Genomic DNA, 139,947 nt, shown 5'->3' with positions numbered 1-139,947 from the left:
AAAATATGTGGTCTACTGCAACACAGGTGAGAACCTACTTCCTCTCCTCTCTTCTCAACTCACACCCCATAACTGGTACGAAGCAGATCTTCTAGAAGAAGTTGCCCACAAAACCTCTCTAGAATCTATCCCTGCTTAAAGAGCTCTGTTGTTTTCCTGCTCATGTAAACATTCTATTATGTATATCTGCATAGTCTTTCCCTCAGCAAGAAAGTCTTCCTCCTTTTGATGAGTGAGAGGGGGTAGGAGGGAAATCTGGTACAGTTATTGAACCTTCTTTAGCAGAAGCGGGGAGAAGGAACTCTGTGTTCTGCCTACAGGAGAAAGAGCACAAGGCATCTAGTTCCTGCCATCTAGTTCCTGCTAGATGGCAGGAACTCCCACACTACTGTCTCCAGGTGGAGTCAGGTTTATCGTCAAAAGGCCATTTCAGCCTGACCAGGCGGTGGTGCAGTGGATAGAGCGTCAGACTGGGATGCAGGGGACCCAGGTTCGAGACCTCGAGGTCGCCAGCTTGAGCGCGGGCTCATCTGGCTTGAGCAAAAAGCTCACCAGCTTGGACCCAAGGTCGCTGGCTCAAGCAAAGGGTTACTCGGTCTGCTGAAGGCCCACGGTCAAGGCACATATGAGAAAGCAATCAATGAACAACTAAAGTGCCACGAGAAACTGATGATTGATGCTTCTCATCTCTCTCCATTCTTGTCTGTCTGTCCCTATCTATCCCTCTCTCTCTGACTCTCTCTCTCTCTGTCTCTGTTAAAAAAAAAAAAAAAAAAAAGGCCATTTCATTATCCTGCAAGGCCAGATGCTTCTCGATGGTGAGGTTCATGGTAAGAGCAGGCTGTCACCCCATACTTCTCTTTCTGTAAGGCAGCTTCTAGATCAGAAGCAATACTGCAATATTCACCAGAACAGCATATGAAGCATTAACAAGTTCATGAATGGTGGTACTAGCAATAGTATGATATGCAAGTAAGTATCTTTTTTGAGAGAGAGAGAGAGAGTGAGAGAAAGGGATAGACAGACAGGAAGGGAGAAAGATGAGAAGCATCAATTCATAGTTGCAGCACTTTAGTTGTTCATTGATTACTTACCCATATGTGGTTCAACTGAGGGGCTCCAGCCAAGCCAGTGAACCCTTGCTCAAGCCAGCGACCCTGGGCTCAAGCCAGAGACCATGGGGTCATGTCTATGATCTCATGCTCAAGTAGAGGACCCTGCACTCAAGCTGGTGAGCTCATGCTCAAGCCGGATGAGCCTGTGTTCAAGCCAGTGACCTTGGGGTTTGGAACCTGGGTCCTCAGCATCCCAGGCCAATGTTCTATCCATTGTACCACCACCTGGTCAAATTTTCTTTTTTCTTTTCTTTTTTTTTAAGTGACAGGAGGGGAGATAATGAGAATCCCGCATGCACCCCACCAGGGATCCACCTGGCAACCCCTGTCTGGGGCTGACGCTTGAACCAACTGAGCTATCCTCAGCGCTGGGGCAGACACTCAGACTAATCAAGCCACTGGGGGAGAGGGAGGGGAAGAGAAGTAGATAGTTGCTTCTCATGTGTACCTTGACCAGGAATAGAACCTGATACATCCTCACACTAAATGGATGCTCTATCCACTGAGCCAACAGGCCAGGGCCCAAATAAGCATCTTTTGAGGTATAGATAAATTGCTGATGACCTCATAACAGAAAGAGTCTGGAGTGATGAGGTCACATTAGCCTGGCTGGTCCCTAAGGAAAAGAAGTACTGTATTGGATTCCGGATTGGTGTTATTTTGCTGCCAGTGGGCACTCAGGTCAGCCTAGAGGAAAGAAAACCTCGCATGGCCTCCTTACCTGCCATAGTGGCTGCTACGGTCTAAGCCTATTGAGCAGGCACTGGGTTGGCTGGAAAAGAAAGCACCCACAAGACAGTTAATAGGCTATTTGAGCCCCTCCAGCAACAAGATGTTCCTTTGAGTGGGAGCTCAGAGTCAGGGCACACAGTGCCATGGGACTGCCCTAACAGCAGAACGTGGCCTCTGCCAGCGATAAGGCAGGAGGCACTAAGGGTTGAGTAACCTCTGATAGAGCCCTATCTTAAATCAACTTCTTTCTCTTGGGCCTCAAAAGCTGCTTTGTTTAACGTCATGCTATTTGGTGAAGATATGATAAGATCCACAGGGTTTAAATAAACTGAGAAGTCAACAGAGTCTATGACTCTCCATTCCCTCGGAGGGAGGTTTAGTGAGGTGAGGACACAAGACCCTGGAGGGGAGGGGACCAAGGTCTCACATTCCTCTCTCTCCTGCTGTTCCCCCAGGCCCAGCCCATTCCAAATGAAGTTCCCTTGAGTTTCTTTCTTTTCCTGTTTCTCGGTTTGGTTGCTAGTAGGGAACCGAGGACCAGAACATTGAAATACAAAGGCTAAGGCAGGCGTCTCAAACTCAACTGGTTGCAGGGGCCAGATGGGAAATGAAAATGCATACAAGGAGCCAAGTAAAAGGCAGTAGGTGGGGGACTTCCACTTCCAAGAAAATAGAGTAGACATATATTTCCCTATTCTTTCTGCCAGGTACAACAGAAACCCATGGACTTTATAGAGAAAACAAACAAGAAAAGATTGAAAGTAGAGAGAAATAGACCAGCTATTTCTGAAGACCTTGGATCTTCAGACCCAAGGACAAGTGACACTCTCATTGTTGCCACCTTGGCTGTCTTCAGGCTCTTCATGGCTCATGGGAAAAACTCCCTGGATGGTTATCTTTCTTTCTCTCTCTCTCTTTCTTTCTTTTCTTCTTCTTCTTCTTTTTTTTTTTTTTTTTGTATTTTTCTGAAGTTGGAAATGGGGACGCAGTCAGACAGACTCCCGCATGCGCCCAACCAGGATCCACCCGGCATGCCCACCAGAGGGTGATGCTCTGCCTATCTGGGGTGTTGCTCTGTTGCATCCAGAGCCATTCTAGCGCCTGAGGCAGAGGCCACAGAGCCATCCTCAGTGCCCAGGCCAACTTTGCTCTAATGGAGCCTCGGCTGCGGGAGGGGAAGAGAGAGACAGAGAGGAAGGAGAGGGGGAGGGGTGGAGAAGCAGATAGGCACTTCTCCTGTGTGCCCTGGCCGGGACTCCTGCACGCCAGGCCAATGCTCTACCACTGAGCCAACTGGTCAGGGCCTTCTTTCCTTCTTTCATTGATTTTTAGAGAAACATCACTCTGTGTCCCTATATGTGCCCTGCCCAGGGATGGAGCCTACACACTTTGTATATCAAGACGACTGTCTAACTAACTAAGCTATCTGGCCAGGGAGTGCCCTGGGTTTTATTTTCCCTCACATATCCCAGACATAGAACGGAAGAAGCAGGCAAGTGAGAGACGCCAATAGGCACAGACAGAAAAAGTCCCAACAAAAATATGTTTTCCCTAGTCCAGGGGTAGTCAACTTTTTTATACCTACCACCCACTTTTGTATCTCTGTTAGTAGTAAAATTTTCTAATTGCCCACCAGTTCCATAGTAATGGTGATTTATAAAGTAGGGAAGTAACTTTACTTTATAAAATTTATAAAGCAGAGTTACAGCAAGTTAAAGCATATAATAATAATTACTTACCAAGTACTTTATATCAGATTTTCCCTAAGTTTGGTAGAATAAATCTTTTTTAATTTTTTTTTTTTTACAGAGACAGAGAGAGAGAGTCACAGAAAGGGATAGACAGACAGGAACGGAGAGATGAGAAGCATTAATCATTAGTTTCTCATTGCACATTGCGACACCTTAGTTGTTCATTGATTGCTTTTTCATGTGTGCCTTGACTGCGGGCCTTCAGCAGACTGAGTGACCCCTTGCTTAAGCCAGCGACCTTGGGTCTAAGCTGGTGAGCTTTGCTCAAACCAAATGAGCCCACGCTCAATCTGGCGTGGTGACCTCGGGGTCTCAAACCTGGGTCCTTGGCATCCCAGTCCGACGCTCTATCCTCTGCGCTACCACCTGGTCAGGCCAGAATAAATCTTTATAAAACAACTTACTATAGTTAAATCTATCTTTTTATTTATACTTTGGTTGCTCCGCTACGGCCCACCATGAAAGCTGGAACGCCCACTAGTGGGTGGTAGGGACCAGGTTGACTACCACTGCCCTAGTCAATGAATCAAGAAAGGGGCAGCCTAAAAAGAGAATTTTTTTTTTTTTACAGAGACAGAGAGAGAGTCAGAGAGAGGGATAGACAGGGACAGACAGACAGGAAGGGCGAGAGATGAGAAGCATCAATCACCAGTTTTTCGTTGTGACACTTTAGTTGTTCATTGATTGCTTTCTCATATGTGCCTTGACTGTGGGGCTTTAGCAGACCAAGTAACCCCTTGCTCGAGCCAGCGACCTTAGGTCCAAGCTGGTGAGCTTTGCTCAAACTAGATGAGCCCGCACTCAAGCTGGCTAGCTCGAGGTCTCGAACCTGGGTCCTCCACATCCCAGTCTGACACTCTATCCACTGCACCACCACCTGGTCAGGCAAGACAGAAAAATTTTAAACAATAACCAGTGTACTCTAGCCAAACACCAGAGAAAAAAAACTGTGGCCCCACCCCACCCACACTGCAAAGGCCAGGTGGGGAGCGTAGACTTTCACCCTCAAGAGGATGTAACAAAGCACACCAACACCCACATAAAACCCCCATCCTCACCATATCAGTGGAGACCGTGTGGGAAGTCTAGCCTTCCACATCCACCAAGTAGTAAAAAGGCACCGCACCCACTCCTACTGCATTGCTGTCAGAGGAAGCCATACAAATGTGCAATCAGTGGAAACCACTTAGAAGGCTGAAGTTCCCACCCTTGTTTAGCAATGACAAAGAGCCACCTTCCTTCCTTGCTCCAGGTGTCCATCAAGACCAAATGAGGAAACTGAACTTCTATCTGGCTATATAAGAAAGTCCCTAGCCCTTCTCCTGTAGTGTCAAAATAGAACAGGTTGGGCCCTGGCCGGTTGGCTCAGTGGTAGAGCGTTGGCCTGGCGTGCAGGAGTCCCAAGTTCGATTCCTGGCCAGGGCACACAGGAGAAGCGCCCATCTGCTTCTCTACTCCTCCCCCTCTTCATCCTCTCTGTCTCTCTCTTCCCCTCCTGCAGCCAAGGCTCCATTGGAGCAAAGTTGGCCTGGGTGCTGAAGATGGTTCTATGGCCTCTGCCTCAGGCGCTAGAATGGCTCTGGTTGCAACAAAGCGACCCCCCAGATGAGCAGAGCATCTCCCCCTGGTGGGCATGCCGGGTGTATCCTGGTTGGGCACATGTGGGAGTCTGTCTGACTGCCTCCCTGTTTCCAACTTCAGAAAAAAAAAATAGAACAGAATGTTTATATATGATCCAGACTCTTGGAACATAAGTCAACAATGTCTAGGATTCAACTGAAAATCACTCATCATTCTAAGAACCAGGAAAATCTCAAACTGAATGGAAATAGATGCCAACACCAAGATGACAGAGATAATAAAATTGCTTAACAAAAATGATTTTATTTTAGCCCTGGCTGGATAGCTTGGTTGGTTAGAGCACCATCCTGAAGCACATAGGTTGTCGGTTTGATCCCCAGTCAGGGCACATACAGGGACAGATCTATGTTCCTGTCTTTTTCTCTCTCCCTTCTTCTCTCACTAAAATCAATAAAAATTTTAAAAATATATTATTTTATTTTATTTATTTTTCTGCCAAAGATAATTTTAAACCAATTGTAATAAAAATGATTACGAGAGTAATTATAAACGCACTTGAAACAAATGAGAAACAGAATAGTTCAGCAAAAATAATAAAAGATATAAAGCAGAGCCAAAGGAAAGTTTAGAACTGAAAAAATACAACAATAACTGAAATAAAAATTTCAGCAGTTGAGCTCAAGAGCAGAAGGAAGGAGACAGAGGGAAAAAATAAGTGAGCTGGAAGACAGAACAATAGAAATTACCCAATCTGAACAACAGAGAGAGAATAAGCTGGGGAAGAAAAGTGAACAGAGAGCCTCAGGTAACTTCAGAACTATAACAAACACCTAACATTTGTGTCATCAGAGTCCCAGAAGGAGAAGATAAAAAGGGGAGAGCTAGAAAAGTACTTGACTAACTAATAGCTGAAAACTCCCCAAATTTGACAAGAGACATAAACCTACAGATGCAAGAAGCTAAGCAAATCTCAAACTGATCAAACACAAAGAAATGCACACCAAGCTATCATGTCCAGACTTCTGAAAACAAAAGACTAAGAGAAAACAAGGTTTTTTTAAGCAACCAGAGATAAATAACATCATACCTACAAAGGAAAACAATCAGAATGACAGCAAATTTATCATGAGATACCATGGAGGCCAGAAGGAATTGGCACATTTTTTTTATTCATTTATGGAGGGGAGAGCAGGAAGCATTAACTCCCTTATGTGCCTTGACCAGGGAAGCCCAGGGTTTTTGAACCGGCAACCTCAGTGTTCCAGGTCAATGCTTTACCCACTGCGACACCACGGTCAGGCATGGCACAATATTTTTCTAGTGCTGAAAGACAAGAACCTAGAATCCTGTATTCAGTGAAAATATTCTTAAGGAAAAAAGAAAATATCTAGGCCCTGGCTGGTTGGCTCAGTAGAGCATCTGCTGGCGTGTGGAAGTCCCGGGTTCGATTCCCAGCCAGGGCATACAGGAGAAGCACCCATCTGCTTCTCCACCCCTCCCCCTCTCCTTTCTCTCTGTCTCTCTCTTCTCCTCCCGCAGCGGAGGCTTCATTGGAGCAAAGTTGGCCTGGGTGCTGAGGATGGCTCTATGGCTTCTACCTCAGGCACTAGAATGGCTCCAATTGCAGCGGAGCACCACCCCAAATGATCAGAGCATCACCCTCTGGTGGGCATGCCAGGTGGATCCCAGTCAGGGTGCATGCAGGAGTCTGTCTCTGTCTCCCCACTTCTCACTTCAGGGGGCGGGGGGATATACATACACACACACACACATTCACAGAAAAAGGAAAATTTTTTGTTTATTTTTATTTTATTTTATTTATTCATTTTAGAGAGAGAGACAGAGAGAGAGGAGAGAGAGACGGGGGGGGAGGAGCTGGAAGCATCAACTCCCATATGTGCCTTGACCAGGCAAGCCCAGGGTTTCAAACTGGTGGACTTAGCATTTCCAGGTCGACGCTTTATCCACTGCACCACCACAGGTCAGGCCAGAAAAAGGAAAATTAAGAGGATTTGTCATAGGTAGACCTACTCCAAAAGAGTTACCATGACTGCCTCTGTAGAAAATATCAAGAAATCTAAAATAATAATAATAATAATAATAATAATAACAGAGTTCAGCAAAGTCGCAGGATACAAGGTAAACATATAAAGTACAACATAAAAAAGTTTTTGATCTGCCTGACCTGTGGTGGCGCAGTGGATAAAGTGTCGACCTGGAAATGCTGAGGTCGCCGGTTCGAAACCCTGGGCTTGCCTGGTCAAGGCACATATGGGAGTTGATGCTTCCAGCTCCTCCCCCCTTCTCTCTCTCTCTCTCTGTCTCTCCTCTCTCTCTCTCTCTCTCTCTCTCTCTCTCTCTCTCTCCCTCTCCTCTCTAAAATGAATAAATAAAAATAAATAAATAAGTTTTTGATCTGTGGAAGACCCTGTTAAGAGGATAAAAAGATAAGCTATAGAGTGGGGGAATATCTGCTAGCCACACTATTCTACAAAAGATAGTACTATCTAAGATATATAAAGAACTCTCAAAATTCAACAGTTATCCTGACCCGTGGAGGCGCAGTGAATAGAGCATCGACCTGGAATGCTGAGGTCGCTGGTTTGAAACCCTGGCTTGCCCGGTCAAGGCACATACTAGAAGCTATCAATGATCAACTAAAGTGAAGCAATTATGATCTCACTCCTTCATTCTCGCTCGCTCTCCCTCCCTCTCTAAAATCAATAAATAAAATCTTTAAACCCGTTAAAAAAAATGCAAGCAATCCAGTTAGAGCATGGACAAAAGACATGAAGAGACATTTCAATGAAGAAGATACACAGATGGCAAATAAGCATAGGCAATGATGTTTACCATCATTAGTCTTTAAGGAACTGCAAATTAAAACCACAAGGAATTGCCACTACACACATAGCAGAGCGATGAAAAAATATAGTGAAAACATCATGGGCTGGTAAGGTTGCAGAGAACCTGGATGGCTCACACATTGCTGGTGCGTATGTGAATGGGAAGGCCTTGCTGGGGGCAACTCTGGAGAACGTTAGGGCAGTTTCTTTCTTTTTTTTTTTTTTTAAGTATCCTCTCGCCCTTTTTATTCTTTAATTTTATTTTTTACAGAGATAGAGAGAGAGATAGACAGGGACAGACAGGAACGGAGAGATGAGAGCATCAATCATTAGTTTTTCGTTGCGCGTTGCGACACTTTAGTTGTTCATTGATTACTTTCTCATATGTGCCTTGACCGCGGGCCTTCAGCAGACCAAGTAACCCCTTGCTCAAGCCAGGGACCTTGGGTCCAAGCTGGTGAGCTTTGCTCAATCCAGATGAGTCCGCGCTCAAGCTGGCGACCTCGGGGTTTCGAACCTGGGTCCTCGGTATCCCAGTCTGATGCTCTATCCACTGCACCACCACCTGGTCAGGCCATTATGGCAATTTCTTAAAAAGTAAACATGCAACAACCAGAATTTGCACTCCTAAGCATTTATCCCATAGAAATAAATATACTGCTCACAAAAATTAGGGGATATTTAAAAATTAATATGAAGCAATAAAATGTCCCCTAATTTTTGTGAGCAGTATACATGTTCACACAGAAACCTGATGGCTGCTTCTTGGGGATTGGAAAGTATGCAGGAGATAGAAAACAGGCTAAACTCCCAGCTGTGGGAATTCTTTTCTCAATCCCTCTTTTCTTGGCCCTTTGCTCCTTGGACTGACAGACAACATTCTCCCCCAACACACCTTGTTACCTCCACCAGCTAACTCCTTCTCCATCAACTTCTGCCCAACCATCTATGGGAAGCTTTCCTGGACCAATGTAGTCACAGGACACCCCTTAATATGGTCACTTGGCACTTACTGGAAGGGTCCATTCCTGTAGCATCTGACCCACCTTGGGCCATGCTGCTGTTTCTATACAAGAGGTTCAGGAATCTGTATGTGTATAGGTGTGTGTGTGTGTGTCTGTGTGTCTGTGTGTACATGCATGTGCATCTGCCTGGAGCCCTGAGCCTCACCCTCCTCCCAACCCTTCACAGTACTCTCCATTCAAAAACAGCTTCATGCCCTGGCCGGTTGGCTCAGCGGTAGAGCGTCGGCCTGGCGTGCGGGGGGCCCGGGTTCGATTCCCGGCCAGGGCACACAGGAGAAGCGCCCATTTGCTTCTCCACCTGCCCCCTCCTTCCTCTCTGTCTCTCTCTTCCCCTCCCGCAGCCAAGGCTCCATTGGAGCAAAGATGGCCCGGGCGCTGGGGATGGCTCTTTGGCCTCTGCCCCAGGCGCTAGAGTGGCTCTTGTCGCGACAGAGTGATGCCCCGGAGGGGCAGAGCATCGCCCCCTGGTGGGCAGAGCCTCGCCCCTGGTGGGCGTGCCGGGTGGATCCTGGTCCAGCGCATGCGGGAGTCTGTCTGACTGTCTCTCCCCATTTCCACCTTTAGAAAAATACAAAAAAAAAAAACCCAGCTTCATCCCATCCTCTGGGGTGCACACACACCCACACACATACACACACAGACACACATACCACACTGCAGGCCCCAAGCACCCTAGTGGTTTTCACTTAAAAGCTTTATCTAGATATATTGATAATTTACATACCATTGATTCATCAGTTTAAATTGTGCTATTGAAGAGTTTTTTAATATATTCATAGAGTTATGCGACCATCAGCACAGTTGAATGTAGGACATTTTCATCACCCCCAAAAGAAATCCTGTACCCATTAGCAGTCAAATGCTGTAACCCAGAAGCAGGTTGAACACCCTCACCTCAGCCCCTGGCAAACACTGATCTACTTTCTGTCTCTGTAGATTTTCCTACTCTGGATAGTTTCTAAATATGGAATCATACAACAGGTCATCCTTTGCACCTGGTATCTCTTGCTTACCATGATATTTTTGAGGTTCATCATGTTGTTGCATGTATTAAAACTATATTCCTTTCTATAGCTAAATAGTATTCTGATGTATAGATATGCATATCACTTTTGCTTATCCATTTCGTCAACTGACATTCAAGATGTTTCCTTTTTTAAAAATACTTTTTAAAATTTTTTTTTTAAGATTTTATTTATTCATTATAGAGAGGGGGGAGAGAGAGAGAGAGAAGGGGGAGGAGCAAGAAACATCAACTCCCATATGTGCCTTGACCAGGCAAGCCCAGGGTTTTGTTTTTTATTTTATTTTATTTATTTTTTTACAGAGACAGAGAGAGAGTCAGAGAGAGGGACAGACAGACAGCAACAGAGAGATGAGAAGCATCAATCATTAGTTTTTCATTGCAACACCTTAGTTGTTCATTGATTGCTTTCTCATATGTGCCTTGACCGCCGGCCTTCAGCAGACCGAGTAACCCCTTGCTTGAGCCAGCGACCTTGGGACCTTGGGTCCAAGCTGGTGAGCTTTTGCTCAAACCAGATGAGCCCACGCTCAAGTTGGTGACCTCGGGGTCTCAAACCTGGGTCCTCAGCATCCCAGTCCAACGCTCTATCCATTTCGCCACCACCTGGTCAGGCAAGCCCAGGGTTTTGAACCGGCAACCTCAGCGTTTCCAGGTTGACGCTTTATCCACTGCGCCACCACAGGTCAGGCCTGTTTCCTTTTTTTTGAATATTATGAATAACGCTTCTATGAACATTTTTGTACAAATATTTTGTGAACATGTTTTTATTTCTCTTGGATAAATAGAATTTCTGGGTCTCATGTAAATCTACCTTTTGAGGAACAGACTGTTTTCAAAAGCAACTGTAGTGCTCGCTTCGGCAGCACATATACTAAAATTGGAACGATACAGAGAAAAGCAACTGTAATACTTTACTTTCCCACCAGCACTGTAGGAAGGCTCCGATTTCTCCATGTGCTCTCTTTTTTTATTTTTTTTTTATTTTAAAGAAGACAGAGAAGGGGGAGAGGAGCGGGAAGCATTGACTCCCATATGTGCCTTGCCAAGCAAGCCCAGGGTTTCAAACCTGCATTGTCGGTGTTCCAGGTCGACGCTCTATCCACTGCGCCACCACAGGTCAGGCCACATGTTCTTTCTGATTTTCATACTCTGTGTGGTTTTGCTTTGCGTTTCTCTAATGACCAATGGTGTGGAACATCTTTTCATGTGATTTGTGGACATATGCATTCTTTTTTGCCTATTCTCAATGTCTATTTAGATTCTCTGACAATTTCCTTTTTTTTTTTAATTTTTTTTATTATTATTTATTTATTCATTTTAGAGAGGAGAGGGAGAGACAGAGAGAAAGAGAGAGGAGAGACAGAGAGAGAAGGGGGGAGGAGCTGGAAGCATCAACTCCCATATGTGCCTTGACCAGGCAAGCCCAGGGTTTCGAACCGGCGACCTCAGCATTCCCAGGTCGACGCTTTATCCACTGAGCCATCACAGGTCAGGCCTCTGACAATTTTCTAATTGGGATGTTTATCTTTCTATTATTGGGCTGGAAAACCCATGGTAGATATTAAGCAAAAAGTGAACTGGGCCTGACCTGCGGTGGCTCAGAGGATAAAGCCTTGACCTGGAAATGCTGAGGACGCCGGTTTGAAACCCTGGGCTTGCCTGGTCAAGGCACATATGGGAGTTGCTACTTCCTGCTCCTCCCTACCTTCTCTCTCTCTCTCTCTCTCTCTCTCTCTTCTCTGAAATGAATAAATAAAATAAAAATAATTTTTAAAAAAAGTGAATTGGAGCTGTTTCGCCCAGAGCCAAAGTCATATTCGCAAAGTCCCTGAAGTTTGGCTGCTGGTCATCAGGCTTTCTGCCCTCATCTCCTCATAGCCTTCCCCAGCAGGTCTACCTCATTTAGATCCAGGAACAAGGGACCTCTTCCTGCTCGCCCCTCTTACCTGAGCAAATCAAAACATACCCCTATGCACAGATGAGGAAACTTAGGTTCAAGGTGGAAAAGGACTTGCTCAAGGTCACACGACTGATGAGAGTAGAGACCAGCTCAAATTCAAGTCAATGTAACTAAACCTCTTACTTTCTCCACATAACTTCCCTGCGTATTGGTATGTCCTGAAATGGTTGTTTTATGGTTTACAATACACTTACATCACCTCCATGTCATCACAAATCTGTGAGATGGGTCATGTAGACATCATTTTTTTCATTTCACAGAGGAAACTGAGCCTAACAGAGATAACATGACTTTCCCCAGCCTCACAGTTAGCAAGAGAAGAGCTCATAGCACCCCACCCAGAAACAACTAGCAGGGAACTCACTTTCTGGCCAAAGGACCTGATCTCTGCCCTCCACTAAGCCCATCCGCACTGCCTGGGGGTTCTGCCTCCGTCTGAGCCAAAGCCACCCCCACTAATCAGGAAACTAGCAGCCAGCAGTCCACTGAAATGGACCTGGCTCCGAGAACTTCCTCCAGGGCAGCCCCCACCCAGCAGCAGCTAAGCCCTCTGGCCAGGCACTCCCAGCCCTGCCCAGCACAACCCTAATAGGCCCCACCCAAGACCTTTGCGCCTGCAAGTAGGACCCTGGTTTCCTGTGCTTCTGGTCCTGTCTACCTGCCTCTTCTATCATGCCAGGACTTGGGTACTTACAGACAAGGACACAAGCTACATGCCTGTGATTTGAGAGATGTAGAGAAAATTTAAAAAAACCCTTGGTCTCGCTCAATGAGGTTTCTTATCTATCAATAGTTGGATGTGTGCTGGTTCCTACTAGATTACAAAGCCCTGATTTAGGTAACACAGTAGTGTCCCATTATTAGTCATTTGTACCAATAGGAGGGTCCAGGCAGGCAAAGTTGCAAGAACACAAGAAAGTGATGCCCTACCTTCTTTCAAATCCTGAAACTAACTTAGTACCCAGCCCTGTTCTAGGCACTGAATAAAACCAGCAGACATCCATGCTTGTTTGGGAACATTCTGGGTGTCCCAGTGAAACTGACATATTGGAGCAGAGAGAGAGAGAAAATAAAATAAATAAGAGAAATATAGAGTATGGCAGGTGGTGTGAAATGCTCAGGAGAATATACAATATGAAAAGAGGGCAGAACACGGTGGAGTGAGTAGTAGTCATTTTAAACAGTGTGGTCAGGGAAGGCAGACCTTGCTGGAAGCTAAAACCTGAAAGGTAGAGGGAGTGAGCCATGTGGGTATATACAAGTGTCCCATTGTCACAAGCACAAGGGACTTGAAGTGGGAGCATGCGGGATAATAGAGGAACAGCCAGGAGATCCAAGCACTGGAGTCATGGAGAGAGAGAAGATGGAGGCAGAGACAGACTAGGCAGAGCCTCCAGGGCCAATCTGAAGGGCTCTAAGCAGGGTGAGGGAAGGCCCAGGTGTGGAGGAAGCAAGAGCATTGCAGGCAATATCTCTGACTTCCCACTTTTGCGGGAATCAAATCTTTCACCACCATTTCATTAAGGTGGATCCCAGCACTGACTCCGGGTCCAGAGGGAGGGAAGACAGGGTGAGAGAGGAGGGGACTCAATAAGGAGGAGGAGGAGAACTTGGGCGAGGGGAGAGCAGCTCAGCTAAAGGGATCCAGAGTCATTGCGAGGGATAAGAGTCCAGGAGGCTATAGTGGGGCTGTTGAATTTTGTTCAGCACTGGCTCAGGGGCGTCTTCTGGGTGCCTTTGCCAGCGGTCCCTGGCTATAGAGCACAGACCTCTAGGGCTGGCAACCTCATGGACCTGAATCAGTCCGAGATCGGCTCCTGAGTGCTTCCTTAAGAGGCTCGAGGAGAGACGAGGAGAGACGGAGGAGCAGGGGCACAGCTCACTCGGAAAACAGCCCTAGCCACGCCTGCGCTACACCTTCCAGTCCCCAGAGCAGCTGGCAGCGCCCCTTTCATTAGTCGCGTGGGTGCCAAAGGCCTTGAAAATACGGGGCAGCCCTGGTCGAATAGCTCGGTTGGTTAGAGCACCATCCCAAAGCACAGAGGTTGCTGGTTCCATCCCTGGTCAGGACGCACACAGGAACAGATCAATGTTCTTTGTCTGTCTGCGCCCCCCCCCCCCGCAACTCTCTAAAATTAAAAAAAAAAATTTAAGAAAATTCAAGGGCTGTAAAGGGGAGATAAACGGTGATGCAAGACGAATTTACTTGGGGTGGTGAACACAAAATGCAATATACAGGTGACATTATATTATAGAATTGTACACCTGAGACCTCTATAATTTTATTAACCAGTGTCACCCCAATAAATTCAGCTAGAAGTGCTGGTGTGCCCGGCCTGTGGTGGCAGTGGCCAGAGCCTCCACCTGGAACGCTGAGGTCGCAGGTTCCAAGCCCTGGGCTTGCCTAGTGGATGCACCTACACCAAGCAAGCAATGAATAACTAAGGTGAAGTAACAATGAGTTGTACTTCTCGCTCCACCCCCTCCTCTCTCAGTAAATAAATAAATAAATAAAATCTGTTTTTAAAAAAATGCTGGGTGGGGCTGGTGGCCAGATTGTGATGTGCACCCCATCCCCCACCTGCCCTGAGGAATTAGTTTACCAGGAGCCGGGAACTAGGAGAGAGAGGCGGGGGCTCAGGCCTAGGCCCCACCCTATCTTGCACACCAACTCCCAACCCTGCGCTGTGCGCCACCCCTGGCCAAGTTTTTCCTTCCCCGGCTCTCAGTAAAGGTGGGAAGAGGGGCCACGTCACTGTCTCCGGGCCCGGGAGAAAGCAGCTCCGCCCCTCCCGCCCGCGCTGGAGCGTTGGACACGGATCTAAGACCAATCGGCCCCTACTTAGGGCCAGCTCAGTCGCGCCGTCCCGCCCACAAAGCCACAGGCAGGTGCAGAGGCAGCCTCGGCGCGAGCGGCCAGAGCGCAGCCGTTACCGAGAGCGGGGTTCGTCGGTCTGTCCGTCGGGGCGTGCGTCGGTAGGCGCGCCTCCGTTCCTGCCCAGGCCCAGCGGCTGCGGCCCCTCGTCGTCCCCGACCCGGAGCTGCCCGGCAGAGCCGGCTTTGGAGCGGCAGCCATGTCCATGGGTCTGGAGATCGCGGGCACCTCGCTGGCCGTCCTGGGCTGGCTAGGCACCATCGTGTGCTGCGCGCTGCCCATGTGGCGGGTGTCGGCTTTCATCGGCAGCAGCATCATCACAGCACAGATCACCTGGGAGGGCCTGTGGATGAACTGCGTGGTGCAGAGCACCGGCCAGATGCAGTGCAAGGTGTACGACTCGCTGCTGGCGCTGCCGCAGGACCTGCAGGCGGCCCGCGCCCTCATCGTAGTCGCTATCCTGCTGGCTGCCTTTGGGCTCCTCGTGGCTCTCGTGGGCGCCCAGTGTACCAACTGCGTGCAGGACGACACTGCCAAGGCAAAGATCACCATCGTGGCGGGCGTGCTCTTCCTGCTAGCCGCCCTGCTCACCCTCGTGCCGGTGTCCTGGTCTGCCAACACCATCGTCCAGGACTTCTACAACCCCCTGGTGCCGGACGCGCAGAAGCGCGAGATAGGCTCCGGCCTGTATGTGGGCTGGGCGGCCGCGGCGCTGCAGCTTCTGGGGGGGGCGCTGCTCTGCTGCTCGTGCCCACCGAACGAGAAGAAATATGTGCCCGCCAAAATCCTCTACTCCGCGCCGCGCTCCACCGGGCCCGGCACTGGCACCGGCCCAGCCTACGACCGCAAAGACTACGTCTGAGGGACAGTCGCGTTCCACCATCTCTAAGCGCTGGAGCGCTCACCAGTCCATCGAGCCACCTTGCATCGGATACCAGCCCAAACCAGATGTCAGGCAGCCCTCTCGCTGGACTGGAGGGACCCTCCCGGACCCGCCCGTCGCCCCCTTCCTCAGCTGCCACCCCTCCGCGGGCAGGCAGCAGGAAAGCGGAACCTGGTAACCCGCATAGACAATGAAACCTCCCCCTCTGGAGCCCAGGCCAGAGCTGCTTGCTCATCCTCCTTGGGCCAAGGCCCCTAGGCCCTTGTTGGTCAGGCACCGGCACCGGCAGCCTTGAAAAGGGCCACTTGATATTCTTCAATAAAAGCCTTTCGTTTTGCAGTTGCCGGCGCCTCGCCTCCTTGTCCACCTCCGCGTGTCTCCACCTCCGTGCGAGAGTTGGGCCTTGGCTGAATTTTGCTAGGGATGAAGCTTAGAGAGGGACAGAGGTTCAGTAACAGAAGAAGTGAGGTTATAAACTGGACTGGGTGCCGGCTAGGCGGTCATTTGTCCTACTCACTAGGGATTCAGACAACGCCCAATCTAGAGAGGCAGGTGTGGGCAGTTTCAGGTGTAGCAAAGAGCGGTGGGGGTAGGGGTGGGAGGAGGGTATCAGGGACCCCTTCTCTAGGTTGTGACATCTGGATTTGTGCTCGAAGCGTCAGTTTCCACAGTGGCTGCATACCAGAATCTTCCCAGTGTTGCATGAAAGAGCACATTCAATGCTATGATTTCATATTTGAAAAAGGAGAACAGAAAGACCTATTGTTTTCTACCAGAAGTAAAACTGGGCAGAATCTTCTCACCTGGGGGGAGAGATGAGAGAGGGGCCTCTTCTCCCCCCCCCTACCCTGGGGTCCTCCAGGGTAGGAAAGAGAGAGGGACTTGAACCCTCTGGTGACACTGAGATGCTGAAGATAAATGAGGTCTGGGAGGATTGGCATCTTGGAGAAGGTTCAGGACTTTCAGGCAGTGGGAAAGGGGGCCGCCCGTGCCCAGGGCCAGGAAAGAGAAATTCCTCATCGCTGGATGGATAGCAAGGTGAGAGAGGAAGTGGCAATAAAGTCCAGGGGCTCAGAAAAGTCAAAGGCAGGGAGTATGTCCTGGGCGGAACGACAGACTTTGGACCTTCCTCTGGTGTTATGGGAATCATGGAAGGGACGCACCTTGTCAGAGTTATGCTCTAATATAACCTCTTCATCAAGCCCCTTCAGGGCTGGGATTTAAAGAGGCCAATGAAGGTGGGAGACCATCTAAGAGGCTGTGTAGCCATCCCAGAATGAGATGATGCAGGCCAGAAACAAGGCAGGGGCAGTGGGGCTGGGAGGGGGACCTGATGGGCTGTTAAGGAAGCAAGATGAGCAGGGCTTGAGAACCATTTGAATATGCAAGGTGGGGAAGAGAAGAGAGCTAGGTCATTGATTGGATGGTGGTACCATTTACCAAAATAGGGGAGCAGATTGCTGGGGGAAGATGGTAAGTTCAGTTTTGAGTGTACAGAGTTTGGCAGGCCTGTAGGACCTCTAGGCTGAGATGTCCAGGAAGTAGCTGGGCATAAAGCTCTTGAACTCAGGAGTGGCAAACTTGGCTGTTGTTAGCATATAGAAGGGAACCGAAACCAGGGAGTGGATGAGGTCAGTCTAGAAACCAAAGAGCGAAAGGGTTTCAAGAAGGCAGGCATTGGCCACAGTGTTCAAGGCTGCACAAATGGTCAAACAAGATGAGACCGGAGGAGTAGCCATGGGATTAAAAGCAGCGAGGCATTCACTGGTGGCCTTAGCAAGAGGCGTGGGGGCAGACGCAGGGGACAGAAAAGTGAGTGGGAGAAAAGAAGCAGAAACAGAACATGTAGACCCTGCATCCAAAATGTTTGCTTATAAAGGGAATCTAGGCCAAGTCAGCAACTTGAGGGGGAGTAAGGGTCACAGGACAGGTATTTAAGATTGAGAAAACTTGGCCTGATCTGTGGTGGCGCAGTGGATAAAGCATCGACCTGGAAATGCTGAGGTCGCCGGTTCGAAACCCTGGGCTTCCCTGGTCAAAGCACATATGGGAGTTGATGCTTCCAGCTCCTCTCCCCCCCTTCTCTCTCTCTCTGTTTTTCCTCTCTCTCTCTCTCTCTCTCTCTCTCTCTCTGTCTCTCCCTCTCCTCTCTAAAATGAATTAAAAAAAAAAGATTGGGAAAACTTGAAATTGTTTCAAAGTCATTGTGTCTTGAACTTCTTTGCCTGAAGCAAAGCTAAAGCAAAAGGTCCTAGTGGCAGTCAGATTTTTCAGTAGAACACTCCACTTAACTCCCAAGAAATTCTCTTCTGGTTAAGGAACACTGACATGCTATCACCCTGTATGACCCAAGGAAGAGGAAGTAGGTTACTATGAATGAATAGTAAGAGTACCCTATATTCAGGTCATCCTCTGTGTGAATCAGGAAAGAACTTGGGTTAGTCATTACTCTCTCTCCATCCAGTTCCCCCTTGGGAACCTCTCTTCTAGCCTGAGGGGAAGGAAACAGGGAGAGTGACTGGAGATGAAGGTGAGGGGGACAGTTGACATAGATGGGTCCTAGGGAGAGCTGGAGAAGGGATGTGGGCTCCGAAAAGCAGATCGGCTCCATGAGGGGAAGATGGCATAGTGGGGGGACAGTGAGGGGAGGACCAATGAAAGGGCGGGGTATGAAGAGGTGGGGACTCAGTAAAGGGAAGGGTCAGAGAGGGAGGAGGCTTAGCAATAGGTGAGGGGGAGGGAACTGAGAGGAGAAAAGTCCTCTGGGCCTGTCTGGGATGGAATTTGGGGGGTGGGCAGAGAGCTAAGGGATTGCATCTGACTTTATCCCCTCAGTCGCTGGCACGAATCTAGGTTGCGCCAAGCCAGAACTGAGGGGTACCAGGTGGCTTCTTTGTCCCAGAGAGCCCTACAGACGAGCAAGGTTACTCATTCACCACTAGCTTCAAGAGAGCAGCCAGGACAGCCTGAGGCCCCGACACTGCCTAACACTGCCTGCAGCAGAGCTGCAGCCCCCGGCCTGGAGCCTGCTCACCCACCCAGCACCCCCAAGCCAGAGATGTGTGACAGAGAATGCAGGCTCCAGGCCTCAGACTCTCCCCTGGCTCCCTGGAGTCTCCCCAAACCTGGGCTTCCCTGGGTCCTCTTAGGGCAGCGGTTCTCAAACTTTTGGAAGTCAGGGCGCATTTAAAATTCTACAAATAATTGTAGGTGCACTATATACAAACTTCTGAGAAATATGTTATAATAATTAAGTCAAATGTTAAAGAAAAAAATATAAAGTCCAAGCATGCTTTTATGGTAATTAAATGAAATAAATACGACAAAATTAAATTTATTCTGACATTAAAAAACATTTTTATGTTACTTTTGTATTTTCTTTTGTGACAGAGACAGAGAGAGGGACAGATAGGGAGAGGCAGGAAGGGAAAAAGATAAAAAGCACCAAATCTTTGTTGCAGCACCTTAGTTGTTCATTGATTGCTTTCTCATATGTGCCTTGACTGAGGGGCTACAGCAGACCGAGTGACCCCTTGCTTAAGCCAGCAACCTTGGGCTCAAGCTGGTGAGCTTTGCTCAAACCAGATGAACCCATGCTCAAGCTGGCGACCTCGAGGTTTCGAAACTGGGCTGTCCATGTTCCAGACTGCCTAGTCAGTCCTATGTTACATTTTTTGAGTTATGCTTTTTAGAATTTGTTAAAAAGAGGGGTTAAAAAATTAAAAACGACAAAAAAGTTATCTTTTTATATATACAGATACATTCTTTTTTTTCTTTTTTTTTAATTTTTTTTTTTTACAATTTATTTATTTTTTTACATTTTATTTATTCATCTTTTTAGAGAGAGGAGACACAGAGAGAGAAAGACAGAGAGGGAAGAGAAAGAACAGAGGGAGAAGCAGGAAGCATCAACTCCCATATGTGCCTTGACCAGGCAAGCCTGGGGTTTCAAACTGGCGACCTCAGTGTTCCAGGTCGACGCTTTTACCCACTGCGCTACCACAGGTCAGGCTAGATACATTCTTAGTAAGATTTAGTCAATTTGGCAGGTCCCGGCGCAAATGCATGAAGTTTTTTCATTCTTGTGTTTATGAGAAACATGAGCCTGATGTGTCCTAGCAATTTCTTCAATGTTTGGGCATATATTTGAAAGGCAAACTCTCATTTCCTTGTCAATACATTGAAGAATTCCTCTCTTTTTACTCTTAATTGTGTTGAGGGTAGAAAATCCTAATTCACATAAACAAGATGTTGAAAATTGTAGTAAAATGTTCAAAGCTTTTTTTAGATATTGCCACATATTCTTCTTTTATAGAAATCCAAAGAGCTTCAAGAGACAATTTCTTATGTTTAATCATCAATCCAAAACCCCCACCATACATATCATCTTAATTTTACACCAAACAAAGGATAGAAGAAACTTGCCTCCAGTCTTTCTGGGGAACATGGGGGGTAGTGTAAACAATCCAGCACTACACCTTAATAGCCTTTTGCAACCTAATCAAGCAAGTGAGGTGGGGGGTTTGGCAGACTGTCAGCTTACAGCCAATTCCCCATACCTCTGTCCCCCAAAAATCTAAACTCTGAAAACCCTGTTGGTTTTTTGGTCCCCAACAGGCACATATTTCTCTGGAATACCATAGGGCACACCTGGAAATCTTCTAAGGCACACCAGGGAGCCCTGGCACACACTTTGAGAACCACTGTCTTAGTGAGTAGTGAGTTATCCTACTCTAGTCTATGTACCGCCCTCCCCCCCCCCACACACACACACACAACAGGCACACACATCCTTGCCTGGCTTCAGAGCCTGTTCTAACTCATCCTCTTCTTATCCTTTCTGGAGTTTAGGGTCTAAACAGTTGGTGGATTTTCAGTATACAAAATTTTCAACACAAGCTGAGGAAGGTCTCGCATGAGGGGGTCCCAGGAAATCTTCAGATGGAGAAGAGACAGGCATTTGGTGTCAAGAAACACCCTGGTCTGGGAATTAGGTGCTTTTTACAATAGATCCGCTCCTTTTCCTGTGTGACTCTGAGTAATTCGCTTCCCCTTCTGGTTCTCAGTTATCCCAGCATGTCAATAAGGGGTTTAGACTGGATAATTCAGGAGGGCCTCTCTAACTTGTCTTTATATCCCCACCCTTTTTTTTTTCCTTCATGCATTACTCAATAGTGCCACATTTATCATTTTCACCAAATACGTTTAAACAACAGTTTTACAATTCCTTTGAGGACTCTCTAGGATGATTTTTTTTTTTTTACAGAGACAGAGATAGAGTCAGAGAGAGGGATAGACAGGGACAGAGGGACAGACAGACAGGAACAGAGAGATGAGAAGCATCAATCATTGGTTTTTCGTTGCTCATTGCAACACCTTAATTGTTCATTGATTGCCTTCTCATACGTGCCTTGACCGCGGGCCTTCAGGAGACCGAGTAACCCCTTGCTCGAGCCAGCGACCTTGGGCTCAAGCTGGTGAGCTTTTGCTCAAACCAGATGAGCCCTCCCTCGCTCAAGCTGGAGAGCTCGGGGTCTCGAACCTGGGTCTTCCGTATCCCAGTCCGACGCTCTATCCACTGCGCCACCGCCCAGTCAGGCTATATCCCCCTTTTTATCCTTATCACCCCCTTCAGAAGAAAATTAGAACCAAACTGACCAGGAAAGCAGGGCAGTACATGCCTCTGAACCTCAGTTCTTTTTTTTTTTTTTAAGATTTTATTTATTCATTTTACAGAGGAGAGAAAGAGAGAAGGGGGGAGGAGGAGGAAGCATCAACTCCCACATGTGCCTTAACGAGGCAAACCCAGGGATTTGAACCAGCGACCTCAGCATTCCAGGTTGATGCTCTATTTACTGCACCACCACAGGCCAGGCTGAACCTCAGTTTTTTCATCTACAAAATGGGTATGATAATAGCACTGGGCTGAGTTGAGGATTAGCTGAATAATCATCTGGGTTTTATGCAGCCTATTCTAACCACATCACAGCACATATTATGCTATGTTATTGTTGTGTTTCTTGTCATATTTCCCCATCAGAAGGTCATCTTCCATCTTCCAAGATCAGGGGAACTTCCTTGAGTTTCTCTATCTGCAGCACCCAGTGCAGGCCAGCAGCAGCTCGTGAAATGAAGGCATGCCTGTGTGCATGAAAAACATCTGGCACACAGTAGTTAAGGTGAGTAAGTATTGTTTTTTGGGGTTTATTTTTAATTTTTATTTATTTATTTATTTTTACAGAGACAGAGAGTGAGTCAGAGAGAGGGATAGACAGGGACAGACAGACAGGAATGGAGAGAGATGAGAAGCATCCAATCATTAGTTTTTCATTGCGCGTTGCAACACCTTAGTTGTTCATTGATTGCTTTCTCATATGTGCCTTGACCGCGGGACTTCGGTAGACCGAGTAACCCCTTGCTGGAGCCAGCGACCTTGGGTCCAAGCTGGTGAGCTTTGCTCAAACCAGATGAGTCTGCACTGGCAGACTGGCAACCTCGGGGTCTCGAACCTGGGTCCTTCCGCATCCCAGTCCGATGCTCTATCCACTGCGCCACCGCCAGCGGTGAGTAAGTATTGTTAATAGTTTGCTGTATCCTGGAAACATGAGGGAGATGGCTGGGTGGTAAGAAAGTTCCCAGATTTCTTCACAATCTACAGCCCTGAAACCCACTGCCAGGCCCTGGCACCCTGTCCCATCCCTCCTTCCACTGTGGTGCCGCAACTCCCTGGTCTTGCCACACCTATTCTAGCTCTTCCTCCTGCTGAGACCAAAAGCCAAGTGTTTTATCAAACAAGCATAGCATTTATTGTGGCTCCCTCAAGGTCTACAGCAGGCTGGTAAGAACAGATAGTACCTTCCTTCTCCCTCCCCTACCAGGGCTACATTAAAGGTCATCTGTGCCAAGACAAGTATGCTGTGCAGAGCAGATAAAGAAAAGAGCGAGAGCACTGGCTCTGGTGCTCACCGAGGGACCTTGGGCAAGTCACTGGCTACTTCTCACTCGCATCAGAAAGAGAGGTGATACTGTTAAAACCAGAAAATATATCTGCGTTCATGCTGCCTGTCATCAGTTCAGAGACAGAGATTGAATCTTTATGGGTGCTTTACTCAGATGGCCGGCAATCTCAACTCCCTTTCTCCAGCCAACCTCTTTATAAGAGGAAAAACAGGGTAGGTAAGGGCTTTGGGATTTCAAGGTAGATTTAAGCAGATCATAGGCAAAGTTTATTGGAGTACAAAGGCTTTGCTTGCAGTCCCCTGGGACACAAAGGTGGGTTGCTCACAGATCTTGTTAAATCTTTTTTTTTTTTAAATTTTTTTAAAAGACTTTATTTATTCATTTTAGACAGGAGAGAGAGAGAGAGAGAGAGAGAGAGAAAGGAGGAGCAGGAAGCATCAACTCCCATATGTGCCTTGACCAGGCAAGCCTAAGGTTTTGAACCGGCGACCTCAGCATTCCAGGTCGATGCTTTATCCACTGCGCCACCACAGGTCAGGCCAGATCTTGTTAAATCTTGATCTTGTTAAATCTTATAGGCCTGACAAAGGTGGATCACTCACAGATTAAATCATGTAGACCTGCTCAGGTATCCCAGTGTTGTAAAGTATCGTACCCCAGTTGCTGAAAAGTACCGTACCTTACTTCTGTGGGTTTATGTAGAGACATCAAGTCCAAAAATGAATTTTGAAGGATTTTATTAAAGGAGGAGATTTATTAAATATGCCGGCTGCATATGGTTGACACGGGGCATTTGCAGACCCAAATTATGTGCTCCAAATACATCTCAGGGGCTGGTTATATACCCTACCCTTGATCACACACGGGCTGGGGAGAGCATGACATCATGGCACAAGCTTACAACATTTGTTTAGGGGATACACAAAAACATTAAAACTTTCAAGGTAACACAATCAAAGATATTTACAATCTTCCAGGGTTCATCTTCTCTCCTTTGCCTAGAGGTATGTTACTCTCAGGATTCCAGGAAGGGGGGAGGAACTACAATCAATGCAAGGTGGTATGTAAATTCTGCCTCCCATTGAAAGAGAAGAAGTTTCTCGCCCTGGCTGGTTGGCTCAGTGGTAGAGCATCGGCCTGGCGTGCAAGGGGTCCCGGGTTCGATTCCCGACCAGGGCACACAGGAGAAGCGCCCATCTGCCTCTCCACCCCTACCCCTTTCCTTCCTCTCTGTCTCTTTCTTCCCCTCCCGCAGCCGAGGCTCCATTGGAGCAAAAGATGGCCTGGGCACTGGGGATGGCTCCTTGGCCTCTGCCCCAGGCGCTGGAGTGGCTCTGGTCGCAACAGAGCGACGCCCTGGAGGGGCAGAGCATCGCCCCCTGGTGGGCAGAACGTTGCCCCCTGGTGGGCGTGCCGGGTGGATCCCGGTCGGGCGCATGCGGGAGTCTGTCTGACTGTCTCTCCCCATTTCCAGCTTCAGAAAAATACAAAAAAAAAAAAAAAAAGAAAGAGAAGAAGTTTCTCAGTTAACCTTTATTTTAGTTTTAAAACTAAATGAACCATTGTTCTTGCAAGCCAGAAACTTCTACATTCTTCTCCCTCCCCTCCCCAAAGGAAGGGCAGGACAGGAAAGCCTGACCTTTCCTCCTAGAATATCAATATTAATTTTGCAGGTTTTTGGTACCTTACTACAACAGTTCCTGAAACAAAGCTTTTACTTGCATTAACCATTATGCCCACTGACCATAACCAAAGCCACCATTATTTAAACTAAAATGTAAACTCGAGTTCCTCTAACACTGTCCCTTTGATCACCATAAGAACCCTGAAACGTAGGCATTACACAGTGAGGCCAATGATGAGACACCATGTTGGGCAGATAGAATGTATTATGCTCACTTTGTTGAAGATGCCATCGCCCAGATGATATTAATGTGTGTTGTGGGCAGTTAGAATCCTTGTAACCTGGGGCTTGGTTTTGGGATTAAGCCTTTCCTACCCTTTTTGATGTAGGGCGGTACAATCCAATCATGCCTCAGAGAAGTGACTTTGTATTAGAGACTTCCCTGTTTTGTATATTGGATTAAGGGTTTGGATTTCTACACTATAAAATAGGGACTGAACGAGAGCTTGGCTCTTGGTTCCTGAGGTTATCATTAGAGGAGAGAGCAGAGTAGAGAGCAGAAGGAGGCCACGTGGAGTAGGCCAGGAGAAGCAGCCAAGATGGCGGAGTGCTGAGTGAGATGCCAGTTTGTGTAGAGTTTGTATCTGGGATAAGGAAGGAGATGGGGAACTGAGGAGAATAAGGCTGGTGAGCTAGAAACCTTTGATTCTAGGAAACTCGGATAAGTCAGTAGCTTTGTGAGCACTGAATGTGATTGGGTTTTGGAGCCCAGTGTATGTTTTTACTTGCCCGCCGGGTGCAAGCTAGGATTAAAGACTATGGCCCACCAGTTTGTGGCTCCGTTGTTTCTTTACCGACTGTCCGAATCCAATGCGAACCTGCATGGGCCAGGCTGCTCTGATGGTGGCTCTGGCTGTGGCTCCTGGCTTTACATTTGGCGTAGTCTGTGGCAGGATTCGATACAGATCGGCAAGGAGCCTTTGAGCGGTGGAGTAGAGGACTGGCTAGTGTTAGGGTTCCCCATGGCTGTCCTTTTGGGGATTATAGGCTGGCTGACTTTTACAGCCATGCGTGAGGAAACTGAGAGCTCTGTGGAAGAGGCTGCCCGGGACCTGAAAACCGAGAAGTGCAAGGAGATGGAGCAAACGCAGGAGAAACCAATGCTGACCCTGGAGCTGGAGGAAGCTATGGAGGAGGAGGCCGACCAGGTTTGCGAGATTCGCCTGGAAATGGAGCAGCTGCTGGAGGAGGATTCACAAGTTCGTGAGTTGCAGATTGCCCTGGATGTTGCAGAGAGCCAGCAGCGGCGGGAGGCCAGGGCTGAGGCTGAAGCTGAGGCCGGGTCCGGAGCTGCAAGGTCTGCGGAGCAGAAGGGAGCAGCGGACGGAGGCTCGAGCCCGGCAGTGCGAGCTGGTGTTTTCAGTTCCTCTTTGGAAGATGAGGAGAATCGAGCTGGAGTTACAATCCGCAGTCTCCATAAGATGGGAGCCCAGCTGGAAGGAGCACCTACTACAGCCCTGGTAGGTCTGCGATCTTGGGGACATAGGATGAACGTTATCATGCTCTCCAGAGTCAAGATGGAAATGCTGACTGCCATTGCCATGTGCCCCTCTTTGGGACAGTGTAAGACCTGCCAGGACAGCAGGGATGAGGGGGGTGGCTGATGCCCCATATTCGTGGACTGATTTCCTGGACTACGACCGGAGTGGGCATTGGCTCCTTTGTTGGATGGACTTACGGATTATGGATTTTGGACAATGTGAAATACCCTGATGGGGGTGGGGGGTGGCTTTGCTGGAAGCACTCCCCTACCCCGGGAAGCTTTTCCCGTGGCTAGAAAGAAGGCCGAGGACATTTTGCGCTTTGGGCTAAGTGCTCAGAGACTGGTGAAGTGTACCTTTGTAATTGTTGAAACTGTATGATTTTTGCTGTTGTAATTTGTGTAATGTTCTAATTTCCTTGCACAGGGATGCCGGTAGTGTAAATTGTGGGTAGTAAAGTGAGCATAGGGGTGGATTGTTGGGCAGATAGAATGTATTATGCTCACTTTGTTGAAGATGCCATCGCCCAGGTGATATTAATGTGTGTTGTGGGCAGTTAGAATCCTTGTAACCTGGGGCTTGGTTTTGGGATTAAGCCTTTCCTACCCTTTTTGATGTAGGGCGGTACAATCCAATCATGCCTCAGAGAAGTGACTTTGTATTAGAGACTTCCCTGTTTTGTATATTGGATTAAGGGTTTGGATTTCTACACTATAAAATGGGGACTGAACGAGAGCTTGGCTCTTGGTTCCTGAGGTTATCATTAGAGGAGAGAGCAGAGTAGAGAGCAGAAGGAGGCCACGTGGAGTAGGCCAGGAGAAGCAGCCAAGATGGCGGAGTGCTGAGTGAGATGCCAGTTTGTGTAGAGTTTGTATCTGGGATAAGGAAGGAGATGGGGAACTGAGGAGAATAAGGCTGGTGAGCTAGAAACCTTTGATTCTAGGAAACTTGGATAAGTCAGTGGCTTTGTGAGCACTGAGTGTGACTGGGTTTTGGAGCCCAGTGTGTATTTTTACTTGCCCGCTGGGTGCAAGCTAGGATTAAAGGCTATGGCTCATCAGTTTTTGGCTTCATGGTTTCTTTACCGACTGTCCGAATCCAATGCGAACCTGCATGGGCCGGGCGGCTGCTTTGATGGTGGCCCTGGCCGTGGCTTCTGGCTTTACACACCATTATGGAAGGGAGGAGCCTGGCACTGTGGAAACATTCTCGTCCAGTAACTATTGCTACCCTGGGGCCCTTCGCATTCCCCTATATCTCTGGCTGTGGTAAATGCAGCTTTTCTTATTGTTTAAGCCAGTCTGATTTAGGATTTCTAGCCAAATGCATCCTAAAAAAGTACAATTTGGCTGCCATAAAAAAGAAATTAAGTACATCTCTTGTGAAGTAGTCTTGCAGAAAAATTAAAATAATAAATGAAACCTGAATCTGATCAATTTTCTAGATCTGATAGATAAAATGGCTACTCAGCCACCATCTTAAGAACAATGCAGGCCTGCAGGAGGAAGAAGGACTTGCCTACTACTCAGTAATCAGGCTCAGACCTCCCTTGTAACTAGATGCTGATAAGGGACGATTGGATTAGGGTACAGACAATTTTGAGGAACTGTGGTGCCACTCCAAATCACAAACAGAAGAAGTTATCTTGCAGCTTTGTCCTTGCCTTGCAGTTATCTTGCCTTTGTCCAAGGCCCTTGACAAATCCATATAACCCCTGACCCAACCCTCCCTCGGGGCTGACACCCTCTGCTGGTCTCAGCCCGCCTGCACCCAGGCATTTTTGAAATAAACTTTCTTTTTGGAATATACTAGCCTCGTGTTTTTGGTGGCCCTCTGTTTCTGCCTTTCAAGATCCAGTTTCAATTTATAGGCCATGCAAAGGAGAGAGGAACACATTAACAAAACACAATCAGCAAAATCCAGATGTAAATTTATTGAACAAATAAATGGGTTTCTCAACAAAAGCTTTTCAAGGGAAATAAATGAGATAATGTTATAAAGTACCGTACCCCAGATTATGAAAGGCACTGTACCTCACTTCATTGAGTCCGCATAGAGACACCCAGTCCAGATGAATTTTGAAGAGTTTTATTGAAGGAGGAAATTTGTTAAATATGCCGGCTGCATATGGCTGACATGGGGCATAGCAGGCCCAAATCGTGATCGCCGAGTATATTTCAGGGGCTGGTTATATACCCTTTGACCACATACAGGTTGGGGGGCATGACAGCATGACACAATCATTAACAAGATTATAACATTTGTCTCTAGGGGATTTACAAGAAACGTTAAAACTTTCAAGGTAATACAATCAAAGACATTCACAAATCCTTTTAGTATCTATCTCTCCTCCTTTGCCTAGAGCAGGGGTCAGGAACCTATGGCTAGCGATCCAGATGTGGCTCTTTTTTTTTTTTTTTTTTTTTTTTTTACAAAGAGACAGAGAGAGAGTCAGAGAGGGGCATAGACAGACAGGAACAGAATGATGAGAAGCATCAATCATTAGTTTTTCGTTGCGCATTGTGACACCTTAGCTGTTCATTGATTGCTTTCTCATATGTGACTTGACCACGGGCCATCAGCAGACCTAGTAACCCCTTCCTGGAGCCAGCGACCTTGGGTCCAAGCCGGTGAGCTTTTGCTCAAACCAGATGAGCCCGCGGTCAAGCTGGCAACCTCGAGGTCTCAAACCTGGGTCCTACGCATCCCAGTCCGACTCTCTATCCACTGCGCCACCGCCTGGTCAGGCCCATCTGCTTCTCTTCCCTTCACTCTCCCCCTTCTCTTTATCTTCCTCTCTTACAGCCAGTGGTTTGATTGGTTCAAGCGTTGGTCAGGGCACTGAGGGTAACTTGGCTGATTCGAACATCAGCCCCAGATGGGGGTTGCCAGGTAAATCCCAGTCAGGGTACATGCTGGGGAGTCTGTCTCTGTACAACTTCATTAAATTATATTATTTTCCTTCTACTGATGGAACTGTCCCCCTTCCTCTTCCTATAATACCTTGTCTTTGCTAGTCAAACATTGTTTGGGCTTCTGCCTGAATTAATGATCTTTGAATAGCTATCCTTATTGATCTCAAATAAATGCTCATTTGCTTCTCACTTTGAAAGGCTTTTTCATTTTTTAGTTATCACAAGGAATTATTACTTTTATGTTTATTTATTTTTAAATTTATTTTAGAGAGAGGAAGAGAGAAAAGGAGAGAGAGACAGGAACATCAATCTGTTCCGGTATGTGCCCTGACTGAGGATCAAACTAGCAACACCTGTGCTTTGGGATGATGCTCTAACCAACCGAACTATCCAGCCAGGGCAAAGAATTATTACTTTTAAAAATGTGCAGATGATGTCGGACCAGGTGGTGGCGCAGTGAATAGAGTGTAGGCCTGGGATGCCGAGGACCCAGGTTCAAGACCCCAAGGTCGCCAATTTGAGCGCAGGCTCATCTGGTTTGAGCAAAAGCTCACCAGCTTGGACCCAAGGTCGCTGGCTCGAGCAAGGGGTTACTTGGTCTGCTGACAGCCCGCGGTCAAGGCACATATGAGAAAGCAATCAATGAACAACTAAGGTGTTGCAACATGCAGCAAAAAACTAATGATTGATGCTTCTCATCTCTCTGTTCCTGTCTGTCCCTGTCTATCCCTCCTTCTCTGTCTCTAAAAAAAATACAAACAAACAAAAAAACCAAGGTGGCTGGCTTGAGCACAGGCTCATCTGGCTTGAGCGTGGGATCATAGACATGACCCCATGGTCACTGGCTTGAGCCCAAAGGTCACTGGCTTGAAGCCCAAAGTCACTGGCTCAGCTAGAGTGCCTCAGTCAAGGCACATATGAGAAAGCAATCAATGAACAACTAAGGTGCTGCAACTATGAGTTGATGCTTCTCATGGCTTTCCCTTCCTGTTTCCTTGTTTCTTTCTCTCTCTATCTCTATTTCTCTCTCCCTCAGAGGCAAATAAAAAAGGAAAATCTATATGTCACCAAATTCAGTAACCTAGAAGACATGGACAACTTCTTAGAAATACATAACCTGAATTATGAAGAATTGGAAAACCTAAACAGACTGATCAAAAGAAAGAAAATGAGCCTGAGTAAGCAGTGGCACAGTGGATAGACTGTCGGACTGGGATACAGAGGACCCATATTCAAAATCCCAAGGTTGCCTGCTTGAGCATGGGCTCATCCAGCTTTAGTGCAGGCTCACCAGCTTGAGTGCAGGGTCGCTGGCTTGAGCGTGGGATCATAGACATGACTCCATGGTCACTGGCTTGAGCCCAAAGGTTGCTGGCTTGAAGCCTAAGATCGCTGGCTTGAGCCCAAGGTGGCTGGCTTGAGCAAGGGGTCACTTGCTATGCTGTAGACCCCCACCTGGCCCTGCTTAAAGCACATATGAGAAAGCAATCCATTAATGAACAACTAAGGAGCCGCAACAAAGAACTGATGCTTCTCATTTCTCTCCCTTCCTGTCTGTCTGTCCAGATCTGTCCCTCTCTCTGACTCTGTCTCTGTCAAAAAAAAAAAAAAAAAAGTAAGAAAGTTAACAGTCATTAAAAACCACCCAAGCCTGACCTGTGGTGGTGCAGTGAATAAAGCAACCTGGAATGCTGAGGTTGACAGTTCCAAACCCTAGCTTGCTGGGTGAAGGCACATATAGGAAGCAATTTCTACAAGTTGATGCTTCCAACTTCTCCCCCTACTTTCTCTCTCTCTCTCTAAAAGTCAATAAATAAAATCTAAAAAAAAAGAAAAAAGAAAAAAAAAATTTTAAACCTCCCAAAAAACAACAGTGCAGTACCACATGGCTTAACTAGTGAATTCTACCATCATTCAAAGATTTATACCTTTGTGTGTGTGTGTGTGTGACAGAGACAGAGAGATAGAGAAAGGGACAGATAAGGACAAACAGGAAGGGAGAGAGATGAGAAGCATCAACTCTTCGTTGAGGCACCTTAGTTGTTCATTGATTGCTTTCTCATATGTGCCTTGACCCGGGGGCCACAGCAGACCGAGTGACCCCTTGCTCAAGCCAGCGACTTTGGGCTCAAGTGGTGAGCTTTGCTCAAACAACATGAGCGCGCACTCGAGCTGGCAACCTCGAGGTTTTAAACCTTGATCCTCTGCGTCCCAGTCCGACGCTCCATCCACTGCACCACCACCCAGTCAGGCTCAAAGATTTAATACCTATCTTTCTCAAACTCTAAAATTGAAGAAGAGACAATACTTCCTAACTCATTTTATGAGACAAACATTACCCTGATCCAAAACAGGCAAGGACAACACATAAAAAGAAAATTAAGCCCTGGCCTGTTGGCTCAGTGGTAGAGTGTTGGCCTGGAGTGCAGAAGTCCCGGGTTCGATTCCCGGCCAGGGCACACAGGAGAAGCACCCATCTGCTTCTTCACTCCTCCCCCTCTCCTTCCTCTCTGTCTCTCTCTTCCCCTCCTGCAGCTAAGGCTCCATTGGAGCAAAGTTGGCCCGGGCGCTGAGGATAGCTCTATGGCCTCTGCCTCAGGCACTAGAATGGCTCTGGTTGCAACAGAGCAACGCCCCAGATGGGCAGAGCATCGCCCCTGGTGGGCATGCCGGGTAGATCCCGGTTGGGCACATGTGGGAGTCTGTCTGACTGCCTCCCTGTTTCCAACTTCAGGAAAAAAAAAAGAAAAGAAAATTACAGGCCAATATCTTTCATGAATATAGATGTGAAAATTCTAAACAATACATTAAATTGAATACAACAATACATTAAAAAGATAATACATCATAATCAAAGGAGATTCATTCCAGGGACACAAGGATGGTTTAACATACACAGGTCAATTAATGCAATAGGATTAAAATGATATGATCATATCAACAGATATAGAAAAAGCATTTGACAAGATAGAACATCCATTTATGATTAAAACACTCAATAATAGACAGACAGCAAATATTTACGTATGGTGTTCCCACTATAAAGACTGCTGTCTTAGGGACAAATGCTGATAAACTATTTCAGCAGTTCCTCCTTCTTCAAAGACTTATATGTCAACATAGAGCTCCATGTTTCATAGGACATACTCAAGCTCACTCCATGCTCCCTGGAGCTTTAGCACATGGGAATGCCCCCCCCCCTTTTTTTTTTTTAGTATTTTTTCTTTTATTTATTTATTTTTTGTATTTTTCTGAAGATGGGGATGGGGAGGCAGTCAGACAGACTCCTGCGTGCGCCTGACTGGGATCCACCTGGCATGCCTACCAGGGGGGAATGCTCTGCCCATCTGGGGTGTTGCTCTGTTACAACCGGAGCCATTCTGGCGACTGGGGCGGAGGCCATGGGGCCATCCTTAGTGCCCAGGGTGGCTTTGCTCGGGTGGAGCCTTGGCTGCGGGCAGGAGGAGAGAGACGAAGAGGAAGGAGAGGGGGAGGGGTGGAGAGGTAGATGGGCGCTTCTCCTGTATGCTCTGGCCAGGAATCGAACCCGGGAATCCTGCACACCAGGCCAATGACTCCGACGGGTCTACCGTATCATGCTTTTTACTTAAAAAAAAAAAAATTTACATTTCTTTTGAATGCTGATGAACAGGAGACACCAAATCTTTTTCGCCTGCAAACTACTACCTTCTTTATTAGATCTAGTTAATAACACTGTTCTGTCTTTTTTCCAAATAGCTCCAGATATATGGAAAAGATTTATATAGGCGGATGGGGATCCTCAAATCCCTCAGCGAGATCTTCTGAGAATGGCTTTTAAGATACCTAGAGGCAGAAAAAGCCCAATAGAGATCAGGGGTACTACCAGCTTTTAGGATACACCCTTAAAGGCTCCAATGCCCCAAAGGGGTCTCATAGGATGCCATCTGTGTCCTGCTTCAATAGTGGAAAGGAAGGTCATTGAGCTAAAGCCTGCCAGGCTTACACGCCTCTGCTGGGAGGAAACAGGGACACTGGAAGGTGGGCTTCCCCCTCGCTCCTCTAAGGGAGGGTTCAGTCTCTTCCAGCCCTGCTCCAGCCACCTATGACCTAACCTTGCCCAGAAAGCTGGGGTTTGCCACTGAAGGCTGAAGGTGCCCAGGGCCGTTGGCCCCATCTACGACACTGTGGACAAGCCTAGGGTATTTCTTCCAAAAAGCAGGTAAACTGATCTCATTAGCACAAGGGCCACTTAACTATGTTTTGCCTGAATAGTCAGGTTTTTTATTCTTCCCTCAAAGATCTCTGTTGTGGGTGTTGATAGTCCTATTTTCTGCTGCTTTGCTTAATATATAGTGTTTCCTTTATCCCTCCTACCTCAATGCCCCACTCATATTTCAGGCTGGGACCTACTCCTAATTTAGAGCTCTCTTTCCTCCTTTTGCCAACTTGTATTATGAATTTACCTTTGCCACCCAGCTTAGTTTATCCCAAGGTTCTCTTTACCAGGCCACAGTCACAGAGCTCCAGGGAAAAGCAACCTGGTCTCAACTCTCCAGGCAGAGGAGAACAGAAGCTCCATATCCACGCATGCTGCAAATGGCTTTTTCCAGTCTACCCGAATCATTACCAGCTAGAAGCAGCGGTCATTGGGACTTGGACATGAGCTGCAAAGTATAGAATGGTGACAACAATTCCAGTGCCATGCGGACTTTTCCTGTGGGGAACTTTCCTGGACTCCTGCTCCCTGTGACAGCTCCTAACAGACTGAACTGTGGTTGGGTTGCATTTTTCAGAGATTTGGCATGGTGATGGGGCCAACTTGGACTTGGTGAACATGTTAAGGACACTACTCTTTTAGGGATTCTTGCTGTATTGGCCAAGAGTTTGCTTAAAGGCTTTTAATCACTGTAAAAAAAAATAGAGAACTGGATGAAGAAGATGGGGCACATATACACCATGGTATACTATTCAGCTAGGAGAAATGATGACATCGGATCACTTGCAGCGGAATGGTGGAGTCTTGGTAGCATTGTGTGGGGTGAAATGGGCGAATCAGAAAAAAAACAGGAACTGCAGGATTCCATACATTGGTGGGACATAGAAGCGAGACTAAGAGGCATGGACGGGAGTGTGGTGGTTACGGGGGGTGGGGGGAGGGAAGGAGGGAGAGGGGGAGGGGGAGGGGTACAGAGAGAACTGGATGGAGGGTGGCGGAGGACGATCTCTCTTCGAGTGATGGGTATGCAACAGAACTAAATGACAAGATAACCTGGAAATGTTTCCTTTGAATGTATGTACCCTGATTTATTGATGTCACCCCATTAAAATAAAAATGTATTTAAAAAAATAAAAAAACAAAACACTCAATAAAATGAGTATAGAAGGAAAGTACCTAACAAAATAAAGGCCACATATGACATACTCTCGGCTAATATCATACTCAGTAGTGAAAAACTGAGAGCTTTCCTGTAGGATCAGGAACAAGACAAAGATGACCACTCTCACTACCGTTATTCAACATAGTACTAGAAGTCCTAGCCATAGCAATCAGGCAAAAGAAAGAAATGAAAGGCATTCAAATTAGGAATGAAAACGCCTGACCTGTGTTGGAACAGTGGATATAGAGTCAACCTATAATGCTGAGATCACCAGTTTGAAACCCTGGTCTTGCCTGGTCAAAGCACACACAGGAAACAACTACTATGAGTTGATGCTTCCCACTTCTCTCCCCTCTTTCTTCCTCTCTCTCTCTCCTCTCTCTAAAAATCAATAAATAAAATCTATAAATAAAATAAAAAGGAATGAAGACACAAAATTGTCATTTTTTGCAGATGACATGATTCTATATATAGAAAACTCTAAAAACTCCACTAGAGCCTGACCAGGTGGTGGTGCAGTGGATAGAGTGTCGGGCTGGAACAAAGAGGACCCAGGTTTGAGACCCCGAGGTTGCCAGCTTGAGCACGGGCTCATCTGGTTTGAGCAAAGTTCACTAGCTTGAGCCCAAGATCGCTGGCTCGAGCAAGGGGTCACTCAGTCTGCTGTAGTCCCCCGGTCAAGGTACATATGAGAAAACAATCAATTAACAACTAAGGTGCCGCAATGAAGATTGAAAAAAAAAAAAAAGACTCCACTAGAAACTATCAGACAATAAAGAAGTTCAGTAAAGTTGCAGAATACACAAATCAATGTACAAAAATCCATAGACTAGCCTGACCAGGCGGTGGCGCAGTGGATAAAAGCATCGGACTGGGATGCAAAGGACCCAGGTTCGAGACTCCTAGGTCGCCAGCTTGAGCGTGGACTCATCTGGTTTGAGCAAAATCCCACCAGCTTGAACCCAAGGTCGCTGGCTCCAGCAAGGGGTTACTCGGTCTGCTGAAGGCCCACAGTCAAGGCACATATGAGAAAGCAATCAATGAACAACTAAGGTGTTGCAATGCGCAATGAAAAACTAATGATTGATGCTTCTCATCTCTCTCCGTTCCTGTCTGTCTGTCCCTGTCTATCCCTCTCTCTGATTCTCTCTCTGTCTCTATAAAAAATAAATTAATTAAAAAAAATCCATAGACTAATTATGAAATATCAAAAAAAGAAATAAAGAAAGTTCTATTTATAATTTCACATTCAAAAAAGATAAAATACCTAGGAATAACATAAGGAAGTGAAGTCCAGTATACTGAAAACTGTAAGACACTGTTGAAAGAAACTGAAGAAATAAAAAAGAAAAGATATTCTATGTTGACAGATTGGAAGAATAAACATAGTTAAAATGGCCATATTACCTAAAGCAATATATAGAGTTAATGCAATCCCATTCAAAATCCCAATGACATTTTTCAAAGAAATAGGTCCAAAAAATCATCAAACTTTTGTGAAATCACAAAAGACTTCAAATAGCCAATGCAATCTTGAGAAAAAAGAACAAAACCACAGGTATCACACTCTCTGACTTCAAATTATACTACAAAGCTACAATAATTTTTAAAGTATGGTATTGGCAGAAAAATATGTAGATTAATGGAACAGAATTGAGAGCCTAGAAATAAACCCACTTGTATATGGGCAACTAATTTCCCACAAAGGAGCCAAAATGTACAATGGAGAAAGAAAAGACCCTTTAATAAATAGTGTTGGTGTAAAGCCAGCGCTGCCACCATCACAGCCACCTGGCCAGTGCAGGTTCGCATTAGATTCAGACAGTCGGTAATGAAACAACGAAGCCAAGAACTGGTGGGCCAACACCTTTAATCCTAGCTTGCACCTGGCGGGCAAGTATAAACACACACTGGGCTCCCAAACCCACTCATTCAGTGCTCCCAAAGCCACTGACTTATCCGAGTTTTCCTAGGATCAAAAGTTTCTAGCTCACCAGTCTCATTCACTTCTGTTCCCCATCTCCTTCTCTCTGCACAAACTGGCTTCTCCTTCAGCACTCCACCATCTTGGCTGCTTTTCCTGGCCTCCTCCACGTGGCCTTTCTCTGCTATCCTCTCTAATATTAATCTCAGGAACCATGAGAGAGCAAGCTCCCGGTCTGCCCCCATTTTTAGTGTAGAAATCAAAAGCTTTAATCCACTATACAAATAAGGAAGTCTCTGATACAAAGTCACTTATCTGAGACATAATGGGATTCCTCATGAGAGTGCACCACCCCACACCATGCAATCAGTCAAGGGTATGGGGAAAAGCTATAACGACCCACCTGCTTACAGCCTGTCCCCCACACCCAATACAAATTATAAGTGAGCAAACATATATATCATATTTTAAAACTTATTTGACCAACAATTGGGAAAGTTGGAAAGCCACATGCAAAAGAATGAAACTAAACTTCTATTTGACACCATACGCAAAAGTTAACTCAGGCCCTGGCCTGGTAGCTCAGTTGGTTAGAGCATCATCCCGACATGCCATGGTTGCAGGTTCAATCCCCAGTCAGAGCACATACAAGAATCAACCAATTAATGCATAAATAAGTGGAACAACAAATCAGCATTTCTCTCTGTCTCTTTAAAAATTAATGATAAAAAAATGTTTAGGCCCTGGCCGGTTGGCTCAGTGGTAGAGTGTCAGCCTGGCGTGCGGGAGTCCAGGGTTCAATTCCCAGCCAGGGCACATAGGAGAAGCGCCCATTTGCTCCATCCTCCCCCCTTCCTCTCTGTCTCTCTCTTCCCCTCCCGCAGCTAAGGCTCCATTGGAACAGAGTTGGCCGGGGCGCTGAGGATGGCTCTGTGGCCTCTGCCTCAGGCGCTAGAATGGCTCTGGTTGCGACAGAGCGACGCCCCAGATGGGCGAAGCATCGCCCCCTGGTGGGCATGCCGGGTGGATCCGGTCGGGTGCATGCGGTAGTCTGTTGACTGCCTCCCCGTTTCCAACTTCAGAAAAATACAAAAAAAAAAATGTTTAAGTTAACTCAAAATGAGTTTAAAGACTTAAATATAAGATCTGAAACAATAAAACACATTAAAAAACAGATACTGAACTTATAGACCTTGGTCTCAGAGAGACTTTTATGAATTTTACCTCACAGGCAAGGGAAGTAAAAGCAAAAATAAACAAATGGGACTACATCAAACTAAAAAGCTTCTGCACAACAAAAGAAACCATCAACAAAACAAAAAGGCGACCAACCAAATGGAAGAAGATATTTGCAAACAATATCTCTGATAAGAGGATAATATCCAAAACATATAAAGAATTCATACAACTCAGCAACAACAATAATAACAACAAAAAATCTAATTAAAAAATGGGCAGAGGACCTAAATAGACACTTTTCCCAACAAGGCACACAAATGGCCAATAGATATATGAAAAGATGCTTAATTTCACTAGCTATAAGGAAATTACAAATGAAAATCACAATGAGATACATCTCACACCTGTTAGAATGGCTTTCATCAATAAGACAAGAAATAACAACTGTTGGAAACGATATGGAGTAAAGGAAACCCTCATACACTGCTGGTAAAAATCTAAACTAGCACAGCCACAATACAGAAGTTCCTCAAAAAAAAATTAAGAGGCCCTGGCTGGTTGGCTCAGCGGTAGAGCGTCGGCCTGGCGTGCGGGGGACCCGGGTTCGATTCCCGGCCAGGGCACATAGGAGAAGCGCCCATTTGCTTCTCCACCCCCCCCCCCCACTCCTTCCTCTCTGTCTCTCTCTTCCCCTCCCGCAGCCAAGGCTCCATTGGAGCAAAGATGGCCCCGGCGCTGGGGATGGCTCTGTGGCCTCTGCCCCAGGCGCTAGAGTGGCTCTGGTCGCGACAAAGCGACACCCCGGAGGGGCAGAGCATCGCCCCCTGGTGGGCAGAGCGTCACCCCTGGTGGGCGTGCCGGGTGGATCCCGGTCTGTCTGACTGTCTCTCCTGTTTCCAGCTTCAGAAAAATACAAAAAAAAAAAAAAAATTAAGAATAGAACAATCCTGCCTGGCCTGTGGTGGCTCAATGGAGAGAGTGTCAACCTAGAATGCTGAGGTCACCAGTTTGAACCCCAGGGCTTGCCTGGTCAAGGCACATAAGACAAGCAATGAATGGACAACTAAAGTGAAGCAACCATGAGTTGGTATTTCTTGAGACTTCCCCAGCACTGTAAAATCAATAAATAAAATCTTTGTTAAAAAATGTAAATAACCCTGGCAAGATGGTTCAATTGGTAGAGTGTTGTCCCAAAGTACAGAGGTTGCAGGGTTTTTCCCTGGTTAGGGCACAGATAGATGTTCCTGTCTCTCTCTCTCTTGCTCTCCTTTCCTCTCTTTAAAGTCAATAAAATAAACATTTTTTAAAAAAGGTAAATCATATCTCTTCCTGCTTAAACCCTTTACTGGCTCTTTTTCTCTTAGAATAAAACCAACTCTCCTACTAGTTCCCTGCTTGGACAAACCCTAGCCCACCTCATATATGCTTTCCTCCCCTTGCTTTCTGTGCTCCAACTTCCTCTAACAAAGAAGGTCTTGTGTACCTCAGGGCCTTTGCACTCGCTGTTCCCTCTATCTAGAACACTTTTCCGCCTGATGTCCAATACCTCCTTCTTATCCTTCAGATTTCACCTTACCTGAGGTTTTTCCTTATTGTGGTAGGCAGTTAAGACAGTCATAAGCAGAGCAAGAACTACAGATCAGGCACAGAAGGCCACCATGGCAGAAAGCCCTGGTTGCCTAGCAATGAGAAAAACTGGGAAAACAAGGACATTGCCCCCAGGGTAACCTTCTTCCCTTAGCTGGTCGTGCAGTTTAGACGCCCTCATTTAATATCGCTGGTCATGGGATTCAGACCCTCCCCTTGTCATATCACCAGTCATGTGGTTTTAGACCCCTTAGAAGAGGAACAAACAAGAAAACCAAAGAATAGCACTTAAGCATTAACCCCTAGAGAAAACACCTAGGCTTCAGTTGTGTTTCAGCTCCAGGCCCAGAAAAGCAGCAAAACCAGACAAAGGGAAGCCCCAGCTGATGGGAGAGCTGATGAATATTCTATTGAGATCTTCTCCTGGAAACTTCCCTAAAATTCCCACCCTTAAAATCCCTTAGGATGCCTGACTGGTGGTGGCACAATGGATCAAGCATCTACCTGGAACGCTGAGGTCGCTGGTTCAAAAACCTGGGCTTGCCTGGTCAAGGCACATATGGGAGTTGATGCTTCCTGCTCCTCCCCCTCTTCTCTCTCTCTCTCTCTCCCTCTCTCTCTCTCATCTCTAAAATGAATAATAATAAAAATAAATCCCTTAGGATGAGGTTCCAGTGCTCTCTCCCTTCTTCCTTTTGGGAACATGCCTGTCAGCATCTTTTCCTTTTCCCTCCTCCTTATCCTCTTCTTCCCCCCAGGCATATTTTCCTCTCTCCTCTCTTTCACCTAAACTTTAAGGGACCCCAGAAAACAGCAACCAGTGCCTGACCAGGTGGTGGTGCAGTGGATAAAGCATCGGACTGGGGTGTGGAGGACCCAGGTTCGAGACCCTGAGCTAGCCAGCTTGAGCCCAAGGTTGCTGGCTCGAGCAAGGGGGTCACTCAGTCTGCTGTAGCCCCCCCACCTCGTTAAGGCACATATGAGAAATCAATCAATGGACAACTAAGGAACTGCAGCAAAGAATTGATGTTTCTCATCTCTCTCCCTCCTTCCTGTCTGTCTGTCCCTATCTGTCCCTCTGTCTGACTCTCTGTCTATGCCACAAGAGAAATAAAAAAGAAAACAGCAACCAGGGGAGTAGTGGGCAGCATCAGCTGATCCCAGGCTCCAAGGTCCCCTTTTCTCTAACTCTTCCTTCATTGCCAATAAATTCTTCCTTCACTTGCTTCACTTTGTCTCTTATAATGTTATCATCCTACTTATTAGCTCCCACCCAATTATTATGGAACACAGCACCCTAATGTTGAACAAACAAGAGTGTTAGGCTGGCTTGCTTGAACTTTGCCTGATTGGCGCAGGAGGGGGGCAGCACTTCCTGTGTATAGTCTACCTAAGGCTGCAGGTGCTTGGCCCTCAGGGTGGCAGATTGTGGATTGCCGACTGCCTGCTGCCATTGGGAGGGGACATTGTTTGCTATTGTTTGCTGGAGAAGGGGTTTCTCCCTCCCTGTTTTGGCTTGAGTCCAGAGAGAGAGAGACAGAGAGACAGAGAGAGGGAGAGGGAGAGAAGCGGTTCTCCTTAGCTGTGTGCTCGTCCGCAGTTGCAACACTATAATAAATGGAATGGCCCACCATCCTTCAGCTCCACAGTTCTTTTACCGTCTGCCTGAATTCAATGTGAATCTTCGTGGCCATGACCACCAGCCTTACACCTACTTCCTGAATGTATCACAATTTGTAGTTATATAATAGGTCCATGTAATTGCCATATTCCTCTACAACTCATACATGGTATTAGCAGGTGGTCAGTAAATATGTGTTGAATGGATTATTGAATTGTTGATTTAAAAAGAAAATCGGTTGACAAAAGTGTATTGTATTGCAGCCATTATGAAAGTCACAAACTCAGACATGGAATGGCATTATTTCCTGGATGCTCCATTTTGCCCAGGCAGTTGGAAATAAACTGAACTTTAATTCTCACGAGGTTGGGACACAGTTCCAGGATATTCAGCAGGATCAAATTTGCTGGGGGGTGAGGATCAGGAAGAAGGCTGGCAGGGGTGGGGGTGGGAGGGTAGGGGGTAGAGGCTGGACAGCATCCAGCTCTCAGGCAACAGTGATCACTGCTAAGACATCACCATCATGTCTCATTGGCCCCTTCAGTCTTACGATTTACACTGTGTCTGTTTGGGCTTGGGATCTAGGAACATTTTGTAAGCTGCCTATGGTCTTGCCTCCCTGGTAAGCCCATGAGCCATTCCTCTCTGGGGACCCTGCCAAGAAGCAGGTGACAGACCCCTCCCCCACTCCTATTCTTGGCCAAGATACTTGTCTCTGCTGAGGCATTCCTTTCCCCTCAGGGCTTCAGCTTTTAAAACACAGAAACCAGCTTTTCTACTTTTGGGTCTGCCACATATGTGCGTCCCCAAGGGGCAATGAGCTCAGAACCCAAAGCACAGAAAAATGCAGGAACGAAGAAACTAGATCAACATAGAAATACGTTATATGTTTAGTAAAAGATCATGCTGGTTACCACTTAGACACTGGAGGGGGCAAAATGGACAAATCCAGTGAGGAAGCAGCAATGCCCAGGAGAGATGGGGCCATGGAGATGAAGAGAAGTAGCTGGGTATCAGAGCTATCTGGGAGATAAAAATCGACAGAGCTCTGTGAGGGGTCGGGTTGGAGGGAGGGTGGGGGGTAAGGAGGAAAAGGAAGAAGGAGGCATCAAGAATGACTTCTATGATTCTGCACCGGGTGATGGAGTGGCTTTACCATGACACAAGGTGTTCCCAGTTTGGGCATACTTTCTTCCATTGTAACCCTCACCTGGCCAACTCCTACTAGTCCTTCAGCTCTCCATTCAAGCATCACTTCTTCAGAGCCAGGTCCCTTACCTCACCCGGGGGCCTGTCAGAGTCCTCAGTTTTATACTCTCACTTCCCTTTGTATATTTACTCAGTGTGTGATTACACTTCCATTAGTATAGTCCCCACCCAACTGCCAAGTCTGAGTTGATCTGGGCTCACCCTTGCATCCCCAGTGCCTAGTAGGTGTTCAATAAATGAAGGCTCCAAAATGCAGGCAGAGGAGGCTGGAGTGTACCTTGCAGGCTGGTTTTCTCTCCTTTTAATTTTTATTTTTTTATTTTTTACAGGGACAGAGAGAGAGGGATAGATAGGGACAGACAGACAGGAACGGAGAGAGATGAGAAGTATCAATCATCAGTTTTTCATTGTGACACTTTAGTTGTTCATTGATTGCTCTCATATGTGCCTTGACCGCGGGCCTTCAGCAGACCGAGTAACCCCTTGCTCGAGCCAGCGACCTTGGGTCCAAGTTGGTGAGCTTTTGCTCAAGCCAGATGAGCCTGCGCTCAAGCTGGCAACCTCGGGGTCTCAAACCTGGGTCCTCCATCCCAGTCCGACGCTCTATCCACTGCGCCACTGCCTGGTCAGGTGCAGGCTGGTTTTCTCAAGGGGGAGTGGAGGTTGCTGGTTTTCAAAATACAAGGGCTCCCTCCAACGCCTCCACTCCAAAAGGGAAGGTGACCTCACCACACCCACTTCAAGAATCTATGTATGAAAAAAAAAAAATCTATGTGTGTGATGAGACTGTTACTGGGGATACAGTGACTGTGCACTTGAGACTGAGCGAAAAAAAAGTTGGCAATCATTGCTGTTAGTAGGGCCTGTCTGAGGTTCTGAAGCAAAGAAGTGAGTGGATGAAAGCAAGAGACTGAAACGGGGGGGGGGGGGGGGGAGCTTGGAGGGGAGGCGGTATGAGTGGGGCCTGGAGGTGGCAGAGAGGCCCCCAGAGGTGTTCTTCATACCAGAGCTGTGGGATGATCAAGTGCAGGGCCCCTCTTCAAACAGTGGTTCCCAGGGGGTTCCCTAACCTGCTCTGAAGAAAACAAACACTCCATGGAATCTACTGTTGGGTGGTTCACGAGTTTGTTGTTGTCTTCATGGCTGTGTCCACAAAGGTGCCCATGTGTTAAAGGGCATGTAGTAGAGAGGTTCTAAAAGTGTGGGTTGTTGTGCATACTCTGGTTTCTCTTCAGATCGCATAAATCTTTCGCCTTTTAAAAGTGTGGGTTGTTGAAGTAAGAAAAGAAAGGGAATGTTCTCAAAGTATTCGGTGAGTCTGTGGGAGATGCAGGGGATTGTCACTCCCACATGGGAAATGTGGGGATTAAACAAGACAATGTATATGAAAGTCCTTGCAGTTTAATAAACTCAGGTTCAAAATCTGGGAAGAAAAGCTGAGCTGGGGTGGTGGAGGAGGAGATTGGGTGGGAGTCACATAGGGGCCCCTGAGGACAGCCCCAGGGGTCTTCCAGAGCCCTAACCCATTCCAGCACGACTGACACCGCTGCCCCACCCTGACGGCCCTCAGGAATTTGCCCTGGTGACCTCCCCAGGCACACTCCTGTCACTATGGCGACCAACCCCGGAACAAGCAGCCTGATTGTCCCTGCTCAGCGGGGCAGGTGAAACCCTGGCCACGTGACCGATACTTGTCCAGGTGCGGTTATGGGACACCGGCCACCTCCCCGCTTTAACCCATTCAACGCCACCACCGCCGCCAAGGTGCAGTGTCTCAGCCTTTCCCGGCCGGCCGCACCTCTTGGCCCTGCAGTCTCCAGCCGGAAGGGCAGAGCACGGCTCTAGGAGTCACTCAGCCTGGGAAGGAATTAGGACTGTGACACACACACACACACACACACAGGCTTAGTAACTGGAGCTGGGTTACCTCTCTGCCTCTCCATTTTCACATCAGTGAAATGAGGATGAGAACATCCTTCCACCTCACAATGGAGACCAGGACTACTAGGAACAAGGACGCAGAAGTGTAGAATAGACCTCAGAAGTAGCAAGCTATTCCGAACCCTGTTCCCCACCCCCATCACCTCAGCATATCAGGGGCTCAGAAGGCCTCCCCTCCAGCAACCTAACACCCACTCACCTCCCCAAGAGGGAGACCCTCACCAATAGTGAGTCCACCATCCTGTCCCTAAGAAACTGGGGTTGGGGTGGCAATTCCAGGTTGCCCCTTCTCCAGTGTCCTTCCCAGGTGGGAACACCTCAAGCTGACTGGTTTTTCTGCTTGTTAACTCCACCATAACCAGCCACATGACAGGGCTGGAGGTTCTCAAGGTTGTGTCTGCCCTTAGACCCAGGGCTCTGGCTGGGGCTGATGTCAGGGTCCTGGGCCAGGCCAGACAGGCTGACATGGGGGCCGGAGGGTACTCTGATAAATACGTAGCTGAATCACCAACATTAAATGAACTCCCTTCCTCTTTTCCCAACTCTAGAGAAAACTGCTTGATCCACTCTCTGAGGACCCCTTCTGGCCTTGGACCAGCTCCCATCCAGGACTCAGATGTCCGCATCACTCCCCTAATGATTCTGCTGGTAATAAATGATAACACCACCTGGTGTGTGTAGAATCCCCAGTGACTTCAAAGCCCTCCTCAGATTAAAACACCTGCCAGTCCTTAGGCTGATTCAAGGGTGGGAGCCATTTTATTAGTTAAGGTCCTTAGTAAGCGTTAGAGCAGGGGTTCCCAAACTTTTTACACAGGGGGCCAGTTCACTGTCCCTCAGACCGTTGGAGGGCCGGACTAAAAAAAAACTATGGACAAATCCCTATGCACACTGCACATATCTTATTTTAAAGTAAAAAACCAAAACAGGAGCAAATACAATATTTAAAATAAAGAACAAGTAAATTTAAATCAACAAACTGACCAGTATTTCCATGGGAACTAGGCTCCTCTCACTGACCACCAATGAAAGAGGTGCCCCTTCCGGAAGTGTGGCGGGGGCGGATAAATGGCCTCAGGGGGCCGCATGTGGCCCGCGGGGCCAGGCCGTAGTTTGGGGACCCCTGCCTTAGAGTAAGAATGCCTCCTACTGGTCCTGACTCTATCCTGCTGGCCCTGCAGAGGGTGAGAAAGGACAGTAACCCAGATGCTAGCCCAGATGTTATCCTCTGGAGGGGACACAGACCCAGCCACCAGCTGAACCTTCACCTAAGCCTTGGCTACTGCACTGAATCTCCCCCATGATCATTCAGTAAAATTACTGTTGCACTTAGCACCAGATGAACAAAACATGGTTCTGGTCCTCCAGTAGCTCCCAGTTTATGGTGGACAGAGAGAAGGCCAATTCTATAATACTGCATAGTAGATGCTGACAAATGCTTTGAGAACATAGGGTGGAGGAGACTAATTTCAACCAGGGAAATCTGGGAAGGCTTGAGGAGGAGGTGACAGTTATCTTGAACTCCGGAACTGGCCATCTGGATGGCAGGCACAGCATCCCAGTAGGGGAACCTAAAGGGAAGTATGCGGTGTAGTTCTCAGGGTGCCTCATTGGGGAGTAAGAGAATGGGGAGCATGGATAGAAATGTAGGTAAGATCACACTGGGGGAGGCTTAGGATACAGTGATGAAGTTTCAACTTTCACCTTTAGGGATGGGGAGTCCCTGGAGGTTTCTGAGCAGAATGATGTAGAAAGAGCAGCCATTCTTGCAACTGCTGAAGGGTAGACTGCAGTGGAAGCCAGCTGAGACCTGAGACAATATCACCACCACCATCTCTACCCCAGACTGAGGAGAGAAGATGGCAGAGGGTCAGAGTTCCAAAGTGGTCAATTCTCTGTGGGATGTGCTGAGTTCTGGGGTGGGAGGGCTGTTTATTTCTCTACTGGTAAAGGGGGGGGGCGGGAGGAATAGGGAGTAGATCTGAGCCATTTCAACTCAGATGCCCCCACCAGTACAAACATCTGGCCAGGATTTGACCCTGGCCTTACATTTTGCCTCGCATTATGAATGGCAGACCAGAGGTTCCAGTTTGCCTAAATTTCCCTATCTGTAAAGAGTGGGGATGGGAGATGGTTAAAGATAACCTCTAGGGTCCTTCCTAGCTCTTTCTATATAGTTCACTTCAGGATGTGTAAGAGGTACTCCTTTAGGCCTCTCTGGGCAACCTCGCCCCTGCCCCTCACCCCCCACCCCCTCACCACCACCCCTACCACGCCCCCCATCCCACCCGCGCGCTGTAGAGCGCCGCGCCTCCAGGCTGAGCTCTAAGGGAGCCATTCCAGGTGCCTCCCGCCGGCGCCCCCTAGCGGCACAGAAAGTACAGCACGCACCCAAGGCCGTGCGTGAGGCGAGAGGAGCGTACCAGACGCGGCGTCGGACGCGGATCAAGGCAGCGCCTCCCTGGCTTGCCTACAGCCTGCTCCGCGGCTGCCTAGAGCAGGCATCAAAACCCAGGACCCAGAACAGCTGGGGCCGGATACCCAGACCGGAGGGCCCAGACTCGTCGCAAGTACTCTGCGCGGGACAGAGCCAGATCTTCCGGTAGTTCTGCTCAGGGCGTGGCCAGGGGCGGTGCTGCCGCCTTCGGGATTTGTATTGGCGCAGGGGTCGAAGCTGGAGGGGCAGACTGTTCTCTGGGATTTCGTAAGGAATCGTGACCGAAGGCGGGGAACTCCGCGATACTGGGCGGGCAGAGGGCGGAGCTCCAGTGGGAACTGGGCGGGGCTCAGCAAAAGCAGAAAGCGAGCTAGGCTACAGGACGTGCTTGCGAAACACGTGCCGCTCCCGGGCACCCGGGCATGCTCAGTTGGACCCGCGCCTGGAGGCTCCCGTATGGGGGTCTCGAGCCCTCCAGAACCAGCTTGTCCAGGCTGCCTGTCGCACCCAGCAGCAGCGGCCGAGGCGGAGCCGAGCCAAGGTCAGTCAAGGGCGCCCGGTGGGAGGTTGTCGTTTAACCACCCTCCTCCGGTCCGGCGCCGACAGTCCCACCTCCTTCGCTTGGACCTGCCTCCTCCCAGGCGGCTCCACCAAATTTCTTCCCCAGCAGGCTCAGTATCACCCCCTATCCTTGCTCCTTCCTCCAGACCGTTGCCGCTTTCCTACAAGCTTCTGGATGGGGAGGCGGCCCGCCCGGCCCTCGTCTTTCTGCATGGGCTCTTCGGCTGCAAAACAAACTTCAACTCTATCGCCAAAGCTCTGGCCCAGCAGACAGGCCGGAGGGTGAGTTTCCGAGGGAGGCGGGATCGGTGGGCGGGATCAGGGCTGAGGCTGAGGCGGGGCCAGCTCCTCTGCTCTCACTGCTCCGCCTGAGCGGAAACGAAAGGACAGGTTGACCTTCTAAAGATGGAGTCCGTAGGGCAGACCCAGGTCCTGATGGACCCCATTCATTCTCTCCATGCAGCCAGCCTATCTCCATCTAAATGCTCCAAAATGAGCTAGGCTCCGCTGTCCATTGCCTAAATAGCCCTATTCTCACTAAGGGGGGCCAGCCCCTTGCTTGTTCACCAGGGATGACAGGGTACTACTTATCCCCGCTTATAGCAATACATCTTTCTGTGCTTCAGCTGTCGGAAATTCTTGGTGTTTGCTTTCTCTGGGGTTGTCACCCCACCAGGCCAGGCCTTCACAGATGTGGTTACACTCCTTGGCCTTCTCTTCTGTGTCATTGACCCCAGGTTCTTCATCTGGGCCACTTAGGTCTGGGAACTGGGCCCTCTTACCATCTGGGCCCTTCTTCTTCTTCAGAATCTCTCTCCAGTTTCTCCATCCCTTCAACCTGTACGTCTTCCAGGCCTTTGGCTGTCCATGCCCCGAATGTGGATGCCAGTGCTGCCCCCCCCCTCACTCCACTCTCCAGGTGCTGACAGTGGATGCTCGGAATCATGGTGACAGCCCCCACAGCCCGGACATGAGCTATGAGGCCATGAGCCAGGACCTGCAGGACCTCCTGCCCCAACTGGGCCTAGTGCCCTGTGTCCTCATTGGCCACAGCATGGGAGGCAAGACAGCTATGCTGCTGGCATTACAAAGGGTGAGCTGTTCCAATCTGGGGCTTCCTCCCATCCAGTATTAGATCCTGAGGGCCCAGCAGGCAACCTGACACCCAAAGGAGCCTCGGATGGTCAAGTTCAGGATAAGGGACTCTGCCTGCAACTTACTGTGCATGCCCTACAGCTGGTCTCCAGTCCAGTTCTCTCCCACAGCCAGAGCTTGTGGAGCGTCTGGTTGCTGTGGACATTAGCCCAGTGGAGACCACATCCGTCTCGAACTTTCCAGCCTACATGGCAGCCATGAGGGCCATAAACATCCCGGATGAGGTACCCCGCTCCTGTGCCCGCAAACTGGCGGATAAACAGCTCAGCTCTCTTATCCAGGTGATATCCTCAAGTCCCCAGATAGTGCTGATTGAAACCTGTCAAGGGAAGAGTGGCTTCCCAGGCCTCACAGAGTGCGCCCCTCATCTCATAGGACATGGCTGTGCGGCAGTTCCTTCTCACTAACCTGGTGGAGGCAGATGGGCGCTTTGTATGGAGGGTGAACTTGGATGCGCTGGCCCAGCATGTGGACAAAATCTTGGCCTTCCCACCACGACAAGAATCCTATCCTGGGCCAACCCTCTTCCTCCTTGGTGGAAACTCTGATTTCGTGCAGTAAGCCAGTCTGGGTGGTAGGTGGGGCATACCTTACTTATCCAGTCCCCTGCCTTGCAGTGCAGGGGGTGGGTGCTTGAGTGTGGGCAGGGAGCTCCTGAGAGCTTGGAAACACCACGGGGCATGTGGCTCTTCATCTTTCCTGCTCTGCCTTCACTTCTCTTTTCTAACCATCTTCCCACTTTCACCCCTTTTTGGCGGCCTTCTCTTCAACGGACAGCCCCAGCCACCATGCTGAGATTAAGCGACTCTTCCCTCGGGCCCAGACGCAGACCGTGCCGAATGCTGGCCACTGGATTCATGCTGACCGTCCACAGGACTTCATGGCTGCCATCCGAGGCTTCCTGGCCTAAGAGTTGCTGGGGAGAAGGGTCATATTTGAAACCCCAGGCTTCAGGGCCCTGTCGCCTGTTCCATGTTTCTGCACGGAGGGATTCAGGTGGTCACTACGAGGGCATGATGTGCAAAGGTGGACAGACTTCAAGTTTTAATGAATAAAGACAGCTCTCAAGGTTCTGGGCTGAGTTCTCTCACCACCAACGCCTCCACCGACCCCGGGGGAATTGGATCCATGGGGCCCTGGCTGCTCCGGGGGCCGTGGAGGCTCTCAGTGTGCCTCTGGACTCTCTCTGCAGCTGACTCTCGACCCGCTGCCTCACCAGCTGCTGCATGTCCTCCTGGGGGCAGAGAGCAGTTTCAGGGGCAGAGCCTGGGCCATCTCCCCTTTCCTCCCAGGCCCACTGGCATTTCCACTCTACCTCCCAGGCCTCCAACTCCTGCTTCAGTCTCAGTTTCTCCTCCAGGACCTCCAGCAACTGGGCCTCCACAACTCGTAACTTGGCTTTGCACGTGTCCAGCTCAGCCTCCACTGCCTGCTTCCTGCAGGTAGCAGGGAGAAGAGCCTGAGGCCTAGGACCTACAGATGTGATGCTGGGCCCTGGGAGTGGGCAAGTATGGCCACAGCCCCTGTCTTATGACAGGGTGGTTATTTTTGTATGGCTTTTCTTCTAGGAATATCTGACTTGCCCATCCCCTCTTCTAGCAGGACAGAGTCCTGAGGGTGAGCCACCCACTGCCCCTGCAACCCCCAGCGGCCTCTCACTTGGCAATGGCTTCATCCCGTTCCTGGAGAACTTGGTCCAGCGAGGGCTCGGTCTGGATGTCCCCCAGTGCTCTAGTCACTTAGGATTCTGGGCTCTGTTGTAGAGTGGTAGAGGAAGGAACAGTGATCGTGGGCTTGCCTATATGAGGTGCCCCACTCTGGGTTTTTCTGCCCCTCAGTGCCCCAGGCTTGTGGACTTGTGAAAGTAGGGCAGGGGAATTTATGCCCTGGTGGGGGGTAGCAGGTGTGGCCTGTGCCTGGCCTAAGGGTAAGCAGAGAAAGCACCGTGTTTGGACTCCCAAGGGGAAAAGGTGTTCTCACCTGAGCCCAGGACCGAGACAAAGTGGGTTGAGGAGAATACTTACCCCCTTAAGGGCCCCAGACAGAGAGGGTGGCCTGGTGACAGGAACTCTTGTCAGTTGGGTGGGGTGGGTAGAGGACATGGCACTTTGCCCTCCCTTCCTGGCCAGGCACTCCCTGTTAGGCTCCACCCCAGGCAAGCAGGCAGGCCTGCCAGATCTCTGCCCCCCACCTCACCCCCAGATCCTAGAACCCTCCAGCCAGGCTGGGATCCTCATTTGCTTTCCTTACCCCAAAGGGGCACTCTACCCACATCAGGAAATGAGAAAGGTTGGACAGAGCCAGGGCTACTCAAATGCTGAGAGATAGGTACCCCAGCCCCCAACTTGAAGGGCTGGCATCTTGGTATCTTGAATGGCATTTCCACACATACAACTATAACCTCACCTCAGCAGAAAACAGAAGGAAAAAGTTGAACCATTCCTGGCACATTCTATTCTTAGCAACATTGCTCTTTATTCCTCCAGTATTTCCACCATTCTGATCCTTGAGCATGGTGGGCCTGCTGTGCTCTGGAGGGGTCTTGGTGTACCACTCCTCTCAGATTATTGAGCACATCAGTGACATCAAAGGTGTAAAGAAATTTTTTCCATTAAGAGACCTCTTCAGTAAGGTTACAGCTTGAGGATTAGATCCTCAACTCAGCTGCAAATAGTTCCTCCAAGACCCCCCAGGAAATCCCCTGCAGACAGGACTCGTGGCTGTCCATAGGCCCTACTCAGGTACTTCTCCATCAGCCAGACTAGACAGTTTCTTTGGTTGAACCCCAGGCAGAGGTTAGGGTTGGGCTGTGCCCCCTAATGTAACACCCCTTTTGTTGAGATTCTGTGTTTAAAGAGGTTGCTCTGTGCTATGTATGAGCCAGACAGGACCCCTGCTCTCTGCGACCTCCAGGGCTAACAAAGGTGGAGCACGGATATAATTAGAAAAAGGTGTTAGGGGACCAGAGGCACACAAAGGCTCTTCACCCCCAGTTAGTCAAAGGGGGTCCCCCAGGAGCTTGACCAAAATGAATTCTGCAGCCAGCAGGAATCAGCCAGGGGAAGGGCTAACACTCTTGCCAGGCATGTTTTTTTGTTTTTTTTTTTGTATTTTACTGAAGCTGGAAATGGGGAGAGACAGTCAGACAGACTCCCGCATGCGCCCGACTGGGATCCACCCGGCACACCCACCAGGGGGCGATGCTCTGCCCCTCTGGGGCGTCACGACCAGAGCCACTCCAGCCAGAGCCACTCCAGCGCCTGGGGCAGAGGCCAAGGAGCCATCCCCAGCGCCCGGGCCATCTCTGCTCCAATGGAGCCTTGGCTGCGGGAGGGGAAGAGAGAAACAGAGAGGAAAGAGAGGGAGAGGGGTGGGGAAGCAGATGGGCACATCTGTGTGCCCTGGCCGGTAATCGAACCCGGGACTTCTGCACGCCAGGCCGATGCTCTACCACTGAGCAAACCTGCCAGGGCTGCCAGGCATGTTTTTTATTTCAACTTTTTTATTTGGAAACAATTTTAAACTATTCTTTGATGTCCAGAAAAATACCCTTTTAGGGTAACAAAAAAAAACATGGTATCAAGCATTGTACCCAGTTGTCACATCTCTCTAGTCTCCCTCTATCTAGAACAATTTGTTTGAGTTTCATGGCCTTGACATATTTGAAGATTACAAGGAAGTTCTTTTTAAAAAACTATAGGAAAGTTATTTTAGATCATCCTTCGACCTGGGTTTGTCCTATCTTTTCTCTTGATTAGACCACTGTTACACATTTTGGGAAGATCACAGAAATGAGGCAGTGTTCTCATCCAATATCATTTGGAACCATGACTGATGGGTTTTTTGGGGGGTTTTTTGGTGGTTTTTTACAGGGACAGAGAGAGTCAGAGAGAGACAGACAAGAACGGAGAGAGAGATGAGAAGCATCAATCATCAGTTTTTTGTTGCAATACCTTAGTTGTTTTTTTGTTTGTTTTTTATCTTGGGGTACTTTCTTTCTATGTCCATTTTATTAAGTGTTTTAAACATAAATGAATATTGTATCTTTTTTTTTTTTAATATTGTAGCTTATCAAATGCATTTCCTGCATCTATTGTTAGGATCATATTTTTGTCCTTTGTGTTTTGTTTTGTTTTGTTTTTAATTTATTTATTTATTTTACAGAGACAGAGAGTCAGAGTGAGGGATAGACAGGGACAGACAGACAGGAACAGATGAGAAGCATCAATCATTAGTTTTTCGTTGCGCATTGTGACACCTTAGTTGTTCATTGACTGCTTTCTCATATGTGCCTTGACCACGGGCCTTCAGCAGACCAAGTAACCCCTTGCTTGAGCCAGCAACCTTGGGTCCAAGCTGGTGAACTTTTTTGCTCAAGCCAGATGAGCCCGCGCTCAAGCTGGCGACCTCGGGGTCTCGAACCTGGGTCCTCAGCATCCCAGTCCGACGCTCTATCCACTGCGCCACCTCCTGGTCAGGCACAACACTTTAGTTGTTCATTGATTGCTTTCTCATGTGTGCCATGACCGTGGGCCTTCAGCAGACCAAGTAACCCCTTCCTCAAGCCAGCGACCTTGGGTCCAAGCTGGTGAGCTTTTGCTCAAACCAGATGAGCCCACGCTCAAGCTGGCGACCTCGGGGTCTTGAACCTGGGTCCTCTGCATCCCAGTTTGACACTCTATCCACTGTGCCACCACCTGGTCAGGCTGACTGATGGTATTAATGTTAATTACTTGATCGTGATTAATAAGTGTTAGGGAAGGAGGTACTTTGAGATGTTTGTTTTTTGGTGTGTTTTTTTTTCATTTTTAGAGAGGAGAGAGAGGGGGAGAGAGAGAGACAGAGAAGAGAGAAGGGGGGAGGAACTGGAAGCATCAACTCCCATATGTGCCTTGACCAGGCAAGCCCAGGGTTTCAAACCAGTGACCTCAGCATTCCAGGTCAATGCTTTATCCACTGCACCACCACAGGTCAGGGTGATGAGATGCATCAATTCTTCATTGAGGTACCTTAGTTGTTCATTGATTGCTTTCTCATATGTGCCTTGACCAGGTGGTGGGGGGCTACAACAGAGCAAGTGACCCCTTGCTCAAGCCAGCAATCTTGGGCTTCAAGCCAGTGACCTTTGGGTTCAAGCCAGCCACAATGGGGTCATGTCCATGATCCCACATTCAAGCCAGCGACCCCACACTCAAGCTGGTAAGCCTGTGCTCAACGCGGATGAGCCCATGCGCAAGCCAATGACCTCAGGGTTTCGAACTTAGGTCCTGTGTCCCAGTCCAACACTCTATCCACTGCGCCACCACCTGGTCAGGCTAAAAAAAAAAAATAGAACGAAAAGGCAGAAGAGGGTTGAATTCTCTCTTCCTGACCACTTGAGGTGGCATACTGGTTTTCTCCCGCCCTGGAACTGGTCATCAGTGTTCCTGGATCTCAGGCCTTTGTACTAAGACCGGAACTACACCAACGACTTTCCAAGTCTCCTTCTTGCCCGTGGCAGATTGTGGGACTTCTCAGCCTCGGTAATCTGTGAGTCAATTTCACATAATAAATTTCTCTATATTTATAATATTTGTCTGGTTCTCTGGAGAACCTTAACTAATACAATTTACATATATGGAAAAGTTTACATTTTGAGCTTAAATTCCAATCCAACAGCACAGGGATTGCTGTTGGATCATCCAGCTTTCCCTCTTTCCATATTTTACCCACTTGCCCTAATTGTCTTCAATATATTTCATAATTTGTTCAATCTCCCTGTATGTAGCTAATCACCCACCAAAAACATGGCTTTCTCCAACTTAACTGCCCTTCTCACATGAGCTCAGCTCCTGCAGGGCTGCCTTCCCACCCCATTCTCATGCCTTCCTCATGTATGGCCCTGGCTGCCCCTGGGGTGTCAAACATTTCTAAGAGCTTTATAGTCACTCATGCATTCCACAAATATTTATTGAGCACCTACTATGCTCCAGGCGTGTTTCCAGGTGATGGACATAAACCGGAAAGACAGACATAATTCCCTAACCTCACAGAGTTCACATTTTTTTTTTTTTGTATTTTTCTGAAGTTGGAAACCGGGAGACAGACAGACTCCCGTATGTGCCCAATCAGGATCCACCCAGCACGCCCACCAGGGGGCAATGCTCTGCCCATCTGGGGCATCGCTCTGTTGCAACCGGAGCCATTCTAGTGCCTGAGGCAGAGGCCATGGAGCCATCCCCAGCGCCTGGGGCCATCTTTGCTCCAATGGAGCCTTGGCTGAGGGAGGAGAAGAGAGAGACAGAGAGGAAGGAGAGGGAGAGGGGTGGAGAAGCAGATGGGCGCTTCTCCTGTGTGCCCTGGCCAGGAATCGAACCTGGGACTTCCACACGCCAGGCCGACGCTCTACCACTGAGCCAACCAGCCAGGGCCAGAGTTCACATTCTAATGAGGGGAGATAGATAATAAAGAAATGGCCAAGTATATCAGATAGTAAGAAGTGCTGTGGAGAAAAATTGAGCAGGGAGAAAGAGAGGAAGGACCTGGAGCCTGCTATTTTACATAATCCGGTACTACATTAAAGTGATCACAATTTTTTTTTTTTTTTTCTGAAGCTGGAAACGGGGAGAGACAGTCAGATAGACTCCCACATGTGCCCGACCGGGATCCACTCGGCATGCCCACCAGGGGCGATGCTCTGCCCACCAGGGGGAGATGCTCTGCCCCTCCGGGGCGTCGCTCTGTTGCGACCAGAGCCACTCTAGCGCCTGAGGCAGAGGCCAAGGAGCCATCCCCAGCGCCCGGGCCATCTTTGCTCCAATGGAGCCTCGCTGTGGGAGGGGAAGAGAGAGACAGAGAGGAAGGAGAGGGGGAGGGGTGGAGAAGCTGATGGGCGCTTCTCCTGTGTGCCCTGGCCAGGAATCGAACTCGGGACTTCTGCACGCCAGGCCAACGCTCTACCACTGAGCCAACCGGCCAGGGCATGATCACAATTTTTTTTTTAAAGATTTTATTAGTTTTACAGAGAGAGGAAAAGGGGTGGGGGGGTGAGAAGTATCAACTCATAGTTGCTTCACTTGGTGTTCATTGATTGCTTGTCATATGTGCCTTGACTGGGCAAGCCCAGGGATTTGAACCGGTAACCTCAGCATTCCAGGTCAATGCTTTATCCATTTTGCCACCACAGGCCAGGCAATCACAAATATTAAAACATCACTTAGGCCTGACCAGGCGGGGGCGCAGTGGCTAGAGCATCGGACTGGGAAGCAGAAGACTCAGGTTCGAAACCCCGAGGTTGCCAGCTTGAGCGCGGGCTCATCTGGTTTGAGCAAAGCTCACCAGCTTGGACCCAAGGTCGCTGGCTTGAGCAGGGGGTTACGTGGTCTGCTGAAGGCCCATGGTCAAGGCACATATGAGAAAGCAATCAATGAACAACTAAGGTGTTGCAATGAAAAACTAATAATTGATGCTTCTCATCTCTCTCCGTTCCTGTCTGTCTGTTTTTATCTATTCCTCTCTCTGACTCTGTCTCTGTAAAAAAATTAAATTAAATTAAAATAAAATAAAAAAAAACATCACTTAGACCTAACCTGTGGTGGCACAGTGGATTTGAAACCCATAGCTTGCCCAGTCAAGGCATATAGGAAAAGCAACTAGTACAAGTTGATGCTTCCCACTCCTCACCCCTTCTCTCTCTCTCTCTCTCTCTCTCTCTCCTATCTCTAAAATCAATAAATAAAATATTCCCCAAAATAACACTTACATGAAAAACAACCATTCTCATGACTTGGAATAATATTTCCAGCCATAGACTCATTCATGAATTTAAAAAGTGCTGTATTTCCGGCCCTGGCCGGTTGGCTCAGCGGTAGAGCGTCGGCCTGGCGTGCGGGGGACCTGGGTTCGATTCCCGGCCAGGGCACATAGGAGAAGCGCCCATTTGCTTCTCCACCCCCCCTCCTTCCTCTCTGTCTCTCTCTTCCCGTCCCGCAGTCAAGGCTCCATTGGAGCAAAGATGGCCCGGGCGCTGGGGATGGCTCCTTGGCCTCTGCCCCAGGCGCTAGAGTGGCTCTGGTGGTGGCAGAGCGACACCCTAGAGGGGCAGAGCATCGCCCCCTGGTGGGCAGAGCGTCGCCCCTGGTGGGCGTGCCGGGTGGATCCCAGTCGGGCGCATGCGGGAGTCTGTCTGACTGTCTCTCCCCGTTTCCAGCTTCAGAAAAATACAAAAAAAAAAAAAAAAGTGCTGTATTTCCAAGTGCAAGTGAAGGTGTCATGTTCAAGAAAACTGTACAGGAAAGTCAAAGGAGATGCTAGAGAAAACATATGACAATGAAAGACAGAAATGAAGGGTTTGAATAAACACTTTCACAAACCACAAAAATAGAACAGAATTTGTTTCAAAATAGTTATTCTAAAAAGTAACTTAAAATATTTTAATAAAGATAAGTAATGAGATAAGATGAGCTTATCTCATTTGCATCTCTAAATGTTTATATTAGAATATTGGGCCAAAAAAAAATTTTTAGCCTTATCACTGGGAAAAAGAGGGAATGACCTTATATTCAGGCATATAGTGAATTCCATCACAAAGCTCTTCCTCAAACATCACACACTGAGCACTGGGACTCATCCCAGCTTTCCACTGCCCACACCTCCCTCTTCCCCAGCTCCCCTAGGGTGGCTGAGCCCGGGTCTCGGGGAAGATGGTTACAGGCTACGGTCGGTGGGGTGGGGGAAGCCAGAGGGGGAAAGGGAGCTGCCAGTGGGGCTTTGTGGTCAAAATAGCTGGAATGTGCAGGGCTGGGCAGCTTACAAAGTGTGTCTCCCAACCCTCATGACTGTGTTTGTGTTTAATCCCTGAGCCTCATCATCCTCTTCTGTGGACTCATGGAGGGCCACACTGATAAGGTCATGGTCAGGTTACATGAGGCACCTCACACAGTGGCCAGCACTTTGATGGGCTCAGGGCCAGACTTACCAGAAGAGGAGAAAGAGGGAGTAAGCCTGTCAGAAAACAACAGAAAAGCAACGACGGGAGAATGTCAAACACACACACACACACACACACACACACACACACACACACCCTGGCCAAGGGATGCCCCTTCCTGCTCCGCACCCCCTATGATTCTGACCCAGGGACATTTCTGTTCCTGAATCCTACACAAGCTGTCTCCTCTTCCTCCTCCAGATCCCTACAACCTGTACTTCCCCATCATTGTCTTGTCACTGTCAAGGTGTTTCTCCCACCATCCCGAGGGTATTCTGAAAGGCAGGTCGTGACTGCCATCCCAACCTGGACACAGGGGTGCTGAGCTGTGATGGAATCGGCAAGGCGACACCAGCCTTGTCCAGCAGATGGCAGCAGTAGCCAATATCAGGGATCCAGTGGGCTAGGGGCTGCCTCAGCCCTGCAGCCTATGGGATAGAGATCCAGGGGCCTTGGTTGCTTTCAAATGCCCAGCTTTTCTCTCAGTGCTCCTCTGTGGGAACACTGTTCATTCCAGCGGGTGTTTGCCACTTATTCCTCAAATACACTTTTTTGTGCCAGCCTTGGGGAAGCAGTGAGAACTGACCCGGTTGCTTCCCTTCATCTAATGAGGGGACAGACACCCGTCACAAACTATATCCACACAGGACAAGAAGTGCTATGACAGCACTAAGTGCTATTCTCCATCTGACCTCCCTCTATTCATCCTTTAAATCCCAAATCAAATGCCCTGCCTCCTCTGTGAAGTGGTCCCTGATCACAGGAAGTTGGCTGCTCTGGGGTCCAATGGCATCTTGTGCAGCAGTGTCCATTTTAGCCTCTGCCATGTTCTGGCTCCTCTGTCTGCCCGTCCCTCACCTATCAGGGAGTATTCCAGTTCCACCTTGAGCCCTTGTTTCTTTTTTTTTTTTTTAAGACAGAAAGTTTGACTTTCTTTTTTTTTTTTTTCCATTTTTCTGAAGCTGGAAACGGGGAGAGACAGTCAGACAGACTCCCGCATGCGCCTGACCGGGATACACCCGGCACGCCCACCAGGGGCGACGCTCTGCCCACCAGGGGGCGATGCTCTGCCCATCCTGGGCGTCGCCATGTTGCGACCAGAGCCACTCTAGCGCCTGGGGCAGAGGCCACAGAGCCATCCCCAGCGCCCGGGCCATCTTTGCTCCAATGGAGCCTTGGCTGCGGGAGGGGAAGAGAGAGACAGTGAGGAAAGCGCGGCGGAGGGGTGGAGAAGCAAATGGGCGCCTCTCCTATGTGCCCTGGCTGGGAATCGAACCCGGGTCCTCCGCACGCTAGGCCGACGCTTGTTTCTTCTTCCATAGACACACACATACACACACACGCTCCCTGGACTGTGGCATACAACTTCCATCTCCACACCAAACTAAACTACTTCTGCCTCCCAAGTCTCCAGCTGGTATTCCACACCAACTCCTCATCAACCATCTACTTGTCTTTCTAGATGTCAGGGCTATACATCTGGTCTGAAGCCTTCCCCACCCTCAATCTCTTCCTCCTCTTAAGCACCAATTCTGCCCTCATCTGCACACAATCAGTCACCAAGGCCTATTGCCTCTAGTTCATAATATCTGTCGTCATTTTCATGTTTCACAATGGACATATTACTATATATTTTTAAAAGATTTTATTTGTTGCTTTTAGAGAAGAGCAGAGAAGGAGGGGAAGAATTGAAAGCATCAACTCATAGTAGTTGCTTCTTATATTTGCCTTAACAGAGCAAGCCCGGGATTTCAAACTGGGGACCTCAGTGTTCCAGGTCAATGCTTTATCCATTGTGCTACCACAAGTCAGGCTCCATATTTTTTTAATTATTGAAATAAGGTATAGTAATATTAAATAAACCTTTTAAGTGCCTTTGACACTTTTCTGCAACCTAAAGGGTTCTGCTTTTTTTTCTTTTTTTCTTTTTTTCCTGCTTTTATTCAGACAGTCACTGTCCCAGGGGTCTCAAACTTGCGGCCCGCGGGCCGCATGCGGCCCGCCGAACAATTTTGTGCGGCCCGCAGACTAATCCACGAAGTTCAAAATATTTTGGATAAAATTAAGTAAGCCTAGGGGCCTACTTGTATTTTTCATTTCTCTAGCATCCTAGCTAGATATTAGCTTAGTTAACAGCAGTTGTGATGCGAACTATAGTTTCTGGTCGTTTGTGACACTGAGTAAACTGCATGTACGATTGTGCTTGTTGTACTGATTTTTTTTTGTTTTCAACTGCAGTGAGAAAAGTGTTGCGTAACAGTTGCCTTTTGTAGACCTAGTGCGGCCCGCCAAACGGCTGTGATCTTGCTCTGCAGCCCACATGCTGAGTTGAGTTTGAGACCCCTGCGTCTAGTCTCTGTTCTGAATATCACAGCAACCTGCTACAGCTAGCTATCCTCCAGGCTGCCACAGGGGGGCCTCTTTCCTTGCTTTGAGAAACTTTCATGCTAGCCTCTTCCTGCCTGGACTTCTCCCATGAATTCCAGACTCATGTGGGCAATGGCCTACTTGTCCTCCCTATTGGGAAGTCTAATGTACAACTCAAACTTAATAGGTCCAGACCCCAAATCCTGATTTACCCACACCTTCAACCTGCTCCTCCTCCAGTTCTTCCTCCACCTTTGCAAACGCAACATTTTCTCAAGTGTTCAGGTCAAAACCCTTGACTCGCCCTGGCCGGTTGGCTCAGCGGTAGAGCGTCGGCCTAGCGTGCAGAGGACCCGGGTTCGATTCCCGGCCAGGGCACATAGGAGAAGCGCCCATTTGCTTCTCCACCCCTCCGCCGCGCTTTCCTCTCTGTCTCTCTCTTCCCCTCCCGCAGCCAAGGCTCCATTGGAGCAAAGATGGCCCGGGCGCTGGGCATGGCTCTGTGGCCTCTGCCTCAGGCGCTAGAGTGGCTCTGGTCGCAATATGGCGACGCCCAGGATGGGCAGAGCATCGCCCCCTGGGGGGCAGAGCATCGCCCCTGGTGGGCGTGCCGGGTGGATCCCGGTCGGGCGCATGCGGGAGTCTGTCTGACTGTCTATCCCCGTTTCCAGCTTCAGAAAAAAAAAAAAAAATGGAGAAAAAAAAAAACAAAAAAAAAAACAAAAAAAAAAAACCCTTGACTCCAGTCATCCTTGAATCCTCTCTCTCAGTTGGCTCTACCTTTAAAATGTATCCAGAATAACCTGACCTGTGATGGCGCAGTGGACAAGCGTCAACCTGGAATGCTAAGGTCGCCAGTTCAAAACCCCGGGCTTCCTCAGTCAAGGTACATATGAGAAGCAACTACTACTAGACATTGATGCTTCCTGCTCCTACCCCCACACCTTTCTCTCTCTCTCCTCACTCTAAAATCAATAAATAATATCTTAAAATTTTTTAAAATATCCAGAATATGACCACTTCTCACCACTACCACCACCATCCTTTTGTGCCAGCTACCTGCAATATTGCAACCACTTCCTAAATGATGTCTCTGCTTCCTCCATGGCCCTTCAGTCTATTCTCCACCCATCAGTCAGAATAATCCTCTTAAAGCCCAAGATGGATCGTGTCCCTCCTCAGCTCAAAACCCTCCTGCGGCTCCCATCCTACTGAGAGAGTAAAAGCCAAAGGACACTGCCTGATCGGTGGTGGTGCAGTGGATGGAGTGTCAACCTGGGATGCTGAGGTAACAGGTTCGAAACCCCAAGGTCCAGGCTTGAGCAGGGGCTCACCAGCTTGAGCGCAGAGTCATCAGCTTGAGCATGGGATTACAGACATGACCCCATGGTCGTTGGTTGGAGTCCAAGGTTGTTGGCTTGTCATCGGCTAGGCTTGAGTTCCCCCTCTCAACTCATGTATGAGAAGCAATCAATGAACAATTAACTAAAGTGATGCAATTGATGCTTCTCATCTCTCTCCATTCCTGTCTGTTTCTTGTTTAAAAAAACAAACAAACAAAAAATGCCAAAGGATGCAATCACTTATAAGACCCCTTCCTCAACTTCTTTGACTTTAGCTTTTCTGAGCACTTTCTCACCTACTATGCTCCAGGCATCATCCTTGCCTTCTTGTTGTTTCTCCAACATGCTCCCTGCTCATGGTCATTGCACTTGATGTTCCCTCTGCCCAGAATGCTTTTTGCCAAAGACACACATGGCCCACTCCCTCACATCTTTAACATATTTACTCAAATGCCACCCTCTCAGGCCTCTTTGACTGTTTTATTTAAAATTGGAATGCCTGCCTCAAACTCAGCACCCTTTACTCCTTCTTTCCTAGTTTATCTTCTCCATAGTACTTTATCACCATTATATATGTTATTTGTTCTTTTTAGAAAGTTGGTTTTTGTTTTTAAGATTTTTTTTATGCCTGACCAGGTGGTGGCGCAGTGGATGGAACATCGGACTGGGATGCAGAGGACCCAGATTCGAGATCCCAAAGTTGCCAGCTTGAGCGCGGGTTCATCTGGTTTAAGCAAAAGCTCACCAGCTTGGACCCGAGGTCGCTGGCTCGAGCAAGGGGTTACTCGGTCTGCTGAAGGCCCATGGTCAAGGCACATATGAGAAAGCAATCAATGAACAACTAAGGTGTCGCAACGAAAACCTGATGATTGATGCTTCTCATCTCTCCATTCCTGTCTGTCTGTCCCTATCTATCCCTCTCTCTGTCTCTGTAAAAAAAAAAAAAAAAAAAAAGAGCCTGACCTGTGGTGGCACAGTGGATAAAGTGTCTACCTGGAATGCTGACATCGCCGGTTCAAAACCCTGGGCTTGCCTGGTCAAGGCACATATGGGAGTTGATGCTTCCTGCTCCTCCCCCTGTTCTCTCTCCTTCCCTCCCTTCCTCTCTCTCTCTCTCTCTCTAATAAAAATGAATAAATAAAATCTAAAAAAAAAAAATAGAAAGTTGGTTTTTGTTTTTAAGATTTTTTTTTTATGCCTGACCAGGCGGTGGCGCAGTGGATAGAGCGTCAGACTGGGGTGCAGAGGACCCAGGTTCAAGACCCCGAGGTTGCCAGCTTGAGCACGGAATCATCTGGTTTAAGGAAAGCTCACCAGCTTGGACCCAAGGTCGCTGGCTCAAGCAAGGGATTACTCGGTCTGCTGAAGGCCCGCGGTCAAGGCACATATGAGAAGGCAATCAATGAACAACTAAGGTGTCGCAATGAAAAACTAATGATTGATGCTTCTCATCTCTCTCCATTCCTGTCTGTCTCTATCTATCTCTCTCTCTGACTCTCTGTAAAAAAATAAAAATAAAATAAATTATTTATTCATTTTAGAGAGGAGAGAGAGAAAGATAAGGGGGGAGGAGCGGGAAGCATTAACTCCCATATGTACCTTGACCAGGAAAATCCAGGGTTTTCAATCAGAGACCTCAGTGTATTTGGGTTTTTTGTTTGTTTGTTTATCATATTTTTCCTCTACTAGAATGTGGACTCTATGAGGACAAGGATTTTTGTCTTTCTTGTTTTCTGCCACGTCCCCAACATCTAGAACAACCAGCATGTAGTAAGTGCTCAATTAATACATTTAAAAAAATTTTTCCACCTGGAATTCTGAGTGCACTGGTTCAAGATCCTGGGCTTGCCCAGTCAAGGCATGTACAAGAAGCAAGTTGATGCTTTCCACCCCCCCATCCTTTCTCTCTCCTCTCTCTAAAACCAATAAATCTTTTAAAATTTACTGATTTTACCATGAGAGGAAGGGAGAGAGAAAGAGAGTTAGACACAGGAACATTGATCCTGTATGTGCCCTGACCAGGGATTGAACTGGGAACTGCTACACTTCCAGACAATGTCCTAACCAACTGAGCTGTCTGACCAGGGCTCATTAATTCATTTCCATTAAAGCAGTGGTAGTCAACCTGGTCCCTACCGCCCACTAGTGGGCGTTCCAGCTTTCATGGTGGGCGGTAGTGGAGCAACCAAAGTATACATAAAAAGATAGATTTAACTATAGTAAGTTGTTTTATAAAGATTTATTCTGCCAAACTTAGCGAAAATCTGACATAAAGTACTTGGTAAGTAATTATTATTATATGCTTTAACTTACTGTAACTCTGCTTTATAAATTTTATAAAGTAAAGTTACTTCCCTACTTTATAAATCACCATTACTGTGGAAGTGGTGGGCGGTTAGAAAATTTTACTACTAACAGAGATACAAAAGTGGGCGGTAGGTATAAAAAGGTTGACTACCCCTGCATTAAAGGAACGAATATGTGACCTTTGTCTGAACAATAAAATTTAACATTCAGGCCTCCTTCACTCATCCCCTAGCCATGCTCACTCTCATACCTAAGCATCACAGCAGGCTCCTGAGGTTCTCCAAATGCTCCCCACCCCAGTGATTTTGGGCATACTCCTTCTTCTGTCTGGGAAACCTGCTCCACCCACTGCTGCAATCCCACTTCACCAACCCCCAGCTTGAACATCACCTCCTCTGGGAAGCCATCCTGGATTTCTCACATATTGAAACCATGTCTATCTCTCCCACTACATTAGGAGCACCTTAACTACAGAACAGTGGCCCCAGAGCATGGTTTCCAAGGTAATATTTGATGAATGAATAAATGATTGAATGAGGATAAGACCTATATCAGAAAGGCAGAATTTAATGTTCTTCTTTATTTTCCATGTTATTATTTAATGTGCATTTCAATAAGTGATGCTTGGCATGACACCTGGGCTATCTGAGGACAGGAGCTGTGTCTCCTCTTCTTGCCCTTTCCTCACATGGCCAGACATTGGGTTCTGGGTGTACCTATGCCTCACCCCATGAATTATGAGGCACACAGGAAAGCACTCTGGACCAAGAGTCAGGCAGCACCTTCCCTGTCATTTGTTCCCTGTAATCCTGAGCAAGTCCCTCTAGCATGTGAGTCCTGGTTTTGCATCTGTCAAATGGGCACCACCAAAAAGGGAGGGCACCACCAAAACTCGTTCTATGGGTCGCTCAAGGTCTAGACAACTGGGAAGGGTGTGGCTGTCTCTCATGCCTAGCTACACTGAACTAGTTTTGTGCCAGGTTTTTCAGAAATAGCTGGAACAGTGTCTCTGCCAGTTAGGTAACCTGTGCCCACAGACTGCCAGCCAGGTAACCTGTGCTCACAGTCTGGGACAAATGCCAGGCACAGACACATTGGACAGCAGGAGCTGGCCTAGCTCCAGAGAAACACCTTGGCAGCCCTGGGAAAGGGAAGAGGGTGTGCTTGGCTTGAGGGCAAGAAGGTCTGGTCCAGGGCACAGAGGGGACAGCTGGGTGTGTGTGTGTGTGTGTGTGATTGCTGTCTCAACAAGATGCTGGCAGCGACCAGAAAAGGAGCATCTGCTACTGACTAGCCCCCCCCCCCATCACCCCTCTACAGTACTGCTAAGATCTTCCCAATAGTGCCAGAGTGTTGGGTCCCAGTTTCTAGATAGGAAAGAGGATCTCAGGCTTGGGGCTGGGGCTCATGGTTGGGGATGCATGGATACACAGGGACATACAGACACGAGGGAAGGAGAGAGGACTATAACTTAGATCTCCCTTCCCCAAAGATAGAGGGTTTCTGTATTCTGCTGGGAGTGGAAACTAAAGGAAAAGGCGTGTTCACCCAGCTTCAGACCCATGAACTGAGATATTCTGGGGAAAGAGGTCAGAGCTTGAGTTTAGGTGAGAGGATGAGGAAGAGAGTGAAGAGACTCTGGAGGAGATTTCTGGATGGGGGTGCTGGAGGTCCTAAGCACTAAAATCAAGGCTGGGCCTGACCTGTGGTGGCGTAGTGGATACAGCGTCGACCTGGAATGCTGAGGTCGCCGGTTCAAAACTCTGGGCTTGCCTGGTCAAGGCACATATGGGAGTTGATGCTTCCTACTCCTCCCCCTGTTCTCTCTCTATCTCTCCTTCTCTCTTTCCCCTCTCTCTCTAGTAAAAATGAATAAATCAAATCTAAAAAAGTAAATAAATAAAATCAAGGCTGGGAGTCCAACCTCCAGCAAATCTCTAGGGATATGAGGGTCTCTGAGGGTAAAGATCTCAAATGAGGCTAAGTCGAGATAGGATTGGGGCAAGGGATCCGATTCAGGCAAGAATCACGCGTCGAGAACGCAGGGGGACCAGGGCTTCGACCCAACAGACGACCTTGTTGGGGATGGAGGCAAGGATCTGGACACCCACAAGCAACACTAGGCGTGGGCCTGGTGGGGCGGGGCGGACGCTGGGCGGAGCTGGGCTGGGGGCTGGGCCGGGGTCCCAGGGGCCAGGGCGGGGCCGGGCCAGCGCTGCGCAGCCGCGGGGCGGCCGCCGCGCATGCGGGACACACAAGGCTGCAGCCGGCACCGCGGCCACTTCCGGGAGCATGAAGGACCGAACCCAGGAGCTCCGCACGGTGAGTCCGGCCGTCGCGCGCCGCCCGTCCTGCGCGCGGGCCACTCCTAGCCTGGCTCCGGCGGTCAGCCAGGCGGCAGCCCCTGCGTCCCCGACCTGGACCGGAGAGCGGGGCGGAGCCGGGAACCCTGACCCTGCAACGGGTCCCACTCCTCCGACCCACGCCGGGTCCCGAGCTGGCGTGAGCTTGGCCCCGTTGGCCTGCGGGCTGGCGGCTAGAGTCTGGGGTCCCAGATAAACTTTTGGGCTCTTCTCTTTATTTGGGGGGCAGCGTGGAAGGGGTATTATTTGGATATCCGTGGCAGAAGAGAAGCCTGACCTCTCTCCCGGCCCGCGCAGCAAGTCCGGTCCCTGTCCCCACGCGGCGCCTGATCATTGACCGTCCTGTCCCTGCTGTGGTATAGACAGACGACAGGACCGCAGTGGGAAGGGTCTGGGAGCGGTCCTCTGCCTAGAGAGCCCCGCTGCGGGGTGTGCTGCGGAAACCGGGCGAGCGAGCGGGCGAGCGAGCTGGCGGGCGGGTGGGGCTGCGCTCCCAGGCGGGCGCTGGCTCTCGGGGCGCCCCGCCTTCCCCATTACCTCCCGACACTTGTAGCTCCCATCACCTGTGGCTCCCCACCAAGTCGTGATTGGGATCTGCTGCCCGCTCGGGTGCGGGAGGCGTCAGACTCGCCCCCTGTCCACCTTCATGGCTTCCGGGCAGTCCGGCACAGCACTTCCAGACCCTTCCGGAATTCTCTGGTCGAATTCAGACCTGAACATATTTTCCACCTGTGTCTCAGAGGCCGCGGGGTGTGGCTCCTAGGGTGGGTTTTGAGGGGAGTAGGAGGATGCTTAAAGGTTCTGAGTTAGAGCCCACCCTCTCCCAGCCTGACAGAGACCCCAGCGGCCTGCTCCTCATCCACTACCTCCACCTCCTCCCCGGCTTCTGCTATTTAGTAAGATGTTGGCACCTCTGCCCTTAGGGATGGCAGGTCCTCAGGCCTGTGGGGGACAGTGAAGGAAATGAAGCCTGCCTGTGGGGAGCGGAGCCATCAGGGCTCTAGAATGGGCTGAGTTTGCTCTGGTCCCTGGCTGACCGTCCTGCTGTTAGGCCTTGCCCACTGTTCTCTGGTGGAGCCTTAGCTCCTACAGCTTGGAACCAGAGGCCTGGGTCCCCTCATATAGAAAGTTTCGAGTGTCCTTTGGGCTTTTGATTCCATGGCTTGTCCTTACTGCCAAGAGGTTCCTCATGTTTGTGCCTGGGTCTCCCCCATTATATCAGTCTTGGCTGCCCCCCCGCCCTCCCCCCCCCCACAGCCTGGGGCTGGGACCTGTACATTCCTTTGCCTCCATTTCCCCTTTGCTCTGGCTGTCAGCCCCCACTCTACTGGCAGACCTGTGTTATTCCTGGCTGAGTGCCTAGCCCCCAGGGTAAACCCCAGGAGGTTTCAAAGGAAGATGGTGGTGTCTAAACATTTCCCTGCCAGCTTTTGCGGTTGCCCTCAAGTTTCCTGTGCTGTGTTGAGTCAGAAAGAGTTATCTTTGCATTGAATGGTCTTGTGGTGCATCTGCTGATGTTTGGGCATCTGGTGTGTCAGACAGGAGTATATGTGGAACCAATAGTCAGAGAGGACACAGTCCTCTGCATCTGACAAGAGTCTCTGGCTCATTGGCCTTCATTCCCTCTGCTGAAGGGGATACTGAGGCACAAGAGAGCAAGTGGCTTGCCTGGTGGATCAAGAGCGATGATAGAAAGGGGCTTTGCCTATGACAAGGCAGACTTAGGTCCGGCTGGGACTGGGTGGCCCCCAGAACAGCTTAAGTTGTAGGGACCTTATCTGTTGCTCTGGTATGTGTCTCGGTGACCCCTCCCACAGTATCCATGTTGGGCCATTTGATGAAGGTCCTAAGGAGGAAGATGTAGTAGGACTTAGTAAGGAAGGGTTTCTCTGTGAACCAACTGAGGCTTCCTCTCCAGACCCCAGCTCTCAGGTACTCTGAGCCCATGGATGCTGCCATAGTCATTGCTGCCCATTCGGGGGGTTTAGCAGCCTGAGTGAGGGCTGGCAGGAACCCACAATTGTGGAAATAGTTATTCTGGGAGGCTGCCATTCCCACAAGTCTCCCTTTGGGTCTCAAGTTCCCATCTATGAAGTGGAGACAGGAAAACCTAGAACCCAGATTCTCAGGGTAGTAGGGGTAGTCACAGATCTCCCGACTCTGACTCTATATTTAGGGAAGACCTTGAACTACAAGAATCAGAATTTTTTTTTTAAACTTTATTTTATTTATTCATTTTTAGAGAGGAGAGAGAGAGGGAGAGAGAGAGACAGGAGAGACAGACAGAGAGAGAAGGGGGGAGGAGCTGGAAGCATCAACTCCCATATGTGCCTTGACCAGGCAAGCCCAGGGTTTCGAACCGGCGACCTTAGCATTCCAGGTCGACACTTTATCCACTGCGCCACCACAGGTCAGGCAGGGATCAGAATTTTTAGAACACAATTCCCAGGAACCAAGAGGCTAGTTCTGGCTGGCTGGGCAGAAGTGGTACTTGGGACAGCAACTTGCATCACTCTAACCCTCCCTCCTAACTCCTCCCCACCCAATGCCATCACATTTGGAAGGAAGGCCTGCAAAGGGAGCTTACTTCTAAAAGTCACAGTTGGTAAAGGAGCTGGCACGTTTCCTCAGTGCTCTGCAGGCAGGTTCAGCGCTCTGGCCTTCTCTAGTCCCCTCATCTAACACAGAGTGAAGGGATGGTCGTCAGGGCCAGTGTGGGGGGCCTCAACACTAAGGCAGCCATCAGAGATCAGAAGGGCAACCGGAGGCTTCAGAGGGGCAGAGACTAGCCCAGAGTCACTAAGCCTGGGAGACTTTGGGGCAAGATGTCCCAGGCAGCTCTGCCTGGCATGCTGCTGCCTCCTTCCCTCAATTCAGAGGCCTCCCTAGTTTTCTTTCTGAGAACTTCTCAGAGCTGACCCATCCCTCCCTGGGCCCAGAAGAGTGTTTATCTACATGCTGGGCTGTACAGGACACAAGGGACCCACTGCAGGAGCCAGAGGCAGAGGGAGGAGGAAGAGTTGGGGCATCCAGACCCTAGAAGAAGCCTTTCTGGAAGAATAGGATTGGGATGACTCAAGAGTAGTTTTTTGTTTGTTTGTTTGTTTGTTTTACAGGGACAGAGAGAGAGAGTCAGAGAGAGAGGGATAGATAGGGAGAGGGATAGATAGGGACAGACAGGAACGGAGAGAGATGAGAAGCATCAATTATCAGTTTTTTGTTGCAAAACCTTAGTTGTTCATTGATTTCTTTCTCATATGTGCCTTGACCGGGGCCTTCAGCAGACCAAGTAATCCCTTGCTCAAGCCAGCGACCTTGGGTCCAAGCTGGTGAGCTTTTTGCTCAAGCCAGATGAGCCCGCACTCAATCTGGCAACCTCAAGGTCTTGAACCTGGGTCCTCCGCATCCCAGTTCGACGCTCTATCCACTGCGCCACCGCCTGGTCAGGCTTAAGAGAAGTAGTTTGATTTGAATGGGAGGAGAAAGGTGGTCCAAAAGGAGGGACCAAAGTGGAGAAAGGCAGAGAGGTGGGAATGTCCAACAAAGTATGGTGGGTGGTCCTGATAACCTGGTTTAGAGCAGGGCCCAGCCCACTGGAGCAGCTGGGAAGGTCTTGATGGGAAGCCCAGTGCCCCACTTTGCCCACCAGTTTCCCTTTTCTCTCTCACTGCTGGGAAGGGACTGGGGGTCCCAGGGCAACACCAGGCAGGTTTGTGTCTTAACCTCTCTCTCTAGGCTCATTTCATCTGTACAGTGGAGCCAGTAGGATATTCCTTGCAGAGTAGAAGAAATGGAGGTATAAGAATAGGCCCAGGGTGGTGTCACTCTCCCTCCCTAATTACCTCCTTGGGGTTTCCCAAAAGAAGCAATGGATTTGAGTACATTTTTATCTGGGATGCAGTTAGAATAGCCTTTAGGGACTATCTAGTCCAACCTCCAATCTTACAAGTTGGAAGACTGAGGTCCAGAAAGGGCCAGAGGTTTATCCAAGGTCACACAGCATATGGGGGCAGAGCCCAGCCCCTCTCTACCATCTGAAGCTGTCACCCTGAGCTCCTGCTAAGAGCAGAGATCTGATGGGAGAGGGAATACACAGGATGGGGAGAAGGTGAAGGGCCTCTCACATACCCGACTTGGCTCTGGACCTCTCTCTAGTGATACTGACTTTGATTAGTCATTAAAAAGAAGAAGGGAAAAAAATAACCTTCCAGGCAGACAACAACAACTCCTACTCAGTAGGAATGAATCAACCCTGCCGGCTGGCTGGCTGCCATCCCTGGGGACTGGCTGCAGGCGCCTCGTGGAGGAATCAAACCCTTGTTTCCAGGAAGGTATCCTGGAATCCTGCAGCCTCTGCCAGGTGAGACCACCAGGGCTCCCTGGCTTCCACTAGAAGCTTTGGGCTTCCTGCCAGTGATTCTAGTGGGATCTTCTCTTCCTAAAGGTTGCTTTGGGGGGGCGGCACCCCCTCCCACCCTGCCCAGTTTTTATTCTTGGTTGCTCATGCTGAACTGGAAGCGGTGAGACTAGAGCCGGGACAGTCTTGGCCTCCCTCTTCTAGCTCTGGTCAGAAAGGAGTGAGACCCAGACCAGCAGTTCTCAGTCCTGACGGATTGAACCTGGGACTCCTCACCCCAGTCCCATCCCCATACATTAGGATTTGATTTCTGTGGGGTAGGACCCTGGAAGCTTTTTTCTTTTCCCCCAAAGACCAGTGTTGAGAACTATTGAAGGATGAACAGAAAACACCAGGACAAATTGAATATTGGTTGGGTGTGAGATGAAGAGGAGAGTGTGGCTGTCTCCCAGTGTCTGACTTGAGGGGCCCTGGGGAACAGGGAGTTCTAAGCGGGAGGGTCCAGAGGAGGGGGTTCCTGAGGAAGAGGTGGAGGCTAGTTTTGGCCATCCAGCAGGCGAGTGCCCACATGATGTCTGGGTGGGTGGATCCAGAGGATGTTTGAACCTTCAAGCTTGTAATTGCCCAGTGGCTGTAGGTGTCACTCTCCTAAGTTGTAGGTGTCACTTTCCAAGTCCCAGTTCCAACCCAGCCCACCTTCTGGAGCTGTGACTGCCACTCAGAGAAGGTTGGTGGATTTCCAAGGGAGTTGGAGCCTTCATCATTCAAAACATATCTGGATACTTACTTTGTGTATGTGTATGATGTTTACTCTGGCCAGCCCAGGCCACTGGGAAAGTGGCATGCCAGACTAGTTTCTAGTTCCTTTTGATCAACCGTGTATCTGGGTTTGGGCAGGGGAGGTAGGGGTGCTGGCATTCTACGTCCTTGCCATCTTTTCAGTGTCCAATGAGAACTGATGAGGGGTCTGAGTTAATCTGGAGGACATCTCTAGAAAGGTGCTAGATATGGATGAGAATGCAGTGGGCAACAGACTCATGAGCCACCGATTCTCACAAACTAGAACAAGGACAGAACAAATGGAGAAATGAAATAGCCTGACTGGTGGTGGCGCAGTGGATAGAGCATCGACCTGGGACGCTGAGGACCCAGGTTCGAAACCCTGAGGGCACAGGCTTGAGCACGGGCTTATCCAGCTTGAGTGCAGACTCACCAGCTTGAATGCGGGGTCACTGCTTAAGTATGGGATCTTTGACATGATCCCATGGTCACTGGCTTGAGGTTCCTCACCCTCTGTCAAGGCACATATGAGAAGCAATCAATGAACAATTAAAGTGACTCAACTATGAGTTTATGCTTTTCTTTTCTTTATTTTTAATCGTAATTAAATTAAATTTATTCTGCCTGACCTGTGGTGGCGCAGTGGATAAAGCGTCGATCTGGAAATGCTGAGGTCGCCGGTTCGAAACCCTGGGCTTGCCTGGTCAAGGCACATATGGAAGTTGATGCTTCCAGCTCCTCCCCACCTTCTCTCTCTGTCTATCTCTCTCCCTTTTTCTCTCTCCTCTCTAAAAAATGAATAAATAAAATTTTAAAAAAAGATTTAAAAAAATTAAATTTATTCTGACTTTTTTTTTTTTTTGGCACACTCTTAGGTAAGAGGTGCTTTTTTTTATTATTATTCATTTTAGAGAGGAGAGGGAGAGACAGAGAGAGAGAGAGGAGAGACAGAGAGAGAGAAGGGGGAGGAGCTGGAAGCATCAACTCCCATATGTGCCTTGACCAAGCAAGCCAGGGTTTTGAACCGGCGACCTCAGCATTTCCAGGTCGACGCTTTATCCACTGCGCCACCACAGGTCAGGCTAAATTTATTCTGACATTTAAAAACTTTTTTTTTTTTGTATTTTTCTGAAGTTGGAAATGGGGAGGCAGTCAGACAGACTCCCGCATGCGCCCTACCGGGATCCACCCAGCATGCCCACCAGAGGGAGATGCTCTGCCCATCTGGGGCATCGCTCTGTTGCAACCAGAGCCATTCTAGCGCCTGAGGCAAAGGCCATGGAGCCATCCTCAGAGCCCGGGCCAACTCTGCTCCAATGGAGCCTTGGCTGCAGCAGGGGAAGAGAGAGACAGAGAGGAAGGAGAAGGGAAGGGGTGGAGAAGCAGATGGGTGCTTCTCTGGTTTGCCCTAGCCAGGAATTGAACCTGGGACTCCTGCACGCCAGGCCAATGCTCTATCTACCACTGAGCCAACCAGCCAGGGCTATGAGTTGATGCTTTTCATCTCTCTCCCTGACTCTCTCAAAACAAAGGGAGGAAGGGAGGAAAGGAAGGAAGGAAGAAGGGAGGGAGTAAGTTAAGGAAGAAAATTAAGGAAGAAAAAAAGTTTCTTCACTTGAGCCCAAAATCCTTCCAAGAAGACAGTGATAGGAAAGGACTGAGGCTTTCCTTGGCAGAAGGTGCTGTAAGATCACTTATGTAATCTCTGTCTGGCTGTATTAACCGAAGTAGAATATGTGGAAAGAAGTAGAGGATAGATCAGCTCTTTGGCACTGCTCAGACCACAGTCAGCAACAGATTGCATTTGTATCCTTTACTACAGGGGAAGACAGAGGCCAAGCTGAGTAAGTCAGGGGCAGGAGCTACAATTTAGGGCCCCTTGGGAAGGATCTGAAGGGGAGGGAATGTCAACTTGAGAAGAAAAACCCAGGTAGGATGTGGATTCTGCCTTCAGATTTTTGGCAGGCCCAGCCAAGGGAAAGGGCACCAACAGGTTCTTTATGGCCTAGGGCCAAATCACAGGAAAGAGAGTGACTTTCTAACAATCGGGGCTGCCCAAGATGGGCAGGGCTTTCCATCACAGGAGTTGTGTAAGCTGAGCCTGGAAGCTGGGGCTGAAGTGACTTTTAAGGTCCCTTAGGGCCTGAGAGTCTGTGGCTGTGGCTTCAGTAGGGATGTGACTAGGGTGCCGGAAACCAGAGGATCCAAATACTGACTCAAGGATCTGGGGAAGGCTTCTGGAAGATGGATCTGAAGATGAGGAGAATGTCAACGTCATGGAATGAGCATCCCCAGCAGAGAACTGCATGGGAAACAGGAAGGATAGTGAGTTGATTGTAGAGGTAGGGAACCTGTTATAGGTGGGTGTGCTGGGCTCCGATTTCAGGCTGGAGCAATGAGGTAAAGAGCAGGTGGGGGTGAAGAGTCCTAAGGAGGAAGATGTAGTAGGACTTAGTAAGGAAGGGTCTGGTCCCCTTGGTGCATCCCCGCAGGGTTTTGCTTGGAGCCACAGCTGGTTTGACCAAACCTGCAAGGTCAGGCTCTAAACCCTCCAGTTGTATTTGGGACTAATCGAGTGCCTCTTGGTGTCCTGTTCCCCATCTCTACCCTATACGGAGAGCCTGGAGGTGGGCTCTCCTGCCAACCTTCTGTTGGAGAAACTACCCGAGTCCGGCCTTCAGTCCTCCGGGGAGGCTGTGGAGGCAGCAGGTCAGAGTTGGCTGGACATCTGGAGAAGATAAGTCCTCATTTTACAAAAGGGCAAACCGCCTGACCAGGAGGTGGTGCAGTGGATAGAGCATCTGACTGGGACGCAGAGGACTCCGGCTTGAACACGTGCTCATCAAACACTGGCTTGAACCCGGAGTGGCTAGCTTGAGCATGGGATAATAGATATGACCCTATGATTGCTGGCTTGAAGCCTAAGGTCATTCATTGGCTTGAGCAAGCGGTCGCTTGGTCTGCTGTAGCCCCCCAGTCAAGGCACATATGAAAAAGCAATCAATGAACAACTAAGGTGCTGTACTGAAGAATTGATGCTTCTCATCTCTCTCCCTTCCTGTTTGTCCCTCTCTCTGACTCTCTCTCTCTGTGTCAAAAAATGACAACAACAACAACAACAACAAAACAAATGGGCAAGCTGAGGCCTAGAGGGGGCACCAGCCCAGATCCCAGGGGTCTCGGGCAAGGACTCTTTCTCTCTGGTGACTCAGATGCCCTAGTCTTGGGCCCTAGCTGGTCATTACTCTTTCTGGGAAGGGAGCTGGAAAATTCTTCTGTCCCTTTGAGCCCAACCGTGTCCTCTGGGCATCAGAACAGAGGACAAGGCGCTGAATGGCAGGAGCTCCTAGGGCCACTGGCCAACCTGGCAAGCTGCCCAGGAAGGGGAACTGGTCTCTTCCAGGCTGAATGCTACCTCTGTTTCCCCAGGGAGTGCTTTTCGGGCTCAAATCCTGGGCCTGATGTGGTCTAAAAGTGTGGAAAAGGCTCCTGTGATTCCCTGTGTCTATGGGTGGGCTTGGTTGGGGGGCCACCTGGTAGCAACTCAGGCACTTGTGGGAGCCAGGATTTATTTTAGTTCCTGGGGGAGGAGATGTGATCTCTTGATGAAAGGGGCCCCTCCAAGCTGTCTCCATAAAGCTGCTAGTCAAGTCCCACTTTGGGACCCCAAGAGTCCCAGGGACACAGCCCTTTAGGACGTGCTGTGCTTCCCTTCCTTCCTCAGCCCTCCAGCAGCCAGGAGTCACTGACCTCATTTTGTAAATGAGCAAATAGACCCAGAGGGTAAGTCCCTCAGCTTCCTTATCCCCTCTACCTCTGCCTGCTTCTGTCCTGGGTTCCGAGGTAAGAGACTGGAGGGAGGGCCAGTGCCTAGCCAGCTAGTGCCTCCTCCCCTTGGGGCACTGAGAAATAAGGAGGCATGACCAAGCCGGAGAACTCCATTCTCAGGGGTATCCTGGCTTTGGCTGTGGAGAGGGACCTTGGCTTGGCAGCACAGTGGGTGACCCTGGCCGAGTCAAAATGTGGGGTGGGTGGACAGTAATGAGCGTGGCCAGCATGCTGGGAAGTCGGAGGTGTCATTACCATCACCCCGTGATGAGAGTGGCTGCTTCTAGGCCAGCAGAGTGGGGCCTGCCACTGTGGCTGAGGCCTAGGGCAGGCCCCAAGCCAGGTGGCAACATGACTTGTCTCTTGTACCTGCTGGGCCCAGCTGTGGGCCTGGAAAAAAGGGCATCCAGGCCTCAGGTCAAGACTGACCAGGAGAGAGAGGATCCGAGAGGACCCAGTGGGCAAAGCTGGCAGCCGGCAGAGCCCCATGAGGCAGTCTCTCTCAGGCCTGTCTGGGGTGCTGTGAGGTGGCCTTGTGCCTTAGCCAGCCAGCTTTTTGGTAGGGAGGTGTTGGCATGCGCAGGCCTGGGACAGCCTAGGCCCCCCTTCCGGGGCCCTCCCAGGAAAGAGAGACTAGGAACACCTAGCCAGGGGAAAAGACAGCTCACGTGTCGAGGCAGCCTGTCTCAAGCAGGGTCTGTGAGTTGGGGCTATTGGCCTGGGACCAAGCACTGAGGTTTTCTTGCCCAGCCAATGCCAGGGTCCTCCAAGCGGCACCCTAAAGTGAGGGAGGTTCTGGGAGGACCCCAGTCCTGTGGGGAAGGGGCAGGCAGCTGGGCAGGGGAAGGAGTTCCTTGCCTGGAGATGGAGTCTTGGCCCTGTCACCAATTTGACAGGCAAGGCCCCTCTCCTTATGCTGAGTGACCAGCGATCTTTCGGGTCTCACCGTGGCTGGGAGCTGAGGGCCTTGTCCCTGCCAAGAGGACAGAAGGGAGTGGTTGGGCCCTGGAGCTGTAGCCAGCAAGCCTGCCAAATATGGATGCCAGGCATTTCGGGGTCCCAGATCCAGTGGTCCTACTACAGGTATGCTCATGTGTACACATCCCCATGCAGGCCAAGGACAGCGATGATGACGATGATGTTACTGTCACCGTGGACCGAGACCGCTTCATGGATGAGTTCTTCGAACAGGTGGGAGCCAGCACACCCAACCTCTCCCCTTACAATGGCAGGCTTTGGGCGACCACATCTCAACTCTGAGCCAGGCCCTGCGCTTACACACCTATTCCTGGTTCAGCAGCCCTTGAACACCAGTTAATGAACCTATTTTGAGGGTAAATTGACTGAAGCCCAGAGGAGAACAAAGTTTAGGATGGGACCAGCCCACTCCTCCTCACCCTGCTCTAGAAGGAGCTTGGAGCAGCCAGCCCTGCCACCACCACTGGAAGCCTGGCCCAGCCTAGTTCTGAGCCTGACCTGTGAGCCTACTCTGGACAAGCCGCGGGCCCAAGAAGCCCTGGCCTTGGCTTTTGTCCTGATCACCTGGCCTTGGTCCATAGGTGGAGGAGATCCGAGGCTTCATTGACAAGATCTCAGAGAACGTGGAGGAGGTGAAGCGGAAGCACAGCGCCATCCTGGCCTCCCCCAACCCCGATGAGAGTGAGTGTGTAGGCAGGAGGAGTGGGTTTCAGGCCCCATATGCCTCTAGGAAGGTGCTGCTGCCCAAGAGGAGTGCCTGGGCCTGGCCACGCTGGGGAAGGCTCTGTGGGAATCTCAGGAAACACAGCTGTCCGAAGCCCAGGATAGTGGGGTCAGTGCCCAGTATCATATCCTGGACCCTGCTCTCCCACAGAGACTTGCGTGGGGAGAGGGGTGGCCTTTCTCAAGCCTGGATGGGATCAGGCAGCCACCCGCCTTCCCTACGTAAGCTGGTTTTTTCCCTAAGGCCCTGGGCTGGCTGAAGCCCCGGGATTTCTGGAAGACAAGGAGGGAGGGAGCTGCCTCTGATGAACAGGAGGCCTCTCAGCCTGGCCCCTCCGTTTCCCTTGCCTCCCCGGGGAGCAGATGGCAGCTCTGAAGTGTCAACGCTGTAGGAGGGCAAGCTGGCCAAGCAGGCAGAGCTTCCGGAAAGAGCTGGCAGCCTTAACACCTGGCCACTGGTACCCTGGAGCCAGGCATTCTCAGGGCTCCAGGAAGTCACCTTTCTCTGTGCGCAGGGAGCCTGTCTGTGTCTACATTCCACTTTGTCCCCAGACAGGTCTCCCTGACCTGGCTCCACAATTTCTGTTGAGGTGTTGATCACTACACTATTATGTGCCAGGCTGACAACATGCAGGCCAGGGATCCCCTCCTCTGTAGGGGCTCACCCTCAGTCCCAGGGGCAGTGACAGGGCCAGGCTTACAGCCTGTGGCCCAGGCACTGAGGGCATGCTTTCAGTTTCAGCACTGCCTCCCTGTCCATGGCCCCGCGCCCCCAAGCACACAGGCACACAGGCATCCTCATACACCCAGAAAAAAAATCTCTCCACAGCCCCAAGGTGTGCAAGGTCAATGCCACACCAACCAAGCCCAGTGCCAGGCCCTTGGAAGGCAAAATGGGTCAGCTGGGAGCCTGGTGACTGTCTCAGAAAGGGGTGGAAAGGAGAGGGGAGCCACCCAAAGTAGGGCCTGCATTCGGTGCAGTCCTGCTTGGCCCTCTGCCCGGAGGCCTGTCCGGGACAGCAGCATGTGAGGTGGTTTGTGTGCCCCCATGGATCTGGGTCGGTGTGTGTCTGTGGTGGGCCACTGCTGCTCAGAAGGGGGCTGATTGTGGGGCAGAAACTATAAAGAGCTGGGGAGTTGGCCTCGCACCTGCTGGAAGGTGGGGTGGCATGGGGCAACAAGCTGCCCAGCCCCCCACCCCCACCCAGGCTGCCTTGTGCCATCCTCCTCACTTCCCCCATGTCACACAGTCAGAAACCAGTTCAGAGGTGCCACCGGTGAGCTGAGCAGGCAGGAGGTCACTGATATGGGTTGAGGAGAGGGGAGGGTTCTAGGGCAAAGGCGAGCAGAGTTAAGGAGTCACAAGGAAAGATGGCAGTGAGTGGAGGGGCTTTCCTGGACTGAGGCTTGCTCTATCTCCTCTGGGGGCTGCCATCCGGCCTGGGCTATTTTAGGTCTGAGCTAAAAAGGCTGAGACAGAGCAGCTGGTAACCAAGTTTTTCTTTGTTCATACTAAAGAGTCTCCCTCCTCCGCTCCTCAGAGCTCCCCACTCCACCTCATGCATCCTCTACTTGGAAGTGGCCCCTCCTGATCGTCCACTGTAAACATCCCTCCCTGTCCCCTATAGAGGAAGCCCTCGCCCTGGAGGCAAGCAGAGGGTGGATGAGAAAGGTCAGTTGTAGTTTCTCTGGGAGATGAAGTCTGGGGTGCCACCAGGACCTCTCGCTCCACCCAGCACCCAGAGGGAATCAGCCATCTTGCCCCTCTTTGCTAACCAGCCCCTCACAGGGAGTGGGGCAAGCTGGGCACCCTCACAGCCTCTGCCCTCTTTAGGGAGATGGTTCCAGTTGGAACAGGGGCCAGAAACACCAGCTACCGCCCTCCCTCAGCCTCACCCAGTCAGAGGCCCAGCTGCTTGCTACCTCCAGGGCCAACTATGCTCCAGGGGGCCCACCTCTTTGAAGCTTAAAGCTCTTCCCCACCCAGGTTAGGTGCCTCCTGCCCCCATCAACCCCCTAGGCACTCAGAGTTGGCCTGCACTGAGTTAGCACCTGGGGAGGGGGCTTTGTGAGCAGAAAAAGGTGTGTCCCGCCTAGGGAACTTGATGTAGGGGCTGGCTTCTGCCTCTGGTCCCTGGCCCTGTCAGCCCACTGAGCCACCAGGTAACACTAGGTGAGCCCACACCCCCCACCTTCGACTCAGGCAAGTATCAAGTAAATGTTCCCCGGTGCCAACTGCAGAATCACCAGCTGCTCCACAATTATTTCTGCCTTAAATTTAGACCCATCTGTTATCTGCAGGGGGTGGGGAACCTGTGAAAGAAGAGAGGCTCCTTGGAAGGCTGCATGAGAGAGGGTGAGGCTGCAGCTGGTGTGGCCCTGGCCCAGGATTGGAGGGACAGACAGAGACTTAGCCAAGGAAGGGGGGAGACCCAGGACCAGGGCCTGTCCGGAGACCCCATCTGCGGGCCCCTCTGTGGGCCCCCCTGTAGGTGGCTGAGCCAGAACACTAGAATGGGGAAACCCAGGGTGTCTACCCCCACCTTTTTGCCTTCCCAGAGACGAAGGAGGAGCTGGAGGAACTCATGTCTGACATAAAGAAGACAGCAAACAAAGTGCGCTCCAAGTTGAAGAGTGAGTCTGGGCTCCAGCTTGTCTAAGGTGGGGGGCGTTTTAGGCCCGCTTCCTCCATGCAGCCCACAGGGTTTCATCAACTTTGAGGGGGTACAGCGGGTCTAGCTTTTTTCTCTGAGGCTGCCTTCATGTGCCATTCACTCAACAGCTACCTTGCAGACTTGTTTGTGCCAGGCTTTGGGCTGGCCCTTAGGGTATATACCTGAAGCTTTGTCCAGGGAGTACTCCACTCTGGGCACTGTCTCCCACTTCACCTAAAGAGGGTTAGAGGATTGATCATCACTGCCTAGTTCCACACAGCCTCGATATGCTTGTGTTAGCATAGATGTGCATGCCCGGAGTGCACAGGCCTAGGGCCTGTGTGCCCTGCAGGTTGGAGCCACCTGACCCTCCCCACTCTGGACATGGTCCCATGTTGGGTGTACAGCCTTCCTGAGCAGGAGAGAGATTCATGGGCCTAAGCCACTAGGCCTAACATAGTAAGTGTTCACACACACACACACACACACACACACACACACACCTTGGTACGTGCCTGAGGCCTCATAAGTTGGTATATACACATCATGCCCAGAAAGGCCTTTGGCTCTTCCTGTCAATGCCTGGCCTGCCCTCTTCCTGTGTTTCCCATATGACCTCACCCCCACCACCAGGCTGCCTTGTGCCTCACCAGTTCCCCCAGGGAAGTTCCTAAGCTAGATCCAGGTTGTGTGGGTCAGGGGTCAGGGTGAATGGGGGCAGATAATGGCTCAGTGGCCATCTGTTCCCCCAGGCATTGAGCAGAGCATCGAACAGGAGGAAGGCCTGAACCGCTCATCCGCAGACCTGAGGATCCGGAAGACGCAGGTGCGGGCTGGGCCTCTGGGGTGGGCTGCTGGCCTCTGAGGCTCTAGAGCCATGTGGGGCTGGGCCTGACACCTGCACCCCCGTCTCTGACCCCAGCACTCTACACTGTCCCGGAAGTTTGTGGAGGTCATGTCAGAGTACAATGCAACCCAGTCTGACTACAGGGAGCGCTGCAAAGGCCGAATCCAGAGGCAACTGGAGATCAGTAAGCTGAGGCAGCGGCAGGGGGAGACCAAGGCCAAGGGGCGGGGCGGGGCTACTGCTGAAGTCTCAGGGGGCTGCATTCAATGGGGCACCTGCTTGCAGCTGGCCGGACCACAACCAGTGAGGAGCTGGAGGACATGCTGGAGAGTGGGAACCCCGCCATCTTTGCCTCTGGGGTGAGTGTGGACCCCCCCTTTCCCACAGGGATCCTTCCTACCATGACTTGGGAGTGCTTGATATGGGCAGTATTTGGACATGGCCACATCATGAGGCAGATTTTAGAGAAGAGGATGAGTCCCAGAGAGAGGGAGGACCAGTTCGAGGTCACATAAATGTTAGTGGCAAAGGTCGCCTGGCTCCTCTCAGTTGAGTTCACTTCCTTTGTTACCTCTGCTCATTTGCCACCAGCTTAGGCTACTTCCACCATCCACAGGACCTGTTTCCCTCCTGGAGGACATGGTGCCCTTGGCCATCTCCATATTCAAGTGAAACTCCATGCTCTTCTGAGCAGGGGACTTTCTGAAAGAGGTGGCATGCAGGTGGAGAGGCAGTTTGGAGGTGTGGGAGGGGGTTCTATGAGGAGAAAGTGTGGGATAGCTACATTCAGTGCAGGAAGAAAGAACAGGAGCAGAGGGGACAGGAGAGGGGCGGTTTAAGGCCTGGGTCCATGGGCCAGTCATCTTGGGTTCGTTACAACACTGGTGATGAGAGCTATCACTTAGCAGTCACCACGCACAAGCCCAGGTCAAGAGTGTTAATAGCCCCATATTACAGGTAGGAAACCGGGTCTCAGAGAAGTTAGGCAACAGCTAGTAAGAGCGGAGCAGAAAGTGGGGGGAGGACTGCAGCTAAGGAGGAAGCCTCTGGCCTTCCTTCCAAGACATTCTGCTCAGGTCAGGCCACTGCCCATCTCAGCTGCCTTTGCAGTTGGCATCCTGCTGTCCTGGTCCCCCACCCACCCACCCACACACACCCCCTTCAGCAAGCGCCTGAGTCCCAGCCCACTGCTCCCTAGATCATCATGGACTCCAGCATCTCGAAGCAGGCCCTGAGTGAGATTGAGACGAGGCACAGTGAGATCATTAAGCTGGAGAACAGCATCCGTGAACTGCACGACATGTTCATGGACATGGCCATGCTTGTGGAGAGCCAGGTGAGCGCCCAGGGCCCCACCGCCCTGCCCCCTCAGCCCACAGCAGCACCCAGGACTGCACTAACCCCCACCCTTTCTGCTCAACACGCTGCCCTGCCTGGGAGGGACCAAGTCTTCAGGTAACTAACCACCTGCAGTTGAAAGTGCCCTTCAGGGCCTCACTTACCTAAAGGCCCCTCTCTGCATGGCTCCGCCACCAGACCCAGGTGCTGCATGGCTCCGCTTGGCCCTCCAGGACCCCAGGCCCTGCATGGCCTTCCCCACCTTGTCCTACCTTGTCCACCAGCTGTTTGTCATGTAGACACTGTGGATGGACAGTTTTCTAGGAGCTGGAGGTATAGCAGTGACCAAGATAGCTCAGAGCCAGCTTACAGGAGCTAGTGTTTGCTGGGTGAAGGGCAGCATAAGTAATGACAGCTGGAACACTCTCCAGTTGTGCCGAGTGCTCAGAGATGTTAGAGGCAGCACGGTGATAGAGCACTGGTTCTCTAACTGAAAGTGCCCAAGAATCACTTGGACAGTTTGTTTTCTTAGAAATTTCCCTGTTCCAGTCCCCATTCCCAGAGATGAGCAGTTTGGGGTAGGAGCCCATAAATCTGCATTTCTGACATGCTCAAGGGTAATGCTGATGCTACTATCCCAGGAGTTACACTTAGAGTACCACTTTGATGCAGTCACTGTGAAGGCCACTTTGGATGGGGTGGTTAGAGAAGGCCTCTCTGAGGAGGTGGTGTTGGAGCTCTGGAGACATCTAGAGGATGAATGAAGAGCTGGCCCAGGGAGAGGAACCAGCAACACCATGGTCCTGACATATCTGAGGAGCAGAAACGAGGTCTGTGTGGCTGGAGTACAGGGGCAGTTGGAAATGAGGTAGACGGGGGCCTTGACAGGTGGAGTCTCTTCTAGATTGGAGGGTCTTAAGTGTGGGAGAGGTATGCCCTTAGTCCAGAAGCAGGGAGATCATGAGGATGCCGCTGCTGCCATCTGGGTGAGAGACCATGGTGACATGGACGACATGGGAGTGGTGGACTTGGAGAGCTGTCAGTTGTCAGCACATTGCTGCTGGTAGTTTTGGGCAGCATCATGGTTGGAGTGGCCTCTGCAGGCTGCAGGAGACCAGACTACAGGGCCCAAAGGGCTATGGGGCTGATTGATTTGAGAGAGCAGAAGGGAGGGAAAGAGAGCGGGGGACAGAGAGAGAGGCATCAACTCAGTGTTCCACTTAGTTCCATTTAGTTGTGCATTCATCATTGACTGCTTCTTGTATGTGCCCTGACCAGGGATTGAACCCACGACCTCAGCACACCAGGATGACATTCTCTCCACTGAGCCACTCAGCCAGGACTGGGTAGGGGGCTGTCCTTAAAGGTTGAAGGCCAAATACAGAGCTGGAGGAAACCATCGTGCCTGGCGCCCAGGGCCCCAGCTGTGCACTCTTTGCATGGTCCCCGCACCCTTGGCTGAGGCTGCATGGCCAGTTCCCTCCCCAGGATGGCTGCTCTGAGGGTAGGCAGGAGCTGCCACAGTTGCATGGCCTGCAGGACACAGATGAGAAGCTCTACCCCATCTTCCTCACACCCCTTTTCTCTCTCTAACCTCAGGGCATTTTTCTGAAGTCCTGCCCCCTCCTGACCCTGAGGTGGGCCCTCTGGAGCTTGGGTGCCTCTGGCCCTGCAGGGAGAGATGATTGACAGGATCGAGTACAACGTGGAGCATTCAGTGGACTATGTGGAAAGGGCCGTGTCTGACACCAAGAAGGCTGTCAAGTACCAGAGCAAGGCACGCCGGGTCAGTAGTCCCAACTCTGCCCAACCACGTTTCTCACACACACACACACACACACACACACACACACACACACCCATCTGTGATTACAGATCTCCCCACTCTGCCTCTATCCCACCTCTCAGCTCTTACCACAACCTCACCCACCTCTCCCAAGTCTTCAGTGCCTCATTATAACCACCCCCAGACCTCTTCTAGATCCTCCTGTTGCCCCCATTCAGCCGCTCAGACTCTCCTAAACCCTCATCACAGCCCCTCTCCAATAGCCCCAATCCCCCAAAAGCTTTGCCCAGCCCCAGCTGCTTCTGTGCTCTGTCTGAGGCTTTCCTTCCTGCTTCTTTGGTACAGAAGAAGATCATGATCATCATCTGCTGTGTGGTCCTGGGCATTGTCATTGCCTCCATCTTTGGAGGTATTTTTGGATAGAAACTGCCACTCTACTCTGATGGTCCATCCTAAGGAGGCCCCCTGGCTGCTACCACTCCTCAGCTCGGAGCCCCCTCCTTCCCATCCCATACTGCTCCTTTCTCTGCCACGGGGCCCTCCACACCCACCCTGCCCTGAGCCGTCATGTGCATGATCTCTGTAACAGTGTGCGTCTGTACAAGAGGCAGAAGGGAGTCAGGCTGGGAAACAGCCAGTGGGGTGGGGGTGGGTTAGCAAGGGACAGGCTCAGGCCCTGGCCCAAGTTGCCTCACCCTTCCCAGACAAGGCTGCCCGAGGTAGCCATCCATACTCCCCCTTCCTCTGCCTTCAGTAATTCCACTCTTGACTTGGGGTCTGCCCTCGCTGGGCATCAAGGCTCCCTGGACCCCAGCCTTGCCTCCTACTGATCCACCCATCTGCCCTATCCCCTCCAGCTGTCCTCCTAAGCCCGTCCCCCTGAGGGGTGGGGAGCAGCTGGCCACATGGTGCTGCTTTTCAGGTTAGGGGAGGGATGGCCCTGAGAGACAGCCTAGCTCTAAGCCTCTAACAGCCAATCACTGCCAGGGAGGCTCAGGGTGCTGTGGCCAGGTGGCTTCTGGTTGTGTCGAGAGCAGGCTCCCTCCCCTATCTAGGGGCAGAATCCAACAGTTCTTGGGCTGCCTCAACCTCCCTTCCCACATTCCTAGAGCCCCAGGAGCAACCCCCTTGGCTGTGCCTGACCCCAGGTTACATTCTGGAAGAGGCAGGTTGGTGCCTGGTCTCCAGCACTACCCGTGGAGCTAGGGGGGGAGAGCAGGCCCGTCAGTCCATGCCCACAGCCTGGACCAACCATTCTCAGCAGGCCTTAGTTGGGTCCTCAAGCCATTGTGTGTTGCATGTTTGGGACAGTGGTCCCTGCTCTCTCGTGCTCTGGGAAGTCAGATGTCACTTCAGGCCTGCAATCATGTCCTGCCCTTGCTGTCCCCCATTGATGTGCCACATGAGTGTCAGGTGTCTTGGATGCAGTATTCAGCAGCCAGCCAGGAAAGGGTACCTCCCTCCCCACCATCTTGGGGCTTCTCAAATCAGAAATGGGTCCCCACTTCAAGACTCCTCTCCCTCGTTGACAGGCAAGGAGTTTGCATGCCAGTGCATGCAGTAGGGGGTGGGGCCATGTTGAGCCCCACCTCCCCTCAGCTTTGCTCCTGCCCAGTGACTATGACCACTGCCCGTGTTGCCTTCTTTAACAACTTTTCCCGTCCTTTACCCCTTTCACCAAAGGTCTTCGTACCAGCTTCCCATTTTGTGGAATTTTTATGTATAATAAACATTTGTATCTGTACCATGCCTCTGCTTTATATTTCTATTATAATGTCACAGCCTTAGGACTTGGGTCAATGTGTGTCACAATAGGGGGGAGGGACTTCAAGGCAAGGATCCCAGCCTGCTCCCCAGGCTTCAACTTGCAAACCTTCTGGTCCTTTCACCACAGCCTGTTTCAGCCCCTGCTCAGTGGCTGACATTGATGGCCCAGATTTCCACTTTTCTCAAGTCAATGGTGACCAGTGGACCCCTTCTCTTATCAGTCTTCTAGACCAGTGGTCCCCAACCCCCGGGCAGTGGACCGGTACCGGTCCGCAGAGAAAGAATAAATAACTTACATTATTTCCGTTTTATTTATATTTAAGTCTGAATGATGTTTTATTTTTTAAAAATGACCCGATTCCCTCTGTTACATTGTCTAAGACTCACTCTTGACGCTTGTCTCGGTCACGTGATACATTTATCCGTCCCACCCTAAAGGCCGGTCCATGAAAATATTTTCTGGCATTAAACCGGTCCGTGGCCCAAAAAAGGTTGGGGACCACTGATCTAGACAGTCCCCTCCATGCCCCAGCTAAGTAGGACTTTCCCTCTGATCACCAGTGACTGGACAGAAGGCCAGAGAAAACCAAGTGCTGGGCTGGTCAGCAGCTGCCAGTGCAGCTCAGGGCCAAAGGGCAGCCCAGACTCCTAGGCTGGATAATGCTTTCTGACCATAGGGAAACCAGAGTGGGCAGAGGCCTCAGGCCAGTGGGCACCATGGACCCACTTCATCCTACCCATCTTCCCAACTTTGCCTACTAATATAAACCCCAGATTAATCTTGTAGGTTAAAAAGAAAACTTTCATGTTCAGTTCTTTAAACCTAATTTATACCTACAGAATTAATTGCTAGCTTCCACCAACAGAGGAACTTAAATTTGTTTAGGATCACAAAGCTGGAAAATGCCAGTTACAGAGAAAGTGGTTTATTGCTTTTAGAACAAAGTAAGATGCTTTAACACTGTTTAATGAAGAAAATATTTTTAGGACTTTTTTTATAAACACTATTTTGTCAACTGATGAAAGAGACACTTTAACATATAAAGCTTTCCAGAGGCAAGTGCCTGAGCTGGATGGCACAGCTCCCAACTGTGTGGACCCCGAGCTGTCCCATTCGATGCAGCTAACTGCTCAGAAGTGGGACCTGCGCTTGCGGCCGGTGTACTGAGTGTCAGGTCTGACTTTCCTGTGAAGAAATACAGGGGCGGGAAGAACAGAAGAGTTTCAGAAGAGAGAACAACGAACCTCTGGGACCCCTTCAAAGGTAGGTGGGCCTTTAGTGGCCACGATGTCCCTTTATCCCCAGCAGCCTCTCCCCAGCCCAAGCACTCACTTGCCCTGACGTCTGCGGCGCTCCTTCTTCTCCAGCACCCACTCCCGGCTCTTCTTCACCAGCCCGCGCCTTGCAATGCTATATGGGACCCTGTGCAGGAGACACAGCTGTGAGTTGATGGATGAAGCAGGCTGGCTGGCACCAAAATTAATCCAGGCAGAGAAAAACAGTGAGCTTCCTTTGAGTTAGGTAGCCTCAGATGCCCCTTCTACAATGTAAGTCCCACTTCTGGACAACCCCCCCATCCTGGTAACATCAGCGGGGTCAAAGCAGTTTACTTAGTAGGACAGGAGGTGCAAGCCCCCACTCTCTCGCAGGCATCTTTGTGGTAGGTGGGCAGGCAGCGGACAAGACTACTTTTGGGGCAACCTAGGCCAGGATTGGCTCACAAGAGCCTAGCAGTTATCTACACAAAGCTAGAGGCCCAATGCCCACTGCTGCCACTTCAGGCCCTAGTCTGGCTGTGAGGTCAGCATACACCATCAAGTACGGGCTCCCTAAAACAAATATTTGAGGTAGGAAAACAGGACTGCCCAGCTCATGGCAGCCCCGACAATGATCCTCAAAGGTTGATCTTGGCCTCCAGCCCTGGCTGAGGAGAAAAGAAACCCCTACAGCCCCATGGAAGAGAGGCCCTGAGAACAGGGAATGCCTGGACTTTTCAACCACTTCCCTACCTGGCAGCTGGATCAGTTTCCGGCATAACTCACACCAAGCAGGGATGCTCGCCATTTGAGTGACCACAATTTCCTGAGCACCTGCATGTACAGCCCATGGATGCTCTACAAGGGTTACCAAGCAGCCTTGCCCCGGAAGAGTCCAGGGCTGTGCTGTGTGGCAGAGCTCATCCACACAGGCAAAGCAAGTGCAGAGAGGCCAGGAGCTAACTGAGGGAGTGACAGGAAAGGAAAAGCACAGGGTCTGGGAAAACAAGATGGCCATGGAGATAAACTGGTATTTTTACAGGCAGGCGGTGGGGACAGCACTCCAGACAAGAAGCAATACATGAAAATTGGACACGGAATAGAATAAAGGGGAAGGTTAGGGAACAGACAAGTGCTGTGTGCCTGAGGTCATGGGTATAAGAAGGGTCTGTGGAAGATTAATTCACCACCTCCTACAAAAGCTTCCTCGTTAGAGGACCAGTGGAAGCCGGACTGCGTGACAGATCCTTTCTGTTACTACTTCTCCTCTATTCTAACCTAACAAAACTCAGAATCACATTAAAAATAGTCAATCACTGCCTGACCAGGCGGTGGCGCAGTGGATAGAGCGTCAGACTAGGATGCAGAGGACCCAGGTTCGAGACCCCAAGGTCGCCAGCTTGAGCGCGGGCTCATCTGGTTTGAGCAAAAATCCCACCAGCTTGAACCCAAGGTTGCTGGCTCCAGCAAGGGGTTACTCAGTCTGCTGAAGGCCCGCAGTCAAGGCACATATGAGAAAGCAATCAATGAACAACTAAGGTGTTGCAACACGCAATGAAAAACTAATGATTGATGCTTCTCATCTCTCTCCGTTCCTGTCTGTCCCTGTCTATCCCTCTCTCTGACTCACTCTCTCTCTCTGTAAAAAAAAAAAAAAAAAAAAAGTCAATCACTTGGCTAACCCAGTCCATAGAGGTGTGTATACCACCAGCAAGGAGCATGCCTTCCCTTCAGTAAGCTGTGGGAAATTGGTGACATTTTAAACCAAAGGAATGACAACATGATCTAGTATTAGTGTGTAGACTGTCAGTGGTTCATAAAAGACATGTAAAAGGGCCCACAACTATGATGCAAGAGTGTGACATGCCAGGTACAAAGCAAGAGACAGCTGCAAACTGGGGTCTGGAGATGAAGGATTAATCCCCGTGTGTCTCTAAGGAAGGGCGAGCTGTGGGGCTCAATGAACAGGGGCAAGAAGTGAGCCACAGGAGCAGCAATGGTCAAGAGTCATCAGGGGAGGTATCAGTAGCTGGGGAACATGGTGACTGGCCCAGACGAGGTGGGCAACAGTGGCAAAGGTTCAGCGGTTAGACTGAACCTTTCAAGGGTGGTTTAGGAGTGGTAAGGTGGAGGCCAGATGGCAAGGATTAAAAAATGCACAGGCGAGGCCCTGGCCGGTTGGCTCAGCGGTAGAGCGTCGGCCTGGCGTGTGGGGGACCCGGGTTCGATTCCCGGCCAGGGCACGTAGGAGAAGCACCCATTTGCTTCTCCACCCCCCCCCCCCTCCTTCCTCTCTGTCTCTCTCTTCCCCTCCCGCAGCTGAGGCTCCATTGGAGCAAAGATGGCCTGGGCACTGGGGATGGCTCCTTGGCCTCTGCCCCAGGCGCTAGAGTGGCTCTGGTAGCGGCATAGGACACCCCGGAGGGGCAGAGCGTTGCCCCTGGTGGGCGTGCCGGGTGGATCCCGGTCGGGCGCATGCGGGAGTCTGTCTGACTGTCTCTCCCCGTTTCCAGCTTCAGAAAAACACAAAAAAAACCCAAACAAACAAACAAACAAACAAAAAATGCACAGGTGAAATTTGTAAGTGGCCAAAATGGGATTAGAGTGATAGTAATGGGAAAAGCCTGATAATCATTCCAACAGGCCAAAAGTCTCTTTCTTTCCTTCCTCTCCCCAACTCTGAGTTTGGAAGAGTAAGAGCCTACAGAACGGGGGTGGGGGTGGAGGTGGGGTCTGTGTCAAGCACTACCAAGTCCTGTAAAAACACGCTCTCTACCCTCAACACACTGCCCAAGTGGGTGGCGACACTCCCCCTTTTAAAATAGAGAAATGGATGCTCAAATCACAGTTAGGACATGTCATCTGTGGACACCGGTGTGAGGATAAGAGACCAGAGGGATCCCAAGATGGATGGAGGAGGTTAAACAACTTGTTCTTCCTTTGTGAACTAGATGGGACCACTCATGGGGAGCAGGTGATGGGTGCCTCAGAGCAGAAAACATCTAGAAGAGCCCCAAAGTCCCCATGGCGCATAGGTTGAGGAAGCTAAGAGAGATGACTACTGAAGGACAAGAAATCAGACCACATAAATCTGTGGTGGACACAAGGAACACAATAGTGGTTTTCACTAACAGTGGGCCTTCCAAACTCAATTCAATTCTCTGTCCATTTTTTCCCTTAAATGTCTTCAAAGTCTTAACACCTTCCATTCATATCAATCAGAACTAGGAAATAACTTCTTCACTATCTTATAGTTAATTATTCATTGAACAAATATTGAATGCCTTTTATTAACAAGATACTCTTGATATCAGGGATATAATACCAGTACCCACAAAGTTTTCATTCTAGCTGGGGATACAAATAACCATGTAAACAAAAGTAGGATTTAGAGCAGTTAAAGGTGTTAAGAAAAATAAAGGTAAGGAGAACTCAACTGAAGACAATGAATAGAAAAATAGCGGATAATTTTTTTTTTAACAAAGAAAAAGGATCAGTCTTGCTGCCACGCAGAAAATAAATGGAAAGAAGCAAAGACAAAGCAGGGAGACAAGTGAGGCAGGTTTCAGTAATCCAGGCAAGACTGGCGGTGACTTAGGACCAGGTGGGAGTGGGGGAAAAGAGCTGGAACTGGGATCTACACTGAGGGAAGGGATGCAGGACTTGATGAAGGACTGACTGGATATGAGATGTAAGAAAGACACGAATGACTGAGAATGGTAAAGAATGGAGGAAGGAGATTTAGGGGTGAATACCAAGAACTGTTTTGTTCGAGACATCTGTGGGAAGTTCGGGTATGTATACTCAGAAAGTGGGCTGGAAATCAAAGGTGAGATTGAGGCCAAGGATATAAATCTGAGTTATGAACCTGCTGTTAGTGTTTAAGGCAATTCAGAGAGAGAAGGGGTCCAGGTTGGGCCTGAATGCTCCAGAGGGGCTAGCAGAGTGGACAGAGAAGAACAACCAGTAAGGTTAAGAGAAAACCAGGACAGTGAGTGGGAGGCCAAGTGAGTAAAGTGTTAAGTGTGTGATGGGCTGTGTCAGCTCCTACTGAGCATGGAAGTTAAGATAAGGACAAAGTAGGGAAAAAGACTTGAGAAGTGACCACAGATTTGGCAAGACAGGTTGGTGGTGGCCTTGGCAGGAGTAATTAGTGAGGAGACAGAAGCATGAGCCAGAGAAGTGGACTGAGAGAATGGCAGGGTAGGAAGCAGGAAGAGGCAAGTAGGAGGAGTTTAGTTATATAAAATCAAGGGAAGCAAATAAATAGGGTTTATTTATTAAACTTAAGAGTTGTTAAGGGGTAAAGGGAGGATCTCTGGGAAGACATGAGAAACTGCAGCATGTTTGTGAGCTGATGGGAATGGCCTAGGAGAGTAAAGGTAAGGATGCAAAAGACAGGAGATCCACAGAGCCAAGAGGGGATGGGTCCAGAACGTTGGTGGAGGCAGCCTAGGGAAAGGACGGGACAGCCTGCCAGGCGTGCAAGAGGTAACACCGACAGTAAAGCTGCAAGGATGCCCACAGCAGGCACAGGCCCAAGGGGTTCCCTGGTTCTGTTACCACCTTGATATCCTTGCCACATCTGAGCTTGGGACCTGGTGCACGCATAGAGAAATGCTCTTGCCACCTTCTGCCATGTCTAATAAATCTAGTGGCAGTAACTCCCTGAACCTTAAGCAGGTTCACCTACAGTTCACTTTACCTCTCTTTTGTGAATGTGGATTCCCTGGGCTCCTCTTCATCCTCCATTTCGTTCAGGCCCTGTAGGAACCAAATTGCTTAGATCACCCTGGCGCTCTCTTAACCCATCTGCCCTACCCCAGCCTGGGCACCCACCAGGCGTAAGCCCTCCCAACATGTACTAGGCCCAGCCTCACAAAAGGGAACCCAAAAGACATGGGCCTGAAAACTCAGGCTCCCTCACCTCTGGCAGGAAGGTCGATGGTCCAGAAAACAAACAGAGGTAGAACCTGAAACAAGAAAAGTATAAGGACTCAAAAAGCCTTGTAGGACAAGACAAGTCCTCACCTTCCCTTCCATAAACAGGTCAGGGGCCTCCTGCCTGTGCCCCAGGGACCCAGCACTACTCTGATTCCACCACCAACCTCTATCCAGCAGCACGGGCACCACAGTGGCCCCAGCACTCACTTCTTTGCTTTGGCACTGTTGGGAAAGTCCACCACCACGCCACCAGTGAAGCCAGCCTTGATAGCCTGGGTTGTAATCAGCTCCAACTGAGGACAGAACATCGGTGAGTCACAAAGAGAAGCTGAGGGAGCACATGCTTTTCCCCTCTCCCCTTAAGCCAATCTGGTTCCACTATGGACTTTGCCTGGGAAAACTAAAGGTCATCATCTTTTTTTTAATAAAGATTTTATTTATTGCCTGATCAAGTGGTAGTGCAGTGGATAAAGTGTTGGCCTGGGATGCAGAGGACCCCATGCAGAGGTCACCAGCTTGAGCACGGGGTCACCGGTTTAAGCGTGGGATCATAGATGTGATCCCATGGTCGCTGGCTTGAGCAAGGAGGCACTCGCTCTGCTGGAGCACCCCCCCTCCCCCCAGTCAAGGCACACATGAGAATAAAAAAGCAATCAATGAACAACTAAGGTGCCATAACGAAGAATTGATGCTTCTCATCTCTCTCTTTTCCTGTCTGTCCCTTTCTATCCCTCTCTCAAAATAATTTTTATTTATTTATTTATTTATTTATTTTTAGAGAAAGTGGAGAGAGGGAGGGAGAAGTATCAACTCCATAGTTGCTTCATTTTAGTTGTTCATTGATTGCTTCTAATATGTGCCCGTACCGAGCAAGCCCAGGGTTTCAAACCAGCGACCTCAGCATTCCAGATCAACACTCGATCTACTGCACCACCACAGGTCAAAGGTCTTCTTCATTAGACTGTTCCCAATTCTGAGTTCCCAAAAGCCACACAGAGAAAGTGCAGGCTAGAACCAGCCATGGCATACACTTCTCTCAAGGGAATTACAGTACAATTCTTACTTTCTAGCCCAGGGACCCATCGACCCATTCAAATCTCAGGAAATCAATAGTCAACAAGAGGACGATAAAGACCACTCTTTTCCCACCAACCGGCCTAAGGTTCTTCTGTCACTCCTCAATGACAGGAAGGTGAGTGAGGAACAGGGCAAGGGCAGTTTACCTGTTCTGGACCCTCCCCCCTTCCCTGCACCTCTAGAAGCCAAGAGGCTCACCTGCTCCGAGTTCTCGGGGTACAGCTGCAGAACAGCTCGGGCTCCACGGACCTACAAGAAACAGAAACATTCACTATCTTACAAACCTCCTATGGCGTCAGGACCCAGACACTCCTCCCTTCCTTATTCACTGACATTTGAGTTCCCATTACGTGCAAGGCATTGTTTTTAGGGCTGGGCATACAGCAATGAACAAAAGGGCCTCTGAACTTTTGGAGTTCACATTTTAGCAGAGGGAGCAGCTAATTTACAGTAGAGATTAAGAGCCAAAAAGAAAAGTAAATTAGGACAAAAGGATGGTAAGTGACAAAAAACCTGTTGAGTTTATTTTTGGTTCAAGGAAGGCCTCTCCTGGAGAAACACTCAAGCAAAGCCCTGTATAGTGGGAAGCTGGTCATTCAAAGACATGAGAAAGAGCATCTCAGCAGGGAGGCAAACACAAAGGCCTCAGAACTTCAGGATTAACATTAGTGCATAAACAGGAGAGAAACCATGGAATGCAAAAGACCAGGCAGCCATCTGCAGAAACAACCCATCCTAGGTGAGGTAGAGGAGACTAAGGAGACCAAGAAACACCTGAATCCTTCAAAAGAGTAAAAGAACTCATTTTTAGGACTTGGAATCTCAAACTATCATCTAATCCAGGCATCCCCAAACTACGGCCCGCGGGCTGCATGTGGCCCCCTGAAACCATTTATACAGCTCCCGCCGCACTTCCGGAAAGGGGCACCTCTTTTACTGGTGGTCAGTGAGAGAAGCACTGTATGTGGCAGCCCCCCAACGGTCTGAGGGACAGTGAACTGGCCCCCTGTGTAAAAAGTTTGGGGACCCCTGATCTAATCCAAGTCTCCAGCTGAGCATCAGCAGTGGGAGGAGGAAGGGATGGGAGTCAGAGGATGTGGATGCTCTGGAAGGTATGCTCTGTGTATCCTGGACATGATGTCCCTGTCCTCACTCTGGAGTCTATGTCCCCAAACCAACTACTGATTAAAATTCAGCACATGGACACAGGAATTGTAATCAGTCACAGATTCTGACATCAGCATCTTTTGCATTTCATTAAGGAGTGCCAGCCCACTTAACTTTCTGTTTAGGCTGAGGTTCACAATAGGTTCTGCCACCCTAAGCAGTCCCACCCAAACAGCCCTGCCATGGGACCCCTTAACTTCATCACTCGACCTGCAGGGCAAGGAAGGGATAGGCAGCCAGCCCACATGGGGAGATCTTATACTCACCAGCACAGAATAAAGAGAAGAAAAAAAGCGGTACAGGCGTTTGGCAGGGATGTCAGACTTCTTGTTAGCGTTACAGAGCCACTGCACAGCAGAAATGCTAAAAAAAAAAAAAGAAAGAAAAAGAAATATACAAGAAGGGCCTGACAAGTCGGTGGTGCAGTGGATAGAGCATCAGACTGGGATGCAGAAGGACCCAGGTTCGAAATCCCGAGGTCACCACTTGAGCACGGGCTCATCTGGCTTGAGCAAAAAAAAGCTCACCAACTTGGACCCAAAGTCACTGGTTCAAGCAAGGAGTTACTCGGTCTCTGAAGGCCGCGGTCAAGGCACATATGAGAAAGCAATCAATGAACAACTAAGGAGTCCCAATGAAAAATGGAAGATTGATGCTTCTCATCTCTGTCCATTCCTGTCTGTCTGTCCCTATCTATCCCTCTCTCTCTCTCTCTGTTCCTGTAAAAAAAAAGAACGAGAAGGGACCTAGTCAGGAAAGTGACCAGCACACATGGCTCACCCCTGCCTCTTCCAGACTCATACACCACACATCCTTGATGTCCAGGTAAAACCCTCCTGCCCACTCCCTTTCTTGGCATGCGCAGGTCAACTCTAGGTCACTATTCTACAACACTGGACCTAACAGGGTATACGGAAGATCAGCATTAACCTCCTTGCAGTCAGTTCAAAGAAATATTTTCTCAACATTTTTCTACGTGCATCTCAAGTTCAAAATTATTCATCATATCAAGGCTCTTACCACCTCCCTTTTCACATTCCCTTGCTCTAAGTCACAGGAAACATGTTTTATAGTACTTATAAAGCCATTCACAGTCTCTTCCAAAATCAGTTCCTTCAACTATACCTGTTGTCTCAATAATCCTCAGATTTAAAATTTCAAGCAGCTACTATGTCCTTTTTGGCATTCCCTTCCTCAGTGCTATGAACACCCACCCAACCACAGAACCCCAAACCCTGATTTGTCCCACTGCCTCTCCAAGCTTTTACTTTCCCCCACCACGCTCCTAGGTTAGCACTTATCATCTCTACTGTTGCAACAACCCATCTCTCCTGTCTTCTTCTCCTATATTAATTTTCCTAAAACACAGATCTGAGCCTGACTGGACGTGGAGGTCCCAGATTTGAAACCCCAACGTCACAGCCTTGAGAGCAGGCTCATCAACATGATCACAAGGTCACTAGCTTGGCTGGAGCCCCTTGCCCCCCCACCCTGGCCAGGAGAAGCAATTAGTTAACAACTAAAGCGACGCAACTACAAGTTCATGCTTCTCATCTCTCTCCCTCCCCTTGCCTCTTAAAAAAAAAAAACCACACAGGCCTGACCTGTGGTGGTGCAGTGGGATAAAGCGTCGACCTGGAAGTGCTGAGGTTGCCGGTTCGAAACCCTGGGCTTGCCTGGTCAAGGCACATATGGGAGTTGATGCTTCCAGCTCCTCCCCCCCTTCTCTCTCTCTGTCTCTCCCTCTCCTCTCTAAAATGAATAAATAAATTTAAAAAATTAAAAACACACACATACACACAGAGATCTGATATTGTCACTCCCTACAATCTCAATTTCTATGACATCTCTTCTTTCCCCACCCACTTTTGTACCTATGCTCACACTATTCCTTTACTTAGAAACCCTCTCCTTAACTATCCAAATTCCTCCCAGCTTCAAGGGCCCAGCCTCTCATTTTTCAACTTTCCTGTGCTCTCTTGCTTCCTTCACACCTCTGGTGGTCCCATGATTCCCTAGTGTACACCACACACTCAGCTTATGTTTAACCTGATCTTTGTTAATTAATTAACCATGATGAATTTTTTCTTTTAAGTAAGTGAGAGGTGGGGAGGCAGAGAGACAGACTCCTGCATGTGCCCCAACCAGGATCCACCTGGCAAGCCCACTAAGTGGAAATGCTCTGCCCATCTGGGGCTGTTGCAACTGAGCTATTTTAGCACCTGAGACAAGGCCATGGTGCCATCCTCAGCACCTGGAGCCAACTTGTTTAAATGAGCCATGGCTGTGGGAGAGGGATGGAAAGAGAGAGGAGGAAGGGAAGGAGGAGGGGTGGAAAAGCAGAGAGGTGCTTCTCCTGTGTGCCCTAACTGGGAATTGAACCCAGGACTTGCATGTGCCAGGCCAACGCTCTACCATTGAGCCAACTGACCAGGGACATGAAGAGTTTTAAAAACAGGCACTATATTTTATTTCCAAACTCCAGAGCACCCTGTACAATGTCTTACATATAGTAAATATTACAAAAAGGAAAGTATGGTGTACCATCTCGCCTCTTAAAAACACACTAGAAATGGGCCCTGGCTGTTTGGCTCAGTGGTAGAGTGTGGAAGTTCCGGGTTCAATTCTCAGTCAGGGCACACAGGAGAAGCATCTCTCGCTTCTCTCTCTCTTCTCCTCCCCTCCCACAGCCATGGCTCAATTAGAGCGAGTTGGCCCTGGAACTGAGGATGGCTTCATAGCTTCTGCCTCAGGCACTAAAAAATGGCTCCAGTTGCAACAGAGTAAGGGCCCCAGATGAGCAGAGCATCGCCCCCTATTGGGCTTGCCAGGTGGATCGCAGTGGGGTGCATGTGGGAGTCAGTCTCTGCCTCCCCTCCTCTCACTAAATTAAAAAAAAAAAAAACAACAACTAAAGCCTGACCAGGCGGTGGCGCAGTGGATAAAAGCATCAGACTGGGATGCAGAGGACCCAGGTTCAAGACGCCGAGGTTGCCAGCTTGAGCGTGGGATCACCTGGTTTGAGCAAAGCTCACCAGCTTGGACCCAAGGCCACTGGCTTAAAGCAAGGGGTTACTTGGTCTGCTGAAGGCCCACAATCAAGGCACATATGAGAAAGCAATCATTGAACAACTAAGGTGTCACAACAAAAAACTGATGATTGATGCTTCTCATCTCTCTCCCTTCCTGTCTGTCTGTCCCTATCTATCCCTCTCTCTGACTCTCTCTCTGTCTCTGTAAAAAAAAAGAAGAAAAAAAAAAAAAAGAATCAAGTACTTACACTAATAAAAATAACAGAAACTGCCTTGGCCGGTTGGCTCAGCGGTAGAGCGTCGGCCTACCGTGCGGAGGACCCGGATTCGATTCCCGGCCAGGGCACACAGGAGAAGCACCCATTTGCTTCTCCACCCCTCCGCCGCGCCTTCCTCTCTGTCTCTCTCTTCCCCTCCCGCAGCCAAGGCTCCATTGGAGCAAAGATGGCCCGGGCGCTGGGGATGGCTCTGTGGCCTCTGCCTCAGGCGCTAGAGTGGCTCTGGTCGCAACATGGCGACACCCAGGATGGGCAGAGCATCGCCCCTGGTGGGCATGCCGGGTGGATCCCGGTCGGGCGCATGCGGGAGTCTGTCTGACTGTCTCTCCCTGTTTCCAGCTTCAGAAAAATGAAAAAAAAAAAAAAAAAAAAAACAGAAACTAACCCAAATGTTAGAAAAAAAACTAGAAATGACTACTTATAATTAAATCATACAGATCATAACATTGGCGTTTGGTTTTCTACAACTTAGAACATCTCACCCAATCATTACTAAAAAGCAACAGCTATCCTTGAAATGTCTTTTCCCCCAATCTTGTTCCCAGATGTAAGCTTACCCTAGAAGAAAATCCAGTCTGACAAGGCAATGGTGCAGTGGATAGAGCATCAGATTGGGATGTGGAGGAAACAGGTTCAAGACCCCAAGCTCACCAGCTTGAGCGCGGGCTCATCTGGTTTGAGCAAAGCTCACTAGCTTGGACCCAAGGTCGCTGGCTTGAGCAAGAGGTTACTCGGTCTGCTGCAGCCCCACGGTCAAGGCACATATGAGAAAGCAATCAATGAACAACTAAGGAGACTAAGGGGCCACAAGGAAGAATTGATGCTTCTCATCTCTCTCTGTTCCTGTCTGTCCTTATCTATCCCTCTCTCTGACTCTCTCTGTCTCTGTAAAAAATAAAAAAAAAAAAAGGAAATCCAAATTTTTACTCACCCAGATCCCTAATGCTCAACATTAGGATCACAGAAGGTCCCTCCCAGACAATGATTAAACTATGACTTCCTCTCCTATTCCCTACCTCCACTCCACCAACAAAACACTCTACCAAATACAGAACTTACATAGAAAACAAAGAACTTTACGTTTTCAACAGTAACTTCAATGGTCTAAGACCTATTAAAGTACCATGTACAGCCTGACCTGTGGTGGCGCAGTGGATAAAGCGTCAACCTGAAAATGCTGAGGTCGCCGGTTCGAAACCTGGGCTTGCCTGGTCAAGGCACATATGGGAGTTGATGCTTTCCAGCTCCTCCCCACCTTCTCTCTCTGTCTCTCCTCTCTCTCTCTCTATCTCTCCCTCTCCTCTCTAAAAAAATAAAAATTAAAAAAAAAAAAAAAAAAAAAAAAAAAAAAAGGCCCTGGCCAGTTGGCTCACTGGTAGAGCGTCGGCCTGGCGTGCGGAAGTCGATTCCCGGCCAAGGCACACAGGAGAAGCGCCCATCTGCTTCTCCACCCCTCCCACTCTCCTTCCTCTCTGTCTCTCTCTTCCCCTCCCGCAGCCGAGACTCCATTGGAGCAAAGATGGCCCAGGCGCCCTGGCCGGTTGGCTCAGCGGTGGAGCGTCGGCCTGGAGTGCGGGAGACCCGGGTTCGATTCCTGCCAGGGCACATAGGGGAAGCGCCCATTTGCTTCTCCACCCCCCCTCCTTCCTCTCTGTCTCTCTCTTCCCCTCCCGCAGCCGAGGCTCCATTGGAGCAAGGATGGCCCGGGCGCTGGGGATGGCTACTTGGCCTCTGCCCCAGGCGCTAGAGTGGCTCTGGTCGTGGCAGGGCGATGCCCCCTGGTGGGCAGAGCTCCGCCCCTGGTGGGCAGAGCTCCGCCCCTGGTGGGCGTGCCGGGTGGATCCCGGTGGGGCACATGCGGGAGTCTGTCTGACTGTCTCTCCCCATTTCCAGCTTCAGAAAAATGCAAAAAAGGAAAAAAAATTAAAAAAAAAAAAAAAAGATGGCCCGGGCGCTGGGGATGGCTCCTTGGCCTCTGCCCCAGGCGCTAGAGTGGCTCTGGTCGTGGCAGAGCGACCCCCCCCCCCCCCCCCCGGAGGGGCAGAGCATCGCCCCCTGGTGGGCAGAGCGTCGCCCCCTGGTGGGCGTGCGGGGTGGATCCCGGTCGGGCACATGCGGGAGTCTGTCTGACTGTCTCTCCCCGTTTCCAGCTTCAGAGAAATACCAAAAAATAAATAAATAAAGTACCATGTACATGCTCAAAGCTTGACTGACGCTCAAGAAAGGATTCCTAAGCTGCTGAAGAAACTGGAGCAGTCTAGAACACTCTCCACTACAGAGTTCTTCAAGAAGGCAACAAGATGGCTCCTGAGGCCCACAAAATGGCTCCTTGTTGTTCAGAAGACCACCCCTGCCCTACTACACACTCAAAGTGGACAGTGGACAGAGCATCTATACCAGTGGTGGCTGAATCTGGCAGCACAAGATCACAGTAGGTAATTTTGAAATACAAAACACACACACACACACAAACATACCTTTGGGCCTGACCTTATTAATCTAAAAATCCCATGGAATATCTATTTTTAGGTATCCTATGGGACTCTGATGCAGGTATGGGAAGCACTGACCTGCAGGACTCAAAGCAAAACATGATGACTTTTACCTAATACAACCATCAAAGGAGCCTGGTTTGAAGGGGATGCCCTGACCCATGTCTCCCAAAAGCAGGTCTCCTTGTGTATCTCGGTCGAAGGCCACATCTGTATCAGAGAAGAGTAATTGAGAGAAACAGTCAATGTGCATAGCTGCTCCATATTCATGAGGGTAGTCCACCCCAGTGCTAAACAGAACATACTTACCGAGCATGTCAGGGCTGATGTCAATGCCCACCCAATAGTGCCCCTCATCCGTGAGATAATCTCCACTCAGCCCAGTCCCACAACTGGAAGATACAACAAACAGGAACTCAACATCGTAAGAAACATAGATGCCCCACAATCTGGACAATGTGACTGGGTCCCAGGATCTCACCCAATATCCAACAGGTAACAGGGCTTTTCCTCAGGCAGATCGAGGAGCTCCAACGCTCGCCCAGCCATCTTAGTCTGAACATCAATTATCCTAGAGCTAGGAAGGCAGAAAAACAAGTGAGTAGTCAAGTTCTGAGCTAAAACGGCACCCTGACCAAAAAAAATCAAAAAAATGAGAAAAAAGAATAGGTACTCATCTTTGGTCAACAGACTCAACAGCAATTATTTAAAAGTGACCCCCAAATGTCCATACAACACAGCTACATGTTATTTTGTTGTGACGTAAATTATAACTGTACCTGATGCAATGTTAATAATCACTTAACTGATGACCAACCATTGGGTATTTTCAAATCTATCACGCTTTGATGCTGTATTACTTAAGAACATGTTTTCTGGAAGAATTACACACCATAGTTACTCTTAGATATGAGGATCAACAATGCACAACAAAAATCTAGCAGGACCCATGAGAAATATAATGCCACAGCTAAGATGAAATTAAATATGCAAAATTAACTGGAATAGTTAACCAAATCCAATGCATCTAAAAATATATTTTACTTAACCCAATATTTTACTGAACCCAATATGTTCAAGTTATTTTAATACATAATCAACACAAAAAGTGATGAATGAAATACTTCATTTTTTTCATTCTAAGTAATCCAGATTAGACACGTTTCAAAAGGTGATTTGATGAGTAGCTATAGAAACAGCTACTGGCCCTGGCCGGTTGGCTCAGTGGTAGAGCGTCGGCCTGGCGTGCAGAAGTCCCGGGTTCGATTCCCGGCCAGGGCACACAGGAGAAGCACCCATCTGCTTCTCCACCCCTCCCCCTCTCCTTCCTCTCTGTCTCTCTCTTCCCCTCCCACAGCCGAGGCTCCATTGGAGCAAAGATGGCCTGGGCGCTGGGGATGGCTCCTTGGCCTCTGCTCCAGGCGCTAGAGTGGCTCTGGTTGCAACAGAGCGTCCCCCTGGTGGGCAGAGCGTCGCCCCCTGGTGGGCAGAGCGTTGCCCCCTGGTGGGCGTGCTGGGTGGATCCCGGTTGGGCGCATGAGGGAGTCGGTCTGTCTCTCCCCATTTCTAGCTTCAGAAAAATACAAAAAAAAAAAAAAAAAAAAGAAACACCTACCCTCTATGAACTTGAGATACTACAGCAACAGTTGCCAAGAGGACTTAGTGAGGAACACAAATAGGGGCACACAATACACGTTCTACAAATAGTTTCCTTTCCCCCAACAGCACTAACCCCTTGGTCGTATCCATCGCCTCCTACCTATTTTACCACATGCTTAAAACAAGCTGTCACAACAACGTCTTCAAAGAAAAGTATGGTCACTCCCGTATTAACGACATACTGAGGCCCAGATGGTCCAGAGATTTAACTAAAGTTGACTTTGCCAGTATAAAAAATGGGATTGACCCTGGTCCCTTCCTCCTATCCCCCCCCCCCCCAATTCTGTGTGCTTTCCAAGCAATGCCCCAGATCAGGGCAACTTGCCGGTTCCCGACCCCCGACGCCATCCAAATAACCAGCTCCAGCTCCCTTACTTGCGCATGTATTTCCGGGCTTCATTCTTGTTGTAAAACTGCGAGAAAGAGAAACAGAGGGTAAGAGGGAAAATCAAGATGCGGAGGGCCTATATAACGAAGGGGTGCCGCAGGACCACAGTACTTACCAGTTCTGGAGGTCCGCTGTGCTCCGGTCTGCGTCGGCTAGACGCCATATCCTCGCCTCACCTGGACTACTGTTGCCGGCGTCTCCCGGAGTCCGGAATTTATAGCATCGGTGCCGCGCCCGCCTGGTATACGCATGCTCCATTCTTCTTACCGCCTTCTTTTTAACCCGATTGGGTAAAGAGCCAACGCGCTGAGAACAATGTAAGCCTTCCATTGGCCAGTTAATCTTAGCACCGCCCGCCAGGCCCATTCAAGATGGCTGCCAAGCACGATTTGAGGTTGCCGCGGCTGTTACTGTGGAGGTTATGGCAGACTCGGGGGCCTCTACAAAACCGAATATCATCCCTGGGCCTAGAAGCGAGGACTTATTCTCGGGGCGACGGCCCGTACTCGCGCACCGCGCTGTATGAGCTGCTCGGCGTCCCCTCCACGGCCACGCAGGCGCAAATCAAGGCCGCCTACTACCGGCAGAGCTTCCTCTACCACCCGGACCGCAACTCCGGGAGCGCCGAGGCTGCCGAGCGCTTTACGCGTATCTCCCAGGCATACGTGGTGCTGGGCAGTGCCACCCTGCGCCGCAAGTATGACCGGGGCCTGCTCAGCGATGTGGACCTGCGCGGACCTGGCGTCCAGCCCTCCCAGACTCCCTCAGCGGACTCCGCACCTCGCACCCCGCCGCCCGCCGCGCGGCCCCACGACCGTGGTCAGGCCGCGACGGGCGCCAACCGCACTATGTTCAACTTTGACGCCTTCTACCAGGCGCACTACGGAGAACAGCTGGAGCGCGAACGCCGCCTGAGGGCCCGGCGGGAGGCCCTTCGCAAGCAGCAGGAGGATCGGGCTAAGAAGGGCTTCCGCTGGGACGAGACCCGAGACACAGCTTTAATCTTCCTTCTCCTCATAATCTTCATCATCATGGGCTTTCGTTTCTAACCGGAGAAAGGAAAGAGGGCAGACCCCAGAAAATGGCCTTTCCTGATTTGAACCCTTCGCCTTCCATAGTCTACCTCTGCTGGGGTCCGAAGGAACCGCTTTCCTCCTCCGCTTCCCCACCCGCCCAACCTTAGCCGTTTGAACTGCACATCCCTCCCTCTGCGGTCCAGAAAAGGCTTTCTGATGCCCGAGAAGGAGGACCTAAAGTGAAGAGCCCCGCAGACCCCAGAGTGAAGGGTTGTCTGGAGTCCCTTGGGTGCGTGCTTCCAGAGGTTGCCTCCTGATGTCAGCTTCTGGAACACTTGCTCTGGCTTTATTGTGAAGCTCTGAGCAAGAATTGTCTGCTCCTGCCCCATGTTTGTACTGGGTGGGGCTCTGTAACCTTGAAACGTGCAATGTGACCAATTGTTGGCTGCCAAAAGAAAATTTCTGGGGTTGTACAACCTTGTCTTTCTGTGAGTTCCCCAAGCCGCAGGTGAGCCCTGATGGAGGCTAAACATGTGATATGTGGAAACCTTCCTATTCTGTGGTCAGCCCCAAACCCCACGCCCCCTTCTGTTGGTGGCATGAAAGAGTGGGAAAACAAGGGCGTTGAGCCTAAGGAATGAGTGTCCTGTGCCCATACTTACCTAACGAATGACCTTGGTGAAGTTACTTTGTGGGCATGACAGCAGAGAGCGAATCATTTGCTCTCTTGAGGTCTGTCATACTTTATTATCTGTAGTTCTAATGGGCTCAGTGATTAAAACAGGCTAGTAGAGTCAAGTTTATCCTTGAGACAGTGTACCTGTCACCTGGTCATCCCTTGACCAGCTAGCCCTGTCACTGACACTGCAGCCCATCCCCTCCAGGAGTAGAGCTCCTCTGATTGTGGCCCATCCTGCCCAGCTTGCAGTGCTTACTGCAGGCTCGACAAGCCAAGTCCTCGAGACGTGGCTGTGGGGAATTTTGGGAGTTTGGAGTTGGTGGGACTACTGAAGTACTGAGTATCAGGAAACTCAGTCCCTTGTTCAGAACTGCCTGAGGCTTTTTTGTTTGTTTCTAATTTGTACTAAGCAGTTGGTCAGTCTCTCTTGGCTAGAGTGGTAGTAGTTAGGCTTTCTTAACCAGGAGTCACTGCACAGAGGGAGTGCGAGGCTGTGCGATTGTCAGTGCTGATGTTTATGCCCTGGGGCTGAGTTGAAAGCTGTGGGATAGGAAAACCGGAAACTGTCGCAAGAGATCTACCACAAGGGTACTGGCCTAACTCGAGAGTCTAAACAAAACCAGAGGTGCTTTGGTATATTAATACCAGTTCCTGATTTCACACTCTTATGTGGAATAATTGTATAAATTGGGATAAACCCATAACCATTTCAACTTGGCCTCTCTGATTTTCTCTAGCCATAAAGGTCAGGTACAAGCCCTTAGTCATGACTTTGCAGTTACCACACACTTAAGTAGTCAAGATTTGAGCCCACTCTGGTTCAGGCAGGCTGAACCAGGGGGTGGGGCATATGTACTTTGAAAAAGAACATTGTCTACAGCCATAACACCCTGAACACTCCCGTTCTCGTCTGAAAAAGAACATTTAGTGTTATTATGTTTCATATTTGAAAAACAAGAGAGAGAGTTTGTTTCTCTCTCTTTTTTTTTTTTAGATTTTTATTCATTTTTAGAGAGAGAGAGAGAGAGAGAAGTGGGGAGGAGCAGGAAACATCAACTCCCCTATGTGCCTTGACCAGGCAAGCCCAGGGTTTTGAACCAGCGACCTCAGCATTCCAGGTCAACGCTTTTATCCACTGCACCACTACAGGTCAGGCAAGAGTCTGTTCTTTTTGAAACATAAACTATAGGAAGTGAAGCTTAGTAAAATGTACAGAAACTAGTGATTCTCACAGAGGAGGAGTTGGACCATAACAGGTATCCTTGGGGCAAGATTTTTTTTTTAGATTTTATTTATTGATTTTAGAGCGGAAAAGAGAGAGGGAATGAGAAGCATTTGTTTGTGCCTTGTCCAGGCAAGCCCAGGGTTTCAAACTGGTGAATGTTAACGCTCTATCCACTGTGCTACCACAGGTCAGGTGGGGCAAGATTTTATCAAAGTTTCTATCAAAAGTTGGAGTTCTTCTGGGTCTTGGATGTGAAAGCACTGGTGGTCTGTAATAGCCGAGGCCTTTTGCATGGGCTCCTTGATATAGACCTTTCAAGTTTGTTTTCTTTCTGTGAAGATCACAACATTTCCTGAGGCCCCAGAACATGGAAATAGAAAGTTCCTGAAGGTTTCAGGTGGGGTGGGGGGTCCAGACTATGTGAAACTTCTGGAACATACCAGAATATTTCACGCAGAGTAGTCAGTAAAATTTATTAACCATCTAACTCAGCTCCCTTTTAGGCCTAGAACTAGTAGAGTACCCATATAGTACCATTCTGCTTGCCTCAGCGTTTTTTACTCCAGTGAACTTGAGAGACCCTGCCCCCTACCCTCCCTAAACTGAATAATATGGGCTTTTCGTGGAAGGGGAGATGTGAGAGACACCCCCCTCCCTCACCGAAGTGTTAACTTGTCCCCATGGTAACATTTCTCTCTTCTTACTCTGGGGAGGAGAGCCTGAACTACGCTATGGACATTAGTTCTGCCTTTTAGGGGCTGTTCTCCAATTCCTGATAGTGGAGGAAGGCTCAGACATGCTCAACTTTGGTCTCTTTTCTACAGGAGATGGACAAGAGGGGCCTAGCCTGTCCCAGGCTGTGCTTACTGTGGTGGGAATGGGGTTGCAAGTATAGAGCAAGGCTGAGTGAGCAGCACACACAGGTCCTAAATGGGGACACTCAGACAACAAGACAGGGTCAAAGGTGTGCATGTCTCTAGGCAATTGTGATACTGTGTTTAGACTGGATCACAACTTTATTTCTCCTGAACCAAACTGCTTTTCCCTCTCTTGCTCTTTGTTTATTGCTGGGTGAAGTCCTTTACCCATCCCAGAGCTGAGGGAGTAGGTTTTCTTGCTTCCTTCTGAGGTTCTGGCATTTTGTTCACAGAATGTACCTTACTCACTATAATGGTTCCAGCATGAGTGAAAACAAGAATAGCCTACCTTAGGCCAATGAGCTGTCCATTTGGTCACTGACTTTGTGTATGTGTGTATACATACATTTTCACATGTATAATATATATGTGTGTCCTTACAGCCACAGCCTGAGACTGAGGCACAAAGGGTGCAGTACAGATGAGTGGCCACCACAGTCCTTTTTGGGAAAATGCTGAGGGGAGGGAGGCTATGTCTTGGACCTTTGGGCTTCCTGGAGGTCACCAGGTCTCATGAAGAGAGGCTAAGAGAAGGGACAACTGGTAAGTGGTGATACTTCTTCACTCTCTTGAATTCAGTGCACTAGAAAAGTGGTCTTTCTCCCGGCCTTTGCCTCCTCTCAGCTCCTCAGCCCTGTGATGAGATCACACACTGCCACCTGCCTATGGTTAGGATCATAGGAAAAGGCCTGCCTTGCCTGCTCGCAGGCCCAGCTTGTAGCCCTAGCAGCCACAGGGTTTGTGCAGAGCAGCTCAGGGTACTTCTGTTAGTGTGTTAGGACGATAGCAGAACCTGAGTTTGGACCTCATGAACTTGCACGTGCTGAGAACACTCAGTGTGCTCATTCCTAAGAAGCCAGTGCAGACAGTTCATCCTCACCGTGTATCATGAGGAGATAGTGTAACTATGCATCTAGCCACTATGCCCTTACCTCTTGTTGTTTTGTTTTTTGTTTTTGTTTGGTTTGTTTTTTTACAGGGACAGAGAGAAAGTCAGAGAGAGGGATAGATAGGGACAGACAGGAACAGAGAGAGATGAGAAGCATCAATCATCAGTTTTTCGTTGCGACACCTTAGTTGTTCATTGATTGCTTTCTCATATGTGCCTTGACCACGGGCCTTCAGCAGACCGAGTAACCCCTTGCTCAAGTCAGTGACCTTGGTTCAAGCCAGATGAGACCATGCTTAAGCTGGTGACCTCGGGGTCTCGAACCTGGGTCCTCTGCATCCCAGTCTGATGCTCTATCCACTGCTCCACTGCCTGGCCAGGCTATGCCCTTACCTCTTAAGGCTGTCAGAAACTGGGAGCCTGTTATTAGTCTTGAGGTAGGTTGGCCCTCCTGTCCTGCCTTTTCTCTTCAGCATTCACACTCAGTCCTGGGGCGGGGAATGCTACTAGATGTAAAAAAGCCTTTTCAGAATGACCAAGAACAGACCAAGATCAAGATTCATGGTTCACACAGTGTTTGGCTATGGCTGGCACAATGTCTTAAAATAACTTTAGCCAACATTCATAACTGAGGATACTGCATAAAACTCTTAGATTTCTGACTTCTCTCAGAAAATGAGAAAAAGTGCCATCATTGAGCTTACTCAGATAACTGTGTTACTGCCTGGAAGAAGCTGTAACATTTGCCTTTTTGGTAGGATATTTCTCCACATTTCGCTGCATTCCCACAATCGAGAAATATAAAAGCCCTTGATGCCATACTTGCACCATTTTGCTCACAGTAGAGAAATATCTTTTCTATGTCTTTCAAGAATGAAAATTTTGAAAAAGGACCATGCATTTCCAGGAAAAAAAAATGGGAGAGGGTATATTTCTTATGGAAATGGACTGCTTTGCACCTATATGATCTTCCTGGCCCCTATAGGCATTTGCGTTTATACTGTATCAATCTCATTTTCATGTGGGACAAGAATCTTACACAGTCCTTGTATTTGGATGTCCATGGCAAGTGCCTAGCCATGGCTTTGTAATGGCCATAGAATTCAGTGGTCAAGGTTTGAGCCCACCCTGGTTCAGGCCTCCTTAGGTCAGTAAGCCTAGATTGGCAAAAACAAAAAAACACATTTGATATTATGTTTCATATTTGGAAAACAAGGGGAGAAGCTTAAGAAAACATGCTAGTGATTCCCAAACAAGAAAGTACACATAACACACTTTATTGAGAGGCAAGAGCTCTGTTTTTATCCAAAAGGGATGGTAGTTTTGTTACATGGACAACTTTTCTTTTTTAAAGATTTTATGTATTGATTCTAGAAAGGCAGGGGTAGGGAGGAACGGGGAAAGCACCAGCTCGCAGTTGTATGTGCCTTGACCCAGTAAGCCTGGGGTCTCAAACCCTCAACCTCCGCATTCCAGGTCTACGCCTTATCCACTGCGCCACCACAGGTCAGGCAGGACAGCTTTTCGTTGTTGATTTGTGAAAGCACTGGTGGTCTGTAATAGATGGTACCTTACTCTTGGGCTCCTTGATGTAAACTCTTAAGTTTGTTCTCACAGAGAAGTACAGCCAGGAACAGTCCCTGGGACCCTAGAACCTGGGAACAGAAAGTTCCAGGTTTCAAGCCAGAAGACAGCCATATCTACAATCTTCCAGAACATTCCATGTATCTTCAAGCAAGGAAGTTTATTAAGTGTCCAATTTTAAGTCTTTCCCATGGCCCAAGAATAGGCCCACTCCACTCTGGTTGTATCTGTACCCACCTGCCTTGGTCTTTTTCAGGCTAATTCTGCACAATAAGGGGCCTCAGTCCCTACGTACTCTAAAACAGTCCGAGCTCTGAGGTAGGTGAGGTGTGTGGAAGGACTTTTGAAGGACTCCATCCAGTTCCATGGAAACACTCCCCGCCTCCCACCGTCCCTCCATTGTCTGGGTTGTTCCTTTCTCTTACCTGCCCTGGGTACAGGAGGCTGTTCCCCAATTCATGATAGTGGAGGAGAGCTCAGACATGCCCAACCTTAGCCCCCTTTCCTCCTTTTCTAGTTACAAACTTCCTGGAAGCGTGGATCTGGAATAGGAGGCCTGGGCAAGAAGGGCCTAGCTAGCTGTCTCAGGTTGTGTTTAGAATTCGGGTCTTCCGGAGCAGTTCCTTCCGTCTATTGTCCTCTTAGGCAGAGAGGTTTTGATGTTCCTCAGCCTCCAGCAGCTCAAGTGGTGAAGAGAGTAGGAGAACCAAGGCCAATATAGATGGAGGGTCTTAAGTGGGCATTATCAGTGCTTTAACTGTGCCCCTATGTGGTAAATCTGGACTTGAAGGGTTCGAAAAAGCTCAAATGGGTCAGTCCCTCCAACTATGGCCTAAATCTCTAAAGATCAAGCAGTCACTCAGGTCACATAACTTGAGAGATGGGGACCATCTGCCTCCAATAGCAACCCTGACTTAAGGGCCTCATCATGAGCCAAAATCAGGCTCCTTATGGTTTCCACCCATTGGTCTAGGCTCTGCCTTTTGGGTCTACACAGATCCCTCAACTGTTCCACATGGGACTCAGTCACAATCCTCTTATCATTACTCCAAAGGTTCTGTTTTGAGGAATCTCACAGTGTAAGATTTCAGTGAAAAGGCATGCCAACCCAACACTTCCTTCTAGATGGTTATATCCTGTTAACATGGACCAAGATCGCATTTGCTTCTACAGCACCCTGACTGTCTCCTGTTATTTGTAAGACCTTCTATGCCTCCCTGCCAAACTTCATCTCGTCAGGCTTCACCTAAGCCGATTCCGGGCATGTTCCTACTCTCCCATCTTGTCCCACACTCATCAGCCATGCTGGCCACCTAGTGTTTACCCTAGCTAAAGACAGATACCTTCAGCACTATAGAGCCCCCTACATCACTCAGTGGGGGTGGCCATTTGGCAGGCAAGAGAAGGAGCAGGTACCATCCTGACTGGGCGTACAGGTGACACAGGAAAAGAAGTTGCCTACAGGTGAGGCAACTGGAGAACAGTGAAGAAGCAGGGTGTGCTTCTGGCCCAAAGTGCCTGGAGGTTAAGAGTTGGGAAAGTCTCCCATGGGTTGGTAAACAGAGAAGGCTTCATGGAAGAGGCAGGAGCAGTGCTGGACCTGAAGGACAGCTGGGCTTTAGATGGGCAGAGAGGAAGGAAGGACATCTTAATAGTAGGAAGCGCAGGAGCTGAGATGTAGAGTCTGCAACATCAGAGTGGCTCGTTGAGGAAGCAGAGAGGAGTCCGGCAGCAGCATCATCCTCATCATCACATTTATTGACGGCCCCTGGGAGGCGGGGCTGGGGACAGAACATACAAAGACAAGGACCTGCCCTCAAAAAGATTCCATTCTAAGGAGACAGGACAGAAAAATACAGAATGGTCTTTCCTGGGGATGGCCCACTCTCACCTGTGCAGGTCAGAAGCCCCTGGCCTATCTTGCCCCAGGGTCTGGAACATGAGTGGAGCATGTAATAGCCCCAGGGCCATAGTGTCCCTGACCCTGCAGCTGGGACCTAACCACCTGGCTCCTAGGTGGCAGGCCGCAGGACTAGGGGAAAGGTAGGCTCAGTACATGATGAAAAACACACCTGTCAGCTTTGGCATTGTGCCAGCCCAGTGGAGTGGTAGGGTGTAATGGGCCCTGAGGCTGGGCCCCTTGGGGGGAAGTGGGCACCTTCCTAGGTCACCATGAGTCAAATTCTTTGACTGGGTTTTGCCCAACACCTGGGAGACCCCAGTCAGGGACAAAAAAAGGCAGTTTCCTTAGTGCCAGAGGCGTAACAACCTGCCCACCCCACCCCCAGCCCTCTCTGGGCATCTTCCAGGTGACCCTCCTCCCCAGCTCAGCCTCCAGGGCCAGGGCCTGCCTGAGGCCAGGGGAAGGGGCCTGCCCCTCCCCCCACCCAGGCAGTGGGGGAGGAGGAGGAGCCACGCATCAAGTTTGTCTGGGCCCCCCACTGGGGAGCCATACCCTGGATCCTACCGGTGGGGGGGCTCTGGCTGCGAGGGCCGAGGGCTCAGCAAAGGGGTTGGGCCAAGGGGGCACCCGGGGGAGCCCTTCAGTGGGGGCACTGGGCGGGAGTCCAAGGGGGGCAGGCTCCGGGGCACTGCTGGTGGCCCACGGGCAGCCCCAGTGGGCAGGACAGCTGCAGCAGGGAAGGGTTTGGGGGGATCCACAGCAGCAGTGGGAACCGGCTGGGCAGACCGTTCCCGGCGCCGCAGCAGCTCCTGCAGCTTCTCAGCCTGGGTTCGCCTTAGGTGGGCCAGGGCACGGCCTCGCTGGAAAGCTGGCAAGAAAGCCTCCAGGCTCTGTTCCCCCAGCAGCAGCTGCTCCATCTGCTCCTGGGACAGGAGGAAGGGACAGTTTGGAAGGAGCATGACCAAAGGCTGAGGACTGGCCCTCTCTCCCTCCCACCCTGAATCCCTTCCAATGGTGACCACAGGTGGGGGACAGGCTACCTGAGTTCCAGCCTGGGTGTGCCTCTGACTTGCTGAGGACTGCAGACAAATGTCCTCTACTCTCAAGTCTCTATTTCCTTACTATCACCAGACTGCTGGTGATATGGTCAGAGATGAGGCAGAATCCGAGATGGGGACACACTTAAGTAGACTAGGGTGTCCGTTCATCAAGGCTAGGGCCAGGGCTCCTCCTCCCCCACCTACACTGACTCACTGAGTACTATGCTCCCAACCCAGCACTGAGTTGTCCCAGCTCCTCTGTAGACCCAGCCTACACGGTCCTGACACATTCACAGGGGAGCTCTCCTGGGGGCCAGGAACTCAGGACAGACTTCCTGAAGGAGGGGCTCTCAAGCCTGCAATGTAAGAATGAAGGGAGGGAATGATAGAATGGGTCTCTTTCCCTGTCCCCAGGCCCAGCCACCCCTCCCCTCACCTCAGCCTCCTGCTCAGCCTCTTCCAGCTCAGCCTGCAGCCAGCCCAGTGCACAATGGGGGCTCCAGCGATGCATGCTCTCCTCTAGGGCCAGACAAGGACGGAGTGAATAGCCCCTGTCCTCAGGCCCTGTCACCCAGGACAGATAGGCCAGAGCCCCAATCCTGACTCTCACTGACCCTGTGTGTGATTCTGTGCTTCCCTTCTCCCCTCTGGGGCTTCAGTTTCCTCATCTGTACAATGCCCATGGGATCAGTTTGTGCATTTCCCCCCAAGGTTCTGCCCATAGTCTTAATGCAAAAGAGGAAGCAGGGGCTTTGTCTTCTACAGCACCCCAGGCCCGGGGTGCTGAATCCGGTCCCTTTTCTCCCACTGCCAGGGCCCCCGCCTAGCCTCTACAACCCTGCTCTGCTCACCAACTGTTCACTTCCTCAACTTAAGTTTCCCAGGAGAAGCACCCTCAAACTTGCCTGGGGAATAGGTCTGCCCAAGTCCAATATTTCAGAGCCTAGCATTTCACAAGGCCAACCGGCCAGATTGCCAACTGCCACCCATCCCAGGCAGAGTCACATTCATTTCTCCCAGCTGTTCCCTCACCCAGTCGTTGCAGCTTGTCCGCACAGCTCTCGGCCACCTCTCGAAGCTCCTGGTACTTGATGGCCAGGGCAGCCCGACCCATCTCCAGGCGGGGCCGCAATGCTAGGTTCTCCTTGGCTAGTGCATAGTTGGAGGCCAGGCATGCCTCACGCTCCAGCTGCAAGCCCTGGAACTGCCACCAGAGAAGAGCCAAGAGGTGCACTCAGGAAGTCTGCCCACATCCACCTACTGCCACCCTGAGCCACAGTGCCCATAGGTCAAGCTGAAAGCACCCCAATCTCAGGATGGGGAGCCAACAGGTGGAAGAACTGCAAGAGGCCCAAACAGGGCTTTGAGCTCCCTCTCTGAGCCTCAGTTTCCTCCTCTACAAAGTGAGCTAAGAAACCACTACCTTATAGGGCTGTGGTGAGAATAAAGTGAGGAAAACTATGAAGGCTTCTACAAATGTTAGTTAATTTTTAATTTTTCAATTAATATGTCTGCTCAGGTCCCTGAGGAGTCCTCCTCCCTCCTCTGTCCCATTTTCCATGCATGGGCAGCTTCCCTCTCATTCCAGGCCTTTGTCTGCTTCCTCTTCAGGTGTTTGTGCTGAAAACACTCCCACCCCTGCTCTGACTCTCCAGAGTGGTCTTCAGCCCTTCCCTGCATAGTACCCCCTCAAGCCACCCTCTATTCCCCTCACACCCCTCCTTCTGCCCTCCAGTGGAATCCCCACACCCCCAAGAAATACACACCCCCTTTCCCTCCTGAATTCCCTAGCACCCGCTGCCAGCTTTCCTTCTCCTGTAGAAAGCAGAGCCCCTTTCTTTCCCTGGCTCTGGAGGATGCTTTTTCCCTGTTTCTAGGAGCGCCCAGCCTCCCCTCCCTGCCCCTGGAGAACACACTACCCTCCATCTGTCCCCTATACGATGCACATGCACATGCCCCTCCTGTCTGCCTCCCTCCAACACACACTTTCTCTTTCTGCCCCCCACAGCCAACCAGCCCCGGCCTATCGCCTGTGAAATATACAACTTTCTCTTATGGTGGCCTATAGAATACACACCTCATCTTTCAGTACCCATACCCAAAGAAAGACACAAAGCCTCCTCTTGCACCCCCAGGATGCTGGCGCTCCCACAACGGTCCCCCCAGGTGTTAAACAGGCCCCTAGTTCTCCCTATGGAAGGTGCCTCCCCTTTCTGGCCCTACAAAACGTGGGTGTGCAAGCCAGGGCCCCCCACAACACAACCACCCCTGTCCCCCGGAACACACCTCCCTGGAGCATCCGCTATAGGACACGCCTCGCGACCATCCTGGGGGTGCATGGGCGCCTCCCTGGGTCTCCGGCGCCCCACCCTCCCCAGGCCGACTCGGGGAGCCCCCTCCCCCGGGGGCGGCTCCGCGGGGCCCACTCGTACGTGCCAGCCTCCCGCGCCCACCGGCGGCCCCGCGTCCCGGCCCGCGCGGCCCTCTGGTTGCTCGACAGGTCCGGCAGGCCGCGGCCCGTCCCCCGCGACCCCCGCCCGCGACCCCCACGCTACCTTCCTGCTGAGCCGCACGATCCGGTCCAGCTTGGGTTCATCCTGAAGCAGGTCCCGGAGCTGCCCGGTGCTGAGGATCCCAAAGCGCCCCGGGCTGCCGGGCTCCGGCCCCGCCCGCGCCGCCCGGGCCCGGTACATGCCGCCCGCCCGCGCCCCCAGCTCGGCTGCTGGCTCGGCCCGCTCGGCCCGCTCCGCCCCGGCTCCGCTCCGCTCCGACTCCGGGATCCGGCTCCGGCTCCGGCTCCGGCCGCGCGCGCCGCTCCGCCGCCAGAGGGCGCCCCGCCCCCTCTTAAAGGGGCCGCGGCGAGGGGCCTGGGGGTGGGGCGGAGAGGGGGCGAGCCGCACCCCTACCCACCCGGGTAAAGCAGCGCCGCGCCTAGCATCCCGCACCCGCGGACAGGCGGACAAACCCATCCTCCGGTTTCCATTCGGATATCTGAGGCCGCCTCTCTCAGCACCCCTCCTCCCCATCATCCATCATTCACCACGCCACCCAGGCACGGACTCTTCCACCCCAGGCGTTTACAATTTGCAGGGCTATTTCACACTTCCCCCCTAGATTCGCACAACAATTTTCTGAGTTTGGCTGGGAGCCAGGAGCTCCTGCCCAGTGGCTAACTTGGACAAGTCGGTCACCTTCCCAAGCCTCAGTTTTCTCTTCTGTAAAATGGGATGATGATACACAATGTGAGGATTAGAAATAGCGTTGAGTGCCTTACCTGTAGTAAATGGGTACCTAATATGTTGTTAATATTTTATTTTTTATATTTTATTTATTGATTTAAGAGAGGGAAGAGAGAGAGAGAAGGGATAGGGGGAACAGAAAGCATCCACTTGCTTCTCATATGTACCTTGACCTGGAAAGCTCAGGGTTTCAAACGCATAACCTCATAATTCCAGGTTGATGCTTTCTTTATCCACTGAGACACCACAGGCCAAGCTGTTGTTATTTTACAGATGAGGAAACAGTCACAGAGATGATGTCACCTTCCCAAAATCACATTATAGATAAATGATAGGCAATCTTAGTTCTTCCTTTCTGTTCAGGGTCCATAGAGCACATGATGCCTGGGCCCTGGGCTAGGCACTGTGGGGACTCCCTTTCTGCCCACAGGGAGCTCATGGATTTAGACAGAGTCACATTCACTCAGTTTACTCTAGGACAGGACAGAATGTCAAGTATTACCGCACAATGGCTTCCTATGTGATTCCTATGTGATGCCAGAGGAGGTCATCATGTACCTTATCTTTCCAGTTAGGCTTGGCCAGTGCCACTGACAGGAAACAGACACTGAGAGATTGTGTCTAAAATCTGTCTAAAATCAAGCAGTAATGAGTGAGTCGTTTCACTTTACCACACAGCTAAGAAAGTACAGAGGTGGGACCAGGGCAATCATAAAGACTTACCAGAGGAGGTGATATTTGATCTAGGTTTTGAAGGATGAATAGGAGTTTTGAAGTTAAAGGAGAAAATAATAAAACCAAAGAGAAGTCCATAAGCCAAGGTACAGGCGCTGAAAAAGCCCAACAAGGACTCTTTTAATCCATCCAAAGCACACTGGGCAGATGTCTGAGAAAGAGAGACAAAACTGGTGGAGTGGGATGGGACAGGCTTGTTGACAGACTGTATAGTCAACCCTTCTTCCACATTTTTGTGATAACTGAAATTTGGTTTTCCCCTTCAAGACTCAGCTGGCCTTGAAGTGGTGTAGTGGATAGAACATTGGCCTGGGATGCTGAAGACCCAGGTTCAAAACCCCAAGGTCGTTGGCTTGAGCATGGACTCATTCAGCTTGAGTGTGAGCTCACCAGCTTTAGTGCTGGGTTGCGAGCTTGAGTGTGGGATCATAGACATAACCCTATGGTCACTGGCTTGAGCCCAAGGTCGCTGGCTTGAGCAAGGTGTTACTGGCTTGGTTTGGAACCCCAACCCCACCCCATCAAGGCACATATGACAAAGCAATCAATGAACAACTGAAGTGCCACAACAAAAAATTGATGCTTCTCATCTCTCTCCCTTCCTGTCTGTTTGTCCCTGCCTGTCTCTCTCTTTAAAAAAAGACTCAGCTGGAACATCACCACCTCTAGGAAACCGTTCTGCCTACCCAGGTAAGGTTGTATGCCCCCCTTCTCTGGGCTCCCACAGTCCCTGCTCTCCTTCCACTATGGTTCTGGGCATTATCAAAAGCCCCTCCTCACATCCCAATTTCCTGGCTATGATCTCCTTGGTTCTGCTCTGCCACCTCAGGACCCACCATTTCCACTAAGTTTACAAGGTCTTCCAGACAATCCTACATGACTCTCCTTTGGCCCCTTCCACTCTGGGCTCCAGGCCTTCTTCACCCTTGTAAGACCTAATGAGAGGTCCCTGCCTCAGCTTGTCCACTCTTTCTCACCAATCCCCTTTGTTCAGCTCAGTGGGTACCCTGTTGAATGCCCTACAACCATGTCCCCTGTAAACTTCCCCACACTCCTCAGATCCCTAACCCCACTCCCGCCTGCCTCAGATAACTGCTGCTCAACACAGGGAGAAGCTTCTGCCGCTTTCTGCCTCACCTCTTAGAATTTTCTCTGTATCTGTCTCAGTGCCCCTTCTTCCCTCCCACTTCCAGAAAAGGCAGCCTCTTCTCATTGCACAGCCAATCCAGGTACCGTTCCTGTAGGTCTCACCTTTACCTTCCTTCTCCAAGATGCCTTGCCTCATTCCATCAGTTATATCTCTCTTTCTCTCTGCCTTTAGTCTGATTACTTCCCTTTCACATACCCTCCAATATTTTGAAAGTATCTCATTACAGGCTGAATGTTTTGTGTCTCCCCCAAATTCATATGTGGAATCCCTACCCCTCAATATGAAGATATTTGAAAATGGGGCCTTTGGGAGGTTATTAGATTTCAATGAAGTCATGTGATTAGATCACCCATGATGGTATTAGTGACCTTACAAAAAGAAAAAGAGAACAGAGTTCTTTCTCTCTCCATGTGAGGACACAGCCAGAAAGTAGCTGTCTGCAAGCCAGGAAGAGGGCTTTCACCAGAAACTAAATCTGCTGGCGCCTTGATCTTGGACTTCCAAGCCTCCAGAATTGTGAGAAATCAATATCTGTTGGTTAAGCCCCCAACTTTGTGGTATTTCATTGTGGCAGCCCAAGCTAAGATATACCCTCTACACTCTGCACTGTTTATATTGCTTTCCCAGCCCTCTTTATTCCTGGACTTGGTCTCACTTCAGCCCCATCTCGCCACTTCAAGGAAACTTTCCTGGCCAAGGTCATCAACCATGTTCTGACTGCCCAGGGCCCTTCTTTTTCACATTCAACACCACTGACTGCTATCTCTTTCTTGGCCACATAGCAGTCAGAGCCCAGATATTTAATAGCTATCAGGTTGACAAAAATTTAAAGTCAGATAATAACAAGTGTTGGTGAAAATGGGAGTGGCAGGAATGCTTATGCACACCTAGTGAGAGAGAATCAATTCACTGTGGAGAACAGTTTGACGAACGTGTAATTCAAAGATGCTCATATCACAGTACCCCATTGTCCCCTCTGTGGTGGATAGATTGTGACCCAAAAAAATGTCCACATCCTATCCTAGAACCTGTAAATATGTTATTTTCCATGGCAAAAAGGAATTTGCAGATGTGATTGCGTCAAGGATCTTGAGATGGAGTGATTATCCATCCAGTGTAATCACAAGGAAGGTAAGAAAATCAGAATCAGAGAAGATGTGATGAGGGAAGCAGAGAGAGAAATTTGAAGACACTATGTGCTCACTTTGAAGCTGCAGTAAGGAGCCACAAGTCAAGGAATGCAGGTGGCTTCTAGAAGCCAAAAAACACAAGGAAATGGATTCTTCCCTGGAGACTCCAAGGGACTGTAACCTTGCCAAAAATTTCACTTCAGCCCACTGAAACCCTTCAGACTTCTGACATCCATAACTGTAAGATAATAAATTTGTGTTGCTTTAAGTCACTAATGTTGTGGTAATTTGTTACAGCAGCCATAGGAGACTTATACAAACTCCTATGAATTTTTGCTCTCTTAGACTAGGAGACAAGAACAATAATGTTCACAGCATCTTCACTTGTAATAACAAAAAACTGGAAGCAACCCAAGTGTCCAAGCCCAGGAGAGTGACAGAGGAACTGGTGTACCTTTATACAATGGAATATTCCATACTTTACAGTAACAGAGCAGAGTACAGATAGATACACATGTCAACTTGGATGAATCTCACGAACAACACTGAGTGAAGAAAGGCAGCCTCAGAAGAGTACATTCAGTATAATAAAATGTTTATATAAAGTATAGAACCATGCAAAACTCTTCTTCATACTGTTTGGAGATACATACAAAGTAAAAGTATGGGAACAATAAAAACCAAATTCAGGATCTTGGTTATATGGTAGGAAAGGGATGGACTCAGAGAGGAGAGAAGGCTTCAATGGCCTTGAGAGAGAGTTTGGCTTCTTAAGCTGAGTAGGGGGTACACAGGAGTTCACTGTATTGCTCTTTTTTTCTTTCTTTTTTTAAGAGAGAGAGTGTTAAATATTGACTTGTGTTCCACTTATTTACGCATTCAGTGGTTGATTCTTGTATGTGCACTGAGCAGGAATCCAAACCACAATTTTTTTTTTTAATTTTTTTTAAATTTTATTTATTTACTTTTTACAGAGACAGGGAGTAGGTAAGAGAGAGGGATAGACAGGGACAGACAGACAGGAACAAAGAGAGATGAGAAGCATCAATCATTAGTTTTCCATTGCGCATTGCAACACCTTAGTTGTTCATGGATTGCTTTCTCATATGTGCCTTGACCGTGGGCCTTCAGCAGACCGAGTAACCCCTTGCTCGAGCCAGCGACCTTGGGTCCAAGCTGGTGAGCTTTGTTCAAACCAGATGAGCCCGCGCTCAAGCTGGCAATCTCTGGGTCTCGAACCTGGGTCCTCTGCATCCCAGTCCGATGCTCTATCCACTGCGCCACTGCCTGGTCAGGCCAAACCACAATCTTAATGTATGGGGAGGACACTCTAACCAACTGAGCTACCCAGTCAAGAATTAAGGTCTGTTTTTACTTTTATTGATTGATTTTACAGAGAAAGGGAGACAGAAAAAGAGAGAAACATCATTTGTTCCTGTTTGTGCCCTGACTGGGGATGAAACTGGCAACCTATGTATAGCAGGCTGATGCTCTAACCAACCAAGCTATCTGGCTAGGGTAGGGGTTTATTTTTATTTTTATTATTATTATTTTTTTGTGTGTGTGTATTTTTCTGAAGCTGGAAACGGGGAGAGACAGTCAGACAGACTCCCGCATGCGCCCGACCGGGATCCACCCGGCACGCCCACCAGGGGCGATGCTCTGCCCACCAGGGGGCAATGCTCTGCCCCTCCGGGGCATCGCTCTGCCGCAACCAGAGCCACTCTAGCGCCTGGGGCAGAGGCCAAGGAGCCATCCCCAGTGCCCGGGCCATCTTTGCTCCAATGGAGCCTTGGCTGCGGGAGGGGAAGAGAGAGACAGAGAGGAAGGAGGGGGCGGGGGTGGAGAAGCAAATGGGCGCTTCTCCTGTGTGCCCTGGCCGGGAATCGAACCCGGGTCCCCAGCACACCAGGCCGACGCTCTACTGCTGAGCCAACCGGCCAGGGCCTATTAGAACATTTTTCATCATCCCCAAAAGAAACTCTGGCCTGACTAAGCAGTGGCACAGTGGATAGAGCATCAGCCTAGAATGCTAAGGACCCAGGTTTGAAACCCCAAGGTCACTGGCGTGAGCATGGGCTCATCAGCCTGAGCACGAAGTCACCAGCTTGAGCATGGGATCATAGACATTACTCCACTGTCGCTGGCTTGAGCCTAAGGTCGCTGGCTTGAGCAAGGGGTCACTGGCTTGGCTGGAGCCCCCAGGTCAAGGCCCATATGAGAAGCATTCAATGAACAATAAAATGCAGCAACTATGACTTGATGCTTCACATCTCTGTCTTTGTCTCTCTCTCTCTCTTTCTCTCCCTCTAAAAATAAAAACAAAACTCTGTATCCAGTAGCATTCACTCCCATTTCTCCCAATTCCACCACCACCACCACCCTTAGCCCTAGGCAATCACTAACATACTTTCAGTCTCTATAGATCTGCCTATTCCGAACATTTCATACCAATGGCATCTTATAATATGTGGTCTTTCTTGACTGGCTTCTATCATTTAACATAATGTTTTCAAGATTCATTCATATTGCCCTGGCTGGATGGCTCAATTGGTTAAAGCATTGTCCCGAAGGGCAGCAGTTGTGGATTTGATCCCTTGGTCAGGGCACATACAGGCATAGATCAATGTTTCTAGTCTCTCTCCTTTCCTCTCTCTAAAATCAATCAATAAAATTTTTTAAAAAGATTCATTCATGCCTGACCTGTGGTGGCGCAGTGGATAAAGCATCGACCTGGAAATGCTGAGGTCGCCGGTTCGAAACCCTGGGCTTGCCTGGTCAAGGCACATATGGGAGTTGATGCTTCCAGCTCCTCCCCCCTTCTCTCTCTCTGTCTCTCTCTCTCCTCTGTCTCTCTCCTCTCTAAAAAATGAATAAATAAAGTAAAAATTAAAAAAAATTAAAAAAAGAAAAAAAGAAAGAAATGGGATAAAAAAAAAAGATTCATTCATGTCACAGCATTTACTAGTACAGGGTCCCTTTTGAATTTTTGGCCGTAAAATATACATAACATAAAATTTACCATTTTAATCATTTGCAAGTGTATAGGTCTGTGACATCAAGTACATTCTACATTGTGCAACCATCACCATCATCCAGCTCCAGAACTCTTTTCATCTTCTGAAACTGAAGCTCTGCACCCCTTCAACAATAACTCTCCGTTCTTTCCTCCTCCAGCCCCTGCACCACCATTCTACTTTCTGTCTCTATAAATTTGACTGCTCTAGGTAGATCATATGAGTAGAAATATACAGTATTTGCCCTTTTGTGATGCTTATTTCACTTAGCATAATGTCCTCAAGCTTCATCCATGTTGTACCATATGTCATAATTTTCTTTCTTTTTAAGGCTGAAAAAATAGTCCATCATATATAGAGAGCACAATTTGCTTATTCATTCATAGGTTGATCAACATTTGGATTGTTTCCATTTTTTGATTAATAAATAATACTGCTATGAATATCCACATACAACATTTTTTTTCAAAAGCTCTTTTTCTTTTCTTTCTTTTTTTTAAATTGTGACAGAGACAGAGAGAGTCAGAGAGAGGGACATATAGGGACAGACAGACAGGAATGGAGAAAGATGAGAAGCATCAATTCTTCCTTGTGGCGCCTTAGTTGTTCATTGATTGCTTTCTCTTATATGCCTTGATGGGGGGGGGGGGCTCCAGCAGACCAAGTGACCCCCTTGCTTGAGCCAGCGACCTTGGGTTCAAGCTGGTGAGCCTTGCTCAAACAGATAAGCCCGTGCTCAAGCTGGCGACCTTGGGGTTTCGAACCTGGATCCTCTGCATCCCAGTCTGATGCTCTATCCACTGATAAGGTTAAGGTTAGTTATTGTACATCTTTAAAAAAAATTTTTTTAATTTTTATTTATTGATTTTTAGAGAGAGAGAGAGCGGAACATCAATCTTTTCCTGTATCTGCCCTGACTGGGGATCAAAGCAGACAACCTCTGAGCCTCAGGATGATGCTAAGCAACCGAGCAATCCAGCCAGGGCTGTCTTGTTATTATAGCTATCCCAGTGGGTGTGAAGTGGAACCTCATAGTTTTGATTTGTACTTCTCTAATGCCTAATGATGTTGAGCATCTTTTCATGTACTATTGGTCATTTTTATATGTTCTTTAGAGAAATGTTTATTCAGGTCCTATACTTGTTTTTCAATTGGGCATTTGTCTTTTTATTGTTAAATAATTAAGAATTTTTATCAGGTATATTATTTATAGTTTTCTTTCTGTAGGTTGTCATTTTTTTTCTTTTTTTTCTTTTTTTTCTAAATTTTTATTTATTTATTTATTTTAGAGAGAGAGCACGAGAGAGAGAGAGAGAGAGAGAGAGAGAGAGAGAGAAAGGGAGGAGCAGGAAGCATCAACTCCCATATGTGTCTTGACCAGGCAAGCCCAGGGTTTCGAACCAGCAACCTCAGCATTCCAGGTCGATGCTTTATCCACTGCGCCACCACAGGTCAGGCTGTCATTTTTTTTCTGACACTGTCCTTTGAAGTACAAGAGTTTTTATTTTGATGAAGTCCAGTTTACCTATTTTATTTTTGTTGCTTGTGCTTTGGCATCATATCTAAGAACCCATTTCCTAACTCAAGATCATGAAGATTTATTTTATGTTTTCTTCTTTTTTTTTTTTACAGAAACAGAGAGTGAGTCAGAGAGAGGGTAGACGGGGACAGACAGACAGGAACGGAGAGAGATGAGAAGCATCAATCATCAGTTTTTCACTGCGCATTGCAACACCTTAGTTGTTCATTGATTGCTTTCTCATATGTGCCTTGACCGCAGGCCTTCAGCAGACCGAGTAACCCCTTGTTGGACCCAGCGACCTTGGGTTCAAGCTGGTAGACTCTCCGCTCAAACCAGATGAGACCACGCTCAAGCTGGCAACCTCGGGGTCTCAAACCTGGGTCCTCTGCATCCCAGTCCGATGCTCTATCCACTGCGCCACCGCCTGGTCAGGCTATGTTTTCTTCTAAGAGTTTTTATAGCTTTGGTTCTTCCACTTAGGTCTTTGATCCATTTTGAGTTAATTTTTGTATATGGTGTGTGTGTAGTAGGGATACAATTTTATCCTTTTTTTTTTTTTTTTTTTTTGTATTTTTCTGAAGCTGGAAACGGGGAGAGACAGTCAGACAGACTCCCGCATGCGCCCGACCGGGATCCACCCGGCACGCCCACCAGGGACGATGCTCTGCCCACCAGGGGGCGATGCTCTGCCCCCTCCGGGGCGTTGCTCTGCTGCGACCAGAGCCACTCGAGCGCCTGGGGCAGAGGCCAAGGAGCCATCCCCAGCGTCCGGGCCATCTTTTGCTCCAATGGAGCCTTGGCTGCGGGAGGGGAAGAGAGAGACAAAGAGGAAGGAGGGGGTGGGGGGTGGAGAAGCAAATGGGCGCTTCTCCTATGTGCCCTGGCCAGGAATTGAACCCGGGTCCCCCGCACGCCAGGTCGACGCTCTACCGCTGAGCCAACCGGCCAGGGCCCAATTTTATCCTTTTTTAAAAACATTTATTTATTGATTTTAGCGAGAGAGGACGGAAGAAAGAGACAGGAACATTGATCTGTTCCCATATGTAACCTGACTGGGGATCGAACCAGCAACCTCTGCGCTTCAGGACAATGCTCCCACCAACTGAGCTATCTGGCCAGGGCCAACTTCATACTTTTTCACATGACTATCCAGTTCTTCCAGCACACACATATGCCTTCCTTTTAATATCTGAAACTCAGGCCTGACATGTGGTGGTGCAATGGATAAAGCATCGACCTGGGATGCTGGGGTGGTTACTTTGAAACCCCAGGCTTACTTGATCTAATGCTTCCCACTCCTCTCCCCTCTTTCTCCTTCTCCTCTCTCTAAAATCAATCAATAAAATCTTTTTTAAAAAATCTGGCCCGACCAGGCAGTGGTGCAGTAGATAGAGCATCAGCCTACAACACAAGTTCGAGACCCCAAGGTCACCAGCTTGAGCGCAGGCTTACCAGTTTGAGCACGGGGTTGCCGACTTGAGCATGGGATCATAGACATGACCCCATGGTCGCTGACTTAAGCCCAAAGGTCACTGGCTTGAAGTCCAGGGTTGCCGGCTTGACCCCAAGGTTGCTGGCTAAAGCAAGGGGTCACTGGCTCAGCTGGAGGTCCCTACCCCCGCCAAGGCACATATGAGAAAGCAATCAATGAGCAATTAAGGTGCCGCAAGGAAGAATTGATGCTTCTCATCTCTCTCCCTTTCTGTCTGTCTATCCCTGTCTCTTTCTCTCTCTCCCTCGCTAATATATATATATATATATATATATATATATATATATATATATATATCTGGAACTCAGGTACACAGAATCAAGTTAATACTGATTCTTGTTGTTTTATATATTTTTTAAAATGTTTATTGTATTGATTTTAGAGAGAAAGAGAAAGGGAGAAAGAGACAGGAACATCAACCTGCTCCTGTATGTGCCCTGACCTGGTATAGAACTGGCAACATCTGTGCTCAACTAACTGAGCTATCCAGTCAGAGCATGTTGCTGTTTTTATAATATGTTCTCATCTTTGGTTTATATGCGACCTGATTTTATTTCATTTATTTGTGGATTATTAATATTTAATGAGTGCTAGTGAAATTCACCACCCAATGTCAGAATGGGAACCTCATTAATACCCTGCACCTGGTGTGCCTACCCAAGCTTGTGCCCCTTGCCTGCCCACACTCAAGGTAAGCACACTTCTAAATTTAAGATTTATCACTCCCTTACTTTTTCAGACGAGATTGGGCATGTTCAGGGTGGTATGGCCATAGACTCCCTTGCTTCTTTAAAAAAGTAGCTTTATTGAGGTATACTTGATGTACAATAAACAGATATATGAGGTATACAATTTTTTTGAATTTTTTATTTATTGATTTTAGTGAAGGAAGAAAGGAGAGAGAGAGAGAGAACATCAATCCGTTTCTGTATGTCCCCTGACCAGGGATCGAACCGGCAACCTCTGAACTTCAGGACAATGCTCTAACCAACTAAACTATTCAGCCAGGGCTAAAGTGTACAATTTGATGAGCTTGGGCATAGGTATATGAAACCATATCCAAAATCAAGGCAATGAACATATCCATTACCCGCAAATTACTTTACACTCTTTTGTAATCCCTCCCTCCAGTCTTTCCCAAGCTCTTTAACCCCATCCCCAGATAAACCTTGATTTGCTTCTGTCACAATAGGTCATTTTCTAGAATTTGTATATAAATGGAATTATACAGTGTATATCACTTTTTTACACTATTCACTGAGAATAATTATTTTGATATTTGTTCATGCTGTTGCATTTAACAGCAGATTGTTCTGTTTCATTCCAGGGTATGGAATTCCATTGTACGTATTTGCATTGTATAGATATACCATAATTCGTTTATTTGTCTACCTGATGATGGACATTTTGGGTGTTCCAGTTTCAGACTTTCACAAATGAAGCTGCTAGCAGCAAGTATGTACAAGTCTTTGCATGGACATATCTTTTTATTTCTCTTGACTAAATACCTAGAAGTGAAATGGCTAGGTTAGACGACAGTTGCACGTTTAGCATTAAAAAAAAAAAAAGTCAAACAATTTTCCAAACTGTCTTAACATCTCCACCACAGCATATCAGTTCCAGTTGCTCCATATTCTTACCAACATTTTATATGGTCAGTCTTTTTCTTTTTTTTTTTTTTTAATCTTTTTTTTTTAATATTTTATTTTATTGATTTTTAGAGAGAGGGGAGAGAGAAAGAGAGAGAGAGAGAAAGGGGAGGAGCAGGAAGCATCAACTCCCATATGTGCCTTGACCAGGCAAGCCCAGGGTTTCGAACCGGCAACCTCAGTGTTCCAGGTCGACGCCTTATCCCACTGCGCCACCACAGGTCAGGCCATATGGTCAGGCTTTTTCATTTTAGCCATTCTAACAGATGTGTAGTTCCTTTGTTTTGTTACAATAGTTTTATTATGTAGACACATGCATCTAAACAATGTATGAGTTGTAGCTGTTTTTGGACCTCATAGAAAGTGAAGACTCTGCTTTAGCCATCTTGTCCTTCTGCTGAGGGGACAACTTCCTACTACATTATGATCATGTTTGCACCAGCACAAGGTTAGGCACACAGGAGGCAATAAATCTAGGCTGAAGAAACAAGCAGCCTGACACTATCAGTTGCCTCAGAGCTTTGCCATTTGCCTTGTCACAGGCTCAGATCTAACCTGCCAACCTGAGGACAACAGCCTGCTGGATGTCACCAATGGCAACCCTTCAATGCAGTATCTCCCAACTCTGCCCACAGTCTCCCCTCTACTATCAATACCTTATATGTTTTAGGGGGTCAGCATCCTTTTAGGTGCTGAGGCTCAAACCAGGAAAGCCTCCTGAATCCTCTGCCTTTCTCACACCTAAACCTTCCATCTGTCTCCAAATCCTCTTCATGCAATTCTGCTGACATTTACAAGCACATTATCTTGTTTCAAGGTCCTGTTCTGAGGCTGGATTCAAAGTTGAATAAGACCCAAACCCTTTGGAGAAACACACACAGAAATCACAGCGATAATCCATCCCTTCACTCCACAAGTTCTCCATCCACCTCCACAGTGGGTCTTGCAGACTTTACCCAGCTCAGGTAGCCCGGCCTCTCCTGGGCTGAGGCGCCCACCCTGTGTGGACCCAGGCTCTCCCGGGCCATGCTTCTCCCTTGCTGCAGCCCCAGCACACTGGCTGGTCCTGCCTTAGCCTGACACTTCCATGGCTCCCTGTTCTCTCCTGGATAAAGTTTGCATGTCTTAGTTTGACACCTGTGCTCTTACCGAATTCTCTCCCTTTTTTCTTTTCCCTGATCTGATACTCAACCTATAGACCCTCACCTCCAGTCAAGCTAGACTCCTGACTCTTTCCCAAACTTCTGCTGCATTTCCACACCTCTCCTGCCTTTGCCCAAGATGCCCATCCACCTAGAGAGCCCATCCTTCCAACGCCTTGTCCTGAAGCTGTTGGAGAACTGTCCCATTCTTCCTGGCCTGGCTCACACCTCCTCCCACAGGTAGAATCAGTCCTCTTTCCTGGCACACTCTGTCAGAGTCCTGATCCCAGCCTGACCTGTAACAGAGTCATTAAAGACTCACCTGTCCCCTGCTATTAGACTAACGGTCACCTGAGAGCTAGGACAGCATTTATGCCGTCTTTTCAGTCCCAGTCACCAGCCAGGATCTATCACACAGCAGGTGCAGGGCCAGGGCACTTGGTCTCTAATTTGAACTCTGCCACCTACCACCTGTATGAACCTCAGAAAAATTACCCAATCTCTCTGTGCCTCTCTTTCTTTATCTATAAAATGGGAGAAAATACCCATCCCATTTGATCATCAAAAGAATTTTATAAATTAACCCTCATAAAGGATTTAGAAGGTGTAGGTGGAGCCCTGGCAAGTAGCCAATGCCTGGCAGATATTAGCTAGAAGGGGAAGTGATTGGTTGAGTTGATACAAGACCTTGTCCTCACTCTGGAGAATCTTCGTATGAAGGGGTAGATGCTTTCTATTGACCTTCAGGGGACTTCTTAAAACCTTTTTTTTTTTTAATTAACCTTTTTTTTCATTTTTAAAAAAATTTTATTTTAGGCCCTGGCCGGTTGGCTCAGCAGTAGAGCGTTGGCCTGGCATGCGGGGGACCCGGGTTCGATTCCTGGCCAGGGCACATAGGAGAAGTGCCCATTTGCTTCTCCACCCCCACCCCCTCCCCCTCCTTCCTCTCTGTCTCTCTCTTCCCCTCCCGCAGCCAAGGCTCCATTGGAGCAAGGATGGCCCGGGCGCTGGGGATGGCTCCTTGGCCTCTGCTCCAGGCACTAGAGTGGCTCTGGTCGTGGCAGAGCGACGCCCCGGAGGGGCAGAGCATCGCCCCCTGGTGGGCAGAGCGTCGCCCCTGGTGGGCATGCCGGGTGGATCCCGGTCGGGCGCATGCGGGAGTCTGTCTGACTGTCTCTCCCCGTTTCCAGCTTCAGAAAAATACAAAAAAAAAATACAAAAAAAAATTTTATTTTATTTACTCATTTTAGAAAGGAGAGAGAGAGGGAGAGAGAGAGAGAGAAGAGAGAGACAGAGAGAGAGAAGGGGGGGAGGAGCAGGAAGCATCAACTCCCATATGTGCCTTGACCAGGCAAGCCCAGGGTTTCGAACTGGCGACCTCAGCATTTCCAGGTCAATGCTTTATCCACTGTGCCACCACAGGTCAGGCCCAGGGGACTTCTTTAAATGAAGGAATCCCCATACTCCCCAGCTTCCCTTGAGGAAGGGAGAGATATCTACCAGAGGCCATCTAACATTTCTTTCTCAGCATCAAAGTAACCATGAACACCTTCCTCTTGTAGAAAGCCTTCAAGATGGGATTGCTTCAAGGAACTTCTTCCCTTGGCCTTTCTCTGAAGGTCCTATGACCATAGCCACGCCCTCTTCCATCTTCACCTTGTTCTCCCCTTATCCTGCAAGAGATGCAAACACCTCAGGAGCACTTCGAGGTCTGCTTGAGATTTCGCAAGAAGGGCCCTGGAGAGAGAACATCTTGTCCAAAGTCCCCCGCTTCCCCTGTTCTACACATGGGTGGGGTAAATCCAGGAGGCTCAGTTAAATCTGAAATTTAGATAACATTATGAATAATTTTTTTTTTTGTATTTTTCTGAAGCTGGAAACGGGGAGAGACAGTCAGACAGACTCCCGCATGTGCCCGACCAGGATCCACCCGGCACGCCCACCAGGGACGATGCTCTGCCCACCAGGGGGCGATGCTCTGCCCCTCCGGGGCATCGCTCTGTCGACCAGAGCCACTCAGCGCCTGGGGCAGAGGCCAAGGAGCCATCCCCAGCGCCCGGGCCATCTTTGCTCCAATGGAGCCTTGGCTGCGGGAGGGGAAGAGAGAGACAGAGAGGAAGGAGGGGGGGTGGAGAAGCAATTGGGTGCCTCTCCTATGTGCCCTGGCCGGGAATCGAACCCGGGTCCCCCGCACACCAGGCAGAAGCTCTACCGCTGAGCCAACCGGCCAGGGCCCATTATGAATAATTTTTAAGTATAAGTATGGCCCAAATATTAAATGAGGTTTAATTATACTTAAAAAATAGTTGTTGTTTTCTGAAATTCAAATTTAACTGAGAGTGCTAGCTTCAGCAGCACATATACTAAAATTTAACTGAGCATTCTGGATTTTTATTTGCCAAATCTGGCAACCTTATGTATAGGTAAACTAAGGGCCTGGGAGATGGAGTAAGTACTTTGCCCAGTTGCAGGGTCAGTTAGTGGCAGAACCAGAGCTAACATATATATATACCCCAGGGTCTTACACACACCCACATGCACACAAGCCTCTGATTTCATTCTCTGACTCCTGGTTCTGACTGTGAGTGGGTATCTGTGTAAGGTAGTAGGACTGAGGCCCAACAATGATAGACCATGTGAAAGGAAGCTCATGGATGAGAGGAAAGAGTGAGCAGAGAAAGCTCAAGCTGACCCGGTAGGGACACTTAACAAGTATAGAGGGTTGGAAGGAGTAAGGAGCACCTTCATCTGCTCAAGATGCCTTCCCCAGGGCAGTGGATTTAGACTAGGGCATGAACAGGACCCTGAACAACTCAGAGCCTCTTCTGAGGCTCCTCCATCCCCCTCATCTCCCCATATCACAGCCCCCTGCACTCCACTTCCTGCAATCAGCAGGGGACTCCAGGTGTCCTGTCATCCTTGGTAAGGATCCCTCAAACTCTGCTGCCCAACAAAAAGAAGGAAGGAAGCTCATAGGACCAGGAGGAAGCTGTTCATCAGCTGGAACATCAAACAGCAACTTGTTCTTCCTTCTATTCACCCCAGACTGCCTGCTCCTGGCCCAGCTTTGCCTGGGCCCTGCTGCCTCCACCCCACGCAGACCCTTGGAGCTAGCAGGTGAGCCAGGCCCCCGAGTGTCCCCTTCCCAGGTAAAGCCCACCACTTAGCTGGCCTCCAGAGACTTGCATGTGTCCCTGCTGGACTCTGGGAATCAGAGGCTTGGCCACCATTGGCCTGGCCCCCTCCTCCCTCTGGCTGTTGCCTGTTGGATATTCAGGGTATTGGTGGCTGAATGTAAGAGTGAGGAGGAATGTGAGAACCCAGAACCAAGATCTCCTGAAAGGAGGTCAGTGGGCTCCTGAGGCAGGAGAGGGTGAGGGAGGGAAGGTCAGAAAGGAGTGGGGTTCAGAGAGGAAGACAGACTCAAGGATGAGAGTGTATGTTGGGGGGCATTCAGGGAGAGGGGAGGAGGCTTAGGAGAAGAGAGAGACTCAAGGGAGAGAAAGGATGTCAGGAAGAGGGGTTCCAGGAGGGAATGAGAGCTCAGGGCGGGTAGAGGCTGTGTGTGTGTGTGTGTGTGTGTGTGTGTGTGTGTGTGTGTGTGTGTAAGGGGGCTCAGTAAGGGTAGGGGGTGTGAGAAGGAGGAGGCTCTCAGGGAATAGGGGCTTAGAGGCAGGAGGGAGCTCAGTGGGGATCACAGGATGGTGTTGGTGTCCAGGAAATGAATGGGGTTCACTGAGCTGGCTGGGAGCTTAAGAGAGAGGGAACTTGGGGACTAGAATAAGATTCACAGAGAGGCTGGGGCTCAAGGAGGTGACTGAGGTTGTCACTGTCTCTGTCTCTGCCCACTTTGGCCTGGCCCCACACTTGTGGCTCCTCCATTCTCAAACCCAGCCCACAGTTTGGGAGCCAGCACCAAGTTCCCTGTAGAGGAGAGAGGGTCAAAGGTGAACGTGCATAAGCAGGTTCCAGCCAGGATTGGCAGGCACCTGGGCCCATGGTATGGGCCACGGCTGTCCCACAGGGCACCAGCAGGATAAGCAGCTGCCACCCACGTGCTAAGAAGAGAAGGAGGCACCAGATCAAGGGGCAAAGGACACCTTGAGCGGGCATGAAGTGGGGGGAGGCAGGCAGTGCCCATGTCCACAGCCACTGCTAAAAGCAAGGCCGCCGAGCAGCGCAGCGCACAGAGCCCTCTGCTGCCAGTGCAGGGAAGACTCCCGAGAGCAGCTGCTGCTGCTCCCAGAGCATCCCACAGAACCCCAGGGGCCTCCGTGGCTCTGATTGGGACTCACCTCACCTGCAGATCACTGGCATGCAGGTGAGAGGCATGGAGGGGATCAGGTGGGTACAGGACCTCAGTCTTCCCACCTGTCAAATGGGGAAGGGCCCTTCTCTGTCTCTGCTGGGAGGAAGGGGTTAATACTCCTGTAGGCCTGCCCCCTTACTCAGGCTTAGCTGCCAGGGGTACAGAGACAAGCTCTCCCCCAGAGAAAGCTCAGGATTAGGATTCTAAGAGTTCATCCTGCCTGCCCTTCCAGGAACAGAAGGTGAGGTGCACACAGGTTCCTGCTGTCTCCTGGGTCCCACTGGCCAAGCTGGGGTTGAGTAAGGGGCTCTCCATGGAGCTCAGTGTGGGCCCCGGGAGGCAGAAGGGAGGGCCTTGTAGGTGTAGAGAAGAGAAGAACCAGTAGAGAAGCTGGTTCCAGGTGGGCCCTAGGATCAGGGGTAAGGACCCAGAGCTCCCCCTGGGTGGGCATGGAGAAGTCAGATGTCACAGTGGGGCAGGGAAGCCAAGTAGATTCATAGCCACTAGACTTCTAGTCAACGAGTAGGAGCTGGAGAAGTGGGGAAGGGCACTCCATCAGTCTGTCTCCTTCTGGCTCCCAGGCACCCTACGCCTGAGGCCAACCTGGCGGGCAAAGAGGCCGTAGTCAGGCCTGGGCTCGGTTTAGCAGATTTGGGTTCTTGTCTATGTACGATTGTGTGAATTTGGACACATTACTTCCTTTCTCTGGGCCTGACTCTCCCTCTGTGACATGGAGAAGCCTGTTCCTGGGCCACTTGTGTGGAGTTAGAGACAGAATAAAATGGGACACCAGGATGATTTGGAGGGCAGGGTGGCCCTCTCCAAGCAAGGTTCCTCTGGTTCTTCACCAGGGGTATGATGGTACAGGGTCAGCTTAGTCAGGCGGTAGGTGGGGCCTGGGGCGGAGCCCAGGCTTCCATCTTGCCCAGGTTGTCCTCTTATTCTCAGCATCTGTCCTGCCCTGTCTCCTGCACAGGCCCCAGATCCAGAGCTAGGCTCAGAACAGAGCCCTGGGACCCTCAGGCCTGGGAAGCTGAGCAGTGGACACAGGCCCACCCAGAGAGTCTCAGCTCCTCAGACTAAGGGCAAGGGCAGCTTCTGCAGGAGTCGAGTCCAGCTGAGGAGCTCAGAGGAGATCTGGAGATCCCCTCTCCTGAGAAGATAAGCCTTCTCACTTGTACCCCCCTAACCCCCACACATACCCCTAAGGGCAAGGGCAGCTTCTGCAGGAGTCGAGTCCAGCTGAGGAGCTCAGAGGAGATCTGGAGATCCCCTCTCCTGAGAAGATAAGCCTTCTCACTTGTACCCCCCCAACCCCCACACATACCCCTAAGGACACAATCTACCCCAGGCCAGGGCTCAGTTTGGAACTGTGCTTAGGGCTCAGGCTTGGATCAAGACTCAACCTGGGCCTGACCAGGCGGTGGCACAATAGATAGAGCGTCAGGCTGGGATGCGGAAGGACCCAGGTTTGAGACCCTGAGGTCGCCAGCTTGAGCGCAGGCTCATCTGGCTTGAGCAAAAAGCTCACCAGCTTGGACCCAAGGTCGCTGGCTCGAGCAAGGGGTTACTCGGTCTGCTGAAGGCCCGCGGTCAAGGCACATATGAGAAAGCAATCAATGAACAACTAAGGCAGGGGTTGGGAACATATGGCTCACGAGCCAGATGTGGCTCTTTTGATGGCTGCATCTGGCTCGCAGACAAATCTTTAATTAAAAAAGTAATAGCCTGACCTGTGGTGGTGCAGTGGATAAAGCGTCGACCTGGAAATGCTGAGGTCGCCGGTTCAAAACCCTGGGCTTGCCTGGTCAAGGCACATATGGGAGTTGATGCTTCCTGCTCCTCCCTCCCCCTTCTCTCTCTCTCTCTCTCTCTCTCTCTCTCTCACTCTCTCTCCTCTCTAAAAATTAAAAAAAAAATTTTTTTTAAATAAATAAAAATTCATTATAAAAAATAATAATAATAACGTTAAAAATATAAAGCATTCTCATGTATTACAATCCATTCATTTCCTACCACTCATGTTCATGGTTGCAGGTGGCTGGAGCCAATCAGCTGTCTTCTGGGACAACACCAAATTTTTATTGGACAATGCGTAAGGTACATAGGTCATTGTATGGCTCTCACGAAATTACATTTTAAAATATGTGGCATTCATGGCTCCCTCAGCCTAAAAGGTTCTGACCCCTGAACTAAGGTATCACAATGAAAAACTGATGATTGATGCTTCTCATCTCTCTCTGTTCCTGTCTGTCTGTCCCTATCTCTGACTCTCTCTCTGTCCTTGTACACACACACAAAAAAAAAGACTCAACCTGGGTCCAGGTGAGAGGGTCACTGAGAGCCAGGGTCAGGTCTCCCCATGGGGTCTTGGAATGCTGTGAATGAAATCACCTGGTATATATGTAAGCAGTCCTGGTGGAGGTGGCATCTATAAACTGAGGTGGAGGGAATAGTGAGCTTTGAGAAACCACAGGTTGAAATGGAAAGTGGAGGGGTTATACTCTAGAGGCAATGGACCACACCTGCCCAGATACTCACACTCCCTCTGGCAGACACATTCCCTTCAGGCAGATGCCCTTGCTGGGGCCTCCATCTGAGGCTGCCCTTGACCTTGAGGCTGGTCCTGTGGTGGGCAAAGGCAGGGTCAGACCTGTGTTAGAGCTGTTGGGCTAGGAAAGGTCCTTGTTAGCCCAACTCTCACAACCTGATCAAGGCCAAAGAAGGGTTTTAAGGCTCGGATATTAAGTAGAGGAGAGAAGAGAGGGGATTTCCTCAGACTCAGGGTAGGTGAGAAGGGGAAGGAGAGCTGAAATTTGCTGTGCACCTACTGTGTGCCAGGCACCACACAGGGCTTTTCTCCCACTGTTTCCCTCTGCCAGATAACCTGAAAGGGAACAGATATTCTCTCCACTTTAAAGATGAAGAAACAGAGGCCCAAAGAGGTCAAGGCACTGGCTCAAGGTCACATAGCCTGGAAATGGCAGGGCTAGGATTCAAACCCAGGCAGCTGGATTCCAAAGCTCTGGCTTCTCTCCCACTGCTGCCTCTGACTCACACCCAGGGGACCCTGTCTCTTCTGGGCCTCACTGTGCTCATCTGTAACCTGGGTCTAAGTGAGCTAGCCTGGACTGCCAGGCAGCAGCTGTGGGTGAGTGTGTGCTCTAAATTTGGGGAGTATCACACAAATTGGAAGTATTCCTAGGTGCTCATGGTTGTCAACACGGCCTGCATCCACCTCCATCACCTCCTGCCTGCCTTTCCTACTCCTGAGCTTCAGGGTCAAGGCAGCTCGCATTGACTTTCCTCTTTGAAGTGGGGCAAGCTGACCTTGTGTCGGGAGCCCCCAACAGGGCAAGAAGGAACAGAACATTCCCAGGGCAGGCTTGCCACTGATAATACATCCCTTGGCAGGTGACACATCCCCCTGACTGGCCCTGAGATATGGGAGAGGCTGGTCAGTGGATGAATGGGCAGGTGATGGTCAGCTCTACCCTACTCAGAATCCCTGACCTCCCCCCGCACTGGATCGTTCTGGGAGTCATACCAACTCTTGTCCCACACATAGCTCCCTCAGCTGTGTGACTCGGAATGAGAGATATGCCTCGCCTTCCCGGGACCCACTTTTCATGTCAGTCCATGGGCCTGATGCCCTATTGGGGCTGGTGTCACACAACACATGCAGTGTTGAGCACCACAGTCCACACCCTGACCCCCGTGCCTCTGTGCCAAGGAGCCCTAGATGGCAGGGACATCATCTGACCCCAATGCTTCAGACATGCAGGAGTCTAGAGGGGCCAAGGGACCCCACTTTGACTATTGTTCTACCTCCACCAAGGCACCCCCATTATACTCTCTTGGGACTGACTCAGAACAACAGGCACAGACCCCACCTTGACACATTGAACTGGCCAGGAATGCCATCCAGGCACGAAGGAGTTTGTGCTGCCAGGCACACCTGCTCTCTAGCCCTCCATTTCCTCACCTGTAGAAAAGGGAGATAACAGCCTGACCTGTGGTGGCGCAGTGGATAAAGTGTCGACCTGGAACGCTGAGGTTGCCGGTTCAAAACCCCGGGCTTCCTGGTCAAGGCACATATGGGAGTTGATGCTTCCTGCTCCTTCCCCCTTCTCTCTCTCATCTCTCTCTAAAAATGAATAAATAAAAAAAATTTTAAAGAAAAAGAAAAGGGAGATAACAGCGTAGGACCTGCCCCACCTCTTTTGGCTCTCTCTTGTGAGACTTCAGAGGTGCAGCGTGGAGGGCCCACAGCTGGGAGGCAGGAGACCTAGTGTGGTCACAGGCCTGACAAGCGGATAGTCTGAGGCCAGCCCCTGATCCAAACGGAGCCTCAGTTTCCTGTCTGAGTAGTAAAAGGCCTGTTGCCCTTGCTGACTTTTACCACTCGTTCAGGTCCCGACAAGCCAAACTTCTAGGTGTGGCTATGAGTCCTGAGCAGTTGATGTGACCCTAACCCTCACATCCCCTCCTGGAGAGCAGAGGGTCTTGCCTTGCCAGTCCTTGGTTGACTTAGCATATATTCACAAAGTGCCTATTCTGTGCCAGCTGCTCCCTCCACCCTTGACCTGCCTTTTAACTCACTCTTGGGTGGGTTCACCTGACATGTGATGTTTGGGGGAGGCCAGCCTTCATTCAGTTCCTTTGTGTAGCCCAGTGGAAGGATACACTTTGACTCTGCCATTAGCCACAACTAAGTTTAAATCTGGGCTATACTACTCATAAACTGTTTGATGTGGGGTGACTATCCTACTCTGTTTATCATAGGTTTACTGTGGGGGAGAAACAAACACACAACTCCCTGAGCCAGGTGTGCTCAATAAAGTGGGGACCATCAGCCCTACGTGACAGACATAGAAATCAATGTATAGGGCCTGGCAGCCCACAGGGATGCCTGGTTGTGGTACAGTGGGAAATATTTATATTTGGTCTTTATCCCTGGGTCCTGGTACACAGCTCCTAAAACTCTTAGAATCTCCAGAGTGATAAGAGTGCCTTTTGTATGCTAATGAGATGACTGGTGGCTGGAGACCTATAATAGTTTCAAGATGGGAGCTGGTCACCAGGAAGATCAAAGCATGGTTAGAAGGTTGGAACTTTCAACCCCAACCCCCATCTCCTGGGAGGAACAAGGAACTGGAGATTGAGTTCAATCACCAATGAACGACCAATGATTTAATCAACCACACCTATGTAACAAAACGTCTATAAAATCTCCTAAATGAAGGAGTTCAGAAGCTTCTGAGTTGGTGAGCACATTGGGGTGCTGAAAGGGTGATGTGTCTAGAGGGGGTGTGGAAACCCCATGCACTCCCCCATACCTTGCCCCATGCACTGTTTCCATTCAGCTTTTCCGAGTTGTGTTCTTTATGATAAACTGGTAAATGTAAGTAAAGTGTTCTGAGTTCTTGAGCCTTTCTAGCAAATTATCAAACCTGAAAAAGAGGTTGTGGGATCCCCTGATTTATATAGCCTAGTGGTCAGAAGTACAGATGACAACCTGGACTTGTGATTGGTATCTGAAGTGGGGGCAGTCTGGTGGGACTGAGTATTAACTTGTGGGGTCTTACACTAACTCCAGGTAGACAGTGTCAGAACTGAATTGAGTTGGAGGACCCCAGCTGGTGTTGGAGAATTGTAGAATGGTTTGGAAAATACATAATGCATTTGGTGTCAGTAGTATTGTGAGCAAAAACTGTCCTCTGGTAAACAGTGGCCATGGGTATGTTTGCAGATTGATAGACTCGTGGCATAACAGCTCTTCTTGGTGAAACACTAACCCCCATCCCCTGCACTGCTGTGATACTGATAGCTCCTTCTCTTCCCCTGGCTGTTTACAGCGTACAGAGAGGCTGGGATGCTTCTGCCCATGTTACAGCGAGAGCAGCTGAGACCCAGAAAGGGCGAATGGCTTGCTTAACCCACAGGACCCTGATGAACAGGCCTCCTGGGCCTTGTGCCCTAAAAGGAAGGGACCCCCACCCTGTTCTCATAGAATGACAATGAGTGTCAGACAGGCTGGGGTGGGAGGCTGCACCTTCCCTTTCCTCAGTGTCTGGTAAGCCACACAGGGAACCTTTCCTGTTGCTTGAACAGTTTTGATCTCTGGACTTTGGGGTCCTCAGAAGGAGAGGAAGGGTTCCCATGTCATTATCTAGTCCACTATCTTCTCTAATTTTCTTTACTTTTTTGGAGTTGTTTTTTTTTTCTGGTTTCAAAAACAATATACAGGTATTATGCAACTTTAAAATGTATAGGAATTTGCAAAGTGAATGTTTCTGTTACCCACCCCTCAAAAGACCACCAATGTCATAGTTTGGTGCCAGTATGTCCAGACATTTCTTATTCCTTTGTATGTGGGTGTTTACTATTATTAGTTTTTATTCAAATGAAATCACACTTCACATATTGTAACTTCTTTTTTAATCATCATTGCATCTTAACTACCTTTCTCTATTTCTACACCTATATGATAATGATAGCTAGCATTTACTAAGCACTTTGTGTGTATTAATTCACTTAACCCTCATAAAAACTGTAAGATGTAGCCTGACCTGTGGTGGCGCAGTGGATAAAGCGTTGACCTGGAAATGCTGAGGTCGCCGGTTCGAAACCCTGGGCTTGCCTGGTCAAGGCACATATGGGAGTTGATGCTTCCAGCTCCTCCCTCTGTCTCTCTCCTCTCTAAAAATGAATAAAAAAAAAAAAACAAAAAAAACCTGTAAGATGTAGATGTTATTATTATGCACATTTTACAGATGAGGTTGTTACAGCTACATAGTATTCCACTGTAAGGATTTATCAAAATGTATTTTCCTGTTTCTCAGTATTATAAACAGTGCTGCAAGGAACATCCTTGCATACCTTTGCACACTATGGAAATATTTTTATAGGACAAATTTCTGCAATTGAATTTAGGCAAAAGAGTCCCAATATTTTGCCAAATGGTCCCATGTTCCTTCTCTACCGAGTAGGGGAAAGATCTCTTGCTCCACCCATGTTATTTCTGCCTCTTCCTAGCTTGGGATGGGATATCAAGGCTGCTCAGAAAACAGCCAAAGTGTTGGAGAAGGGGAAGTTTCTGGACAGATAACCCCACCAGTCACGCCACACGCCACTGTTTTCTCATCCCCAGCTGGCCCTGCACACCACCACCCCCCAGTCCGCCCCCCACCATGGGCTGCACCCCAAAGCCCTATAGGAATGGCTTTCCTCTCCTCTCTACTATTTCACTGTACTAGTCAGAAAGTGCAGGGTTGGGAATTACATACAGCCTTAGATTACTTGCTCTGTGACCTCAAGCAAGTGATTTAACTTCTCTGAGTCTGTTGCCTCATCAGTGACATGGAGTAATCACAATGCTGCTTCATTAGTCCCCCTGCGGGACAGAGGAGAGAGTGTCTGAAAGTGCTATGGTTCCTGACAAGAGCAGGAGACCGGAGTTTTGTGGGTTTTTTTGTGTGACAGAGAGAGACAGAGAGAGGGACAGATAGGGACAGACAGACAGGAAGGGAGAGAGATGAGAAGCATCAATTATTCATTGAAGCACCTTAGTTATTCATTGATTGCTTTCTCATATGTGCCTTGACCAGGGGGCTCCAGCAGAGCAAGTGATCCCTTACTCAAGCCAGCGACCTTGGGCTCAAGCCAGTGACCATGGGGTCATGTCTATGATCCCACATTCAAGCCAGTGACCCCACACTCAGGCTGGTGAACCTACACTCAAGATGGTGAGCCCACACTCAAGCCAGCAACCTCGGGGTTTTGAACCTGGGTCCTCTGTGTCCCAGTCCAATGTTCCATCCACTGCACCACTGCCTGGTCAGGCTGTTTTGTTTTAATTTGAATTTATTGGAATGACATTTGTTTGTGAAATCATACAGGTTTTATGTGTACAACTCCATACAACACCATCTGCGCACTGCATTGGGTGCTCTCTGCCCCAAGCACAGTCTCTTTTTGTCCCCATTTTCCCCCAGCCCTTTGCCCATCTCTGCCTAGCACCAATCCCCTTTCTCTCTTGCTATTGCCACCCTGTTGTCTGTGTCTATGTGTTATATATATATATAAGTTTTTTGGTTAATCCTTTCACCTTCTTTCAACCATGAGGGTAAGGGGTCACTCCCCACCCCTGATGGCTGTCCATCTGTTCCATGTGTCCATACCTCTGTTTCTATTTTGTTCCTCAGTTTACTGTGTTCATTAGATTCCACATATAAGTGAGATCATGTGGTATTTACCTTTCTCTGATTGGCTTATTTCACTTAGCGTAATCATCTCCAGGTCCATCCACGCTGTAGCAAAAGGTAAGATTTCTTTTTTATGGCTGCATAGTATTCCATTGTATAAATGTACCATATCTTTTTTATCTACTCATTCACTGAAGAGTACTTGCACTGTTTCCCAATCTTGGCTATTATAAATAACACTGCAATGAAAATGGGGATGCATATATTCTTTCAAATTAGTGTTTTGGGATCATTGGGTCAAAGTGCAGATCCATTTTTAATTTTTTGAGGGAACTCCATACAGTTTTCCATAGTAGCTTCACAAGTCCACACTCCCACTAACAGTGCAAGGGGGTTCCCTTTTTTCCACATCCTCGCCTAGCACTTCTTGTTTGTTGATTTATTGATGATAGCCATTCTGGTAGCAGTAAAGTGATATGTCATTGTGGTCTTAATTTGCATTTCTCTGATGATTAGTGACATTGAACATTTTTTCATATGCCTATTGGCCATCTGTGTAGGAGACTGGTGGTTTTGTTGGCTAAACTTTGGGTGGGCTTTAGGAACACAGATGGATGGACCAAGGCCCTGGCTTCAGGAAACTCACCAGCTGGTTGATGGGGAGAGGAGAAGAGGATGGAAGAAGATCGAGAGCAATCAAAGTAGCCTGGGCCTGGAACTAGTCCTATTGCCTATTCCCAAGGAGAGATCCAGGGCCGACTGTGGTTCTAGGAACATCTGGGAAAGTCCAGGATGACCCTTGGGCCACTCTTCTTAGGAAAGCTTCCTGTCCTCCCTCAGTGATCTTAGCACCCACAGAAACTCTAAGACAAGCCCTGGATACCAGCTCCCACGCTTCTTTATTCCTTTCCTGGGCCTCCCCTCAACCCCTCAACCTAGCCTAGGCAGGAGCTCATGGGAGGCTGCCTGATGTGGTAACAGTTCTGGATTCAAATCTCAGCACTGCCACGTGCCATGTGTGAGAACTTGGGCCAGTCATGCTATACAATGGAGATGATGGTTCTCACCCTGCCCTGTTCTCAGGGGAATGAGGTAACGACCATGAAGCCACTTTGGCAAAGGGTACATAAATATAAGCTGTGTTGGCCACCAATGCTTTTCAAACATCTTGCAGCCCAAACTAAATGAGCGCTTTTTATTTTCAACCTGCCACGGTTGAAAATACAATAAAAAATGAATTAGAAAAATTAAATTGAAAAAATAGACAAACTGGCCTGACCTGTGGTGGGCTGAGGTCGCCGGTTTGGAACGCTGGGCTTGCCTGGTCAAGGCACGTATGGGAGTTGATGCTTCCTGCTCCTCCTCCCTTCTCTCTGTCTCTCTCTCTTGCTCTCTCTCCTCTCTTTCTAAAAATGAATAAAGAAAGAAAGAAAGAAAAAAGAAAAAATAGACAAACTATAAGCTCAATATTTTATTATATTCAACATATCAGATTACTTTATTAAATAGATATGTTTTTAAATACTCGATTTATACTTTGATCTTGTCACAAACTGGTTAAGAGAATCCACGATCTGGCAGTGCTCCATGGGCCACATTTTGAGCGGCACTGATATAGATGCCTCAGTACCCACTGGAGTCAGGCTTAGGGGTGGGGCCAGGGGATATCTGGCAGGGAACATGGCAGCTAAATAGACTGCTGGCACCCTGCTCTCACCCCAGCCAGTTGAGTGACTTGCCACCCTGTAGTTCCCCAGCTGTCCCCTCCCAGAATACGGTCTCCTCTCTCTGCATGTCTTCCTGCTCTGTCTTTCGAGGTCCACCTCAAGCAGACGCTCTTCTAGCATACTCCCAGGCTGCAAGTCAGTCCTTCCTCCACTAAACTTTCATAGTCTTGGGCACTATTTCTGCCCCTCTCTGAGCCACTGGTGGCTCACTCTCCTCTGCTGAGTTGCTTGGAGACAGGAGTCATGTTTTAAGTATCTGAGCATCCCCACACACACCTCCAACCCTGGCTTAACTGAGAACCTGATACCAGCAGGCAGTTACTACATGTGTTGGATGGGCAGATGAGTAGATATTTAGGTGAGGGGATGGATGAAAAGATGGAAGGTTATGTAGATGTACAGACAAAAGAATGGAGGGACAGATTGGTAGGGATGGATGGATGAATGGATTTTTTTTTAATTCATTATTCATTTTTAGAGAGGAGAGAGAGAGGGAGAGAGAGAAACAGAGAGAGAGAAGGAGGAGGAGCTGGAAGCATCAACTCCCATACGTGCCTTGACCAGGCAAGCCCAGGGTTTCGAACCAGCAATCTCAGCATTTCCAGGTTGACGCTTTATCCACTGCGCCACCACAGGTCAGGCCGGATGAATGAATTGATGGAAGAAGAGATGGATGGATGTGTTAATAGATTATGAATGGATAGACAGGTAGATGAATGGAAAGATAGGTGGACAGATTTTCTGTTAGAGGATGGATGGATGAATAAGTAAATGACTAGATGGAGAGAGAATGGATGGATAGACAGATGACTGTATACTCATATGAGCTTCTCTCTGTTGTGCTTCCTCCTCTACCTCTCCTGTCT

General features: G+C 49.4%; 6 protein-coding genes, 1 long non-coding RNA gene and 2 other non-coding genes across 13 annotated transcripts; 5 read left to right on the top strand and 4 right to left on the bottom strand.

Moving 5' to 3' along the window:
- Nucleotides 1-14,775: 14,775 nt before the first annotated feature.
- On the top strand, nt 14,776-16,137 carry CLDN3 (claudin 3). The gene has a single exon (XM_066382389.1). It carries the CDS (start codon nt 15,112-15,114, stop codon nt 15,772-15,774), a length of 663 nt encoding a protein of 220 aa, XP_066238486.1. The 5' UTR covers nt 14,776-15,111; the 3' UTR covers nt 15,775-16,137.
- A 29,955-nt stretch (nt 16,138-46,092) lies between these two features.
- Nucleotides 46,093-48,882, top strand: ABHD11 (abhydrolase domain containing 11). 3 transcript variants are annotated; one of them, XM_066382386.1, is made up of 6 exons: nt 46,104-46,634; nt 46,801-46,936; nt 47,574-47,747; nt 47,902-48,090; nt 48,185-48,366; nt 48,587-48,882. In XM_066382386.1, exons 1-6 carry the CDS (start codon nt 46,516-46,518, stop codon nt 48,717-48,719), a joined length of 933 nt encoding a protein of 310 aa, XP_066238483.1. In that variant the 5' UTR covers nt 46,104-46,515; the 3' UTR covers nt 48,720-48,882. The 3 variants fall into 3 exon arrangements, with proteins under 3 accessions (XP_066238485.1, XP_066238483.1, XP_066238484.1); XM_066382387.1 differs by having other exon boundaries at nt 46,107-46,634; nt 47,920-48,090; XM_066382388.1 differs by lacking the exons at nt 47,902-48,090; nt 48,587-48,882 and having other exon boundaries at nt 46,093-46,634; nt 48,091-48,352.
- LOC136403553 (uncharacterized) lies at nt 48,839-49,984 on the bottom strand. Its single transcript, XR_010751152.1, has 4 exons — nt 49,834-49,984; nt 49,469-49,563; nt 49,125-49,245; nt 48,839-49,043 (listed from the first exon to the last, which is right to left on the bottom strand). It is a non-coding gene; the product is annotated as an uncharacterized lncRNA (long non-coding RNA).
- Nucleotides 49,985-65,053: 15,069 nt separating this feature from the next.
- On the top strand, nt 65,054-84,160 carry STX1A (syntaxin 1A). 3 transcript variants are annotated; one of them, XR_010751153.1, is made up of 10 exons: nt 65,054-65,116; nt 75,236-75,313; nt 75,682-75,781; nt 78,383-78,457; nt 79,230-79,303; nt 79,400-79,508; nt 79,610-79,683; nt 80,523-80,660; nt 82,262-82,448; nt 82,794-84,160. XR_010751153.1 is itself a non-coding variant. In XM_066382394.1 (10 exons), the coding sequence occupies exons 1-10, from the start codon at nt 65,087-65,089 to the stop codon at nt 82,869-82,871; spliced, it is 867 nt and encodes a 288-aa protein (XP_066238491.1). In that variant the 5' UTR covers nt 65,054-65,086; the 3' UTR covers nt 82,872-84,160. The 3 variants fall into 3 exon arrangements, 2 of the variants coding, with proteins under 2 accessions (XP_066238491.1, XP_066238489.1); XM_066382394.1 differs by having other exon boundaries at nt 82,338-82,448; XM_066382392.1 differs by lacking the exon at nt 82,794-84,160 and having other exon boundaries at nt 82,338-82,784.
- Nucleotides 84,161-84,595: 435 nt separating this feature from the next.
- On the bottom strand, nt 84,596-100,759 carry BUD23 (BUD23 rRNA methyltransferase and ribosome maturation factor). Its single transcript, XM_066382395.1, has 12 exons — nt 100,625-100,759; nt 100,497-100,534; nt 98,944-99,039; nt 98,772-98,854; nt 98,576-98,672; nt 92,927-93,023; nt 91,692-91,742; nt 90,624-90,709; nt 90,400-90,445; nt 90,178-90,236; nt 85,549-85,638; nt 84,596-85,401 (listed from the first exon to the last, which is right to left on the bottom strand). The coding sequence occupies exons 1-12, from the start codon at nt 100,670-100,672 to the stop codon at nt 85,347-85,349; spliced, it is 846 nt and encodes a 281-aa protein (XP_066238492.1). The 5' UTR covers nt 100,673-100,759; the 3' UTR covers nt 84,596-85,346.
- On the bottom strand, nt 86,053-86,183 carry LOC136404746 (small Cajal body-specific RNA 20). Its single transcript, XR_010751442.1, has one exon. It is a non-coding gene; the product is annotated as a small Cajal body-specific RNA 20 (non-coding RNA).
- On the top strand, nt 95,963-96,038 carry TRNAG-ACC (transfer RNA glycine (anticodon ACC)). Its single transcript has one exon. It is a non-coding gene; the product is annotated as a tRNA-Gly (tRNA).
- Nucleotides 100,760-100,846: 87 nt separating the features above from the next.
- Nucleotides 100,847-102,917, top strand: DNAJC30 (DnaJ heat shock protein family (Hsp40) member C30). The gene has a single exon (XM_066382396.1). It carries the CDS (start codon nt 100,881-100,883, stop codon nt 101,556-101,558), a length of 678 nt encoding a protein of 225 aa, XP_066238493.1. The 5' UTR covers nt 100,847-100,880; the 3' UTR covers nt 101,559-102,917.
- A 5,586-nt stretch (nt 102,918-108,503) lies between these two features.
- VPS37D (VPS37D subunit of ESCRT-I) lies at nt 108,504-112,547 on the bottom strand. Its single transcript, XM_066382385.1, has 4 exons — nt 112,318-112,547; nt 110,795-110,966; nt 110,199-110,281; nt 108,504-109,645 (listed from the first exon to the last, which is right to left on the bottom strand). Exons 1-4 carry the CDS (start codon nt 112,453-112,455, stop codon nt 109,283-109,285), a joined length of 756 nt encoding a protein of 251 aa, XP_066238482.1. The 5' UTR covers nt 112,456-112,547; the 3' UTR covers nt 108,504-109,282.
- Nucleotides 112,548-139,947: the final 27,400 nt, after the last annotated feature.

The sequence above is a fragment of the Saccopteryx leptura genome, chromosome 4, assembly GCF_036850995.1.
Source record: "Saccopteryx leptura isolate mSacLep1 chromosome 4, mSacLep1_pri_phased_curated, whole genome shotgun sequence".
In the NCBI taxonomy this organism is placed as follows: Eukaryota; Metazoa; Chordata; class Mammalia; order Chiroptera; family Emballonuridae; genus Saccopteryx; species Saccopteryx leptura.
The sequence above is the reverse complement of the archived record's forward strand: the minus strand, read 5'-3'. Positions and strand labels throughout refer to the sequence as shown.

Coding starts and splice junctions, on each gene's coding strand:
- DNAJC30 (XM_066382396.1), top strand. CDS start 100,881: ATGGCTGCCAAGCACGATTTGAGGTTGCCGCGGCTGTTACTGTGGAGG.
- STX1A (XM_066382392.1), top strand. CDS start 65,087: ATGAAGGACCGAACCCAGGAGCTCCGCACG. Junction 75,782..78,382: donor CTCCCCCAACCCCGATGAGA/GTGAGTGTGTAG, acceptor TTGCCTTCCCAG/AGACGAAGGAGGAGCTGGAG. Junction 79,509..79,609: donor CCAGAGGCAACTGGAGATCA/GTAAGCTGAGGC, acceptor ACCTGCTTGCAG/CTGGCCGGACCACAACCAGT.
- ABHD11 (XM_066382386.1), top strand. CDS start 46,516: ATGCTCAGTTGGACCCGCGCCTGGAGGCTCCCGTATGGGGGTCTCGAG. Junction 46,635..46,800: donor CGAGGCGGAGCCGAGCCAAG/GTCAGTCAAGGG, acceptor TCCTTCCTCCAG/ACCGTTGCCGCTTTCCTACA. Junction 46,937..47,573: donor CCCAGCAGACAGGCCGGAGG/GTGAGTTTCCGA, acceptor TCCACTCTCCAG/GTGCTGACAGTGGATGCTCG.
- CLDN3 (XM_066382389.1), top strand. CDS start 15,112: ATGTCCATGGGTCTGGAGATCGCGGGCACCTCGCTGGCCGTCCTGGGC.
- BUD23 (XM_066382395.1), bottom strand. CDS start 100,672: ATGGCGTCTAGCCGACGCAGACCGGAGCACAGCGGACCTCCAGAACTG. Junction 100,535..100,624: donor ACAGCGGACCTCCAGAACTG/GTAAGTACTGTG, acceptor TCTTTCTCGCAG/TTTTACAACAAGAATGAAGC. Junction 85,402..85,548: donor CGCCGCAGACGTCAGGGCAA/GTGAGTGCTTGG, acceptor ATTTCTTCACAG/GAAAGTCAGACCTGACACTC.
- VPS37D (XM_066382385.1), bottom strand. CDS start 112,455: ATGTACCGGGCCCGGGCGGCGCGGGCGGGGCCGGAGCCCGGCAGCCCG. Junction 110,282..110,794: donor GGACAAGCTGCAACGACTGG/GTGAGGGAACAG, acceptor GTCTGGCCCTAG/AGGAGAGCATGCATCGCTGG. Junction 109,646..110,198: donor AGGCTGAGCAGGAGGCTGAG/GTGAGGGGAGGG, acceptor CTCCTGTCCCAG/GAGCAGATGGAGCAGCTGCT.